Source organism: Echeneis naucrates, chromosome 14 (genome assembly GCF_900963305.1).
Source record: "Echeneis naucrates chromosome 14, fEcheNa1.1, whole genome shotgun sequence".
Taxonomy (NCBI): Eukaryota; Metazoa; Chordata; class Actinopteri; order Carangiformes; family Echeneidae; genus Echeneis; species Echeneis naucrates.
Window position 1 is genome coordinate 19,440,813 of NC_042524.1, and position 144,179 is coordinate 19,584,991.

Consider the following 144,179-nt stretch of genomic DNA (forward strand, 5'->3'; position numbering starts at 1 on the left):
TCATCACTGGCCATAATATGGTTTTATTACTGATTTAGAGAAAATATATAATGATTCCACTAAAATACTGGGCCTTCACCTATACATAGGAACTTGCATCAAAATGTGTAAGGATCCTTCTAAAGTCTTTTTACTCTTTGCCTAAAATAATTAATGATCGTTTATCCGTTTATCGTAGAATCAAAGGACCTCAGACTCAGGTACACACTGATGTTTTACTGATGTTTTTGCAAAGTCTATGTTTCCAGTCCGCCTCCAGCAGCAGCCGGCCACCACTTCTCTCGCGAGATCAGAGGTTGCTTAGTAACCATCGTCAACAGTTGCACAGGTCGAACTAAAAGCGGAGCTGCGCTTCCTGTCAGGTCTAACACGTAATTACTGACTTTTTAGTTGCTACAATGGAGGTAAGTGTTCTTCCAAGGGCTTTGGCTTGGGAATGTTTATATAAAAACATGTTGCGTTGAAAAAAAAAAGAAAGAAAGAAAGAAAAAGAAAAAAGAGGTTGAACAGTCCTGAACAGCTGAAGTTGTTGAAATATGGCGAGTTGCTTATTCATTAGCATGTTTGCGTGTGTTAAGTTAGTCTTTCTGTTATTTCTATGGAGTTAAAATCATTGTGGGATAAGAATTCAAACTTAAAGTCAAACCTTTGTTCAGGTAAACTCACCTGAGACACGAGCTTTTATTTGGTATGCATGTTGGTGGGACTTGTTGGCCATTTTGATTGGACACTGATCATTTTAGTATGCCAAATATCCACTAACAACTCCACTCGCTGTTTTAGGCAAAAATCAATATAATGGCAAAGACAACCTAAAATGTATTTTCCTCATATGAGGATGCCGGGTCTTGGGAGGTGAAAGGTGAAGTAACTTTGTCAAATATAAGGCTCCATGTGTATATGTATCTGTGGGACCCTCAGACTTTCAGGATTAACCTGGTGAGTTCACTGGGCATGTGTGGCACTGCTGGTCTTCTAGGGGACAGGACTGACAGGAGAGGACGAGCCCCTGGAGGAGTTTCAGATGGTCCTTGGGGAGCTGCTTGGGGACAAGAGCATGGACACGATCCGGGTGGAATATGAGAAGCTCCTCCATGCTCTGAGGAAGTCCAGAGAGAATGAGAAGAGGCTAATGTCTAAATGCAGGGAGTTGAATGCAGAGATTGTGTCCACATCAACTAAAGTTGCAGCTGCCCTGAAGCTGTCGCAAGAAGATGAGACAACAATTGCTTCACTAAAGAGGGTACAATGCCACAACATGAGAGGCTAGAGCTGTGGATTTATTTTTTGTGTGTTTGTTGCTCAGTTGCTGTAGTTTTTTGTAAAATCAAAGGACAAAAAATGTCAGTTCATGGGTATAGTGTTTTCTATTGTATTTTATTAAGTCATTCCAGTAATGTTTGGACATATTAGGTTATGTTAGTTCAGTAAGATTTTGCTCAAATATTCCTTTCCCATCAATATAGGAGCTGGACAAAGCTTGGAAAATGGTCGATGCTGCTCACGATAAAGAAAAGAGGGACAAAGAGACCATCACGAATTTAAAAGAAGAAGTTGCTAACCTATTGAAAAGTATAGAGCAACAAACTAGCTTTTCTATGGACCAACAGCACACGTGAGCCATTGGTCCTCCTAGCCCTTTTAGTAGGTTCTGTCTGGATAATGTAGGTGTAGTGAGTGGACAAAACTGTGCTCTGTTGTTCTCAGTGATCTACTGAAAATGAATGAGGAGTTGACAAAGGAGAGGGATCAGCTGCAAACAATGCTGGAGTGTCTGAGAGAAAAACTAAACATGGCCATGGTCACACAGCAGGAAATAGAGGCCAAAAGACAGAGTGCCTTAGAAAGCATTTCTCAGGTAAGTAGAATTCTTAGTGACAGAAGTATATGTTACATGTTTACAGGGAGGCACATTTAAAAATCATGTTAAAATTAAAAGAATAAATTGACTGGTGAGAATTTGGGCGTTAACCAATAACAACACACTGCTGATACAGTCAAGTATTCCATCAGATACTCTATAAACGTATCAATACAGGTGTCATGCTACAAGAAATACATTTATCATAAACAATGTAGGTGGGTAGAAAATAAATTTTTCCACAATTGTTTCCACAAGCCTTCAACAGCAATATGAGCTTCAGCAAGAACATTATGAGTAAAGTAAAAGTGCCTCTACACTCTTTTCTGAAGAAAATATTTAGTCAGTTTAATTTAAATTACAGTTTCATTTCAGTACAGTGAAGCAGCTGCAGTTGGACTTTTTTGGATACCACTAATTAAACTGGACCTAAGGAGCAATACACACCACTTCACAGCAGCCAGTCGAGACTGTCAAAAAGAAAATAAATGTTATCCTGCTCTTTTTCTAACTTGCTGTTTCTTGGCGTGTCTTAACTTAGCTCCAACAGGAACTCCAGGTACAACAGAATGAGATTTCCCGTGAGATGAGGCTGAAGGAAAAACTGGACAAAGAGGTAAAGCAGCTTCACATTGAGATGGAGGCCAAGATGGCGGACATCAAAGCTTTGAATCTGCAGGGCCAAAGGGCCAAAGATGAGCAGCAGAGAATGGAGCAGCAGCTAAAAGAGCTAAAGGTGAGCAAGAGGTTGAATAAATCCTAAATATTCAAATAATGTGGCTTAATGACTAATGAAATCAACTGAATTTTATCATAGTAAGGTGCTAGTGTGGCTTTTTATGTTGAATAATTGCCCAAAATCATTGCAAAACAAACATACATGTGTGGTTAAAATATACAGCTACTGTACAGCCTTGGTTAATGAACAGTTTCTTGTGTGACAGATCCTGAATGAGAAATCCAGCAAGGAGCTGGAGCAGACACAGGTGAAGAACACTAAGCTTCAGCAGGAGTGTGAGCAGCTCTGGTCAGTCAAAGAGCGTCTCTCCTTGGAAAATCAGCAGATCACAAATGAACTCAAGGTGCACATTTGGCCACTGACACACACATCACCCCTGAGAAACAGAGACACACAGTGTACACCTGATATCTTGTGTATGAAAGCAGCATTTGTGTGCTCTGTTTTCTACTCCTGCTGGGTTAAGCAGATGGCTGTGACGAGTACCTCACTTGGTAAATGATCTCAGTATTATTTGTTTTTACTTCAATCCTCTTGTACCCCATGGGGCATTGCTCCAACGTGTATGGGTCAACTCAGTAATGGGTTGATTGCGTTTTACGTCTAAAAAAAAAGAATGGGCAATATTTGGTTATCCTGGGTTATCTTGCCCCTGTTACCTCTGAGTAATTCTTCTGTACAACCCAATATATCAGATGAGAGAAGAGGAGGTGACTCATATGCGACAGGAGATTGCAAAACAAACTAAGATGAGAGAAGTCATCCACAAGAAGTTCCACCACTTGGAGGACCAAAAAGCTGATTCTGATGTGCAGAGGGAGACTCTGAGTGCTAAGATAGCTGGTCTGGAGAAGGGTAAGGTATAAATTCTGACTTTCTGGTTGCCAGTCTTTCTCTCCCTCACTGCAGCATTGATTTTGGTCCTTGAGCTCATGACTCTGACACAAAAAATAATAGACATTTAGCCAATAATCATAAAATAACACTTCCAATTTCATGTATCTTACATCAAATGTATAATGTGGTACATCATATTTAGTATGATTTCTTTATATGGTTTGCATATTTATTTATGTTCTTATAGCCTCTGAAGATATCTATGTTGTGAAGAGATCCCTTTCCTGTGTGTCTGCAATACACTGTGTACGAAAGGAAGCATCTTAAAGCTCAAATAAAACCTCATTTAGTAAAAAATACATCTTACTGTTACAGATACTGAAGTTGCTTAAAGAGGGATCTTTGCAGAAGAAATACAGCAGCCAGTAATTCATGTGGCAATAACTAGCTTTACACAGTGTATGTGTTAATTTTGCTTTAAGATAGTTTTGAATCATTTAAGCTTATCTGTCGTGTAATTATATCTAAAAATATATAGGCAAGCATGCAGAGAAACATCCAGATTTAGATTTATTTTCAGATTTATATATTTGTATAGCGCCAAATCATAACAAAGTTACATCAAGGCACTTTACAAATAGAGCAGGTCTAGACCAAATTCTTTAGAAAATTATTTAAAGAGACCCAACAGATTTGAATCTACATGTCCTGTACCCACAACACTATGCTAACATGTTCTCATGCAGAATAGAAATTGGTACTCTCATTAAATCATTATCATTCTGGAAATACTCAGCATTTGGCATGCATTCAAAGGAAAATGCAAAGAATCTGCAGAAAGTATCATAGTCTAGGTCAATTGAAAAACTGTGAGGGAACCTCCTCATCCAGTCCTAAAAAAATCATGATCAGAATGTGAGGGCTGAGAATATACTGTCACACAAACATAGCTCACAGCGGCTATGGATTCCCTGAGCCATCAGTTCAGTGATAAGCAACAGAATCTGAAAGGAGATGGTTATTTTAACTGTATAACACTGTTGAAGTTGTCTTTTTATTTTGTATTTTTGCTTTTGTCCATGTCTAATTATAGCTTTGTCTGATCTATGGTTCCTCACACTATCTCAGATAATTCTGGGCACCTTGTTTCTCCTTATATTTACTTCCACATCCACATCTGAACAATGGGGTTCTCTGCAGTGAAACACAGTATTTACACCTCACTATCGCCTCTCTTTAGATCTATGTGAACCAGTCAACTGGGTGATATAAAATTATATAGCACACCTGACTCTGATTGTCAATAAAACAGTCTCCGTCTCTTATCCCACAGATCTTGACTCTTCCCAAAAGCAAATCGAATCTGACAAAAAAGCAATGGATGAGCTGATCAGAGAAAGAGATATCTTAAACAAGGTATAGTGCTTGGTATTGCACATTGACCAACAGGGTATCTGCAGTTCCTCCTTCTAAAGCAAGCAAACCCTGTGTTAATCCTGTTCAACATATATCTATTACAAATATTAATTAGCATTCATTTACGGATGTTTTCCTGTCATTAGAACATAATCAAAGCTGCACAATCAACAGAGAAACAGAAGAATCTTGTGAAGCTCCTTGAGCAGGACAAGACAACGCTGGAACACGAGATCAGCGGATACTGCCAGGAGGCCCAGAAGCAACGTAAACTCATCCAACAGCTGGAAAAAGAACGTGACCGCTACATCAACGAGACCAGCAACCTCATGCAGAAGGCAGGTTATACAGAAGGATGTTTTAGCATTTGCATTTATTTTGATATTAGGGTATAGTTTTGGGTTGTTTCCTTAAAGCTTGGCCTGTCTAAGTATTTTCCACACATCACTAGGTGCAACAAAAATTGAATGATGTTGAAGTAAGAGAGAGGGAGATCTTTGATTTGAGGAAGAAAGTCACAGAGGCAGAGTGCAAGCTGAAACAGCAAGAGAACCTGCTGGAGTCTGTTGTGTCTGAGCGGAATCTCTATAGCAAAAACCTCATTGAGGCTCAGGTAAGTTGCATTCATCCGCTCATCCAGTTTAGCTACAGCTACAAGAATGCTTGAAATGAATATATAGATAGTTATAGAGAAACACAAAAGTATGGTTGTGAGATTTTTTGATATGCTCATTTTTTTGTGATTTCTTGTACTTTGTTGTACTCATAAACTACAAATCTTTGTAATTTAAAAGATTTGTCTCTGCTTCAGGAAGAGATGGCAGAGATCAAGAGAAAGTTGAAGACCATGACCAACCAGGTCACCCGCCTTAGAGATGAAATCTCTGGGAAAGAGTTGGCCCTGGCTAAAGATTGCCAGGAGCATAAGCGCTTAGAGAAGGACAATGAATCACTGAAGGTACTGGAGGCTCTAAACTCCACATTGTTTAGATAGATTGTTTAAATTGAACAAAGTCCATGTCTGTGTCCTGCTACAGGGGGAGCTGCAGGTGATGAAGCAGCAGCTCGAAGAAACAAAGCAGTGTGTTGACAGCCAAAAAGCAGAACACCAAAAACTGCAGAAGATTATGGCAGATGCTGATGCTGAGCAGATCCAACAGAAGAAACAGCTGGAACAGGTAAAGAATGAGCAGGTTGATTAGAAGTGGTTGTGAAAAAGACAAGGTCTAGTGTCTGACAATGTGTTGGTGAAACTCCTCTCAAGGTAATCAGAGAGCGGGACACCCTGGGAAAACAGTTGCTGCGCCGTAATGATGAGCGGGCCCTGTTGTATGAAAAGATCAGGATCCAGCAATCAATCCTGAGCAAGGGTGACTTCCACTATAACCTGCGAATGGAAGACATCCGCCTGCTCAAACTGGAGATCAAAAAGCTGCGGCACAAAAAGAACATCCTGGACAGGACTGTACCCAACACTGAGGACTTGAGGTAAAAACAGACGGGCCGATCTGCATATAGAGGAAAGAGAAGAGTTTGGAATAGACCAAGAGAAGCAGGTCACAAGCACAGCTCACAGAGAGCAGGATTGAGAGAGGAACAGAATAGAGAATAGAAGAATAGAGAAGTACATGAATCACAGAAAGAGGCAGGAAGGTGGAGAAAGATTGAAGTGAAAGGTAGGAACAGCTTCTGTGAACCCTCAGCTTCCAAAACAACTTTCTCTCACAAATAAAAAATTATCAAGAATAAATATTTCAGGATTACTACTTTGCATTTTGCGCAAAGTAGTCTCCAGCGTTTCTGTTGGAATTTTTTCTTTTTTTGTTTGTTTGTTTTTCCATGAATTTAAAAGGTCTTCTCTTGATTTTTGCTTAAACCTGGCTGCTTTACAAAGATGCAAATTCCATATTGTGGCATGTAGGCTCTGTGAAATGTGATATGTTGCAGGCAAGAGCTGTTCCACCTGCAGAGGGAGCTGCTCAGAGAGAGAATGAGAAGCAGCATCTTGGAAGATCAGCTGAAGCCCATAAATATTCACAGATGGAGGCGACTGGAGGTGAAAGAGTTGTTGAGTGTCTTTGTGGGCTAGCTTAAAGCATAAGTAGACAGCAGCAAATAAAGGTTTCGGGAAACACTGTGGTAATCAAAATCTAAAAAATCTCAGCAAAAAAGTCACACTAAAATTACTATTGGAGTCGTTTTGACAAGATCAGCCATTTTGATGTAGGCCGAACCGCATACACTGAGTCTATCAGCTAGTAAATATGGAATTTAATGACATTTTGAAAAGGATGAGGTTGGAAATATATGTATGTTTTTTATTCAACAGTCCTCAATCAGATGATCCAAAGACTCGAAGGTGCCACCCCCTCCAAAAAAAAAAACACAGGAGGTCAGAAAGAGAATTATGTCACAGCAGAGGTATTAAACGGTGATGTGACTCAGCGGAGAACTGTGCAAGTTTTAGTTAAGGACAGCTAAATCTGTGTTCTTATCACTAAATTGTGAACCTTGCTATCACATATCAGGCCATATTTTATTATTATAGTTAATATCTTGTTAATCATAAATCCACACTTTAAGGTGCTGCATTCAAAATAGTGTGACAGTGTGAGACAGAAAGATAGATGACATTTTACCACTACACTTTTTATCAGGAAAAACACTTTCAATGTCTTTCCTGACAGGAAAAAAGCCACTAGGTTAAGCTGCTGTTCGTTTAGTTCAGGTGAAGAGACACAACTTCACTGCTGCCTCCGGAAATAAAACCACTATGATATGCAGCCCTCACTTAGATAAACGTATCACCAATGCAAAAAGTAAGTTGAACTATTCAATCGCTGTCATTTGGAGCTGGTGCAGACAGAGCCAAGCTGTGTGTTCAAACCAGCCAACAGTTTCACAAGGATTGTCACCCCCTTGTGAGTCTGTGAAAATCTCCAGCGTCACAATCTTCCTCTCTAAAATGAGGGAAGTGTGGGCTCCTCACCTGAACTAAATGAACCTAAGTGCTACAGCTTTTCCTTGATATCCAGCCATGCAACACCAACACATACAATGGTTTGGGGTTATATCAGAATATATATCAATAATTAATAATAATAATAATTAATAATATCAATACAATATCAAAAACAGAGATACACTGAAAAAATAGCTAAAAATACTGACTCACTGAAAGACAAGCAATTTACACTTAAATGCCATGTCAGCTAGTCAAGCCCAGTACCTCGTGATTAAGGTCAGGATATTAACAGCTTGTAAATGTTTTCCCCTGTAGGGCAGTGACCCTAGCAAATATGAACTCATCCAGAAGATTCAATCCTTGCAGAAACGGCTTATTGCTAAGACCCAAAAGCTTGAAGAACATGAACTTCTACTACAGGTACCCAGGTCCTCCACAATGTGAACCCTGTTTTTTAAATAATACTTGAATTTATTGCTTTATTGACTGGAGCATAGAGCATTGGCCAGACCTCAGGACACTCACAATAAATTGACTCAAATACAGACTGTAACAGCTTTTACTAAGGCTGTTCAAATTTACTCAGTGTCGGTCTGAAAAAGCATACAGATGCACATTTTCTAAACCAATATTCATTGATTGGTATTCTCTGTTTTTTGTTTTGAGCAGAAGAGATGTTTTTATCTTCACAGCATATGAGCTGTCACATGCACGCTCTTGTTCCCTGATCTTTCTGTTTCCCCACCAAGGAAAAGGAGAAGCTATATGTGGAGCTCAAACACATTCTGGCTCAACAGCCTGGTCCAGAAGCAGCTGAGCAACTCCAGCAGTGCCAGTGGACCCTCAGAGAGAGAACCAAAAAGCTCAAGGTCTTTCAGAACCATCGTCTCACAGGCCCAGCAACACACTTTCCTGTTTTTTATTTTCTATTATTTGGCAGATGGTGGTTTTGTGGACAATGGAATGTCCTGGTTTTCTGAAGTAGATGTTAATAACGTGATCTGATGTTCATTTAAGTCAGAAGAATTGCCAAACACAGGGCCAGTAAGATAATAAAAGTTAGCAAAAGACAAAATTACTCTTAGATCTCTTCTGTGAGGCTTGGTTCACACCAGTAGATATGTCTTGTTCATTGAAATGATTAAGATGCAGAGCTAATCATATTTTAGAACAGCTTTAACTATTTGAAAGAGTTAACTGACTTTTTCTTTCCATTATGTGCATGTGTTTTTTTTTCTGTTCTTCCGACCCCATTATACTGGTCTCGTTCTTACTGGCACTATATTTACATAAATCCACAGTCTTTACTCAATGAGGAATTTTCATGTCAGTGCAGTGATATTCATCATGAAGTTAAAGTTTAAACACATAGATATTATCCAAAGGATGTGCTTTTTTTCCATTGATTGACAGAGCTAATTGTATGGTTTTTTTATTTCCCAGTTGCTGACAGCAGAGCTGAGGATGCTTGACTCGAAGATGAATGAGTACAAGAGTGAGAATGAAAGATTAGCCAATGAGCTTGCAAACATCAAGAAGAAGTACCTGAGTCAGAAAAAACTGCAAAGGTGATGACAGTCTACTGCTTTGTTTTACATTTTGTTTTTCGTTAATAGACAGTAGTAGTCATGAGCGCGCAGCTACACAGTGTATGATATATAGAGATTGTGGGACAGTTGTGTTCACTATGATGAGTTGTTGCTCTGTGTCTCCTCAGTGAGCAGAGGACCAAGACCAAAGTGGAGCAGCTGGAATTCCTGCCACAGCTTAGCAACAGACCTCAGTTCACTGGAGGAGGCTTCAGGATTGACATCCCTGTGAAGAGATATTAAAAGAGAATAGTCTATTGATAATCTGATTTCAAATTATTTGTAAAATGAAAAATATCTTTTGTTACACAACATTACTTGAAACTGTCCTATTCCTTTCGGATTGAACCAGACATTATCATTTGGAAGGGACTGTATTAGACAGTACTGGAGAAATGTTTGGGAAACATGTTTGTTTGACATAAAAAATTATCAAATCATTTATAAATGCAAAAACAACCAGCAAAACCCAAATCATGCATCCCAAAGTGAGAAAATAATCCAAATGTGATTATTTTTTCTCCCTAAGATGCTGTCCTAATGTGGTTTAATGTGGCTTCACAGCCCTTGCCTCTCATCGCTTCTATTTGAAGGCTCACATTTAGCTGAGTGCTGAGCTTTGAATGAAGTCCAGGACTAAACCATCTGGTTGTGTTGGTTTGAGTCAGTTTCACCCTCCACAATAAAAGTTTTACTCTTCTCTCATGCTCAAGCTTTTCCATGCATCAATTCTCTTCAGATGGAATAAATATTTTGGAAAGACCTGTCAGAACTGATGTATTCTGGAGGTTTTCAACCTTCAGAGAAATTTGCACTCAAGTGTCCCTTTGCTTCAGCAGTGTCCTGTTTGCTGTCCAGGCCCACATTAAACATCAGACCAGCCAGCATTATGCCAGGGAGGCTTTTGTTTCAGTATACAAAGTTTATTTGCTTTTATAGACATTTAAGCACTGAGCTGTTTGGACTGCAGCAGTTCATGTATATTATATGTCATGTGTATATGGACTTTGATATTTTGCACAGATCCCATCTCAATTAAGGAGGGAAACCCATCATCCGCAACAGATAATCCTGAAGTGATATCTGTCTAAAAATAATGTATTTATCAAATGTTTTTGACCTAATTTAATGAAACCTACTGTAAATGTCTATATGGGATAAAACAGAAGACAACATTTCTGTGACTTAGTTAGGGAATTTAATATGATAATTATGGAAATGAGTCTGTCTGCAAGAGAAAAAATTATTTTGGATCCAAATTGTCTAACGAGACTGAAAAGTTCCAAGTAAAGGGATGAAGGTTAATTCATCTTCTATGCAACAGTAGAATGTGTAATGTTTTCATTAAATAATGTCTGTAATTAAGTTCGTATCACACTGCACTGGCGCCCTCTGTTGTTGAACCTCCATTAATGTAGGTCCATACATTGTGGCATACCTAGAGCACCCAGGGGTAACAAGTTATGGCTAAGAGTTTATCTTGCAGAGTTTCATTCATCCTGTTTGCTCATTCTGCAGCTGTACAGAATAATAAAGACAGAGCAAAATCATGGGTTTTACTCCCTGATGGAGCTCTACCAGCAGCCCTGCATCTGCTGAGCCCATCCTAAATCTTTGCGGACCATCAGCCCTCGCACTTCTCCTCCCTATTGCCAAATGGGAGAAGACACAGAAGTATCAGCTGCAAAACTAACAGAAAGCTGAAGAGCTTGTTCTCGCAGGCCATCAGACTTGTTTACAAACTGTCCCCATACACCCCTATAATTCCTATCCCTGACATTGATAATAAAGACAATATACTGAACCTGGTGTAATTTATGTATGTATTGTATGTGTATGTATTTATGTACCTAAGGAATTTATTATTATCAACTGTGCTTTATTTATTTTTTTTTTAAATCAATTTATCTTTTGTTGTTAGTATCATGTTTTTGTATTCGCATATGCTAGTTGAGTTGATAAATGGGGGGGGGGGGGGGGGGGGGGGGTGGATAGGGTAACGATAGTCTAATTAGTCGTGTGTAATATCAACTGCAGCAGCAGGTACTGAGTGGGAGCATGGAGCAGAGATAATTCAGCACCTGCAGAATGGGGACAGGAGGGACAAACACAGACTACAGGAAGAAACAAAGTTACAGACGTAGGTCTAGGCCCAGTCTAGGTGATAATGAATTAAGATAGAGCAGCACAGCGGCATAGTGGTTAGTTAGTTGCCCCACACTAAGAAGGTTGCAGGTTCAGTCCCCAGCCTGGGACCTCTCTGTGTGGAGTTTGCATGTTCCCCCCTGTGCATGTGGGCTTCTTCCAGGTACTCTGGTTTCCTCCCACCGTCCAAAGACATCATGTCTTGGTTAACTGGTGACATTCAATTGTCCATAGGTCTGAGTGTGAGTGGTTGTTGGTCTCTGTCTGTCTCTGTGTCTTGGCCCTGTGATGGACTAGCGACCTGTCCAGGGTGTAGTTTGCCCTCAACCAATGTGAGCTGGGATTGGCTCCAGCAACCCTGTGATCCGGAAACAGAAATGGAAAAGCAGTAGAAGATGGATGGATGGATGAATTAAGATCATACAAATATATACAATGTGCAATGGAAATGGAAACATGTGCAGTAGGTCACAGTATTGACTATCCATCCTTCCATCTTCCACTGTTTTTCTGTTAAAGCGTGTTTTATTATATATAGATTTCTAATTTGGAGTGTACAATGTGGTAAAAGTGGTGATCTCTGAATAACAGTCCTGAGAACTTCACTGTCATTGGGTTACAGTTTCTGATCCATTCTTCTGGCTAGCAGTGCAGCAGTGCCTTTAAGCTCGTTAGCAGATGAGTATGTGTGGATCAGCAACAGCGAGTAATGAAATGCATGAGCAGATTGACACCTCCACACTCAGCTCCATTCAAATGACAGCTGGGTGTTAGATTGGTGACTATTGTTGTACATTAGAATCAAACTTGTCACCTCAAATATAAGGAGCATTAAGCTACTTTCTCTCGATCAAAATACAGTATGGGATTTTCCATATTAAGCATGCCGCTACAAATAACATGACATGATACATATTTACAGAGTTTTTGTACAATTTGCAATCTCACACATTCTCAAATAAAGCCAGTATTGGAGCTGTGGGTCGGTCTGTTGTGTACACAGTAGCGCTCCTTATTCACTCCTGCTGGTTGTGGAGTAATTCGTTCGCCAGTGCATTTACAGTGTAACCATGGCAACCAGTGTCCGCGCAATTCTTGGACTGTGTGAGCTGCGTTGCTGTAGAAATGGGCCTTTAACAGGGCCGCATCTCTTTTTTCTCTTCTCCTTCTCTTGTTGTACGAGGAAGCTCTCACACCAGTGAAGTTAGTTCGTAGTACTTGCACACACAGTCAATGTGTGTGTAGGTGTAGTAAGTACATCATGTTCTCTGATTTGTGAGTAGATTTTTCTCAGTGGGCAGCCAAGCAGGACAGTGTTGCTCCTCTTGTGCGCTGACGTTTCCAGTCTGCCACAGTCTGATTGCATGTGCTCCCAATCTCTACATCGATGTTATCTAGTTTGGGAGGACACAACCATTTTTTACCATTGGTCATCTTCACTTGTGCACAAATCATCTGCTTGGACTGTTCATTGAATGCTCCATCTATATTATTATTATTTTTTATATATATTTTCATATTACTTAATATCTTTACTTGCTGCTTTCATATAAATCACCCACACTGGTGGCTCATTAAAAAAAACAATAAAATACATCATAATCATCTGTTTATATGCGTCCCCCCTTTCTGTCTCTTCATTAGTCCAAATATAAAAAATTTGTAAATCAGTTAACATCTGGGTTACCTCAGGGTACTCTAGCACCAATTAACCTAAACATGCATGTCTCTGGAATGTGGGAGGAAACCCACGCAAACATGGGGAGAATGCTGCACAGAAAGGCCTCAGACCAGGAATCAAACCTACAACCTTCTTTCTGTGAAACAACACTGCTAGTTACTATGCCACCATGCTGCCTTAATAAAACCAAATACCAGAATTAAATATGTCAAAGTTCTCATATTTGCGAGGTGGATATTGGACATTCTACACCTCAGAGATAGTAATGTTATAATATTTCCTTCTCTGAGTGGACTTTGGGTGTGATAATAACACACAAATAGTTATGTTAGTACATGTGTTGATGCCCTTACAGCTGAATTTTATAGCAGGTCTAAACCCTAACAGATTGAGACTAGCGATTACATAGATTTTAAATCTGAAGTTGTGATGAAGGCAGGACTCAATGTTAACATAATTAAAATTTTATTTTATTGTTTGCGTCTATTGTCATGTTGTCTGTTTGTCACATTTCATTCCAATCCAGTTTGAGGCAAACTAAGAGAGTCCTAAGTTTGCTTTTCAACATTAATCAAAACCTGTATTGTCATTGCATTTCTACAAAACATTGTTGATCGTCCTATCTTTGAATAAACTCGTACAGATGTGCTGCTCAGGAAGTGAGAGGATATTAGCAGTATAAAATTCTTTAAATGCTTCTTCTGAATGTCATCCACCCTTATCTCTACACTACAGGAGTTCAATAAACTTGACTGTACAATAAAAACAGCAGACAGTTGAATACTTTTTGATAATTTTTTGATAATAATTTTCGATAAATTATGAACTACAAAGAAAATCTATCACTCACCATTGATGCCTTCTTTAGAGATTTTAGAGAATTTATGACAAAGAGATGACCAGGCTTGTCATTAAAATCAGTTTGACAAAATATATAATCAGATCAAATTGACAACATTAAACATTACACATTAATCATTTGCATGTACAATAAGCACATAAATGCATATAAAATATTTTTAATGTTCGGTAAAGCAAACAAACTGTTGCTGCCCAGATAATATCCTGAGCAGGATGTTATCTTCATCTAAAAAATGATGGTGTTTTTTGTAGACCCAACTCCAACCAGACATGTATCAAAATGCTCTCCCTTTGATAATCACTTCTATATATATCATAAAAATATCTTTCTGAACAAGCTTTAAAGTAGCCTGTTCTTGATTCTGATGCTTTAGGCAAATATAAACCCACATCCACCCTCCCCTTTCATTTAATTCCTTGAAGAAGTTGCCCTCACTCTGCAGATATCTAAAGTTTGAGCTGGAGTTTGCGATCTGGCACAACTAGTACAAGGCATGTTATTATTCTGATTAGTATTATCATAATTTCTGTTGTTATTATTATTATTATTACTGTTGGGATTATAATTAATCATTTTGTTATAATTTGGCTCAGCTATGACTTACTGACAGTATTTGAATATAATAGAATACAGCTGCTCCTGGTCTCTCTCGCTACTCTGTTCTAATGTTTATTTGATAATATGTATATATCCTATGTATGAAGATAGTGTGTCTAATGAGAGGCTGGTTCTGCCGAGGTTTCTGCCTCCCAAAGGAAGTTTTTCCTTGCTCATCAGGTGATCTGTTGGGTCTCTTTAAATGATTTTGTAAAGAGTTTGGTCTAGAACCTGCTCTATATGTAAAGTGTCTTGATATAATTTTGTTATGATTTGGTGCTATATAAATAAATCTGATTTGATTTGATTTGATCCCTGATGTTTGTGGGATTGAGGTATATTAAGTTAAACCAGCACTTTAAGCATCTGTGCCAATATTGGTAGTGGTTCAGAACAATGACAATAACAATGGTAATGTCGATAATTATAATGATAAATGAGGCTCATGCGCCATTCAGGTGCACGACTGAGAAAACAAGATGAGGAGAGCTGGAGACAGACCTACAGATGCGCTCCTTTTCTCCGGAATCATCTCTCTCCTCCCTTCCTCCCCTCCCTGAAACCACTAATTCCCCAATATTCATGAGGAGGGAGGGAGGAGGAGGCAGGGACAAAGGGAGAAAGAAAGGATAGTGAGGGAAGAAAGGGAGGAAGGTGGGCGGGCAATGCGCATGCTCCGTGTGAGCTGTGCTGGATGCCTATTGATTGGAAAGCAGCGGGCTGTAGGAGGACGGTGGAGGGTGGCTGAGGGATAACGGGCGAGGGAAGGGACACGGACCGGAGCTCGGACCGCGCTGCCATCTTTTCCTCCCCCCGATCTTCATTTTCTCTGCTTCACTCTGGGATGACTGTGACGGCTGCTGCTCATCCGTCTGTCCAAGGGAAGGCGTAGATCGTGGTCTAAGAAGGTCTTGCCTACACACTACAACCATAACCAGCCGCTCCTCCACTGCAGGTAATCCGCCCTCTCCCTACACCTGCCATCACCCGTCCGCTCCTCCATCCTCAGCGCCGACCTCTCAGCTGCTGTCCGTACGCCATCCTCCCTCCATCCTTGCCTAGTAACCATGGTTTCCTCCATCTCTGCTCATCTCTCCCTCCCCCACTCCTCTCTTTTCTTCTGATGAGCCGATGACATGGACCTGCTGTTTGAATGATTTCCATGTATGTCTTACCGTTGATTTGCGGCAAATGCGCTTCGGTTGCATGAAAAGTGCATATATTGTCTTTCAAATAATTATTTGCTATGTCAGACTGAGCGAAACGCCATCATAATTTAATTTCACCACCTTTGGTTTTTAATAGCATTTGACATGATCCAAAATCTAATATATTTAACCGCAGAGCAGGACATTGTGCACATGAGAAAACCACGATTGTGTCATTGAAAATATGCTTGAATAATCAAATCTATGTGTTGTTCTATCTAAAAGGCCTAGTTGCGACCCGGTAAAGAGTGGAGATTTGGCTCCACTGTATTCAATCTTGGAAATGACTCCCTTTTTCATACCTGTGCCCTCGTGGAGGAGGGAGCTACACCTGAGACAACAGCAGTATGTGAAGGTCACATACAAAAAAAATAAATTAATTAATTAAAAAAAGTCTCATACACATCTAGAACACACACTCACACACTAGCCATACAGATGTTCACTACCTGCATGTCTCACACTTGCACACAGCTCAGCTCAGAGCGTTGATATTCATATCTTACTTACATAAATATTACAGAGTTTTCTGCATTCAACTTGCTTAATAGATGCTTAATAGATGAATAGAGTGAAACTGCATGTCTGGAAAAGAGTCCGCGTGTAAGGGTGAGAGACAGATGCTAATTCCCATGTTCATGTTGCAAACCAAATGACTTCAATGTTGATGGTCAGTGTCTTATACAAGGCAGGATGTGCTTCATTTCTCTGCCACCAAATCAGAAACACTGAGTGTTAAGCCAATAGTGAACAAATACGAAGAAAACACAGGGACACACAGGGAGAACAGACAGCTACAGAGAGACAGAGTGAGGATCAGACTGAGGAAAACAATATCCGGCTGTAGACGAAGCAGCACTTTGCTGAGTACTGTGATAACGAGGAAGAGGAGGAGGAGGAAGAGGCTTGCACAAGCTTGTTCCTCTGTGCTCACCCACTTAGGCCCAGCTACAGTCCAGCAAAGCACAAAGGAGGAAATTTAGGCCCCGCTACAGTAATTACTCTGCTTTTGATGGTCTGACCGCAGCACAACTTCTCTGAAAAAGTCTGACTGCAGCATAATGTCCACCATGAGAATGATGCTGTTTTCTGCTGGACTACACCCTTTATACATCACCACAGAATCGTCTCGACACTAATTGTGATTTGCTTTCTCTCAGGATATTCTCTTATATTTTACTCCAAAGATGACTTTCTGAATTATAGTAGAAAGAACAAATCTCTCTTCCCCAGTTTTTGTTGTTGCTGGCAGCTCTGTGAGGTTCACTCTTTATTAACATATTATGAAGGATATTTAATAAATAAGTAGAATGTATAATTTTCTATTAATAGCACATAAGAAATATGTTTGTGTTTTTGTCAAACCAACCATGTGATATCATGTCATGTAACTCACACTTAGGACACACCAACAACTAGATATTTTTCATAATTTAACAATTTAGACAGGGAGGTTAATGAATCCACTTAATATGATGTAATGCAAGGTAGATTATACTCTTATTCCAGACTGACTCTATATTGATCACTTATATGAGAAGTTCAACATTAAATAGTAAAAGCTTTACTGGTAAATACTGAGACTGGCTAAATATTCAATGAGCAGATCAGCCATGCCATGAAATTTTAGAGGAAAAAACAATCTGATGAAAGAGTATTTTGTACGAAATGAAATGAATATACTGGATTTTGTTAGCACTAATCTTTTATTGTATTTGCCTTACTGGTATGTCAAGCTGCCTCATGACTGGCCAAACCAAACACATAAGAGATGTATTGAAATGAAAATAAAAAAACACAAATTTAATTGTTGAACTCCCCATGGCCTCTCGAATCCCTGTTTCTTAAGAGGATGTTATATTTTTCTCAATTTATTACTTTTTCAATGATATTTAGAGGTAACTTACTGAAGAGTTTCTCAGAAACTAAGAGGGGCAGAAAAGGGTATGTTGTGCTGTTAAGCGGATCCATAGTTTATCATTTATCAATAGTAACATTTTGTACAATGATGACGATTAAAGATGAGTTTCTCTCTAGATTTGAATAAACTGTATCCCAGAATAGGATTTTAATTATTTAACACAATCTTTGACACAATTTGTCACAGTTAAACATAAAAATGCTATCTATTTTGTATAGAAAACCCATCAAGAGACCTCTGGCCAGCTCTGCAAAATCATTACTTATCATAAATAATGTACTGTTTTGTGTGACAAATCTTCCTGTATTTCATATCCGTGAAACTCCTCCCTTCAATCCCAGTAGGGGGGTGGGTTGTCATTAACTGTGGTTTACCAGTAAAGCCAACTGGAAGGGCTCCCTGTGGGACCTGGTCCCCTTCTGGCATATCTATCTCCTCTTTGTCTAGACAACATGGTGCCAGTCCACATGAGGTGAGACAGGTGTTTTAAGAGATCCCACTTAAAGCCTTCTGGGATACTGGTAGATGTACCAGATGGGGGACATAAAAATCAGGAGAGACTTCTGTGGTTTGACTGAGCCGTTCTTTGCCTTAAACGCATTTACTGCCGCAGTGGTCTTAAACCGAAAGCACTGTAAGTTGTGCTGCTTTCACTTACTTGATGCATTCAGACCTTCACCACTACTTTGTGTTGCTCAGGTCTCATACAGTAACCTGAAGGGGGACACCATGGAAGCCCCTCTTGTCTGTCTGGATGAGGAGTTTGAGGACCTCCGGCCCTGTCGGATGGATGAGCTGGAGCATCCAGAACTGGATCATTCCTCCTACTCCCCCACTGTTACCACCACCACCATCCCCCTGAATTCCATCACCAGGGAAGACTTCTCTGAGTTGGAGAACTTCTCTGAGATGATGAGCTTCAAGTCGATGGAAGATCTGGTCAATGAGTTTGACGAGAAGCTTAATGTCTGCTTCCACAATTACAACACCAAGACGGAGGGCCTGGCACCCATACGGAACCAGTCACACAACCAGGAGGACGAGGAGCGGCTGCAGGATGAGGAGTGAGTGACCACCATTAATACTGAGTTACACAAAACCTTTACAAGGCCCAGGTGTTTGGTGCCTTCAGCCTTCAATGGCAGGTATCTATTTATGTGCACAACTGATTCCATAGTGGAATTATAGAACACGCACAAAACAAAGTGATAATACAAATCATATTATAGACAAAAGACAACAGCAACAACAAACACTTGATTCCAGTAAGTCTATCCATTAATGCAGCAAGATGTGTTTTTGTGTGATGACACAGGAAGCTCTGATTTGTGCACATGTTCAGATGTGTGAGTGAGTGCTCCTAACACTTGCTCCTAAAAGTACCGTGCTGGAGAAACAGCAGACCATATTGTCATTTGGATTATGTTTTTGATTGATTGTGCCGCCTGTGGTGTATTCTGGTGTGTTTTTTTTTTTTTTTTTTTCAGTTTTATTCCAAATTTATTTTGTTTGTTTTGTTTTTTAAACATTTTTACAAATAATGTTTTTGTGTTTTGTTTTTTTTTTTACCCCTAATTCTTGAGTTAGATGAAAAGCAACAACTACCAAGAGAACACTCACAGGAAATAAGGTCTAGACAGGTTGAATGTGCAAACAACGCAGCAGGCAAGGAGGAGGCAAAAAACAGGGAAGTGAAAAAAAATTCAGAAGAAAAAGCACCAGGAACACGAGAGAGCTAAGAATACAGTGCAGAGGCTAGTAAATGTGGCTGGAAACATGCGTTTCCAATTAAAAAAGAAAATAATTTTCCAAACCTAATGTCTGTTTATTATAAAATAATATTTTAAGTCTGGGCTTTGCAGGTTGTTGGTCAGCTTAGCTTATCTTAGCATTGGAGAAAAACCAGGTCCATTGTCAGTAATGATGGGCTATAAGGTCAAAGGTGTTAAGCGGAGTTAAAATGGAATTCAAAGGAGTTCTGTGGACATCTTTAACTCCAACAAAAACAAACCTACTAAAATAAATCAGGTGGAGATGGATAAATAAAAAGAAAGAAGATATAAAGTTAAAATTAGCAATAAACAGTAACATATTTTTCAGTTTTTTGCCACAGTGACTTATAGATAACCAAAGTAATAAATTTTGTTTTATGTGTTATTGTACTCTGTATCTGTTAGATTGTTTCTTTTGCAAAATGCATTTGGGCGTTATGATGAATTCCGAGGTCAATTAGAATAATGTTAACCTCTAAGACCCTGCATCCTCAAATGAGGACATTGCGTTTTGTGTTCTCTGTGCTAGAATTTAGAATTTTTCATAACTGAAACTTTTGATCCTTATTCATGATCACTTGTGTCTATCATCCTGTAGTTGCAAAAGCACATTTCAATGATGAGTCTACAATCAATATGGCCAGCAATTCCCACCAACATCCATACCCAATAAAATCCTCAGGCCTCAGGAGGTTAAAGGAACACAAATATAGTGACATGATGATATACGACAGCCAGACTCTCTGAAACTATTCATGCAGCCTTGTATGTTAACCATCATTAGCATTCTGAATATACTGCAGTTCACGCCATTAGCAACACACACTTAAGGCCATAATAGCTTCTCAGCAGCTGAGCATGACAACATGGCAACAGCCAAAATGCTTCCACACAGACACCACAACATCCCATCCTGTCAATCAGGAGTTTAACCCCACCCTCCCTGGCTTCAACAGTCTAACTACGTGCTAAATTATTCAGTGTGCAGTGTTGTACGCCTCAGTTGGTTTTGGCTCTGTTGGTCTGCCTCTGCCTCTTTACCAGCTGACTGCCAGATCCTCCTCCTTTTGCTCGCTGGCTCTGAGGTGGAACCACAGACGTCCTCTCACTGTGTGGACATGAATCAGGCTAAAAATAACCAGACTGTAGGTGTAAGAAAGGAGAGCTTTTTGCAAAATGAAGCATATGATTTTTCAGCTGTCTTTCAATATTAAATTGCTGGTAAAAATTAGTCTGTACTCCTGCGCTGACACTGGTCTGTGGATAGATGGGTTTCAACAGTACTAAACCAATTTGCATGTTCAGACCATGATACAAACCTAATGCCTTGGCTTACACTGATTTGTTGAGGCACAAGTAACCAGTAAAAACGTATTGTTCGTATCAGACATACCAACTGGTCCAGTCTCCTCCGGATTCTTTGTCCCGCTAACAATGTCTCATTGTTCCTTTATCCTAAAAAAAATTCTTGCCTCAACAGTCTATGCTGTGATTTCAAATGAAGTGAGGCTCATCCACTCAATATTTATTCACTACATCAGTAAATACAAGCACAAAGCAAGACATTGCTGATGTTCGTAAAACGGATGACCTCAGGTTTTCTTGTAAAGTATAGAAAAAATATATATTCATATATAAATATGAAAAAATCCTCCACTGACGGATGTTGTCTCATTCAAAGTTAAATCTGCTATTTGGTTGAGAAGAGCCCGCTACACATTTTGGCCTAATCCCTGCAGTTGCCTGATTAAAAAGGCAGATATGAATCCAACAAGCTGATGGAGAGCTAGAATATTAAACAGAATGATTTCTCCTTGTGGCTAATGGCACAGCAGGCGAGCTTTGTAACATAGAGTTCCAGCTACCACTGGCCAGGCAACCAAACCCTTCCCTGTGTTGTGCAGACAGCATCTGCTGTTCATGTGTCATTGTGGTCTGTCCTAGGGCTGTCCACAATATGCAAAAAAAAAAAAAAAAATAGAAATGATGTTGGCAATATGAAATGATAATACATACAATGTCTCCTTGTTACTGAAAAAATGCAAATGTTGATGAGATTTTTGTTGGGTGTTGCACTACAACGCTTATGGAGCGAAGAGAGCAGATTGGGCAGATTTTTCAGAGTTTTATAGCATTTCAATTAATTTTACAGCCCTGTTTTAAGTCTCTCAGAAAGTAATCTCGACAAGGCCAAAGTAGGCAAGGGGAGGGCGAAAAACAGGGAACTATATCAACCCCTCAAAAAAAAAAAAAAAAAAAAAATCCAAAATTGAAAAGCCAAAGGAAAACATCAGAACTTTGTTAAAATAAAGGGACAAAGACAAAGGAGGAGCATGGCAAAGGAGCATGACACAACAAGGAAACATGTAGCATGCAAATTTACCTATGTGTATGTATGCATATAAACTGGATCATTGCTGTTCAGCATTCTGCATATGTCCAGATTAGTTCAGGGAACAGCATTAAACTAAATTCAACAGAGAATCAAACAGTTCATACCAGATGACTCAGTAATATCGGCCATGTTTTTTCAGTGTGCACTTAACAATCTTATGACAACTTAATTTGAATACACGGTGGCCAAACAATGGCCTATTCACATGGTGGGCATTTATTGTCAATGTTAGCGGAAGATAAATTCTCTGTCATGTTGTTACCCATTTTATTTTTTGTATGAAGTCTGTTTTTATTGCTTAGCTTTTGTCAGGGTTAATGCTTTGTAAATCTGGTCCTCCTAATGTGCTATTGTGCACCCATAGCACGCAGACATTGGTGGTGAGGTAAGCCATGTGCTCAATGGCGTCCACTGTGTGACCGGGTGTGGGCAGTGCCACTGGGAGCAGGGCAGCAGGCCTCTGCCAACCTTTGACTGCAGGAGAAAAAAACACAAAGAGTCGAAGACAAAGGCCACTTCTCCTCCAGTTTTATGTCATTCCCACTCAGACAGACACTTGCTTCGGCTGCAGTTAGAGACCGCTGGCACAATGATGTGAGGAGCTTTATCTAAATCTCTGTTAAGGATACCTTTTTAACAAGTAGTAAGCTGTGTTTTTTTTTTTTTTCTGTTGTGCATTGTTCCTCTGCAGCCTCCAGCTCTGCACATTGACTGCCATCATTGACTTGTCAGATTGAAATATTGACTGGAGTTGCAGGCTGCTGAAGACAGGGCTGAGTAGACCACCTTTATATAAGCAGGGACATAAAGCCGCACACAAAAGTCCGGTGTAATGCTGTTATAGAATTAATTTGTTCATACACAAATGTAAAACAGCAGACAGACTTGCTAAGGCTAAAAAAACTTCTTCTGCTTCTCTTTTTTCTTTTTGACATTTGCTGCACTTGCCAGATTACTTATTTTGCTTGTTTGATTACTTGTTTGCCTGTCATTTATGCAGTGTGTGGGATGCTCTGACTGACAACTACATCTCCACCTGGGACGGCCCTGACTCAGAAGGACACAACGGCAACCTTTCTGACCAGGAGGTACATGACGTCAAATTTATAGGTTACTTCCTGGGAAATGTAAAAGTAATACATTAATTGTGAACATAATTGATTTCCTATAATTTTCAACTACATTTAAGCAGGAAAGCAGGTTGTTTTAATATCCTCTTTTGCTGAAGTGTAGCTCTCTGTTCCTGTTTGGTCCTTGATCCACTTTACTTTAATTAACGTTGTTTACATTGTATTTAGATGGCTTTAGCATTAGTTTTGATTTATTACAAACCATATGAAGACCGTACGAACATTGTGAGCCTTTTCAGTTGCCCTGATGTGATGCCTCAGTAGTATTGGCCATAAATAGACAAGAGATTCATGAGCTCTGCTATGTTTATGTGCCTCTTTCATGGTGAGAGTACAGTTATAAAAACATGAATTCATGTCTGACCAACAAAACAGGCTTCCAACTTATCATTTTTAGGATCTATCTGTTATTCCACTGGCTGCAGTCTGTTGAATGAATGTTTACTTCTTCCTATTACATGAATTTGAAAGAGAAAACATAGTTCTTTTGTTCTGGCTATAGATATCCCAATGTGAGGACCAAAACAATGAGTTACTGTGTTTCACATAGAGGTAGCAAACCAAGCAGCTGACTGGCTTGTTCTTTCTGAGGCTGACACTTGAAGACACGCTTGACCAACCTTGACTCATCTGCCATTCAGCAGAAGCCTCCCTCTTCGTCACTTCCCTTAATTGGCCACCACATACAAGTAGATAGCAGCAGCAGGCACTTGGCAGTCCAGGCCATGTCTGGGCCAGTAAAGGCCAGAGCCGACATCTACTCTCTGGAGGGATCAGGTTGTTGTTAGAGCACAGCATAGTCTTTGTTTTGAAAAACTCATATTTTATCTTTGATTCATTCCTGTTGGAATTTTCTCAAATGACATGACCCCTTGAGGCCAATCAAATCAAGAAGCATTTTTTGGACATACTCACATTATTCCATCTGCTTCATTGGCCTGAACACCTTTTCTGACATTTCTGTTCATTTCAAACGTACCAGATGATCAAAATGTGTCTGCTGTTAGTGAATTTTAGATTTATTTTTTATTTTTTGCAAAGAGCTGGTGATAAATATGGAGTGAAATGTTCCACTATCATTCTGTACAGTAATTAGCAACAGAGACAATAAACCCTGTAAGAATCCAAAGCCATGCCAGCTACTCTGTGAAACAAATGCTAACATTTGCTAATATCCCTGTAATCATAGAATAAAGGTAATGGTTAGGTGATGCTATGCTAGCTTTTTATCTTTACCATGTTCATCTTCTGAGTTGAGGACATAACCTTGCCACAATTGTTAATTAGCAGTAAATAAAGTTGAGCTGAATCTGACAACCTGAACCTTTGAGTTGGTGTCAGATTATGTTCAGAGGACCGACAAAGTGATTCTTATTCACATAGATTCTTTGCAGAAGGATAATTAAGATTTTTCCATCGGTACGGGTCAAATGAGATTTCCAGACACCCTGTCAAAGGTTCCTTTACATTACTATTACGTTTACTATCAAAACAGAATGATATTCAGATGATATTTAGTTGAAAAGGCTTTTTTTTTAATCATACTTTCATGTGCTGTGGTCGCCATTTCTTTGCTGTCTGGTTCCCATACCTCTGCAGATCCACGAAAAAGAGGAGGAGGAGATGAACGAGAAAAATGACAATGCCAAATGCCTCAATGATGAACCTCTCATCACAGCAGATCAGGTGTGTGTGTGCAGGACACGCACAAACAGCACATGTCTCGCTTTTGATAATTAGAAGTAGTGTTAACACTTCTTTCTGTAGCCTGTCACTTTTCACCGATTGAAGCATTTTGTTACCAATAAATCTGTCTGTGTTAGCTAAATGAATGCTGAATGTTTGCTTGCTGTGGGAACCTATCATGAGGATATAGACGATTTGCTGTGTGTCATTCCCTCTCTCTCCAGTCAGTTGACTGAATGAGCATCCAATCAGGGCAGTGGTGTTCTCCATTGAAATTATTGATTTTCTTTGGTGAGCAGGTTGGTAGGTAGAATAGATCAACAATTTAGCATGGGTCACAGTCTCTGAAAACAAAGCGTCCCCTCTGAGGTAACCAGGGGAGGGGGCCAAAATAAGGACACATTCATAATTTGTCTAGATCTTATAAGAGCTGCCGTACTTTGTACAGTCTGGATGCAAATTTCTCTGGAAATTCTCATTAGAAGTTTTAGTAATTTAGATGGCTGCAGATAAAGACATTAAAAAGGGTTTAATCATCACAAAATGAATGAAAAGATCCAATCTTCACAAAGCCAGCTCAGTCACTCCTACTTCAGACACTGAGTGAGCATCTGAGACGACGTGAACATTACCATAGAACAAAGACTGCAGATAAAGATGGATGACTCCCTCTGTACTAAAATGATACCACAATAATTTGGACATGGGTGCTGACATCTTGCTCTGGTGGCCTCATATGATGTGGACAGGTAGTGGAGCTGTCATGTCAAGGTCCCATATACTTGCTAGACCCAACCAATCACAATCAGACACTGAAGGTAGCTGTCATGTCCATCAGTAATACAGTGATCAATAACCATTTCTTCTTTTTATCAGTGTGAGACATGTCGTGCATATAGATCTGTGTTTGTTAAAAGTCCAGTTAAAAGTATACAGTAGACTCCTGTGGAACAATCTTTGCATTGTTTAGCTCTTTATAAAACTTTATGTCAGCTTGTTTCCTGTTTCCTTTGATGAGCACAGTCATATCACAACCATGGGCTCAATATTGTAACCATGACTGACTGGGTTTCTCAACAAATAGCACTGTAATTTGAAAACCTACAGTTAACCATACCTTAACTGTAACATTGTCAGATCTGGATTTATTTTACTGACTGTAATTACTGAAAATTAATAATTAGTCGGAAGCCGAGGCCCTGTACAGGCTCTTAGTAAGTGCATTGAGGAAATTGATGACTGGATGTGCCACAACTTTCTCCAGCTAGACAAAAACAAAATTGAGGTAATTGTCTTTGGAGCCAAAGAAAAACGATTACAGGCCACCACAGAGCTTCAATCTATACACCTAAAAACCATCAATCAGGCCAGAAATTTGGGTGTAGTGATGGACTCAGACCTAAATTTGGAAAAACACATTAAGGCAATAACAAAATCAGCCTACTATCACCTTAAGAACATATCAAGGTTAAAAGATCTGATGTCCCAGCAAGACCTGGAAAAAAAAACTGGAAAAAAAAATCTTTAGTAGGCTTGGCTATTGTAACAGCATCTTTACAGGTTTACCTAAAAAGTCAGTTAGACAACTGCAGCTCATTCAGAACTCTGCTGCTCACTAAGACCAAAAAAGTGGACCACATTAGCCCAGCTCTGGGGTCTTTGCACTGGCTGCCTGTCCATCAGAGAATAGATTTTTAAGTTCTGATGCTAGTCTCTAAAGCTCTGGTCTAGGACCAAAATACATAAGTGACTCCTGACCCAGTATGAAGCTTCCAGACCCCTCAGGTCATCTGGATCCCCACAGAGTCAGAACCAGACATGGAGAAGCTGCATTCAGCTTCTGCGCTCCACATGTCTGGAACAAACTCCCAGAAAGCCTCAGATCAGCTGAAACACTCAGTGTATTTAAATCCAGGTTGAAGACATACCTATTTTTCAGCTGCATTTGAATAAAGCTCCAAATCCACTTTTAAGCCTGAATTTTAAAATCTAATCATATTTTAACTACTGATTTTATCTGATTTTATCTATTGTTCTTATTTCTTTCTTTCTTTTCTTCTCATTTCAAACTTAAATCATGCTATGTTTTAAGATCTCTGTAAAGCACTTTGAATCACCTTGTTGTTGAATTATACAAATAAACTTGTCTTGCCTTGCCTTCCTGACAATGCTGCTGTCCCCAGACCAGACAATTCTTCTCTGATGTTTTCCTGGAGAGGGAATAGGCTCAAGTTGTGTTTTGTTGCATAGTTTGGTGGTGCAAGTACCAAATTTATTCTGTATTTATGTTACGTATGGCACTGATGACTGTAGGACAGCCCTAACATCATGCTGTTGTAAGAGTTTAAAAAGCTCTTCCAACATCCAACTCAATATGGTCTCCAGTACTTCAGCGAGTGCTGGCATCAATAATGGATTTAAGATGATATGTACACTTACAAAGGAGGCGTTTATTTACTGGCCACACTTTACTGACAAATGGGCTGTTATGTATGTGCTTTGCCCTATCTCCTGATTACTCTCCTGTCCATCAATGTTTCTCCTTATATCCTTCCATCGAACACTCTCTCACTCTCTTTCTGCAAGGTCATTGAGGAAATAGTTGAAATGATGGAAAACTCTCCGGATCCTGGTGAAACTGAGGAAGAGGATGAGGAGGAGAGCAGCCACTGCTCCTCCAGGACAAGCCCCTCCCTGCTGGAGGAGATCAGACAGCTGTCTCAGGCCTCCAACAACAACTGCTCCTATGAAGGTAAAACTGTGAATAATATTCAATTAATGCAGCTCCCTGACATCTGGGCAGCAGCTGCCATGAGTGGTATGTTCAGGACTATCTCAGTCAGTTTGGGATCAGAGATTTGACATTGGAGTCACCATTTCTTGAAGAGGCCTTTATGTGAAAGTGAATCTTGTCTTGTCAAAGAAATTGCTGAGTTTGCCACAGCTATTACAGGTGCTTTGTCTTTCCAATGACATCACCCCTGTGGTTCCAATGAAGTATAGCACTACATAGTGAGAGTGATCAAACCAAAGGCAACCCCATCAAAAAATTTGAAATTATCTACCTAACGTGAATGCAAGGTATAATAAGTCAAGGCCACCATGGTCAAATGACCATCACACACAAATAGCATTAACATGCATACAAAATCTTGTTTCTGGTGAGAGATGGAAAGGATGGGCATCAGTTCTTTACTTTATCCAACTCGGCCCTTATATCCATATCAGTGTTACATTTTGATTTAAATGTTTTCATTCATGATAAATTCATATTCACTCTTTTGCGCTAACCCACATCCATCTGTTGTTCAGGCCTGAGTCTAATGCCCAGCTCATCACTTGTGGAGCTGCTGCACCGGGTGGAGGCTGCCATTCGTGAGTACTCAGAGGAGCTGGTCAGCCAGCTGGCTCGGCGCGATGAGCTGGAGTTTGAGAAGGAAGTGAAAAACACGTTCATCACGGCCCTGATGGAAGTGCAGAACAGGCAGAGAGAGCAGCGAGACAGCAGCAAACGCAGACGCCGGGACAAGGCCCTGAGCCTGCAGGGGACAGGGACACAACCCGTGAACGGAGGGAACACAGGCTCCACGGGACGCACAGAGAAGACAGGGGGCATGCCTGTCAAGGTGAGAGCGAGTTAGGGGACGATGGCATATTTGCTGCACCTATATTTACTATAATAGTATTTACTTTAATAAATGCAGATGTATATGTGTTGCTCGTTGTTCTCACCAGTGTCACTACAGCAAAGTGATTTATCAGATCAAAGCCGTGTGTAATCCTTCCAGTACAAATGAAGGAAAGGTGAACCTTAATAGCCTGAAAGCCCTCCTTATTCCCTTCCTCTGACTGTTAGGATAATGGATCTCAAATCCATTAGTCTCTAAAATATCTTCCAGGAAAGAACCTAAAGTGGAGGTGACCAATTCTCTTCATACAGTAAGAGCCCAGTCCAGTCCGCTTCTGTCCAGTAACAGAGAAACAACTTAATGGATTTTCCCTCCATGTGAATGTGAGCAGCAGTGCTGGTGACTCCTGGGTACCAGAGGCTGCATTACTGAAAAAATGTAAATATACAACATATAGATACAGCTCCAATAGAAACAGGAAGAATGATTATATCTCAGTAACTAACATTGATCAGCAGCATTGTATGCGAGTGAAGGTCTGCACTGGATTTGAATTAAACAACTTTCAGTCTTGTATTTTACTTCAGGAACTAATTTAGAATGATTTTCTGTGTGTGTGTCGGGGTATGCATGGTGACCTGCAGCGTTTCAGCATGGAGGGGCTGTCCAGCATCCTGCAGACAGGCATCAGACAAACATTTGGAAGCACTGGAAATGAGAAACAGGTAAGGTCAAAGGTCAAACTAGTGTAACTTCAAAACGCATTTGCTCTAAAAGAAGAAACATGTTTTGACACATTAGAAATAGCAGACCTCACACAGAGGTCACCAGTGTAAGATTTTTTTTTACCGACCCTGTTCATCACAAGCTATGTAGCTTGGCAACCTTATCTTTTACTCCTCAAATCAGATTTTGTGCTCAAAAGGTGTGTTCAACGTAGTGCTGTTGAAACAGGTAAACAGTGTTAGTCCCAGCCTTTGGGTGGCCTCATGTGTCACAACACCTGTAAAAAAGTTGTTCATCGGTCATCGACACAAATATACTATGGAGACACAAAATTTAGTAAACAAAGTAAACAAAAAACACAATTAAATTCAAAGAGGAGCAGAAAAGCTATAGACTAGAGGGAAGTAAGTCCAGAAGATGTGGTTGCTGGTTTGCCTTTATAATTACAAGTATGTGGAACTGTAATAGCCATGACAGACACAAGTTACTGAAAGTGTAGGAGCTGCATAAGTAGTAATAATTGATTATTCAATGTGTTTTTCATGTGTGTTACTGTTGAGGCATAGTTTATTTAGAGCAGAAAGGGGAGTGACACCAGCTGTAGTGAGGTGCTTATGCACAGGCCCTTTCAAGCCATGGGCTCCACTGCAGTTACAGCAGCTGCACTGCCTGTGGTTATGCAACTGTCCCAGTGTAACACAGTTAAGGTCATAACAAGGGAAGCTCGATCGACTGTGTGTAATTTGATCCCTGTTGATAGTGTAAGCAATATGCTTTGATACACTCCAGGAAATGTGCGTGTGGTTGTCCACATAAATTTAAGACAGACACTCCTGAATGACAAACATTTAGAGCCTCTCAGCTGATCATTGTTGGTATTTAAATTTTATCATAGATTTTGACTTTTCATCTCTTTGGCAGTGATACAGTAAAATGTTGCTTTGACTTGTAAAACAACTGTTCTGGGAAATTTACTTCTACAACTCTGTGCTATTCTGTTTGTTACCCCCTGACCTCTAAGATAACTGTCTTGTGGGATTTCCATCTGGGGATTAACAAAGTATTCCTGATTCTCATTCTGATTCCTGACTCCAGCTTCATATTTCAATGACACATATCAGTCTTCTCTTTCAGGGTATATGTGTGGATTTTTTGCTTAAAATTTATTTTTTTTAATTTGTGTCATGTTCAGTAACATGAATCTGCTTTGATTCCATGTTAGTATTTTAACATTATGTTGACTGTTCCAGTGTTCTCTTAAACCCTCTGAACATTAACTGTGTTTTCAGTATCTAAACACGGTTATTCCATACGAGAAGAAAGGCACCCCTCCATCTGTTGATGACCTGCAGATGCTCACAAAAAGTAAGTGTCTGGAAAATAAATCTTAAAAAACAAAACAAAACACACACACACAACAACAGAAGAAGAAGAACAAAAGAAGAGAGGAAACAGAAAATTCGGACACAATTAAATACATAAAATGTGTGCTGAAATGAGTGTATGTGTGTGCCTTTGTGCCGCCTTCTTATATTAGGAGCTTACTGCACATTTAAACAAAGCATTAATACTTAAAAATACATAAAGGACTGCATATGGGGAGTGTGTGTTTTTGTCAGTTGGTGGGAATGGAAATGAAGACATGAGGGGGTCATAGCTGGAACAGGGACCAGAACTGGCCATCAGTGAGGTGAACCTAGAGTCCAGAGCATTAGAGAGCTTTTTTTTTTCACAGGAGGGGCTGTTTGACCTGGGTGGCAGTTGTGGGTGATGAAAATCATTTTGTTTTTCTACCTTCTAGTTCTTTTTGCAATGAAAGAGGACAGTGAGAAGGTGCCTACACTGCTAACTGACTACATATTAAAAGGTAAATACAACAACATATGTGGTACAGGGACATGTTAAAACAAGAGTAAACATACACTTAACGATGCAACTATGCTATTTTTCATAGTAAGATTGCTTTCTCCCATGTTTTCTCCCACTCTAACTTAATGTTACTCTCCCCTGTTATTCCTCAACAGTCTTGTGTCCTACCTAAAGCACCAGGATGCCAGGGGCCACAAAGTAATAGAGAATTCTTTCCTGAGGGCCTTTCCAACCTTCCTCATCTCTGGCCCCACGCTGCATGACATCCCCTCTTTTACCATTATCAACCATGGATCTTCACCATCAATATTATCATATTCACCTCAACTACGACTACTGCCTTCTGCTGAGCTCGCCTTCTCGATCCGTGCACATTATATTCAGGCCAGGCCCCAAAATGGTGCCGTCTTAATACTAAAACAAGTGGGACGGTCACCTCCACTTTAAAGGACTTCACTAATGGAGCATGACATGTTGTTAACAATCACAACACCACTTTGGTACAGGGATACAATGTTATCACTGCTTTCTTTTTCCTTCATTTCCTTACTTTGTCTTTACTACCTTTAACAGAATTTCAATGTTGCCAAGTTTTGAGTCTCAATCATGAACTGACCTCTAATCCACAGTTGATTGTGTCATTAATTGATTCACCAGGACTACTAAATTAGAAATGAAATGCCATACTGCATCGTATCATCCTCCTGTACTGTTTCAGATGAAAGCAAAAGCCATGCACCTTTTTCTGCCAACTTAGTACTGTAGCTCCATATGAACTAAAAGGAACAACTATTACGGGTGCAGTGTATTACTAAGATGTTTTTTTTTATATTTTCTTTTTTTTCTTATATCCAGTGCTCTTCTGACTTTTTTGGAATTTCTTTTCATTTGTATCAAAATATTTGATATAAACTCTCTGTTGTTGATTTTCTGTTTTATTTTCCTGTCATCAGAGCGACAGGCTTCTCTGCATCCCATGCTGTTCAGCCATGTGCAGGTGTATCACTGAGTTTCCTTGCATATGTCATCCCCTGATGAGATGAGCTCATTTCAGTAGAGGCGTGCATATTTGCATATTAGCATATATATAACTTCCTTTGCACCATATAGGGGAATGTTAGATCGCTAATCGCAAATTCTAATAAACATTCAACCCAAGTGTTATGTGAGCATGTGCTTTTTTTAAACCCACTGATAACCATTGACAAGCTGTATGGATTATGTTTCATTGGAGAAAAATTTACTTCAATTTCTTTGGTTTTGAATTTTGAATCCATTGGGGCAAAAACCCAGATATGAAACTATCATGAAAAATCTGCAGAATAATTAGGTTAAGAACAATATGTACAGATATGTAAAGATGAACATTCACCTTACATATATATATATAATATATATAAGGTGAATGTTCATATATATGTGTGTGTGTATGTGTGTGTGTGTAATTGAGTCACAATAATACATTTTATTTGAAATTTCCATAAATCCATAACACCACCTGCCTAATATTGTGTTTTGCCTCAAAACAGTCCTGACCCTTGAGGCTTAGGCTCCTCAAGACCTCTAAAGCTGAGCTGTTGTATATTGACCAAGACATTATCAGTAGATCCTTTAACTTATGGAAGTTGTGAGATTGATCAGAGTTGTTGGTCCAGCTCATCCCATAGATGTCACTGACATTTAAACATCAGATGATGTAACAGAAAAACATGATTCATCAGAGCAGACCAACCTGCTTCCATTACTCTGAGGTCCAGGTCTGATGCTCACTTGATTCCCATGTCCTCTTGCTTGGATCACTTCTAGTAGATTCTGATCTCTTGCAGGATCATCCCACAAGACTGCAGGATTGGAGATGTTTTGACTCAGTATTGTAGACATCATAGTTTGGTTCTTGTCAAAGTCTCTCACATTCTCACAGTCATCAACAGGACTAAATGTTCACCTGGTGTCAAATTTAACCACCAACTGACCAAGGTTATCCCCTAAACCTGTTGTGATAGTGGTCATGATGGTATGACTAGCTCCATAATTGGCACTTGTGATGTCTCATTATCCCACACATATGTCAACAGGTAGATTTAAGTTTCACACTGAGAAGTAACTAATTTTAAAGTGCAGACCTGTAGAAGTAGACAAACGGGTTACCAGTGTTATTACTTTCACTCATCATTCATTGCAGTTACCACAAGAAGTCTAACTGCACAAGGCTGTTCATTTTTGTGGTTAGGGTTAGTGTGTCAGAAGGGAATATCGGAATGCCCCCTCCCTTTTCAGTTCACCACCCACTGCTTCAGAGACAGTTCATCATTGTGACCAGTTTTCCCCAAACACAGACACTTTGCTGTCCTCTGGTGGCTGAGTAAGGTTTTAATTTAAACACTAAAGCACTTAAAAATAAAATAAAACACTAAGACAAGCATTCAAATTTAAAATGCAATGAGAGTATTAAGATATACTTTAAGTTCTGAAACACAAAATCCATCCCAGTAATTAGAATAATATTACATTTAAAAAATATGTTGTGGATGTAACTATATGTGAAATAATGAGGCAGTGAATATGAATGGCATTTTTCCAGAAAAAAAAAAAGAAGCTCTGAGCTGTGAGTGAACTAAGACTGAACTATTTTAAACATGGTCAAGTTTTTTTTTTTTTTAATACACATACCCGCACACACACTTGATCATTTCTAATTTAATTGAAAATATTATACAAAGCATTTTCCATAAACATAAATATGGATGATGGAAGTGCACACTGCACATTAATGTCCACAGTTCACCCTTACTGTATAGATAAGCACATTTGGCCACCATTTAGTTTACGGTAGTTGTACAATCCATGATTTGAATATCACTGACAGTGAGTGTTTTCCTCATTTACCATTTATATATTCTGCTTGTGTTCCCTCATACTTGACTGTATAAAAATAAAAGTTTGTCTTGAATACATTTTAATATCCACAATGTACACTTGACCATTCCACATTAACAGTGAACTGTAACTGTAACTTAGACCTATGCACCTAAATGGCTTCTTCTTTTTTCCTTTTTGCTCTGATGCAGTCAAAACACAAACCCATCACAGCTTCAGATACAACTACATTATCGTGCTGCCAAGCTTGTGTCAAAAAGATAATAAAAATCAGACTGAGCCAGTTAAAGAAGCGCAAATCTTTTCTTTCAGCATCAAACACAAAAACATGTACTCCAGTGTAATGACAATCCAGCAGAACAGGTGAGAATGTAAGATCACCATCATGATATGCTTGCTAATTTTATTCTTTTCTTATCAATTGAATCTGATATTTAATGAACATTGAGTGACTTGAAATTAGTGATACCGTGACAAAAAAACAAAAAACAAAAACAAAAAACAAGCAATTACAAATAATACTCAGGTGTCAATGCTGAAGTTGTGTAGGGATATTCTTCCCTTTACACTCTGTAGCCACGCAGGGTAAATGTGTTCAGCCTGTAGCCATTTGAAAGCATTGGGACTCTGCAATAAAGATCTCCCCAGCTTTAAGAAGGATTATTGGATCTTCCCTATCCCCATCTAATGACAAGAAATGGCAAAAGGCCGCTATTTAGGCACCTTGTTGTCATATGGAGAAACTTGTCATTTATTGGAGGCCATTTAAAGCCTAAAGCCTGTAGGTTATGGCAGTGAATCGTGGCACATTGTTCAAAGCATTTTTGAGTCCCCACCTTTAAATAGAGCGCAATGACATGACAAGGCAATACATCCTGTACGTCTTTGGTTCAGTATCCAGTGTCGCAGGCAAGCATGTCACTGCTATAGCATAACATGTTCCACAATAGATTCTCTGCTGTCTCTTACACATTTAACAGAAAATAAATATCATATTTACAATTTCAATGCGGCAGGAAAGTTTTTAAATTATTACGACTTGTGTATCAGCAAAGTCGTCACTCTGCAGTTCTGAATAGTGCTCACTATTATAAGAAGCTTTTGTTAATCTCAGTTTGAAGAATTGAGTCTAAGAGCATTTTATAAGCTGAACCACTGATAGAAATGAAGCCAAAAAAGGATTAAAACATCTTGCAATGCCAAACTTTTTCATTATGTGTATGTCCTATCTTTCTTTCACTAGTCTGCTGCAGAAATGCAACCTATGACATACAGGTCCTCATTTATTACGCGTAATATCACCAACTTCCCTTTGTGCTTACACCTGTTTAGGTCTTATTGAGCCCTCCTGCAGGTAGTTTCTGAAGTAAAGATGACAAGCAGAAAATCTGCATCACCAAGCTTCCAGAGGTGATGTGAGGAGGAGAAAAGGTTTTAAAAGATAAGTTTGAAAAAATACATGTTAGAAATGCATTGATAAAGTATAAAATATGATACTGGACAGATGCATGAAAATCATGTCTATGTACAGTTTGCAACGTATACAGTGCATAAAGAATACAAAATATTTAAGTATATGTAAAGTAAACAGTCTGTGTCTGAAAGTCTTGCCATGAAAGCTCCTTGATGTAAAATCATTACTGAATTTTCATCTACCGTAATTCTTTGCTAAATAGTAGTTAAAGCGTTCAGTTTAAAAAAGTATTCCGCTAGTTTTGTCTAATGCTCTGTTTTGCAAACAATGGCTGGTGTTAGACTAAAGATCCAGCCTGGTTCTGTGCAGGCACCATAATGGGTACCCCTCCCATGCGGGTGATGTTAGAGGTGGTCACACCGGAGGGCACCGGTGGTGGAGAGGGAGTGGCCTGGAGTTGGAGCTGAGACTGGCTGTAGGTCTCTGGCAGTGCCTGGGCCTGGGGCAGCTGGGTGTAGCGCTCTGGCCTGTGGAGGGAGTCCCCATTGGTGTTGGCCTCAGAGGGGATGGCCTGTCCACATGGCAGGGTGGTGTTGTTGTTGTACCTGTAGTGGGTAGGGGTGGAGGCTCCATGATGGCGGGATGGTCGGTAACCCGCCATGCTGCCGGTGGCAGTAATGATGGAGGCAGTGTCTGAGGGCGGGCGCTGGGGGTACTGCTGCAGGTGGTGGTGGTTGTTGTGGTTGAGGGAGGGTTCTTTGTGGTGTGGGCTGGAGGCAATGGAGGACAGAGTGCCATTCTTGGAGATGATGTCTGAACCCATGCCGCTCTTAGCCCAGGACACCCGCTTTGGAGCCTGAGCATCCTCCCTGAAATCAATGCACAAAAGTTTCACTATTCGTCCCTGTACCTTAAGTTATACTCATCACTGTACAATGCATGTTAACCAAATTACAAAAAACTAGTTCTCATCCTAAAAAAGAGAGAGAGAGGGAAAAAAAACAGAGGCCAAATTAAAGTTGGATGGAGAATGATGTCATACCTGAAAAGCTAATTAAGTCAACCTCAAGCTTTAACCCTTTAACATCCATTGTCGCAAAGTCACATGTGTCATGTGATGTGGATTCTCCTTCATATATCAAACTGCAAAAATCATAATTTGAATACATTTTAAAATTAAACAAACAACCACTTCCATTCAGAATGCAGCAGCGATGGGGCATTTTTCCCCCAGTGCTGGTTTGTGTGTATTTGATACAAACCAAAAAACATTTTGAAATTGTTTCTCATTGGAACGGTCATTCATGCCAATTGTCACTAATTTGCATCACCTCTAAATTTATATTTATTCTATGTGCTCTAGTCAAATGAACAATCTCCAGCTAATGTAGCATCAGCTTGAAAGCAAAAACAAAAATATATATTTTATACAATTGTAAATAAGTTCAGGGATGAGGGGGTTAATGTCACATCATGGGATCACATTATCCTGCACAGGACAGAGACTGCCGTACTGGACATTGACTAAGGGTAAAGTAAAGTGAAGTGAAGCCAGGGGACTAGAGCACTAATGATTTTATAGTCTCAGTCTATAGTTTCAGATCTAATTTACAAAATGAGGTGTAGCTTTTCAATGATGAACCCACTTGATTTCGTTGGCGATGTCGTCCTCATTGTCCCGTCGCCTCTTCGCCATGAAAGCAAAGCAGATGAGGAGGAGAAAAATGAAGCCGATCACTGAGCCCACTGTGGCCCCAACGATCATACCCACACTGGTGGCTGTTGCAACACAATGAATTTATGCTTACAAGTCAGTAACAGCAAACACTGGATTATTTTTGGTGAAAACAATGTGCGCTGTTGTTTGGTACGTACAGCTGACAATATCCAGGTTGATGAAGCAGGTTTCTGAGCCGGCCGAGTTACTGGCGGTGCACACATACTTCCCCGACATGTTACTGCTCAGGTTGCTCAGCTTCAGAGTGCCGGCCTTTTCATCTAGGAGAGCAGTGAATGTGCAGAAATGTCAAGCACACGGACACGTACACTTTGTTAGCTATGTGTCATCAGGCAAATCATCTATGCACATTTTGTTAAGAGTGTAGACCTACTGACAAATATGGCAGTCACATGATAATTAATCTGAAGATGTTGTATTGTTTATGACTTCATCCTAAATACAAAGCAAAATAACCTATTACTAACATCCTCTGAAGAGACAGTGATTATGCATTTTACTTGGCAGAAGGAGATGTGTTATGTTATTCAGAAATGCTAAAAATTAAAGCATGAATTTAGTGTGGAACGGCAAACAAGTGCTGAAACATCAAAAACTAATAATGAACTCATTCTCGATAAATGACCCAACTCTTCCAAGTGCAGAGTCACACATAGTGTCACCATATTGAGATGCATCTGTGTACAGGCTTAGGCCACATTCTTGTGTTTCGTCTGGCTTGGTGTCAGCCATGGCCCAAGCCTGGCCCAGATACAGCATGATTGTCAAAAGCTACTTCCATTACTGGATCAATTGTGGCACACACGCAGAAAATCTTCCAGCTGTGAGTCAAAAATGGAGGCTAACAGCCAGAAGATACACAATTGTAGAAGTGTTTGGGCCAGACTTGAGCTGTTTAAAGGGCCAGAAGTTTGCTTTTGCTATATGTGTTACTGAGCAGGCTCCACTCACTCAGTATGGGGGAAAAGAAGAACTCAGAGGTGGGACTGGTTTTCTTCCACTTGTATATAGGAAGGGGCTTCCCAGAAGATGACTTGCAGCTCAGAGTCACGTTTCCCTTCAGCACCGGCTTCCCTTGCAGAGAACACTTGGGAACAGCAGGAGGGACTGAGGAGCGGAGAGAGAATTACAAAATGATGTTTTTGTCAGATCATACAACAATGAGTGTCATTCCATCTGAACCTTGATAAGAAGATGCCCCATACCCTTCACATCCAGACTGAGTTCAGCTAAGAGGCCTGTGTCGTTGGGAATGATGACCTGGCAGATGTAGCTTCCCGAGTCAGACTCTTGGGTGTTGTTGATGTACAGAGACACGTCACGTGAGGGCATGCGGTTGGCAAAACCAACCCGGCCCTTAAATTGGTCGCTCCCCATACTTGTGGAACCTTTGGTGTAGGCGATGATCTGGAACTAAAACCACAGAGCCAGTGTCAGAGAGAAAGAAACATGAAATAACAGCAAACCCAGTTAGTCTGAGATCTATGTCAATACCGTTACATTTGGATGCTTATCCTGGGTGAAAAGAATTGTTATTCTTAGGATTTTCAATCCTAACATCTCTTGCTCAGGATATTGAAATTGACATTTGTTGAACATTTGGTGGAATACATCACAGAGGAAATTGTGTTACATGTAGCAGTTTGTACTTCTCTTAGACCCTTAGATCCTGACCCAGGATTTAAAAAACATGTACTGTATGACCAGGTTTAGGTTGGAGTTTACGATGTGACGTGGATCATTGTAATTGACGAGGTTCTGGATTACAAAAATTTTGAGAAAACAAATGGAAGCTAATAAGCTCTTGGGCAGCATGGCGCCCAGGTTTGGTTCCAGGGCCTGGAGATTCTCTAATTTCTTATTGTAATTCCTTGTTTTTCTTCCTTTGAAATGTATTTTGTATTTATGATTGGAATATAACCTTATGCTTCTGTAAAGCACTTTGAATTGCCTGGTGCATGAACTGTGCAATACAAATAAATTTGCCTTGCCTTTCTGTGCTGAGTTTGTATGTTCTCCCCATGCCTGTGTGGGTTTCCTCCCACCATCCAAAGACGTCATGTTTGGGTTTAATTAGTGACTGTCAATTATCCGTAGGTCTGAGTGTGAGTGTGAGTGGTTGTTGGTCTCCGTCTGTCTCTGTGTGTTGGCCCTGTGATGGACTGGTGACCTGTCCAGTGTGTACCCCGCCCTCACCAAGTGTGAGCTGGGATTGGCTCCAGCTCCCCCCGCAACCCAGAAACAGATAAATGGTTGAAATATTTCTTTATTTACTCACAGTAGTTACTTCCCTGATATCAATGTGCTGCTGAAAAATTGCACATAAAAGTCTATGGGGACTGACTCACTTTGGAGCCAGACCCCACTGGTCATCAGAGGAACTGCAGGTTTTTTAATATTGGAATGCAGCGCTGCCTTCATTTTGTGTTAATCCACAGCTGCATGTAATCCCAAACAAATTAACTATTTCATTCTGTTAAGAGTACTGTTTACTAAAAAAAAAAAGTGGGCTAATTTTCTTTGGTAAATTATTTAGCTCCACATTACTGGAAGATGATGCACAGACCTAAAATCTAAACTTGCTAGTTTATGAGTAAGAAGTCAATAGCCCACATAAACTGCTGAACTGTGCATTGTACTGATCTGGCTGCACTCTCTACAGAATCTGCACAGCTCTGAGGCAGTGGTATTTTGTTCTTTTTTTTTTTTTCATCTTTTTGGCTCCAATTTTGACAACCACTTGATAATATGTTAGGCCTTGTGGTGTAATACAGACACACATTACAGCGACTGTGTGAAAGCGTCAAGTCTTTTTGGTTTTTGATTAATTTCTAATTGTTTCCACAATAAGATCTTTGCCACATTACCACTATAAGAATGTCATAGTAATCTCAGAAGGTATAGCCACAGATAGTGATGTAAGATGGGCAGATGGGCAGTAGTTGCTGGAGTTATAATTTTAACATTTTGCTACTTGACCCCCAGCCCCACCCCCTCTTCCCTTTCACTTCCTCACATGCTTTGTGTTGTTAGTGGCAAAGTTCCACAGGATGGTGTTGGCGCTCGGGTCATTGCCCACTGGTGTGCTGTATGTGGCCTTCAGCACCACCATCTGACCCTTGATCGTAGCCACATTGCTCTGGGGCATCTCGATATTGGCTAATACACCTGGAATGAGAGAGAGAGAGAAAGAGAGAGGGGGGGGGGAGAAAAAAAGATGTCATCAAACCAGCATTAATTTGTCAACAAGCCAACACTCTATGTTTGTGACTTTCAATAAAATGCTATCATGCAAGAATGTCCAAATATCCAAAGTCAAATACATGACCTATGAATATTTGACAATCCATAACTGTTAACAAGATCATCTATAGCCACAACATAATTCACAGAATTCAGCAGAAATTATATGATGGTGGAATGAGAAAAAACAGGGGAAACAAAATCCCAAATGCATTTCTGCATTTTAAATGCAGATGTGAAAAGTGCAAAAACAATTAAGAGCCAAATTATCCACCAAACAGTGGATGTCTTCTGGATGTGATCCTCTTTGTCACTAATCATGGGGGGAACTGGATATGGCTCAATATTGCCTATAGCAGATACATCATCTCTGAACAAAGTTAAACTAAAAGCTAAATTAAATGAACGAAATGAATTTACAATTTGGCTTTGGGTTGGTCTAAAATGAATTTAAGGCTGTGGTGGAGAAAAATGCAGTGAATGTTTCTGGACAGAGGGAGGCAGCAGAGGGTCAAGGCACATCGGTTGCTGAGGACACATTTTTAATTTTTTGCTTTATTTTTTCTGGAACAAACGATCTTGTGGGTGACTTTATATATTTTATGAAATACTCATCTCAATTTTCACTTATGTCCATTGCATCAATGATGAGAGACAGAAAGAACAGAGGGCGATGAATATAGCAGAAAGTAAACCTGGTGCTCCCTTTTTTTCTGATCTAACAATCTCTCACCGAGACAGATCTCTTTGTCTGTCAGCCTCCGCTTCTCAAATTATTATTATTATTATTATTATTATTATTATTATTATTATTTAACAAACCCAGTGAAAGAGAAAAGTAGTGTTTGATCAGTATAAAATAGATGCTTGCTCTAAGTGTGTTTGAATGTGGGTGGGGGGTGTGGCATATGATGGCATATGAAGACACGGTGCCCTTCCAAAAATAGAGTTTTTATCCCGCAAACACACACAAGCACCATGCATACTGCATCAGTCGGCTTCAGACACATCCATAGTAATTAGCAACGTTCTTTGTCACTAACTTGAATATTTCTCCATGCATGAGAAGTGATGCAATTAAATGCAAGCCCAAGATGAAATCCAAACTGAGTTAGACGCTCTGTCCAGACTGTCCTGTGACAGCTGAACCACTTCACCACCTCTGTACCTGTAGGACTCTGGAAATAAAAAGGAATTTGGTTGACTAATCTCATGGTTCATGATTTCTGGGTATTAAAGTTCCCAGCATTTGAATAGTTGCCTTGGGCTTGCTGCCATTTGGGTCACCAACTTGAAAACTTCCCTGGTGCTGCTTAAAAAAAAATAAATAAATAAGAAAAAAAAAATAATAATCACATTTTGGAAATGCTCTGACTGTTTAATCTGTGTGTCAGCAAAATATGTCATATATCGAGTGAAATATAAAGCACACAAAGCCCAAGAATGAATATATTTCCCTTTTATTTGCGCAATTAATGTATGAAAATAATATTGAAACTTTAGAATATCAGTTAGAGATAGTGGTTATATAAAGTTCTTACTGATATAGTTTCAGCTCCTGTTTAAATTTTTTCTATTTTATATATATGTATATATGTTATCATACAACAAATTTTCTAAAAGTTTTCTCAAAAACATCTTGGATTAAGATTATTAGTTTTGGACATAAGATTACAGCTGAAAGATTGAAGTTGAAGTGGACTCTAAGGTAGAGGCCTCCAAACTTTCTTGCACCACGAACTGGTTTAATGTCAGACAATATTTCCACGGTGTGGCGGATAAATGCAACAAAATAAAATGATACGATCGGCATAAAAACTGTGCTATTTTCTAAATTTCATAATAAATGTGAATCCACTGTGGCTCGCGTGGAACTTTATTAGCAGCGTCCTCGTAACATTGCGCCAACAACATGAATAACATCCTCTCTGCCCCCTAAATGCAGCTTTCTTTTTCATGGAAGTCGCAGGCTCTTCTTGTGTCTCTGAAACTGTCCTTTTTTAATAATTTCACTAGCTTGTGAGTTTAACTTTAGCGGTCACGTATCATGTGACCAAGACAAGCGTCTTGACATGCGTCAAGTGTGAGTCATAGACAGATGTAACGGAGAGAATCTGGTCATTTTTCCAAGTAAAACATAATTCAGATTCAGATAATAAATAAAACACAAATAATGTAAGTTTATTCTTTCCCGGTCCTCTACTGGTCTGCTGCCCGGGGGGTGGATCTGGCATGCTGGCTGGCTCCTGGCTCAGGTGAAATTACCACTGGAACAGAGCACCATGTAAAGGGATCTCAATACGGGGATATCAGTTTCTTTGTTACCGTGGAGACAAAAGGTGGATAAGTGGCAAAGGGAGACAGAGAATGTGTAGACTGCACTCCTTAGGGACTAAAGGTGAGATTAAAGAACAATGCAAATAAAGTTGCTGTGGTATGGACTGATTTAGGAGAAGACAGAAGAGAGAGAGAGATGAGACAAGAGAAGGGCTGGAGGAGAGGAGATGGCCAACAAAATTAAGAAAGTAATTTTGTCTGTTGTTTTTTAGACCTTAGAGGATTTGATGCAGTAGAAAGAGCCAGACTTCCTGTGTAAAGAAGCGGAGGGTGACGGGTATAATGAAGGAAAGAATACATAGTAAATAAAAAGTAATTATAAAGTATAAAGATATATGTTTCAATCAATGGCAAAAGTTCCTCTTTAGATGTTACTTTTGTCTGATGTCATCCTGTGAGGATGTGTTCAAGAGGCTCAGTTGTTTGTGTGGATATGCTGTCACTGGAAATGAAAATGTATTTTGTACTTAACCTGCAATTCAGGGCCTTTCAGGTTTAGGGTTAGGGTCTTCAGCTCCTCGTTAGTGTGGAAGGGCTGCTCTTCATCATTTAGCCTGATCAGATTGGCATTTTTTTAATTCATAAAAATCTTGCCAAGTGCCGCTTTAAGAAGATTTGCCTGACTGAAATCCGATGAGAGTGCACCAGAGAGATGGGAAGTAGGGGGGATAAATAGAGAAAAGAACAAAGCCACAGGGATCACATTCATAACATTCACGCTTCACTCTTAATGTGGTCAGTGAGGCTTAATCTTTCCCACTGTGGCAGGTTTGAAATCTAGTCTGCAGGCTTCAGGACGATTGGTTTTAAATATTCCATGGTGACTGATGGAGAGACAGATGGGCGAGAGTGCTCTCAGTGTCAAGAGAATGAAGTTATTAATGAGGTCTGGCTGTGTCACACTGGAGGTAATGGAAAAAACTCACTAAGTCACTAAGATTGAACAAGGTGTTTCATGGCAAGCTGGATCAACTTTGACTCTCTTTCTGTCTTTATAGGTGAGTGTGCATTTGTAACCGGACCCATTGGATTAAGGTTAAAAATTCCTTCGAGGATGTATTCAAGCTATTAATCAGGAACATATGAGTCAAACATGTGAACTTGTGTCTAGATTCACTTGGCAGGGTGAATTGAATATAATGAGCTGCATGAGTTGTCCTCTCTCAGACATCTCAGATATTTGTATTATAATATCACATTGTCACAGAACTTTATCAGTGATATTTCAGGTCACCACTGAGCTGCGATTTACTGACAGCTGCTGACAGAGGACGATGTATAAAAATTTACTTCAACAGACCGAAGAATAAGGGAAGTATTCTTCTCCACCATCTTAGTATCTTATCAACGAAAGGTCAAACTAATTAGGTCTTAAAATGGTGGTGTTACCATCTTTGTGTTTTTGGCACACCTTTCTCACTGGTTTGGTGTGCTCAGGGCTTGTTTGGAAGAAGGTGCTCCAATGAACCTATCAAGATAGCTTATTATGATTTATATTGTTAATGTCACTCCACCAAACAGCCAAGTATCTGGACATAGGGTCACAATCTCCCTGTCGCGAGGTACAGCATTGAATAAGTCTCTTTATAGCACAACATTGTCACAATGTTGCCCTTTGACTATTTAGATATAAAATCCATCGTTTCATGATTTTATCCAAATAGTGCCGATTTGACACAATTTGACACAAAAGGTGCGTTGTTAGTTCACACTGGTTCTCTAACAAAAACATGTCAGGATGCCTGATAGCAGTGACTGCTTTGCTATGACATCACAAAGATATCATGATTTCAGGGGGCTGGTTTTAAGTCTCAGTATCTACACTAAAAATAAAACTAATGTTCAGAGCAGCAACTTCCTGTTTTATTCTGTGTACAGTTTATAAAATTCCCATGTGAAAGGAAAGGCTTTGTGCAGTCTTCTACTCTACGGGTATTCAATATGTGCAATCACGCTAATTTTCTGAAAGCTGTTGGGAAAGATGTTTCTAAAGCAATCCTGTTTAATAGGCCAGTATAATACACCAAATACTTAAACACTCAATGTAATGTCCTTTAGTTGCAGGAAACTATATCCTGGCAGTTAAACATACAAGTGCTGTCAATGAGAGCAGACAATAAAATCATGTCATTAGCCAAATAAAAATCCAGCTTTAAAACTACAAAAAGAGTATCCATGCATAAATGCAAAATTTAAACAGAATCAGTTGTGCGTATGTAGTTATAGCGCAGTTTAGCACTTCCAATGTGGTACAAGTATATGGATGGGACATGAGCCGACATCAAATGAAGCTGTCATCAGGTTCCTCATTTTAGTGTGTGAACTTCAGAGGCAACATGATAAGTTGGTTGGCATTCCTCTGTGTGCTAAGAGGCAAAACTGAGCCCTTTCTTTCCCTTGATGGTAATTTGATGTGTGTGTGTTTGTGTTTCCGTATGTCCAAGTCTCCTAATTACAGGAAGCACTTTAAATTGAGCCTGTTTACTTCTGCAGGCCTGGGTGTAGATAAAGCAGAAGCCAGGCATCCTTTGATGAGGGTGACCTAAACTAGCGTCTTTCATGTTAAAAAGATGGGTGGGGTGGGTTAGTCGCTTCCTCTGAGAGTTTTATCAGCTACTCTGAGTAGACTTCTACAGTGAGTGAGGTGGAGAAGGAGATTGAAAATAAGAGTGTCATCTTTAGGCTGTTGTACAGTTTCTACCTACATCCTAATCTCTATCGCTTCCACAGTGTCATTAAAGAACAAGAGGGGAGACTTGAGAGGATGTTAGGATGAGAATAGGGCTAAGAGGAAGGAAAGATTATATGATCTGGATGGTAGGCTGTTAGAAAAAAAATGGGTTGAAAAGATTGGCATGGGTCTGTGTCTTCTCCCTAGAGGTTGGGTGGAGATGTGATGTTCTGCTCTGTCCACTGAAACAGCTTCAGATTTGACAGTGGATTGGTGGTCCCTCCCTCATTCAATCAGACAGAGGTGTCTGAGTTGCTATCTTGGGGTTAGCTCAGAGGACAAAAGCATAGCATGTTGTTAATGTTTAGATGATAATATGTCCAACAAAAAGTAAAATTAACTAAATGAGTGTTAGTGAGATGTCTGTGTGGTTTAATTTGGGTGGTGTATAGTTTGTGGTGATATATACTACTGAGGCTGTAATATCTATAATACCAAGTTACTAAATAGTAATGCTGAACCTCCCAGCTCATTGAGTTACTATTCTCCTTTTTGCTTTACTGCACTACATGCATTTCCAACCATCCAAGACAGACATCATTTGCAGCTGTGCTTTATGTGCTGTATATCAATCAAGCTTTTGGATTCATAGAAATAACTTTTATATTCAGAGCTGAATTATTCAGTTATACACATGGCTTTACATAATCATTGCTGAAACACTGTAAGTCCTTTCACTTTCGTGTATTACCTCCAACATGAAAATTTGAATACACAGTTTACAACTCACATTTAGGAAAAACAATTAAACCTAAAGCTATGACTTAATTGTATGGACATTTGACCATGAAACCATGAAAACTATTTTTCAAAAAATGCCATTTACTGAAATGACATGGCATTGCTTTGTCTGCTTTAAAGCTGTGCCACACACTTGCTGAGGCAGAAAAAAAATTTACTTTGCACTGACGGTTAGTTCCACTAAGATAGTGAAATTTAGTGAAATGCAACATTAGCAGCACATTTACACACAGACATAACAAAAATGCTTCTTCATGAAGAATTTATGGAACATAAGTGAGGGCGTTGAGAGAAATTGCACTCGACTGAAACAGCTCAGTCCACATGCAATCACATCCTGTCCAAATGCCTGCTTTAGGATGTGAAGTCATTCAGTTTCAGCTGAAAGTTTTCTGCTGTCTGATTCTGAAAAACTTAGAGGAAATAATGAGGGCATAGAGAAGCAAACCTTAGATCACTCAGCCTAAGGTGAGTGTATGTATGATATGTAAAGATGGGACCAGCTCTTTTTGCCCCATTATCGACCCACCTTTACTCCTAGTCAATAGCAATACTCCACTGCCCCTAACATACACTGACATAAAGCAGCCCCTGGCAGTACCGTGAGAGTAAAATATATCACTTACATCTCACTCATGTTGCACACATATTTTGGCTCATCGGCACTCAAAGACACACACAGAGACTGTCATTCACAGAGAATACTCCGGGCTGGAGAGTGTGGCAGAGCTCATCATCTGATAACAGTATTATTGAAGCAGAGACACAGTGGAAAGACTCTCTGAGAGAAGGAATGTGTCATATCTGTCCTCGAGCTGCTAAACTGCCACTCATCAGTTGGGTACACTGAGCCAGAGACAGGGAGGGGGCAAAGGAGGATGGAAACTACTGCTTAATTGGGGGAGCAGACATATTGTGAGGCCAGGAGGGTCAGCAGTCTGTATCTGTATGCCATTGTCCAATCAGCATAGGGCAGTGCTTCATGAAGTACTGGCCCTTTTGGGCGATTTCAGTCAGTCTATTTGTGTACCTGTTCATGTTTATGCATGTATCGCCAACATACAGCTCTACTACTGTACTTCTCAGCTGTGAACGAGTCTTGGGAAGCACACTGAATGTTGCCGATACAATAAATTACACAGTGATATGTGATATGTCCTCGTACAGTGCGACACGAGGTTTATCATGGTTACAGCGGCTGAGTTTTCATGTAAATAATGATTTGATGACCTTCATTAGTCTGAACATGTGACATTCAGCTTGGAAGAAATGGAAAGATATGGAGGGACCCAATTGAAAACAATGAATCCATGGGCCATGTCTTGTAATTTGGCATTGGGAAAACTAACCTATATAGTAAGAGGAATTTGAATGAAATGCAAAGATCAAGCATTTCTCGCTCTCTCTCTCTCTCTCTCTCTCTCAACCCAACCAGTCGAGGCAGATGACCGCCCCCCTAAGCCTGGTTCTGCCCAAGGTTTCTGCCTCTTAAACAGAAGGGGTTTGTTCATAAGGGTGATCAGGCGACGCACCACCAAAAGGGAATTTTTTTTTTATCATATTCTTTACAGTGTTATAGTGGTTGTGACAGTTCTAGACAGTTGGAGCGGCTCTGTATGCCATTGTCCAATCAGCATAGGGCAGTGCTTCATGAAGTACTGGCCCTTTTGGGCGATTTCAGTCAGGATGAAAATCGGACTGACTGCCCTCATCGACTCTCATGTAATGTCAGTTTTTTTGATATTTCAGTCATTGCAATGCTTTCTCTATGGGTTCTGGGAGGGCTCGCCCTAACGTGCTTTCGTGATACGTAACGTGAGCATAGCCCACGTAGCCACCGCGCTAGTCGCATTCAAGGTCAGCATGGCTAGTGTAAGGAGCAACTCGATCATTTCTCTGAAAGAAGTCCCTTTCAGTCATCACAGTAATGAAGATAAATTGGCAATGAAACAATTAAGACCTCCAAGAACAAATAAAAAAAAAAAACAAGTTTCTACAAAGGGAGGGAAATCATATAACTGGGGATTTTTGCAGAGCTGGTATGAGCGGAAAACTTGGCTAGCAGGCTGTGAAGCAGCTAACGCTTTGTTCTGCTACCCCTGCACATTGTTTCACCCTGATGGCAGCACGGCAGACACCACCGCATATGGACAACTACAGGAGTCACCGACATGCACCACACAAAATCTATTAACTGTTGATGTTGGTTCATTTTTTCATTCAAATGCTGATTTCAGGCAATATGTTCATCTGTTTATATTTGTTCGTGTTCATTTTTGCAAATCTCTACCATTGGCCAGAGATTATATTTGTATATATAGTTCACTGTTGAATGTGTGCACTTTAATTTGCACTTTTAGATAATTAAACTGCACAAAATCTTTAAAATATTGTCACTGATATGGCAATCGCTACAGTTATTCTATTTACTATTTGTTTCTGCAAATACAAAGTATTGTTTGTGCAATGTTGAGTAAGTTGAATGCACTACCCCTTTATTTGGGTTTATATAAACTATTTGTAATTTTAAACTTTAAGGAACTGTAAATAAATATTTTTGTTTTTGATTCACAATTTATCTCTCTGTAGATTTTTATAGAGCCAAGGTAATTTTATTGATTGAAGACTGTAACTGTAGCTGTTACATTTGGTATTGGTATATAAGTTGACCAGGAAGTAACAGGATGTAGCAATTCTCTTACTGCCTATTAATTTTCCCGTTGAACGGGTCACCTTGGCCATCATCAGAACAGTTGCCCCCCCCTGAAAAATTTGTCAGGAGCCGCAACTGCTCTTAAAGGAAGTTTTTCCTTGCCACTGCCGCCAAGGGCTTGCTCATTGGGGGGTTTGTTGGGTCTCTTTAAATAATTTTGTAAAGAGTTTGGTCTAGACCTGCTCTATATGTAAAGTGCATTGATGTAACTTGTTATGATTTGGCGCTATACAAATAAACCTGATTTGATTTTGATTTATATTTGCACATATGCTTGTGGATATAAACACATGAACATGAATACCGTAAGGTTAATAACTTTTAGTTAAATTGGTAACTATGCTTTTTTTGTCTGAAACTTGTACAGTGGAAATGGTTTTATGTTCTGTTTATAATGGAAATAACATAGACATAACGTGAAAGAAAAAAAAAGTAAATAAAAACGCACCATGCACTTTTTTTCCGTAAAGTTTGACAATCATATTAACCTACAAACATATCTTCCCTGAACTCCTCAGTTGCTGTCTGCAGAAGAGGGAGGTCAACAATTTCACTCAGGGTTTGGATTAAATTGGTCACATTATGAAGGAACTTTGTTGACAAATGAGAAGAATCTTAACAAATAGTTGTTGTTATGGTCATAAAAGTTAATGCTTTTTCATCTTTTTGACTTTACATTTTTTCAATAAAATCAGAGAACAGAGGCAGAGATGTATTAGAAACTGAAAAACTGTTTCCTCAATGTCATTACCTCATCACTACTTGATTAAATGGCTACATGATGTAAATCACAAAAATAAACTCATAATTTCTTTACATTAACCCTGTCTTACTGAAACTTGTACAGTGGAAATGGTTTTATGTTCTGTTTATAATGGAAATAACATAGACATAACGTGAAAGAAAAAAAAAGTAAATAAAAACGCACCATGCACTTTTTTTCCGTAAAGTTTGACAATCATATTAACCTACAAACATATCTTCCCTGAACTCCTCAGTTGCTGTCTGCAGAAGAGGGAGGTCAACAATTTCACTCAGGGTTTGGATTAAATTGGTCACATTATGAAGGAACTTTGTTGACAAATGAGAAGAATCTTAACAAATAGTTGTTGTTATGGTCATAAAAGTTAATGCTTTTTCATCTTTTTGACTTTACATTTTTTCAATAAAATCAGAGAACAGAGGCAGAGATGTATTAGAAACTGAAAAACTGTTTCCTCAATGTCATTACCTCATCACTACTTGATTAAATGGCTACATGATGTAAATCAGAAAAATAAACTCATAATTTCTTTACATTAACCCTGTCTTACTTTTAATATTTAGTCGTGATTCCATTACAGATGTGCTTTCTGTGTTAAACAGGTTGAAAGAGAGGATAATACAGCTCATGAAAAAGACCATGTTTGCCCTCACGTTTGTGAGCTTGACAGTTGGCACACATCTTACCATCATATCTCTATTCTCATGTTCTTACGCAGCAGCGATTATGCACCAGTTTGATATGCAGGTTTCTGATAGCCATTTGAGCCTTTAGCTAGAACAGAAAGTGCTTTGGTTAATTGGATCTGAAGTCCATCTGATGAACGCATCATGGGAACTGCAAGAGAGAAGAAATTGCTAAAAATCTGTCAATGGACAGCGCTCAAAGCTCTTATTAAACACATAGCACAGATAGAAAGCCAACCACATCCATCTGACGGCATCAGTCTTATCTGGTCACACAGACAATGGAGCCTCAATTTCAGTTTGGATTAAAAAGTCATACCCGCTGCTTTGTCCAGAACATAACAGCCAAAGTCTGAGACTGTTCTGCTTTTGCAGATTCAAAGCAGGAGTAGAGAAAACCTGCACAAGTGTGCATTGTCTTCAAAAAATTTAAGACACACATACACAAAAACACACACAGCTTCCTCCACATTGTGTGGATGACGGAGGGGAGGAAAAAGCTGTGCTTCCTGATAGTGCTGTGATGTAGCTTTATTCCAGGATTAGCCTGTTTGTATTGGTAGGAAATGTTAAAGTGAAGTCCAGTAGTTGGGGTCAGGCAGGAAACAGCCCACGCTGAGACACCAAGCGCCTCTAATACACTTTCTGCTCACTGACCACTCCTACATTTGATTACTGACCTTTATTTAAACCTGCCGAGCAGAACTTCTGTCTCCACCCTCTGACAATGAGTGTAATTTCACAAATGCTGCACCAATAATCATACAAACTTTCCATTCCAAATGGTCACCCTTCACCAGAAACTTTTTTAGTATGCACCCAAAGTTCTCTTAGCTTAGCTTTCTAGCTAAGCTAAGAGAGGTAGCTGGTAGAGAGGTAGCTTTCTTTGCCTCTTATCACTACAGGTTCTCGTTCCTAAGCTCTGACTAACTAATCATGGCTGGTATATGGTAACATACGCTGTTTGTATTGTAATGTACCCATGTTCCCTGCTGTAATGTGTGTCTCCAACATTTTAATATGAATAATAATCTAAGATATTGAAGAATAGCCTGAACCAATTCACTTCAGTGATAATAACAGGCACCTGCAACATGCTACATGACCTGCGTTCACAGAGACACAATCAAGATATATGCATGAGCAAATTTGGTATCATAAGTATGGTTTCCACAAATAGTCTCAAGGATTGTTTGGGTGTGATGGTAACTGTGCATGTGTGTGAAAATATCGTCAGCTGCTGTTGTGTGGCCATCAGTGACATTCAGAGCATTGCGTTCTACCAACCACGAAGAGAGTCATTTTAGATGTTCTACTGAGAACCTGAGAACTGAGTTCCTATAGTTGAACAGCAAAAGTCACAAATTGCCCCTCAGGGCGATAAAAATTTTCCTTGAACTTTGAAAGAGCCACAAATTCACAAATGCAGCACTGATGCGTAATGTTCCTTATGTGCGCCATATATCCATTAGGAATTGATGCAGAGTAGGCACATTATGTCTTGGCCTACAGATGCTGTCATACAGAACAATCTGGGATCAATATGCTTTATTGTTTTGACCTGTAAGTGAAGTGACACCCATAATGACTGTCAATTTGAAAAACACAGAAACACAGGCTTATTTCATTTGAACTAATTTGTCCAGGGGGTCATTAAACGCTGTGAAGATAAATCTAAACTATACAGAAAGATATATGCTGACATGATCTCAGGGCACCACTGGATCATGGTGAATTTTATCTCAATCCCTTACTCCTGCTGGACTATGACCTGGCATAAGAGTGTACAGTGAAGATCACCTTCCCATTCACTCGAATAGGAAGGTGCTTGCAGACTTTAAGACCCTCCTCTAGAAAGCCGACAACTCTCAATCTGGCAGTCCGGGTAGCATTTCTTTACATGAATCAGAAGATGGGAGACTTTACTGAATGACGTGACTGTTGTGTCAGGGGAGGTGGACAGAGATGTATTCTCACTACTGGCTGGCTGTGCGTGTGAGTATGTAAGGGGATGCCATTAAAGAGATGTGGTGGCATTGTTGGAGGTTGACAGGCAGTTAAGTAAAACAGGAGAGATTGACTTCTGCTAGAGATGAGTGAGGTAAGAACAGCTATGTGATTGGTGTTTGGAAAAGGGAGGCCATGCTCCCAGCAGATAATAAAGTCAGGGACAACAGTGATGTTGCACATTACATCTGACATTTCACAAGAAATGTTTGCAGTTTGCAGTTTGCCTCATTGATGGTTTCATATAATCTTTTTTGTTTAAAGTTGGTGAAAGTATAAATCTAGAAAAACGGGAAATTCCAATACACAGGCACCCTCCTGCAGCGTTCCTTTAGTCTAATAGATGCTTCTTACACCCTTTGTACATATGCAACTACTGTGCAGTTATGAGGCTTTGAATACAATTAGCAGAGGGCTAAAATATTATAACGTTGAAAATTACTCAGCTGCATTCATGGAGAATCTACCTACACAACCAACCTGAACCACTCATTTAGACATCACAGCACAACCTCATACCTGTCCAGGAGAAGTTCAAGATCTCTCCATATCTGAAACACTTCACTGATATTGACACATGCCCATCTGAAGAGACACTAGTAGGCCTGTGGACAGATGCATAAACATTTGAAGAACAGCCAGTAGGTTCCCTCTTCCTCAAAAGCTTTGTGCTCACAAGTTGGATTTTGCAAAGTTTCAGGTCCAGCTTCCTAGTTTCTCAGACCACTTGAATTACAATATTCTGAAAAGCCGATATGGAAGATTTTTTAAATTCACAGCTCATAGCAAACACTTTCACATCACCTACAGTAGAACTGAAACAACTCTCATCAAAGTCACCCATTGCCCCCTTGTGACTCCCAACTCTCGACTTCTCACTATCCTCATCCTCCTTTACCTGAGTGTGGCCTCAGACTCTATCTCCCACACAATCCTAATTGACCGACTAGTATTCCTTGGAATATCAGACACACCTCTGGACTGGCTCAAATCATATCTCACCGGCTGTACTCAGTTTGTTCAACTAAAAACATTAACTTCCAAACCAGTTCCCCTCTCATCTGGTATACCCTAAGATTCTGTCCTTGGGCCCCTCCTTTTCATCATCTACCTCTTCCCTCTTGGCCATATATTCTGTACATACAACATTCATTCTCATTGCTACGCGGATGACACCCAGCTCTACCTGTCCATCAAATACCTCATCAGCAACAAGATCCTTCTCCTCACCTTCAAGGCCATAAACATAAACTCTTGTTGAAGACTCCTTGGAATGACTTCACTGCCTTGTTTTTGTTTTTGCTTTCCTTGATTTTTGCCCTGTATTTTATGGCTGTTCCTTCTTTGATTGATTTTATTGTCTAGCCTTGTAAGGTGACCTTGAGTGTCCAGAAAGGCGCCAATAAATAAAATCTATCATTATTGTATTATTATATTTATTACCTAATATTTGTAACACATGCTTAAATATGAATCGCTAGTATTTTTCAAATTTTGTTTTAATATTAACATGTATGTTAAAAAGACCCCAAAACTGTGACATAGATGTGGTGAATAAATTATGTAATGTATGTGTATCACTGAAAACTGCAAGCACTTTGAAATGCTGGTAGTCTCTCATACATACTATTTGTCAGGTTTTGAGTTCATTCTGGTGTTTAGTGTTCTGTCCATGTAACTTCCTGTTTTATTTTGAAGTCCTGGTTCTGTTGTGTTCCCCGTTACTTTACTTCCTGGTTGTGTCCCATGTTGATTGCCTTCCCTGCCCTAATGTGGATCACCTGTGTCTTGTCTAGCACTGTGTTTTTAAGTCCTGTTTTCAGTCTAGTCCTTGTCAGATCCTTGTCAGATTCTGTCCATGCTCTCTCATTCAGTTACCCTGTCAATTTGTCCATGCTCTCTTGTTCAGTTTATGTTGAAATTTTGGTTTAGATTAAAGTTTGTTATCGTCACCTACCTGGTTTCTGGCTCCTGCATTTGGGTCCTCATCCTGCAACACTTCATCTGCGTTTTCAAGTGACACTATCTTATGAAGTAATTGTGTTCAGTTGTATCAAATTGGATTCACTCTGCACAATCTAATCCAAAACTCATTAGATCTCAGTGAACATCAACACAAACTTTAATTTAAAGTAAAGCTGTGTAGCAATGTGGCTTAAAGACTAAAGTTTTTTTGGGGAAATGAAGGCAGTTTATCAGGCATTGAAGCTGTGAATAAGGTCCATGGTGACGCCATTTGGTCCTCTCATAGTACAATGCACACCCTGCTATGGTCTGCCTCCTCTCTCTCAGAACTAGACACAGCAGATGTTGTTGTTTGGATGGTTAGCTCAGTGTGTGTGTGTTTGTGTTTGGCAGACCCTGAGAATTACGTGTGTCACTGCACAGTAAAGACATAGGTCTCCAACAGCCTTGATTGGCTCTTTCTTCCAAATTCATTCAATTTCTCATAGGATGTTTAGATTCTGACAGTCCTCTGATTAGGATTCATACCTTCTGTTTTGCCGAAGGTGTGTTATTTAGCGTCACACATCTTCAAAGATACAACTCTTGGTTGTTCGAAAGTGGGTCTCTCCATAATTAAGAGCCTAGTCTTACATACCCTTGTAAAACGATGAGGGAGGAGACAGGAGGACGAAATTTCGAAGCAGAGATAAGGGCTCTGCAAAGGGAACAGGTGAGCCATTCATCTTGTTTTGACAGACCGATAACATATGGGGTCATGCCGGTGGAGGAGGAGCAAGGCTGAAGTCGTCTGCTGTGAAGTGATGGTAACTGAAGATGTGAAACATCTTGAGATGCTAATTGGACTTGAAATGCCATTGATGAAAGCGTGTGGGGGGAACTTTCTTGTTGGAACAAGATTTGTCATTGCCATTTTGTGTTTTTTAGATTATGGGACCATCAGTGGAGCATGAGAGATTTTATCAGATGCTTAAAATGACAAATCAGCAGGAACCCGTTGTACAATGACAACAGCTCAGGCCTATATTAGGAGATGGTTATAATACACATCTTTACGCTTTGGTGCCCTAAGCATGCTGAGTCAACATAGTCAACATAGTCAACACAACAACAAAATGCTCACACAAACGCAGAAGACTCTGGCATCTTAAAGAGAGTTATCTCAGGAATCTTGAATGTGATGTTTCAGTTATGACCTTTGAACATACTTGTTTAAGATACAGAGCATCTTTTAATTAGGAAGAAAGCTTTCCTAACTTTGTATGACGAATGTCCCTTGGTGTAGCTCTGTTGAGAAAAAAGGGGCAAAGCTCTCACAATTAGTGAGAAGGGAAGGCATCAAAGCTTTATGAGAATAGTTGGAGTTTTTGAGAAAAAGCTTATCTCCCGCAGAGTTACATGAGAGAATCAATGAGTGACTGACTTTCATATGTATTCAGTTGGTATGTTAGCTCTGCTTAGCATGAAACATAGTGGCAGTGGAGACAGATGGACAGTGGATATGAGCTTATCAACTTCCAGAATTGCGTGAAATACCACTTTCATCGTTAAATATTAAGCTACAGCCAGGCATGAAAACTAACACTTTGGTGAAACTGAGCTAATTTTTGATTCTTTTTAGTCTTGCCTACCTCTTGACTACCTCTTGAATATTAACGTACTGCTCTGGATGACAATATTCAGAAACACATGATGCACAAACATGAGGGGATTAATCTTTAAAGACATTTTTAAAATCATTTCCAAATTAGTTTATCAAATTATCTACACAGATTTCATTTTTTGTTTGGAAAGTGACAGATTTACATTGGCCTCTATGATTCTACATTACAAAATAAAATAGCTTACTCAGATACATAGTAGTTATGATGTGAATTTTGACTCGAGTTACCTTCTTTTCTGTCACAAATAAAAAAAGACTACCAGAGCAGTTGTGATGCTCAGTTGATTTAACTACATCTATCAGTCGCCATGCAGCACTAAGGCGCCCTCAGCATCCTCTGATAACATCCTGTCTTTCCTTCTTACAGAAGACGTTGCACATCCTAATTAACAAACTCACAGTCCCAGAGAGAACGTGTGGGGGTGGGGGCACCAAAAACAAACAAAGCAGCTCTGCTAGGCGGGAAGTGGAAGGCAAAGTTCACTGTCTCCAGAGGAAATAGTCATTTGGCTGTTTTCTCCCTGATATCCACTGCAGCTTAAGTGCAGAACAAAATGTACATTTTGTGTCCCCAGTGGAAGGACTCAACAACAACAACAACAAAAAAAAACAACACCTGAAGACTGAGTCACTAAATCAGAACGGCTGAGTTATTTGCTAAGTATCAGCCTCAAGAGACGGTGAGAAAACATTTCCTTGTCTATTCATGACAAGCTATCAAAAAGCTACTTGTGGAAGGATTATTCAGAGGCAAATAAGTCTCTGATAAAGCTAAAGTCTCTGAACTGTGAGGAATTGTTTATGGAAACATACCAACTATGCCTAGTGTCAGCTTTCTATTGGCTGAGACTCAGGACTGACCACATAGAACAAAGATAGAAATGTCAGAGGCTCTATATCAAAAAAAAAAAAAACAAACAAAAAAAAACAAATGGCCATCCACAGGGTGTGTGCCAGGCTTCATGTTTTAAATAGTTCAGCTCATTTGGTTTTTATTTGAGTCAAGCAAGCAGAAGACAGTCTTGTATTGTCGTCCAGGAAGTTCACAACGTTTCCTTCAATTTTCTATATATCCAACGTCCCAGACTTTAAGAAAAAAAAAAAAGGAAAAAAAAAAAGCCTGAGGTAGGGAAGCTATATAAATGAGTTGATGTAGCTGTCCCTTGAGAGATGATAGCAAAGTGCTAAAGGAGAAGCCATGAGTATCTGCATCATCTACTCTACTGGAAAAGTCGATGTCTTCCAAATTCAGGGGTTAGAGAGTAAAGTTCCTCTTTAGGACACAGCTTTTACATTCACTTTACTGCAATGTATACAACAAATGAGGCTGTAAAGTCTTAGTAAGACTTAGTAAAGAGTATTAAACCTGCATTCTATCCAATGACCATCCAATGACTGGCTAGGGTTTTGTCCTCTACGGGTTGGGGGTTCATGCCAGTGTCTCATCTACACCTAAGCTAGCCATCCCATGCAGCTGATTTGTTGCATGACACGCTGGATGTGGAGGGTGTGTGTTATGTCTATTGTTGCTACTACTGCAATGCAGTCTCTTTAGACAGAGTTTGTAGGACACCTGAATGTGTAATTTTAAGGAGATTTTTGATTCATTTTTGAGAAAAAATGGCAATGTTCAATAAAAAATTGAACATACCACTGCCTCCATGCAGCTACTACAATGGTTTTCATGTCTATATTGATTAAAGCTAGACATAGACACTGTAATTTTTTGTGTTTTTTGTGTATTATTGCTCTTATGAAATCACAATGACTGTTATCAGGTCTTTTTTCTTGAATTTACAACACACACATTTGCAATGTTGAGATGTGAAATCTACTGATGCATCACAAAGGCTCTTCTCTAACATGGGTGCAAAAATGAAAACAAAAATTTTGAACTGGTTCTCAGCTGGGAGCCCAGCAAATGGCCCTGCTGACACAATCCCAGACTTTCCAGGCCATCAGTCTGCTGTCAAATGCATTCCAAACACTGTCAGCTCAGCTGACACTCGCCAGCCACATCACTAGGTTGACTGCCCGATCTTCCAATTTCCTGCCTCATGAAGGGAATTCTTTTAGCCATGGGCCTCCTACTTTACTTCCCAAGAGCCACCTGTCTGCTATGGTTTTCCCCTGACCTGCTCCCTGAGGCCATCTGCTCTCCCACTGGCTAGCCTGTGGGGTTTCCAGCGATCCCCAACTCTGGCCTGCACAGTTTGACTCAAATCTCCTTCACCATCCCATGAGCCCTGGTTCGTTTTGTTTTAAATAATTACTGAACAGCATCAGTTCTGCCCATCCGTATACATCTAGCACATTTCGCTGATAGTGTATTTTTACTTTTTTACTTTTATTTTGAAAAAGCAGGACTTTTACTTTGAATAGAGTTTGCTTTAAAGGTTAAGCCACATATTGTCACCACAACTTTTCATAACATAACATGTCTTAATTTTTAAGGGAAAATTGGACTCATAAAATTATTGATACTCTAAATTCACTTTTGCTGGTCTGACTGCCTGCAGTTAACTGATGTTATCAATATCTCAGGAGAATTTTGTCCTTGTCAAAAACTATTTTGCCAGTAAATTCATAGCTTAATTTTGTGTGACTGTGTGATGTTTGGAGTCAGGAGCAAAATCACTGTTTGTTTTCAGTGACTGAGTCCTGCACCAGGTCGTGGCTCATATGTCATAGGGAGTGTTCTTGGCATGAAGTGTGAAAAATTTATCATAATAACAGTATTTGTGCCATGTAATTATATGGTTTCGGTAGATGATGGGGATAAGCATTTGGGTCAGGGTGGCTATAAGTGGAGCATGTGAATACAGAATAGACAAAAGGAACAAGCTGTATTTATGTGGTAATTGTTGTTGTTGCTGGAAATAATTATCCTGTCACTGACATGAAGCCAGACGTCACCATAGTAAAGGTGACATACACAAAAGTGTCTGATTACAACAGGGCCAACACTATTTACTTTGCAGTGTTTAAAACCTTCAAAACTTCAGCGTCACCTGATACAAAAACATCCGGCATAGGCCTAAAAAAACGATAGACTTCTTCAGACGTAAAGAAGAGCATTTGGTCAGGCAATCTGCTGCATTTACACAGCAAGCAGACTCTCAGCATAACTAAACTTTCCCGAGCGGGCCATGAAGGCATCATTTTTAGCTTAGTACCACATTGCTCGTGCTAAAAAACCTCACACAGTTGGAGAGGATTTGATTCTACCAGCTACCAAAGACATTGTCCGAGAGTCGCTTAGTGAGGATGTTGCTAGGAAAATTGACACTGTCCCACTCTCTGATAACACCGTGAACTTTTGAGGCTCTTCCCCTGTCTAACTACTGGCTACATGTTAGAAAGGACTATCCCAGCTTGGCTGACAGGGCACTGAAATGTCTTCTCCCCTTTGCAACAACCTAGTTAGTGAGTCTGGCTTTCCAACTTTATAGGTGCTCAAAACAAAACATAGAGCACGTCTACATGTGGACAATGACATGCGTATGGCATTGACAGACATTAAGCCCAGGCTCGACAAACTGTGTAAGAGCCACCAAGCCCATCCCTCCCACTAGTGTAATTTCTGTATGTCTCACTCACTCACACACACACACACACACACACACACACATTGACAGAGGTTTGATTTTTCACTATTATTCAATGAAAATGTAACACAGTGTTGTAAATAAGTTATATTATTATGCTAAGTAAATGAAATAACTATTGAATATTGAATATAGTTAAGGAAATCATCCTAAAAGTTGATGTTTCTTTACATATTTTGTGGGTGGTTTTGCAAAGGGGTTCCCTAATGCTGTTTGGGGGGCCATGGCATGGAAAGGTTTGGGAACCCCTGATTTAGACAATAGTCTAGCACAGTAAATGTATATATAGCTCTGTATAAATAAATGTTTTATTTATACATTCTTTATTCTTATTATTTCACATTAGATGATTCCTCCCATCTATAACTCCAATGCAGTACATAGAGGTTATGTTATAAGGTCATCATTTAACAATTTTTTTGTGTAACACTGATCGCATATACAAGATACAGAAAAAATTCTTCTCCTCTCATTCCAGGGGCAGGTTGAGTAGGTTTTTAATGGGACACAAACTTAGAGAAAAGTGGCACTTTAAAATTACAAATGGTAAAAAAATAATCAATAAATGACAGCTCCATATCATATATGCAGTGTGAGCTGTGCAGACTCTCAGCATAACTAAACTTTCAGTATTAGACCCAAAAGAATCAGTGTCTTGCCATCACTCACGAGGGTGAATGAATGAGTCATACTACATGCATACAATTAAATAGAAATAAATCATTTTGCCGACACTGAAACACTTGAAAATGTATTCCATGTGTACATAATCTACACTGATAAGTCTAAGAAACCTATGAAATTACAGCTGTGATAGGGGCACCTCTATATTCTCACCCTTTGGCCCCACCCATGTCCCTTTGCTATGTTGGCCTCCCTGTAGATTCTGACAGAGACCACCACTGTACAAACACACAATATCCATGACGCCATATGTTTCCAAAATTAGCAAAGCCTGGACTTCCATGGCCCTAACTCAGAAATTTCCACAGTGATGTTGCAAACACAGCCTCCAATTAAAACCATGGATATCATGTGAAGTCCACTGTCCAGCAGCTGATATCAATATTCAAATGTTGGATGAGACGTTTTCAACAGCCAATATAAATCGCTGACTAAATTGTAGATCAAGAAACTCTGTTGTTATGACCTACGATAATACAAGATATTAGTGCCTTGCAGACATTATATATATTTGTTGTCACTTTGATGTGTTCATGTAGGATAATGAACACACAGTGATGACCCAACTGAGTCCTTCTGAGATGACAAAATACACGACAGACACCATGATCATGTTATATAGCAATTAAAAAGGGAATTTCAGACCTTTCTGTCTCAGGCCTCATCTAAAACATCAGCATTGCTTTCTGATGCAACTGCTAACTGATGCAATATTAGTCATATATCACTTCGTAGACACATCACAGTATATTGATGTTCGCACTATGAAGCCGAAAGATTCATTCATATAAATTTCAATTCATCAACACACACCTGCACAAGATATTGGTTTGTCTCGATGAAGCAAAAACATGACCGGATTTGACAGACAACAACACTGATGAGCTCTGAGCATGCCCAGTGTGAATGTGTTCCAGATAGAACATGAAAGCATGTGGACAGAGGTGTTGGCATGGTACCTTTTCCTCTCATCCCCACTCCACTCAGAGTTGATTGCGTTATATGGCGAAGCAGCGAGGACTCTGCTAGGCCTCCAACATACCTAATCCTATCAGTGTTCAAAGGCTGTGCTAAAGGTAAGGCTCCCAAAAGAGACAGCTCATCTGTTGCTGGGGTGCGGTTGGGGGATGGTAGCAGCAGACAGACTGCGAATCAAGTACATATGTACTGATATGACAAAATCCACCTATAACATTTGAAGCTGATAAGACCTCCAGCTTTGGTGACTGAGAGTAAAATATATCACTGATGGAAATTTAACTCACAGTGAGAAATATTAGCAGCTGGTGCTGCATTGGAGACCACCCTGCAGCTGTCAAGTGCTCTCAATCATCAAGCAACCTGTCAACCTATTGCCAGGAAAGGTAGGCTTATTTTCAGTGAGATGAAATGTAAGAAAGTGGATAGAAAAAAATACAGCAGAAAAAGGGGGATGAAGTATGAAGCACTTGGTGAGGTGTAAACATATTGTGACCATCTGTTGTCACTAATTAAATCTCCACAAAGACACTTTCTACGCATGAACTCATGAGCCAAACTTAATTTGTCTTCTCTACTCTATGTGATATTGTGCAGACTTTGCCAGATGCATCTCAGAATTGTACCTGAATGTGGTGATTCTTTGTGTTCTGAAAAAAACATGTACAGTTGCGATCAAAATTATTCAACCGCTATAGCATTTTCGGTTTATTTATTTATTCGGTTTATTTACAAATTTTCTGGTCATTGCAATAGACTAATTACAGAACAGTTTAAATAGTAAAATAAAACACAAATATTACAAGGATTTTATCCAAATTCAACACTAAACCCTACTTTCTATGACTTCTGCAGTCTCAAAATCATTCAACCCCCTGAAGAGAATTCCTCATAAGAGCACACATTTGCAAATCAGGTGTGGTCCCAAGCATACCAGATGCACCAGATCAAGGGCTTCATTAGTTGCATTAGGTGTGCTTGAGAACCCCTCAAATACCTGGACTGTTGACGGTGACATTTCATTGAGACATATGGCTAAGTCAAGAGACTTGTCCAAAATGTTCAGAGAAGAGGTCATTGCCTTGCACAAACAAGGGAAATGATACAAAACTGAATGTTCCTAGAGATACAGTTGGAAGCATAGTTCGAAAGTTTAAAGCAAAGGAACAGTGGCTACACTCCCTGGATGGGGCAGAAAGAGGAAACTATCAATGGCTGCCACCAGAGTCCTGAGGAGGTAGGTAGTGAAAAACCCTCGACTGACTGCAAAAGACCTGCAGCAAGACTTGGTGGCAGCAGGCACCAAGGTTTCAGTTTCCACAGTAAGGCGCATACTAAACGCTGAAGGTTTCCATGACCGAACTCCAAGACGTACGCCACTACTGACCCAAAGTCACAAGAAAAGTCGGCAACAATTTGCTCAAAACTATATAAATAAGCCAAAGAGGTTTTGGGATTCTGTTCTGTGGAGCGATGAAACAAATTTGGAACTTTTTGGGTCTATGGATCAGCGGTACGTCTGGAAGAGGAAGAATGAAGCATATGCTGAAAAGGACCCCTGCCTACAGTGAGGCATGGCAGTGGCTCAGTGATGCTCTGGGGCTGCTTTGCGTCCTCTGGCACTGGAAATCTGCAGTGTGTAGAGGGTAAGATGGATTCAATCAAGTTTCAGGAAATCCTGGGAGAAAATGCTGTGCCATCTATGAGGAAACAAGGTTGGGTGTCATTGGACCTTCCAACTGGACAATGATCCTGAGCATACCTAAAGTCCACTAAGGCTTGGTTTCAGAAGAAGTCCTGGAAGATACTAGAATGGCCATCACAGTCGCCTGACTTGAACCCCATTGAAAATCTCTGGTGGGATTTGAAAAAGGCGGTTGCAGCATGCAAACCCAAGAATATTAGTGAACTGGCCTTTGCCCATGAGGAATGGGCTAAGATTCCTCAGGAATGCTGCCAGAAGCTGATGTCTTTGCAGCAGGTCATAACAACAAAAGGGTGCTCTACTATATACTAAAGATGCCTGTCATGAAGGGGTTGAATAATTATGAGACTGCAGTGGTCATTAAAAGTAGCATTTTGTGTTGAATTTGGAGAAACCACTAGTAATATTATTTGTGTTGAGCTACTTCAAATGTTTTTGTTTGATTTGTTTTTTGTAAACAGCTGCTAGTTTATACATTTTACCAGTAAACCTAATTTGCAGTGGGGGTTGAATAATTTTGATTGCAACTGTCAATTGCAAAGTCATTCCCGTGACTGGTGATGACATCACTGAAGCCACATAGATACAGCTCTATGGCCAAGCTAACAACTCTGTAAGTGCTAATGTCAGCAAGTTCTCAGTGGTGATCCCAACAGACTGATGTTGAACAGGCTTACCATCTTAACTATGTTAGGTTAGCATGTAAACATTTTCTAATTAGCATCGCAAACAACATTAGTTTGCAGGTGCTGGTTCATGGACTAATTGGATCTTATTTCAATGTTTCCAATTTGTAATTTGTCTGACCTGCCTGGTAGTCTGTCCTGCAGTAGTCCATTTTCTTCTGAATGGGGCAATCATTTAAAAAAATTATCTATCATGGTGTTTTGAAGAAGATGGGAAACTAGAAACTGAGACCAAAAACTCATTCTAATTAGAATGTTTGAAGACGTAATAAGGCAGAAGAAGGGTCATTTTACCATCAACCTAAATATAATCTGACCTGTGCCATGCCGACCATTAAAAGGAAATGAGAATTTAGGCTGTACAGCATTTGCTGACTTTTGAAATTTGTGTCTGCTTTTACAAACAATTTGAAAACAAGATATTATCACATATTTCAGCTTTGACCACAGTGGTGGGTTTGCATACTGTCTGATACCCCAATAATGAGTGTGGCAGAGAGATCCAAACACATATGACTATGCACCAGGGACAGCTCAATGTCAGACAATATTTATGCGATTGTGATAAGTACATCAAAGACACAAGCTTTTTCCTGGTTGCCAATATGGTATTTTTCTTCTTCTAATCAGAACACTTTAACTTTGAAATGAAATTAACCGTGAGCAAGTTCAGTCAGCATCAAAGACAATGGATAGTTGATAGCTGTGATTCCTATGAACTGCAGCAATGCTCAGACAATCTGAAGCAGTTTTATCTGGCACATCACTAAAGGTGTTAAAATGTTCTTTGGAATCCAAAGGCATCCAAGGTTTTTCCCAGAAAACCAATGACCAATTGAGAAGTATAAGGTTTTATCAAAGACAAACACAGTTACACTGAAAAGAGTGAAGTGTAATAAATGTAATAAATGACACTGTTGATGGTGGTTTGAAAAACTAAAATGGATCCAAGGTTACATGCTTGGATGAATTGAAAAGGCCAGAGATAAAAATGTGTCCTTGAGAATCATAAAGTGAATTCTGGGACCAATAGGTAGCCCATGAGGTTATGGGAGAAATGCTGTGATGTGATCTTTTCTGTCAGCTTGAGCAGACCCATGGCTGCTGAAAGTAGAACACAGAGCTGTCAGAGGTAAGATTTGAATTTCTTTCTCTGCTTTGTGAAATGAAAACACATTGGAGAAACCGAACCAGACATTAGTCCTCAACATCTTAGAAGATTCAGAGTCAAGTGAAATTTGTTGCAAAGTCCTGGCACTTCAGGTATTAATTTGGCCAGTAACAAATACATAAAAACTTGAACTATGCACACGTATTCACAAATGCATCTGTTGTGTAATCGGCTCTTAGTGTCCAGCAGTTTAGTCAGGATTTGCATTTTAATGTTCTAAGACAGGGGTGTCAAACTCATTTTAGCTCAGGGGCCACATGGAGGAAAATCTATTCTCAAGTGGGTCTGACCGGTAAAATCATGGCACAAAAACTTAAAAATATGGACAACTTCAGATTATTTTCGTTGTTTACTTTGGTCCAAAATAGTACAAGCACATTCTGAAAATGTACACAAACAATCCGCTTGACAAAACACTTCAAGTTGGTTAAAAGGCCACTGCAATTTCATTAGCTATAAAGTAGCTGGCTTTCTTTGCAGCGTCACTGATTTCTCGGCTGATTTCCATGAGTAAACACAGACTGCTGTTTCGTCAGATCCGCTAACAATTCATTCACCTTCCCTCTCCTTTGTTGTCCTTGAAGGTTGTTGTATTTGTTGGCATGAAGAGTGTCATTGTGGTGACGAACGTTACATTCTTTCAGCACTGAAACATGCTGTGAACAAACCAAACACACAGCTTTCCCATTTACTTCTGTGAATAAATAGGAGGATCACCATTTTTCTTGGAAAACTGCACTCTGCGTCCATTTTTTTCTTTTTTGACAGAGACATTTTGGGGCAATGAGGGTGCCAAAGCACGCAATGTTCAAATCGGTCTGGCAGAAAGACAAGCTAGCTCCGGACTAGCTGTAGCCTACTTATTCTGCCCCAGTATAAACAGTTTGCTTGCTTCACAGAATTTCAATTGAGACATCCAGTGGACACATTTAGAACAGCAGTTTCATTCATTGAAAAATTGCAGCTCATTTTTATGCTTTGCAAAATCATCTTGCGGACCAGATTAAACCCGTTCGCAAAGTCGTATGTTTGACACCACTGTTCTAAGATAAGACACTGTCATGTTGAAACGTTGGTGCCATATTAGGCTGTGTTGATGGCAACTGGCATCTGGGGTTGGACACTATAACGTAAGGCAACCTGTCAAAAGTTTGGACACACTTTCTCATTAAAATGAATAGGAAAGTGTGTGCAAACGTTTGACTGGTAGTGTATATCTAATATCTGCCATGTTTTGATAACGAACAGCTGGTTATTCATGCAATCTCTTTGTGCCTGTGTAAAATCTCTGGAACCTTTAGGTCATATTGTTGTGAATGCCATCCAGATCAAGAGAACCCATTTACTGCCAAAATGTGAGTCGATAAAATCATCGGCCAACATCAATTTAAAAAAAAAATCTAAATAATCAACTTATGTTAAGTGCCATTTAGTAGGAGCAAGGGCAGTTTAAAGGTTTGAAAGTTTTACCTAATGACAGAAAGGAACTAGGACGCCCCATTAAATTCTGCTAGACAGTGTTTATCTCTTCTCTGAAAGAGGTTCACCACACAGTTTGAACCCCCACACAGTGACTTTCCGCACCTCTGTCACTGAGGGCCTCAAAAGCAGCTGGTGTTTGATCTTCAGTTGGAGCAGGAGAACAGACCTTAGTACTTAAAATTTTGAGGTAAGCCTCTGCTTTCTAAATCAAGCAATTGTCTGCTCCCCTACCTAAAATTCTTTCAGGACAGTGGACAATGGGGTCCAACTCCAGTTACCAAGCATGTGCATGTTCCCTGTTCACATCATCAGAAATAGGAGACAGAGAGTCATGCTCCCCATGAGTTCGGATCACCTCCATCTCCTCTCTCCCCCACCCCCTCATGAGCTACTACAACAGGGATCGAGTTGCAAGAAGGATGGGTGTGGTGCCAGCTACTCATTGGCTGAACTAGCAATTCCTGCTCACTGGAGGACTAGTTCAGTTTCAACAGACAATCATTCCATCACTTTCATAAATCTATCAGCTTCAAAAGATTGGCAAATATCGATTTGTGCTCACTAAGCAGCTGTGGCCTCTGCCATCTCTGCATGATCCACACCCATTCTCCACCAACTTTGCTGAACAGCTTGTCTTTTCCACCCTTCTACTGCAACAGAAGCTGTTATTCACCAACAACCTCATGCGTTTTGTATTGAAATGTAGAGAAGACAGAATGTATTTATCTTTGGGACCAACTGTTATCTGTGAGATTGATCGCTGTGGGCGGGCTCGGCGCTGGACGGGGAGGAGAGCGACGACAGGAAGGAGGAATGTGCTGGAAGGCCTTATCAGAGAGTGCCAGGCGGCTGTGAAGGGAAGTGGAATGTCAGGAGGGGAAAGAGGAAGTAGGAACTAGGATGTAACGCGCAAATACACAAACATAATATGGGCAGACACGTAAGAATACACACAACCATCCGAGTGACTGTGCACTTGGCTTTTCCTGCATAATTGGCTAAGTTAGCATGATAGACAACTCCCATCTTTCTCCTGTCTTTGTGATTTCAGTTTTATTTCCTCTATCTCCCCTCTTCCTATTTCCTATTTCCCTGTGTCTTTATCAGCTGGTTTCAAATGAAACAGGGGAACCAAGAGGGAAATTGTATCAGCACCATGGTGCTAAAGGTCTATATCCAATCTACTGGAGACTGCTCTGTTGACAGAACCAGCTCCAGTTAACCCTAACACAGGCTGGTCTTAGTATTTTACTTTGTCCATAATGTCATAAGTTTGTATAATGCTGGGAAGTTTGTTTGACACTAAATCTTTTTAATTCATATAATAAATGCAGAATCATAATCATCTCACATTTCCTCTGGGAAAAGGAGGTGAAGGTACTCAAAACAAAAACAAAACTCAACATGTGTACTTCAATGTGTTTGAATTGTTAGTTTCATAACAAATATTTTTTACTCAATTACTGTGTTTAAATTGATTCTTCTCTGTTGCTTTCTCAGCCTTTTAACAATATTTCCAGATGAGGACATTTTTTAATGAAAGTAGCTCCTGAAGATAAATCTATACATAAGGGATTTTTAAAAAGTTAAAATACTGTGTATACATTTTGTAATTAAAGAAACCTTTAGTCGAGTTGTGTAGCAGGAGTACTCTATAGATAACATCTACCACGTTAAATGAGAGGAGAGTGATCGCTGCACCATTGATGAAGTAACAATAACTGTTTTCCTCTTCACCTGATATTATCATCCAATTACAGAATAATATGTGAGCACCCACAAACCAATTATGCATAATTTTCAGATTTCACACAATTGAGCTACTTCTTGGGAATGGGCCTTTACAGAACAACACAGGGACACATAGCTTAGTCAGAAAGTCGTGAAAGAAAATTAACAGCTACAGAAAATGAACAGGGAGCCAAGTACAACTGCTGGTGGGTGGATGCGAGTAATTTGGATAACAAGTAAAGGCCCAACTTCATGCTGGTGTCACTCCTCATTTCAGAGTCTTGCTCAGAGTCTTGTTTTCATCTGTCTGCACCTTGTTAAAGAGAGTCTTGAGACCTGGCAACAACTCATTGTGTAATTAATCTTTTACCATAAATTAGCCCCAAAGACTTGCAACAGTGTCAATCCACTCTGTCCAGTCCTAATCTGAGTTATTCTGCTGTCAAAGATGCTGTATATTGGGTACTCACACAACAGCAGTGGCATAAAACCCACACACACACACTCAGTGTGCGCACAAATACACATACATCACATGCAAACATCCATACACACACACACACACACACACACACAGACACCCGGGCTTCTGCTGGCATTTGTGCCTGTGTTCTGGGTTGTCACTTGCTGTGTGAAATAATGCATGGGCTCCAGAGCAGGGCGACTTTCTCCCTCTCATTATCTTGAGTGGCCTGACAGTAACGGTAGCCCCGATTTAAAGTGCCACCCCCCCGGCATTCTCCCACCACAAACCGGGTTCCCCCAATCTGCAGAGAGGACGAGCTAATGGCACCCACCCACTCCTCTATGCTTGCAATTTCCATAACACATTTCAATAACAAATAAAGTAAGTAGTAAAATAGAGTAAGAAAAGAGTGGGTCGGAGCCAAAATACCAAAACAGAAATCTACGAACATACTGTTCGTTTGTGCTGACAGAGCAGGATGACAATGACGCCTGACCGCACCATGTGATGAAAATAACAACCGTAATGCATAATGCAACATGAACCGAGCACTCTGGTCTCTCCAGGACGTCGCTGTCCCGTCTATAAAAGCTGTTCGCCACCAGGAGGATTGAAAGAGGGGGCGTTGTTACACTTTGTACGACTCATCTCATAGACAACGATCATCCAATGACAGTGAGCATCCTTTGGGAGAGGGGGCCATAATTATATGATGGCCAGCAGCGATACTGATATCCTGCTCTACTCTCAGAAATGAGTTGGGTTTTTTTTTTTTTTTTTTTTTTGATCTGCTGGCCACCTCCCGAGGGCAGCAGGAATTACCTTGTCATGTTGTTACATTTCTATATAATAAAGACACAAGGTAGATGCTGAGCTGTCACAGTGTGGAGACAGGATGTTGTGATATGAAGGGTTTCATGTTGAGACGTTAGAGTGATTAAAGCAGAACTGCCAAACACATTTGATTTTTCAGTTTTATATTAACCATGGGGTAAGTACTCCTGATACCTACTGATAGAGCCAGGACAAATGATAGATATAAAGGGTCACAGAGTTCATCATACAGATATATAAGATGGGATATGAACACACTTATGTTTTGTTCACATTCTTACAACAATCTTCATGCTAGTTCATAACCAAAATCATATCCAAAACATTGCTTTATCTGAGCAGGTGGGGATTAAAGAGTATAGGAAATGTATTCTTGTTTTTGTATGATAACATAATTATTTTCAATCTAATGCAGCATATTGTCACTATTATTGTACATTTGCCAGTGTCTGATGTAAGCTGCCTGCGATGGACTGGCGACCTGTCCAGGGTGTACCCCGCCCCTCGCCCAATGTGAGCTGGGATTGGCTCCAGCAGCCCTGCGACCTGGATACGGATAAAGCGGATGAAGATGAGTGAGTGAGTGAGCGATGTAAGCTGTTTTACATTCTGTACATAAACAATAAAGATTGCCATATTTATGGTGTTACAGCAGTTAGTACTGAGCTCTGGGTCCGATTCCTGGGCCTGGGGTATTATTGAGGGGAGTGTGTATGATCAGGTGACGCGATCACACCAACACATTGATTGTCTTGGGAATATATCACATTATAGATTGCTGTTTCACTCTGACTTGTACTGGTTGTTTCCAGGCCTGTCTAAACATGGTGCTCACCATAGACTTGGAAAAGCTCATCCTTTTGTCCAAAAATGGACTGCAAAGTTCAATAAGTCATTTTGGTGTGAAAATCAGCTTGTGTTTCGTTGCTAAACTGCTTGGTAAACTTTTCTGAAGACTAATATTAAATAAGAAATGGTTGAGCTCCAAAGTTGGAGGTTTTCTGGTCTCCACTTCTTACAGTACACTGTGATGGAGCTACAAAGGGTTCAGTCAGTATGAGAAGGAAAAACAATTACAGAAACACACATGGCTTGAGCACTGTGATAACATGGACTTGAGATATCTGAAAAAAATTGTTTAAAGCCTTTTCATCCTGCTGAATTTAATCAAATCCAGTTTGCTTGTTTGTCAGATTTGTAGCTACCAGGATAGAAATAAGTACTGTAGACTTTGGTTGTGAAAGTTCAGTATCTTAGCTGAACATGTAACATGGACACATTTGGCACACAGACAATAAAATGTCAGACTGGACACAAAATAATTATATTTACCAATATCTATTGTATTTCACATCACATCTTCATTTTAATTAGTCAGTCTTTCCTGAATCTACTGTGACTATTCAGAGCCCAAAGGGAACCTAACAGTTTTTCCTGTCACCTCCTGGCTCAATACAGAGGATGAAAAATGGGTTAGAAGATCAGAAAGCAAACACAAGCATTTATCTGGCAGAGAATAAATTGCACTGGCATGGATTTGAGGTTATGGCTACCAACAAATCCAGTATTGGAGTGCATGTTGCAGCCTGTTCGTGAGCCCTCCTGGGCGACGGTGCTGAAGCCAAAGATGCTGGGTCCTAGTGAACGGACTGTGACTCGAGTGGACACAAGGTGGTCACAACTCCACAACAGAGGACTGGACCATGAAGGGAATACATCCAAGGTGCCACTGTAGGCTTCAAATGAGCTCTTATGTAACCAACTTCATCCTTTCCGCTATAATCCAACCAACCCCCAACACACTAGCCCCCCATCTTTGCAGCATTAATAAGTCATAAGTCAGATGTTTTGCTCTCCTCTATACCCCATCTATCCTCATTTGCTGAGGTGAGTGTCAGGCAATTCTTCCTCTTCCACAGCCAGTAAACCTGCTACAGTCTCAGTGTGTGTTAAGTGTGTAACAAACTCTGGTGTGCTTTGTGTGAGCTTTGGTGCACGCTTTGTGGCATGTCATTTCTGATTACACTGTGTACACACAGGACTCACCGGATTGTTTCTGTCTGACCCACCTGCTCTGATCAGGGTTTATCTGGACTGGACTGCTCACAGGACTGGAATTATTCACATAAGTTCAGGTCTGTGCCGGATGACTCCAACTGTCCCAATGCATTTAAAGCTCAGCACTTACAAAAAGCTTCAAGAGAGCATTTATACGATGAGTGAATTTCCTGCAGAAATTGTTTTGACCTTTGACGGCAACTCTGTATTGGAGAGATGATGTTGATATAAGAACAACGTAAAAAAAAGAAAATCCCACTTATTATTTTGGTAACAAACACATCATGGCCTAGATCATGTTCAACCTCAATGATTTAAATAAAATACATACATGTTTTATTTGTGTTGGAGGTGCATGAGGCTATCAGCGTTGGCTTTTGGTGAATACTGTATTGATCTTTTGCAACTATTTCTAATTAATAATATTGATAATAATAATAATATGAATAATATTGATTATCATGATGCATTCCTTCATTATTAATGATTCAATTCGTTAAATCAAGGATAACAACAATAATTTCTATTATTAAAAAATCTGCAATAATTTTCTCAATTAAAAAATAAATATCAGAAGAGTGTGAAACAGTTAATAGTACAATTGTTCTCATTTAATTTGCTTTGCAGAAATTGTTAAATATGTTGTAAGACAGAAAAATTAGAGGAAAACATTTGGTTATATCAATCAAAATTAAACTGATGAAATGATTTCAGTGTTCTTGGTAATGCAAACAGAAGTGATCGTGTGTGTCACTGCAGCCTCTGACAGTCAATATTTTAACACACACCAAAAACTATGTCACCTCATTACTTAACACACACAAACACACACTGCTGTCTGGTAAAGTACTATGGCTTTGTCCGCCTCTCAGATTAAAGCTACCGGGCTAATTTGCTGCTATATCGCAATTCCCACATAATCCCGCTATAATCCTCACAGACTCGATTAAACAGCCAAATCTCCTGCTCAGTATCTAGCTCTATCTGCTGCACTCTTCACTAGTATTCACTCTCCTCCAATTTCTCCCTATCCTTCCTTTTTCTCTTTCCCCGCCCTCCCCTCCACCTCTTGGCTCTCAACAAAATCTCCTTTATCTTCCCTGCATGATCTTGTTTCAGCCCCTCTCTTCCCGCTGTCTTTCTTCTAAAACTCTCATTCAGTCTCTGTGTCCCTGAGATACCTCTGTCTCATCTCTCCATTTCAGCAGTTGGTAAAAATGTGGTATTGTTGTGGGGCATGCTAGTTTGTTTGTTTCTTTTCTTTTTTTTTTTTTTAGAAATCTTCTTGAATAAAAATCCCACTGTACAGATTTAACAGTTTAGACCATCAATAAGTTTAGTGACTTGTGTGTCTTCAAAAAATAAAAACTGTTGTCCATGCAGTCAAGAGAGGGACAGGGAAGAGTTTCCCAATTCCAGTTTAGGAGGGAACTCCTTATATAATGCTGAACGCAACACGCACGGTGGGATAAAACTGGTGACAGGTTCGTACTGGCTCCCGTTGCTGCATCATGCATGCTTCTGTGTATGTGCAAACACAGCTGGAATATCACACCCAGGTTTTGGACTTTAGAGTAAGTCTGGCAGTTGCAGGCTCTGGCAAACACCTGATTAATCGAAAATAGACAAAGATGTGGGATAGTGTACGGCAGAGAGTTGAATGCCAGTGTGGCAAACATATGTTCGCCCACCTGTCACTTAGAGTCTTAATAAAATGTAAACAAAATTAACCCACATACAATTATTAAAGAGAAGGAAATTAGCTACAGAGACCAATGCTATTTGCACCAAACTGTAAAAATGCTTATTTTTGCTGTAAAGTTAGGCTACAGGTGAAATGGAACATTAAAATGACCCACATCGCCCAACAGGGTGAGCCTCCTCCAGCTGTGAGCTCATTCAGGGAGAGACAAAACTTTTCATTCATTCTGTTATTCCTTTGACCTTCAATTACAATATACCCCAACATATCAGCAGCTTCCCTCTTCTCCATGGACTCATGATTTATTAAAAAGCTCTGGATGGTGTCACACACCATGTTAGTGTGCATAACCTTGGGTGGATATCAGCCCACTGAGTACAAGTTACACACGCTCAGAACAAATCAGCCTCAGTGCACTCTGTCACTCCACTCTCATTTAGTAAGCTGATGTTCTCATCAGCTCATCACCAGGAACCAATGCCTTTCTTATTCTTAGTCTAGTAAGATTCAAAACAAAAAGTGCCCAAGTGTCCTTGGGCAAGTTACTGTATCCCAAATGGCCTGTGGTGCCTGTTCCATCAGTGTATGGGAGTGAGTATGTATGGTTGTAGTGCAATATGATTGGTGGTAGAAAACTGTATGAACATGTGTGTGACTGGGTGAATGTGGCTTGAAAGCTCTGTGAAGTAAAACTCAGAAAATGAAGGCAGGTTCTCAGAGGCCATGTTCAAACGCAGCCCCTTAACGTGGATGTGCACAATCTCTGCTGACTATTTACATAAACCATTTATCAAACACTGAAGGGAAGATAAATGATCAATCAGATCTGGGTGGTTTGTGTGTCAGTGTGTGTGTGTTGATAAGTTTGAACCTGTTTACTTCAGTTCAAAGTTGTCTTCACCAGTACAAACACGTCTCCAGTCTTATCGCACTTTCTGAACGTGGCTTGTGGCAGTAATTAATCACATGACTCCTGATCTAAACATTGATGGTGAAACATAAACTAAAGTTTGATGAAAGACAAAAAGCAACAGCACAATGTTCCCTGAGGAAAGCAGCGGACATTCCCCCCATGTTTTGATTCTTAAATTTGCATTCTGGGAGCCATGGTCAGTCCACTAAAACTGGCACAAAGTGATGCTGCAAATGAGAACAAATAAATTTGTTTATGAGTATATGGGACTAATGGTTTCACAAGACACAAACCAGGAGACCTAAAAAACTCTGCATAAATCTGAACCAATAGATGTTTCCAAATGTCAGCCCTTTGTGAGATAATAAGCCATTTTCTGTGCAGTGATGAAAGATGCCACATTTTACCCACAACATAATTCCAAATCCACAGACACATAAAAAAAAAGGTAAAACTACTTTCATTATTTTTGTTCTAATTATTAAAAATCTCATGTTTTTTCTTGCTGTGTTTCACTGTGATCAGCAAGGTAGGCTGCAGCAGCCGCAGCACCCGGCCCTATGAATAGGATGATGATTCTTATAAATGTCATGATCCAGTTGAATTTTGAGTTGGACATTTGAAATTCAATTCAAATATGATGCTATAGTTTTGTATATATTTAATGACAGTCAGAGAGGGTTAGGGTCATTGTGCATATGTCTGCTTATGCTAAGCAAACAGGCTCGGCTATGAAAACATTCATTGATTTTTCTTCTACTGCTTATCCATTTCCGGGTAGCGGGGATAGACAGAGACAAACAAGCACTCACACTCACACCTACGGACAATTTAGAGTCACTAGATGATGTCTTTGGATGGTGGGAGGAAACCAGATTAACCAGAGGAAACCCATGCAGACACGGGGAGAATTTACAAACTCCACACAGAAACGCCATAGACCTTCTGGTTGTGGGTCAACAGGGCTGACCATTTGCTGCCTTGTTGCCACTATGAAAACATGGCTAAACTAAAAGGCTATGCTTTGACAATGGAATTGTTATTTGTGAGTTGTTTTTCAATCTGCACTGTAAAGTTTTTGACTCTAATGGGGATCTATTTTTCACACCTAAAGTTAATCCACTTAATTATGTAAAGCAGTGTGTATGTGTGTATCTGTTTTTTGATTCAGGTAAACTGTAGTTTCACATTCACCTAAATATTAAAAATCATTCACCTGAGCCTCACCTTTTCGTGTCACACAGGTTTAGTCTGAGGAAATGTACAATACTTTTGCAGAACACTTTTTGTTATTACATGATGACTATTATAAGACTATCAGCTCCACAGCTTTCACCACAGCAGGGACAGCAGCAATGGACACGGGTTGCTTTCATGATTCACATCACAAGGATCGAGTTAAAGAAGAAGTCAACTGACATCCACTGCCACAGATGTGCTGCATTTGGGACTCTGCTCAATTTACATCTCATTTGTTTTGCACAAGGCCTCCACAGGTGCACAGATTCACAAGGAGAAAAATGGAGAAACTATTCACAGCCCACACACAATTCTGTCAGGTGACCTGTAACTGTACTGTGTTGACCAAGAAAACAGCTGCAGCTAGCAAATTACGAAGAGCTGAGGACATTGAGTAAAAAGAGGGAGAATGAGGGAAACAAGGAGGAAAAAATCCTGGTTGGCTTTTTTCAGCTTGGTTCTATTTTTGACACGGGGAGGAGGTAAAAGACAGATGAGCGACAATTTTTGGCAGTTAAGGGGAGTTCTGATCGTTCCTCCTGTGACTTGCTGTGTGATGTCTCGCTCACTGACAGGTACTGTCAGGAGGAGACATGAGACAGGAACTAGTATTCCTCCGTGGGCTCAGCGTGTGTGCCCGTGCTGTTATTAAACGGATTCTGTAAAGTTATTTTCTAGATGATACTAACAGCGGAGGAGGTACTCAGGGAGAGGTTGGAGATAAAACAAGCTGCGCCCTCCGTCCTCCCAGAGGATGTGTATTAAGATGAGTGAGTGATTGCGTGTGTGCACATGAATGGAGGGGAGGGGAAATGTGGATGGGCCACTGTGATTAAAGTGGGAATTGGTAGGGGTGTACGAGCGAAAGAGACTGAACAGAGGGACAAAAAAGCTCTAAACGAGGATTTTCATTTTATATGACAGTGCGATGAAGATATTAAATAAGGGCTTTGTTCATGTCTAGAACACATGAATACAGTAAAGCCAATATGTGGATTTGAATGTGGCCTATTCCATCTGACAGAATACCCCCAAACACTAACCAACCACATTATTTTACCCTTTTTCTTCTTAATATACTTTTCTTCCACAAAACTACATCAGAGCTCATAGTAACTCAACTCTCTTGAGAACTCAAAAATAGAGCAGAGAAAGGTCAATTGCCTCTCTAATGTAGACTGCCAATGCCTTCAGGACGTCATGCATACATCCACATACACAATCCACCAGGCGAAAATTTCTGCACAGAAAGTGAGCATTTTGCCTAATTACTCTTAATGTCTGAGGTTAATGGGCTCTCACGGACGGTTTGCCTCAGGAAATCAGTAAACATAATGACCAGTCACTAATGAATGCTTAAAACGTCAATGATGATAGTCAGCTGAATGGCTCTGTATATGTTACTGGAGAAAAAAAGAAAGCCCTTTTTTTGTGACAGTGAGAGGAATGTGTCGCTTTGCTGTTCAAGTCTTGTGCATTTTCAAATTTCCAGTTGTGAAACAGAGTCAGCAAAACGCTAAACTACTTCAAACTCAGACTTAATCCAGATAGATCCTGTTTAGCATTCAGTTGAGCGACTTCCACCTCTTCAAACACATGTGCTGGGGAGATTATAGGGCCTGTCTTTGCCTCTGCTGTACTGTACATCAGAGCCCATGTAGAGTTTTGCTGCTGCGTTCAGATACATGAGAGGACAGACGAATGAAGGAGGGGTAAGAGCGCTTCAGTAGGGGACACAGCAAAGGCAACAGTGACATTTAGGAGGAAGCTTACATTCAACACAGTACATTGCTTTTCTGCTATAGTTGGTATTTCCTTTCACATTTTCCTGCCTGGTGTTTACCTCTTAGTTTGTATGCCATTGTCCTTGGTGAAAGAATCGAAAAATAGAGCTGACGTCAGAGCAGCGCAAGGAAACTGATGTAGGCTTTCAACATGCCACAGATCTTTATTGGCTCTCACAATTAACAATAGTTACATGTGAGGAGCAGCTGGGCCAGAGGAGCAGATATCAGCGCCATGTTGGGGGAATTTCAGTGAGCAGTGGACAGAAATGGCTGCTTGAAAACGACCAGCAGGAGAGGGAGATTGTCTTCCAAGTAAATGACGACATCAGTCATTGATCAAACATTACAAAAACACTTGTGTTCATGTGACGGCATCTCCTCTAACAGCCCCATGGTTTACAATGGGAGGAAGTCAGGGGATGGTTTTATAGAGCTGCACAGTCTAGTCATTGTTTTTCTTTTTAGCAGCATATCCATAATTTGGCCTAGACTGTAACCATGACGATGGATGTCCTTTAAGTTTAACACAGGGGTCATTTTAAACCAAACCACTAAAATGTACATATGCAAAGGGCTATTTCAGCTGCATAAACATGAGCATACACTGTACCTGCACACATCCTCACACAGTGAAGGCTGTAGCTGCTGCTCTGTTGACATGCTACACAGTATTTTGTAAACAAACTTGCACTTTCACACAGTCACATCATGAAGCTGTACATGGGCAGAGACTAGTCACACTCCTTCTGGGAGGTTTGGACAAAGACTTGTTTAATTTGGAGACTGTATGAATAGTTTGTTAAAAGTTTCTTAATCTGATGATGGTGAACATGTTTTCTCTGAGGGCTGTTGTCACTTGGACCAAAAATGAAGAAAAAGAAATTTAATTATGACAATGTTGGGAGAGAGCCCATCCCCCGCATATTGAAAAAGGAGCATATTAGAAGCATATTAAAATGTATCAACTCATGACTGATGGGGCATTAGCAGAAGGGGAGGGGAGTAATGTGGGAGATATTTTCAATAAATAGCAATTATCCTGTATATGGTGGAGCATGGTGAGGACTGGTGGTGTAATACGGGTTGGGGGTGGTAGGGTTGGTGGGGGGGTTTTCTGCACCTCCAAGTCATTATCGGAGATAATGACATCAACTGACATCAACTGTTCTCTCTGGAGTGTAGCTGTGTATGACAGAAAAATAGATAAGCTATTACTTTACATACATACCCCACCCTGGGAGAGGGAACCGTGGAGATGGGAGTGAAATGGAGGGAGAAACTATCTGAAAGAATGAAGAGTAAATGTAAAAAATGTGGGGCTTAAAAGTGGCACAGTATGTTATGTATGTTTGTGTCCCTCATCCAATGCCTTCAAGGGAGAAATGAGGCATTGCAGTATACATACACATAATATGTGCAGTGAGGGAAAAAAAAAAAAAAAAACAAAAAACAGCTGGCGTCCTCTAACCCTCCAGGCTGACCCAAGACACTGATGCTGATGAGATCCTGGAGTTGCAGACCACAGGAGAGATGGGATGAAGATGAGGAGGAGGAGGAGGAGGGATGCATGACAAGATGAAGAGAAAAAGAAGATTGCATGGAGCAAGAAGAAGGGGAGACAGAGATTTAATACTGCTGATAAAAGACACAGGGAAAGCAGAAAAAGAAGAGGGGGAACCAAAAGGTGGCCCATTCTTAAGAGATGATTTAGGCTTCCTCTGCCAATACACAATGACTGCACATTTTCTTAATAAAATGCTCTTTGATGCAGGAAGGAACAGAGGAATGGTTACTGCAGACAGTGCTGAGATGACAGGAGGTGCTGCCCTGTGGATCATCAAAGATTTGAGCTTTCGAGACAATGTGATGGGGGGAGGGACCCAGTTTTCCGTACTGGTGTGCACAGGACTTTAAGGACTGAGGGCGCAGAAAACCCTGGTTTCATTCAATGCTCAAATCATGCTGAGGTGAGCAGTCTGCTGCTGGAGTTTTAGGCGGTGCAATTTTTTCACCTTGGCCTGGCTGTCTAATAAGGATACTTTTAAATCAGCTATCTCAATACAACAATCAGATGTGATGGTGGTCGATAGGAACATCCTTATGAGTGTGAAGAACATCTTTGTGTGTGTGTGTGTGTGCGCCATGGAAAAAATGAAAGAACAAATAGCAACAGCTCTTCTTTCTTAAATTAATAGTGCAAAACACACAGAGCGAGCTCTCAGGCTGAAGGGGGATTTATTTTTTTTTTTTTTTTAAATTCCATGGTCAGAAATGTGAAGCAAAACACTTTCCATGGGGGTTTATGCATGCCCAATTAAATTACCTACGCTACTTTCTCTTTATGCCTGTGTACTCTGGAAGTCTGAAACAACCACAAAAATCTCCCAAGGAGAAAGAGACATGCTGGAGGGGTGGGACTGCCACAAGCAGGACTTAAGGGATTTATTTCCAAATCTTTTTAAAAAATAAATTACAATATAATTTATATACTCCATACCCAATGATGGCTTTTCTCTTATCCTCTAAAATTAAACACTGACAATTTTAACTGATGAGCCAAAACAATGATTATATCATAACAGCTGAGCAGAACAAGATCTGAATCAGTAAACAATGACTTGCCAGAACCAAACTGGTTATCCCTGGGACTGAGCTGAGCTCCACAGATCCTGTTTGGAGATATGTCTAGCGCTACTATCAATAACTATGTCTGCTTGGTTCAACTCTTTCATTCTTTCTTTATCTGAATTAATTTCTTCAATAAAAATTAAAATGTGTTATGTTATGTTTCATTAAGTGTAAAAAACGTGATATATTTTTTTTTTACAACCTGTGACTCACAGACTAAATAACATTATGTTACAAATAAGATCTTACCCTGATGTTTTATGTTAACTCAGTTCAATCCACAATTTCAACTTTCCTGCCCAGACTTTCTAACTTTGCAAAGAAGCTAAAAGCACTAAGAAGGAGAAGATTTTTCTTAAACGTCTCTTAAAAGGGCAAATCAATCAATCTATCTGTTTTTTTTTTTTTTTACTTTTTGCTGTTAGACTTGTGTACTGACATTAAGGACAAGTTGTTTGACCATACTTTGATACACTGGTCTGTCTCTTTACAAAATTACACCTATGGTGTTCATTCTGTTTAACACATACTTCCAGGATAGCACTGCAGATAAATGGTGCCATGTGGAGGACATAGGCAACACAAACCTGTCTCCTCCTCACTCGTTCAGCCTCACTGAATAACACCAATGCAGCTCTAATGCCCCGTAGGCCTCAGCTTAATAGTGTGACTATAATGACTTTTTCCACATAGCTGCCTGCTGCCACTGCCACCTCAGACACAATTCCTCCATCTGGCCCTCTCTGGCCCGATTATACTTTTGCTAATGTTAAAGAATAAGTTTGTCAGCCCACAGGTGTGAACAAGTGATGGGGTTGATGAAAGAAATGACTGCTGCTTTCTGTGTACTTGTAAATGTGGACGTGACACGCTGGCTCAATACCTTGCAAAGTCATGTGAGCAGAGTCCTGGTTTTCTAACTTGGCTTTCAATTTGAAATTTGTTTTTCACTGCTACTACAATTAGATAGTTATTAATATAAGGCAATAATAACATACAAGTGAGTCAACTTCTTTGTTCACTCAACTTAAATTAAACTATCAAATACTAGTTAAGTTGGAGGTGTTTCACCAATGCTGTAATGAAGAGCAACACTGATACAATAGAAATGTTATTGTTAGTTCGTAATATAAGATAATACTTGGCTTATTAGCGTGCTGTGACAATGACACAACAAAGACCACACACTGAATGCATGTCTCAAGTGTTGTGTAGTAACTGATAGAGAGATGGGATGTGTCAGCCTGTGTATGATTCAGCTCAGTGGATGACTGCTTGATGACATCAGAGGTTGGCTTGGGTATGATTCATCACAGGAACTGATCCTGTCGTCATGGGAAAAGTGGGGGTAAAGACCAACCATTGCATCCCAGCAAACAATACAATAATCTAAAACATTTGGCTGCACTGATTTAAAACACACACTCACACAGATCCAAACCAAACATTATATGAAAAAAAAAAAAAAAAAATTATATTATTATAATAATAATAATGATGAAGGTCAATATGGCTGTGAAAAATAGATCCTTATAAATAACTCTGCCTACACTCCTGTGCCTCCACCACTACTGCTACCTAGCTTTGTTTGTTTAATAAAGCCACCCACAACCTTCTAATGCTGAAAGAAATGTTAGACTACAAATCTTTGGATTTGTATCAGCAGTCTTTTATAAAAGCACAAAATATACTGTTGCAGCACCAAAAAGCCTCACCAGTAATTTAGCTAAAAAAAGTAAGCTGAAGGCAAGTGAAAATTGTTAATGTGACAACTGACGCTACTTTGAACGAAACCCCTTTGTTACTAAACTAATGTGTTTTTTTATTAACAGGGACAGGGTGTGGGTAAACTGTGCCAGCCAATTTCTAATAGTTTTATAATCCAGCACATGCCAGAGCCCAACAGTATCACAAATCTAAATCTTTTTTGACACTTTCCTTTCACTGTTAAGGAGACTACTATTATTAATCGACTACTGGAGCAGGAAAGCAACACAATGGCAGCTTTTCTATCTGACTCCACTGAATGTAATGCTAATACACCCATTACTGAATCTGTTCTGTACAGCAGGCACCTCACAAATGGATTTTTGATTGGCTGTGTGTGATTATGAGCTGTTCAAACACATCCAGAAGAAAACCAGGATTATGTCAGTATCCCATAAGTCATAAGTGCATCAGGCTCTAAGCCCCACCCCCACCTAAGTACCTCCAAGTAAGAATAATTTAACACAGCCTATCTTGTCTAAGCCCATGCCCTCAATTCCCGTCTGTCCACAGCTTTATTAACTTTTTTTTTTTTTTGAAGGACAGGTCAGAAGGATGTGTGGCTGTGGCTGCTGTTGACTTGCGCCTGTAACATCTGTCAACTGCACTGAAAGAAGCAAGCTGCATTATTTTTCTTCCCCAAACACATTTTAAACACACTTGATTCTTCTCAGTCTTCAAATGGCTTTACCCTGATATTCTTCTACACTGAATGCTGAGTGGAAGAAAGACTAAGACATCTGTGCACTCTTCCTCAAGCAAAATCACAATTGGAAGTCATGCATTTAATTGAAAATCAAGCCATCTATTGGTAATGTCTGATATATCTGATATTTACCCATCAGCCTTGTCATGTGGCTGAAGGTCAAACAGACACACTGGGAATATTTTAATCTGAGTTTACAACAAATCTTGCCAGTAAGAAGAAACACACAAAAAAAAAAAAAAAAACTATCTTGACATCCCACCTAAGTTTCAAATTTGATCTCTCATCACTGAAAACTTTGATCATGTGGACAGGTTTCAGATAGTCACTTGGGCTTAACTTACTATGTGCTTGATGTCAGCACCAATTCAGTGACCATTTGTCAGTTTACATGCGTGGTGACTTTTATACTCAGTCCAAAGGTAGTTATGAAAAAAGGTTTCTAAACTGGTTTGAGGCTGAGAATACTCAGCAAAGCATCTAGACTGGCCTAAAGAGCCACCTGATAATTCTCACGTGGCTCTCTTGGCTGTAAATACTCATTAGCAAGTGTACTGTTAAAGCCTGGCTTAGGGCAACCGCAATTACAGGAGTAGAGTTTGAGGTTGTTGAAGCAGGTATGCATTGTGAGTTGCTCAGCAGCACGTGTCATGAATATGACTTATGACAGAGCCATGTCTCAATATCTCTATGAATATACCACATGTCTTGTATTTATTTATATACATAAAAATATTATTGTCCAGAGGCAAACATCAGCTCAGAATAGCTCTGTTTATGTTGGTTGCCCTTATGCAAAACAATGCACAAAAACATGTTTTACTGTCCACAAGAGACTTGTATCAGAACTTGCAGGCATCTGTCTAGGCGCAGTCACTCATGTGGGAAAAAAGAGTAATGCCTATTTTCAGCCACTCTGCCCATGCCTATCTATGCAAGCTGGTTATGCCTGCCTCTTTTTTTTTTTTTTTTTTTTTTTTTTTTTAAGGTGAAGAGGAGGGACAGTGAGGAAACAGAAAAGGAGATAGCTGAAGTAAGGAAGTATGCAAGTCTGCGCCTTTAAGAGTCCCTAGGCCAGGCTGACTGTTGGGAAAGTCACCCAGTGACTTTCTCATGACCCTGAGTGGAAGGCCTTCCTCCTTCTTGGTCAATGGATGGAGACGGAGACGTCCAACACATCTACCCGTCCACGTTTAAAATACATGTAAGGGCTGGCAATGAGACAAGGGCTCTGATCTTTACCTGCAAACCTCTGCTACCTAACCCTAACCCTCTTCTGTCCTTACTTTAATAAATGTTCATGCATTTACAATTACACACCCACACATCTCACTGCAACATGTCACAATCATAACTACATATGCTACTCCTATGCCTTTTTCCCACAGTTTATGCCACTCTGAGACTAAAATAAAGATGTTTGTATATACTTAAAAATAGTAGTAAGTCATTGAATGTGGGGCATGAGTCAAACCTCTAATGGTTAGCCTGAACATGGTCTTAAGAGGTCAAAGTAGCCTTTAAAAATGCAGCTAATACTGCAGTGCTCCACATTTTTTAATTAAAGCGTTAATCCAGTGAATGTGACTTTCATTAAGGTAATGTAATTAGATTAATGTGTTTACATGACTCCCTGCTTAATTACAGTATTTTTAGAAAAAAACTAAGATTGACGTATCGATGCACATGCCAGAGCCACTGTTTTAAATGACTATTAACTATCATTGTGGAAAATTCAGCCACTAAATCAGCCACAATAACCATAAAAATGCTAAATGAACACCAAAAACAGAAGGAGAGCAAAATTACCTCAAAAAAATCTAAATGACAAATAAAAAGGGAAAAAATGCAAATGAACACAGGGATTAAAAATTGGCAACAAATGAAGGAAGAATGGCCGCAAATGGTTGTACTTAACCATAAAGAGGCACAAAGCAAGTACAAAGACGTGCATAGTGAATGAAAATGACTTGGGGAATGGTGGCTGGAAATTATTTTACATTTTAGGCAATTAAACATATTGACAAAGGGAGGAGGCTTCACAGGATATGAAGAAAGAGTTCCTTTATTTTTATTTATTTACATAACTTTTTCTAGTCTATCGACCTCTCAAAGCATTTAACAGTGTCTCATGTCGCATCATGCCACTGACAAAGCTCACTATAGGAGCTGGTAGGTTTCCTTGTCTTGCTCAGTCTGGGACATTGTGGCACTCTCGGAAAGAGCTTGGTACCAAACCAGGAACTGTGCGATTATTCAACAACCGCTCTGCCTCCTGACCCACACCACACAGATGCCTCACACACAGTGATGTCTTTTTTTTATCCATTAGTGTGAGGCTCAACCTGAACTAATCTCCCTTCAGGTTCTTGTCCTCCTGTGCAGCCCTGTTCAGAGTGCCAGTGGGTGTAAATACATGGGATTACAAGACGTGCTGGCACACTTATACGGACTACATATTGGGCAGCAAACTGAATGAATGAGAAGGGACAAATGCACTGCTGTATGTCTCTGTGATTATGTATGTACTGATGAATTCCTCAATCTTCGTCCTCAAATCAAAATTGTACCAGTTGCTGGGGACACATACATGTGGGCTTTAAAATGCTGTAATCCTGGCATAAAGTGGAAAAGGGCTTTACCACTGTATTATTCTAAGCAATTGGCAATTAGAGATAAGGCCATAGTTGTATGGCTCTCCCTTTCGCAATATCATTCATTCATTTGTTCATCATCTACTGCTTATTCGTTTCTGGGTAGTGGGGAGTGCTGGAGCAAATCCCAGCTCACATTGGGTGAGGGCGGAATACACCCTGGACAATTCACCAGTCCATCACAGGGACAACATACAGAGACAGAGACCAACAACCACTCACACGCAGAGATACGGACAATTTAGAGTCACCAGTTAACCCAAGCATGCATGTCTTTGGACAGTGGGAGGAAACCGGAGTACCCGGAAGAAACCCACACAGGCACCAGGAGAACTTGCAAACTCCGCACAGAAAGGACCCAGATCTGAGAATCAAATGGGGCAACAGCGCTAACCACTTTGCCGCCGTGCTACCCATTTGCCAATATCATTAGATTTAATATATTTTTAGTGACGGGTTATCAGCGTGTCAATGGGGAACGGAAGAGAAGAGAAATAAAGCCATGATACCATACTTGGGCTGGGCGATAAAACGATAATGACTTTTCCTCGATAGAAATATAAGACGTGGTCGATAGAACGCATTCCATCCGTGTTTTGACAGACAACACGACCAGCCAAGGATAATAAGAATAGCGCCGTTCCAAGCCAATCACGCAGCTGGAATAGAATTACAGACACGTCAGGATAGGTTGACACATACGGAGAGAAGGTGATGCAGCCGGCTTAAACGTAAACACACGTGCTTATGTTTTAGCCAACAGTACGTGAGAAGCGAAATACTTGAGAATGGCAGAAAATGTTAAGACGAGTAACAGCGAAGAAAACACTCCAACGGAATTCGGTAGTGTGGGGATATTTGGACTATTTAAAATCCGACAAGAAGCAGAGTAGCGTGCACGGCAAATTGTGTCAGAAATGTACAGAATGTTTTTTGTCTATTTATTTGTGGGTTTGTTTCCCAAAAATGTAAAACAGTTTGAACATATACAAAGCATACAGTGAGGTAGTTGGGTTTTATATATACACACACACACACACACATATACATATATATATATATATATATATATATATATATATATATATTTAAATACATTTTATTTTGTATATCTACTTTATTTATTTGGAACTGAGCAAAGAATCTAGTTTGTGTTCTGTAAAACCTGGAAGCTTTTGACTGGTCAGAAGGATGATTTTAGTTTATAATATAATGATTTTATTTATTTGAAATACAGTTCTACCAGGCTTGTAGCACATTTCATATGTTTAACCTCTGACAGAAAATAAATAACATTTAAAACAATATTAATGTGGCGTCATATCTCACATAAGGGTAAAAAAGGAACCTTTAAACCTGACAGAAATAGTTATTTGATATATTTTGTGATATATCGACTCTCGGTATCGACTGACGTGAAATATTGTGATAGGATTTTGTTCCATTTCACCCAGCCCTATACCATACAGATTAAATGAGTATGCCAAACTTAAAGCGGTGTAGGGGAGGGGTCAGTGCCATTAGTGGACATGTATTAAAATAATACATTGGTGTAAAACTCACTCTCAGAGCACCCATGGCTCTCCTCTGCCCCTTAAGCCTTTGAGGCTCGTATGGATTGACCCTGTTAAATAAGTAAAGGCCACTGTGGAACCCACCTGGAAAACAAATGAAGATGTTCTTTTGGCAGGTGGTGTGTCCAGAATAGAAGAGCACTTGTAGGGTTGGTTATAAGAGATAAAGCACAGTTTATAAACTATAGCCATGAACAACTGGCCTTTGATAAAGTACACCTATCTTCCAGATTATGAATTGCTCATGTAAATGCATTTACATCTCACACACACACACACACACACACACACACACACATGCCAGGACTGAAAAAGCATCGCTTTCCTCTTTCCACACTGCCCATTCTGTTGGAGCAGAGTGCATCTAAAAATAGAGGCTGTACAGATTTCCCCTTGATGTGAGTAAGTGTCAATACAATCTCTCAAACCATTTACAACCAATCTGGCAAACATATCAGTGTCTTAACAAGTAAGTGTCCTCGCAAATGTTTCTGAACAACCAAACATAACCACAAATACAGTGATAGGAGCATCTCACAAACATTTACTGAATGCAATTTTTAAAAACGGATTACAGGAGGGAAAATTAATTGAATCAATCAACACATTGGATAATTAGTTATCCAGCCAACTGAACTGAGTGAAATCAGCAAATTGTAATGTAATCAAATGAGCTGATCAAAACACAGCCTTACTGACACAATCCTAATGGGCTCACAAGATGACGAAGTGCAGTGAACTATTGGCAGAAAAACTAAAGTAGGAAGAAGAACTACAAGAAGAACAAATTGAGTGGAAGACAAGGAGAAGTTCAGGGATAGGCCAGGTCAGTAAAATTGAATTTGAACTCACAATATTGTGGTTAACATAAAGACCAAAGACTGCACTTCATTTTGTCCAAAATGCAAGTGAGCAAAATTAGATAAAAACCAAATTGTTCTGAACTGCTTACAGAATATGTCTAGCTAAAGAGAACTGCATCACCAGAAATCTTTTTTCACTCCACCTGCAGGGTTTCCATACATTCAGTAATTTTCCTTGAAACAATGGGTCACTTTTCTAAGTAGCTGTTACTCAACCTTCAGGGAATCAGTCAGTCAAAATTTTCCATAAATGTACACTATCAGTGAAAAGCATGGACACACTCTCTCATTCAAATGAATAGGAAAGTGTGTCAAAACTGTTGGTAGTGGATGCAAATGCAGTATGCAGCCAAATAGTCAAAGGTCAGACGTGCTCTTAATTTGGAACAAAAACGGGTTTTATTTTGCACATGACTACAGTAACCCAAGGATTTTTTGTGATGTGGACAGTCTAATAATATTCTCCACAGCACTGATTTTTACCTGAAACACAGAACAAAGTTGTCAGTTGGCGTTTGCTCACTTCCTGCCCCCACCCACTCAGCTCCATCAGGGACTCAAGGTGCACACAGTTTTCCTGTTGCCGCAGGCTGCTATTCATGAATATTTCCTCTCTGTCTTGACCAGTGAGTGTTTTCAGGACACACCTGCAGGGTGACTGATTGTGAGCTAAACGCCAGGGGTCAGGGTCAGCTACTGTGCTTATATTGTCCTGTTACACAGACAGTGAATCACAGTCTGCAGTTAGAACTGCAGATAAATTACCAGGTGACAGAAATGCCAGTTCAATCAAACACCTTAAATCACTACTGAAAAGGCCTTAAAGATGTCTCAACCTGGGTGTGAAAAGGTAGCATTTTCCAGGCTATACTCCTCCTCCTTCTCTCCTTCAAACATGCCAACCTGAGATTGGCTTTTGGCAAGTGATTGTTTAGGCAACAACGATCCTACACATGGGCAAATTTGAACAATGTGTGAAGCTTCTGCCTGCATAAGTGTCTCACAGACCAAAGGTCACCAGCCCATGTCCTGGAACTAAAATACACTTACCTGAGGCAGATGGAGTCGGCTGAAAGCAGTGAGGTTTGTGAGATAAGTCAAGTTGAATCTGAATCTTAATCTCCCAATAAAAATGCGAATTGTGTTGAAAGTGAGGGCTGAGCTGACACCGACCACATTAATAAAAACAAACATGTTAATATTTGAGCAGGATGATTTTCTGTCAAGTTTCTTTTTTTCTCTTTTAAACCTTGACTAATCTTAATATTTTTCCTGTAAAACTGAAATGATGCTCCCCTCAGGATAGCTGCTGAAAATTTTACCTGAATAAATCATTTAGAACTTCTCATTTCTTAAAACATCCGCTAAATCCTTGTGCAGCTGCATCGTGCCCCAATTTCCAAATCAAAGAGATGGCAGGGGAAAAGTAGGCTGCGTGTACTGTACAGCTATCAGTGAAAGTAGGAGTTTAATACATTGCTAGAGAGAGTGATGGCTGAGCCAATGTTGCAGCAGCTATAAAGGGATTATTCTTCCCTGGAAGACATAATCATGTGTAACACACTTGTTTCAAATACTGTGGAAAAACAAACAGGTGTTTGAGCTTTAAATCCATCCCTTCATCCTCTGGCAAAAATACAGAAGAGAACCTCCAGAAGCACACCTTTTCTGTCATCTTGCCCTCGGTGATCAGGGTGTGATTCTGACTAGCAGGTAATTTCATTACAAGAGCTGAAAACACAGCTCAGAGACTTGATTTAAAACTGCAGTTCAAATGTTGACTGAATGCCAGCTTGGCTCACAGTTTAGGACCACTTCACGTTTTTTTTTTATGTGCATCACTGCAAAAACCTGTGATATAATCACAAAACAAAAGAGGTGTGCATGAACACCGGCGACACACAGATGATCAAGAATTAGCAAATAAGGCGTTCACTGACCTGAGAAGCCCAGCACCGAGATAAGTGAGAGCAAAGTAAGTTTCCTAGAAGTAGAATAGCCGTCCATCGTGATGCACAGTTTTCACTTCTCAGTGCGTCAGTGTCCTTCACCCAGTTTTCTATTTGAGCTCTGTGACTTCCTCAAGTCTGTCAAGTGGTTTTCCTGGAGTTCTGCAGCGTAGTGAAGGTGACGGACACTTCAGGTGAGGTATATCCCCTTCTCTGTCCTGACTTTGCTTTGACCCTGTATTAAAGATCAGCTCCTCCGACACCGGTGCTCCTCCGCCGCTCTTCGTCTCCTCCTCTTCACACTGTGTCGCATCTGCACTTCCCTCCTTGTCGACACAAGCACCGGCCAGCAACTTGTCATGCTGTGTCCTTTCCAGAGAGAGAGAGGGGCGAGAGAGCTATAGGCATACAGCAGAGAGAGAGGGGGGCGCACGGCTTCAGCATCATATTTTGTTGAACATTATCAAAGCGTTCCGTTTGTTAGCTTCAAAATAAAACCCGCTGTGCGCGAAGACTTCTTTGGCGAATTCATTGAATGTAGGTGTAGATTTTATTTTGAAAAGAAAAATTAAGGGACATCCGGGATTTCTCTACATGTATGGTGTGAATTGACGAAAGTGGTTACACCTGTTCGCTGTGTAGGTGCAGGTGCACAAACTAGTTTGAGTGAACAATGTGCATGCTGTCGGGTTTGATTTCAGCTTGTCAGCGAGTTCCTCTGCTGTTTTAAAAAGATGTAAGGTGCACTGTTACAGTCAATGCAACAGAGTGTTAAATGGGACAAACAAGAGAAGATCACACAGCTTTGAAAAAAAAGAGAGAGTGAAATGCCTCTCGAATGCCTCATCCAAAAATGCTATGAGGATTAAAATAATTGTTCATGATATAATTTTCCAATGGCTGAAATGTCTGCAAAACCCTGGGGGAAGGGGGTGTGGGCATTCAGAATAAGCCTATTTTCAAAGCTTCACAATGAAAGCCTCATCCTGTCCCCCAGTCTGCAGCTCCTGCTCTATCATGTGTGAAAAGGTGTGTGTCTGAAAGCAGAGAAACGGACTGGACTCAGCTTGACATGAATTCCCAAGGTGAGCTCACCCCCTGATGTAAAAATATGGACTGACCTGTGCTCTCTGATGTGGTCAGAACCCTTTATTTCATTTTCTGACGCTGCCCTGTTGCCTCAGCAACAAGGGTGAGGCTAATGCAGGAGGACTGCTCAATTATGAGAGGTGAACAAAGGTTATGTCTGTGATTAAATCCAAAGAAGCAGGGTCCAATTCCTCTGGGGATGAAATTTGTTATGTTGTAAATTGCATCGGGGTCCCCAGAAGAAATCTATTGCATTCAGGGAAAAGCTGTCAAAACAAGCCTGTTTTCATTTTGGTGCAAAAATTATTTGAGCAGGGCAGCGAGGCTAATTTTGGCGGCCAGACTAATCTGGTGTAATTCAAATTAACAAAACAAATCCTAGTCAAACTTTAAACTGGACACCTGAAGGCCAAAAAACATGGTACAAACTATTCAGTTACCCTAGAAGTAATAAATGTTTTCTGACTGTTTTAGTTTTAGAGATTTTCTGTCAAAAGAAATTATAAATTCAGAAGAAAAGAATGAAAAACCAATGACATATATGACGTTCAAAGTGTTTCCCCTCATCTGTACTCCTGATCAAATACCATACTCAATGTTCAGCTCTCAACAACATGTCACATCCATTTGTTGTTATGATGGATAATGGCCAGGCTGTTTCCTAGCCGCTACAAATATCAGTATATTGCTGCTGCCGACATGTATCATAATACAGCAAGTCTTTCTGTATAAACTGTACAGTATACAAACAAATACTAAGATGTATATACACACCTAAGCAAAGAGAGCAAGGGCAGATACCTTAAACCTTGGAAATATTTCTAGGAGGGATCACAGCCCAGTCATTTCATCATAATATTTGGAGCATGTTGAATATATTTTATCCCACACTGAGAAAAACGATCTAATGTACATCAGTAAGTAACATTTCCTGACTGACCGAAACATAAAGAAAAGAGGAAGCTAGGTGTGCTTTTAGGCAAATGTAAGAATAAAGCAGGTGACAAAAGGATATGTGTAACACAATGTGAGAGCCTGTGGGGTTTTTGATCAGATTATTTCAGATTACACTGTGAATGTGTGAAATCATCTTGAACCTCTGTAAAAGTATCACTGCTTGACAGCATTTATCATCTCTGTCCCAGATACAGTAGATACCGTATAAAGCCCAGGCTCCTGCTCTGTCTGCTGGCTCGTTATAGATCACACCCAGGGCCTGTGTAGAGGTCAATTTGATCAGCTCAGGGTTTGCAGTTGACAGGGGCAATTATTTTTTAAAGAATTCACCCCTACACCACAAAATTAAATATCACAATTTTTGATTTAATATTATCTGTGGATGATGGAATGTCTTCCTCATGCAGACCAAAATCCTGTTTTCTCCTGTATATATAAAAGCCTATCCACATTCATTGTGAACAATAGCAGCCGTTGAATATACAACTGCAGGGTACAATTAAATATTTATTTCCATTATGTATGACCAATCTCCCTCTCTTAAGTTCAAAATACTTTGCACCTAAAATGTAAATAAAACAGTGAATGGGAAATGTAACATAAATTATTAATAAAAAAGGGCTCGATAAGTACAGGGGTGGTTAACACAGTACAAGCCTTTCTATGTGTTTGAACTATTCAATCTAATTGTGATTACATGCAATATTGTTCTAGGTTCAGGTTAAAGTCATATTATGCTGTAGTTTGTGGAAGAGCCTGAAAAATGTCTCCTGATGTTTATTTATTAAAGGTCAGCAGCATTATTACTCACGTTGCATTTCTGTCAGTTGTGTGACTTTATATTCTGACATATTAAAACCTTTCTAAACTGGCTTTGATATTATTAGTGATGTCAAATCACAATCCTTTCCCACCTTATATGGATTTTCCACCATGGCTGTTTGTGTCCATCTCCTGGACACATGAAGGAATTACACCCTTTAGGTCTGAATGACCACTCCACACACTGAAAGGCCTCAGTGCTGTTGGCAGTGATCGCTGCAGATCATGCCAACATTTCCTACTCAGCACTAAACACAAAGGATTTAGTGTATGGGTGTGCTTTCAGTTTGTTTTAATTTTTTGGTATGACAGCCTTAGATTTCACTTGCAGCAGTAAGTACCATTTGAATGGAAACATCTCCTCTGGAGCACTGATCTACTGACATGCTTCACTGCTCTGCTCTAACAGTATTTAGGTCACAGTAAAAGGTCTTGAGGCCTGAAGCCCTAGATGATGAGATGTATATCTGATTGTAAAAGTAGCCCCTAATCTATTCATCAGTCATTATCCATGGATTAAAGCTCTTGAAAATAGAAGAACATTGTTGATCAAAAACAGAATTACATTTTGGGTCCTTTGTGTGATTTAAGCAGCAACACCTAGATTCTGTAGGTGAAACAGGTAGAAGAGAGTGAATACAGCTGTGTTATATATGTATATGAAAGTGCATAAAGGTCAGAGAGGACCAGAGTAAAACCAGAGCTGAAGAGCCTTAGATCTGCATTATGACAAATGGCCATCACTGGGAAACTCCACTGGTTGTAAAAAAAAAAAAAAGGTCAGATTGTTGAGTCAGGATGTCAGAGAGACACCAACTCACCTCAAAACTCAGGAATAAGCACATAACTCTTATCTAACTCTGTGATTCTTACAGCTTTTGGTCTACATTATTATATGTGATATCAAATTACAACACATGATGTCAATATTTGATGACCCACTGGTTTAATCTGCATCTACATTAATGTAGAGGAAAATATGCAACATTGCCAGCTGTCCTCAAGCATTTTCAATCACTTTGTTCACAGTGTTAAAATACACTGCACATTATGTGTGTGTGTATTTGTGTGTGAAGTTAAAGACTCACAAACCCATCTCCACTGTGTGACAAATAACAGTGAGTGCCCCATTTATTGTTTTTCAAACATGTAAACATACAAGACAGTGACTTTAAAACAATCACATACAAGACATAGTGTCAACCAATAAAATAGAAAATATCATATTTATCCTCACAAACAAATGAACATTGCAAGTTTGCAAAAGCTGGAATGCTAAAGAACATTGATAATCTTAAATATATATTTTAGATATATATGGTAGATTTCATATACATAGATTCAAGGACTTCTCCATCATTTGATTTTTCTTTACACAGTCTTTCCTGGCACATTGCACATAACCTCAGGAATTATGTTTAGAAAGAATTCAGTTTGATTATTGGTCAAAAGTTAGCTAACCTCTGCAGCTTATAGCCTCCACCTGACTCAAAGTCTCTGATCAATGCCTGGTTCAGACATACATGCAAGCAGATAATCACAAACACCTGCCTTTATGGGTTACGCAAGACTGATACCAGTATCTGCAAGGTGCTTGTCAACTCGGCAACACAATTATACAGTGACACACACAACCCCACAACTGCAGCTAGAGATACTTAAATGTACTGGCTATATATAACAATCCTGCAACCTGACCGCGAATAAGCAGATGAAGATGGATGGATGGGTGTGTGTGTGTTTGTGTGTGTGTGTGTGTGTGTGTGTATATATATATATATATATATATTCACACGCCAGTAAATAATGAGTGTATAATAAGTGATTCTGGATGTAAAGTGACACCAGAAGAACATGATCAGAGTATTTAGCAGACACATTTTAATTCAATAGATTTTACTTGTGCAGGAATCTGAATGTATATTAGAGCTACAACAGATCATGCAACAGAGTCACAAGACTGGGAAACATTTAGATGTAGGTGTAGCTGAAAAGCAGAAGCTTCTAAGGATGCTGTGCTGTGACAATAAATTTGACTTTGAATAGCCTGTAGCTGTTACAAGCCTTATGGATTGAGCCATAACAAGCTTTGTGAAGTGTTTTCATTAGTCAGTGTTATCTTTTATTCTGCTGGTGCATTTTCTGTTTTGTTTATTTACTCCAGAGATCCACCTGGAGCCACGTGAGTTAGTTCATATGCCAAGCCCAAAGGCAGTAAAAGCCAGTGCCCAACTGGCACAAAGTCCTCCTGTGTTGGGGGGAGCTGCAGAGTACATGGGTGCTGGGTAAACAGCTATCCATTCTGAACATTTCTGATTATTTTGTTTTTGTCCCTAGTTTGCATAGAGGTATCTCTAGCTGCAGCCCAGATACACGTGCAACACACAAGACAGAAATCACTGTTACTCGTAGACGCTTTGTGAATTCAGGTCCAGACCTCAACTGTCAGAGTTAAAGGCAGTTTAAGAATAAATACACATTGTGGTCACCTCGCTGCCTTGCTACATCATACTGAGGTAGACAAATGCATACTGCAATAGTCACCTTGCCAACCCCACTCTCCCTGATGAGGCAATATTTATCTACACTAAACAAGCAGCAGAAACCTTTGTAGTGCACATTAGCCTAAAATAATAAGTACATACTTCTTCAATGTTGCAGTTCTGCGATAATCAAGCTACTGCTCCCATGTTTCCATACAATATATTTGACATATTGTGTGCTGTCATTCTTTTTGATATAAGGATCTAAAGAGAAGTATGTTCCAAGGAACTGAAACGACTGCAAAAATATGCCAGACTCTTGCACAAATCCATGCTTTGAAATAGAACTGGTCACCTGTCATGTTGCCTTATCGGCTGTAACACTCATTAACTATATTTTGTGAATACAAATGAGTAACACTGTTTTAGTGTGTGGTTATGATGCTTCTTTGTTGTTGTATTTCAAGGAATAACCCACAGCAGTTTCGAGGCACTCCACCAGGGACCCTGCTGAGAGGAAGTCCAGCTCCACCTCAATGAACTTTACATAAATAGAAAAACGTTGAGACGAGTCTTCAGCTCCCACCCCATTCTGACTCGTGGCAACACTACAGCAGTTCTCCTGCAGGAAATGTGTCACAGCGGAGGGTTCACCATGGACGTAGTGTTTGCCAGAGCCTTGAAAGTGCTGGAACAGGCACTGCTGTATGGTCCTATCCTCGGCTATGCCTAAATAGCAGTAAGTGACTTTAGCCCCAGTCCTGTCACTCTGCCCTGCTCCTTCTCCATCAGCCTGACTTTCAGCCCCATTTTCTGACTCGCACTGAGGTAAGCTATGGTCTTCAGTGTCACACTGGGGAAAGGTCTGAATGGTGTCATTACAGCATGGTGTGGCTGCGTAGCCAACAGCATAGAGTCCATATGCCTTGGGGATGTCCCCAGGAAGGAGGTAGTGGGATATGCCTCTGCTGCATCCTCCTGCCCTGGATTGGGACACAGGGATCCAGTCCACCTCCATGTGCAGCTCCAGGCAGCGCGCCTCGCTGATGGTAATATCCAGGAACTTGTAGTAGACATTCTTCCAATTCATCTTCTGAACTTTGGTCATGATGATACGGCCCTCTGGCTTCTCTGGGTTGAAGTACTCACGGAGTCTCTTGCCCAGTGGCACCTGTGAGCTGATTTCAGCATAGTGGTATCGAATGTCCTCACGCCAGCGTGTGTTGTAGCCTACGCCAAAGATGGCAAGTTTGTTGGAGAGATGCAGCCGGGAGAACTCAGTCCATGTTTGGAAGTGCTCCCATTTTAGCTCCACTGACTCAAGGATGCGCATCACGGTCTGCATTATGTCCCTTTTTCTGCAAAGAATCCAGGAAATATATTAAGGAAAAAAGAATATATATATTCCCCATGGTATGAAGTGTTACATAAAATGTGTGCAGCCACACAAAACAAGCAAAATACTTCTGTTATCAGTTGTTAGCTGATGTTAGTAGCTGTAATGGGGGTGTGGCTACTGTGCAATTGTGCCACAGAGTGTACCACATGGTCAGGACACAGTACAGAGCAGGTCAGATCCAGCCTTCACTCCTCCTCACCGCCACCTTCTCCTCAAAATATTTGTTTTTTAATTTAAAAAACAAAGATGGCCAAATTGCAAACTGGAGGCTTCAAAACAGTTGCTCACACACTAACGTCTGACATCACAGTGGCAGACCATGAATACATAAGATACATGAAATTCTGGCTTTGGCGACTCCCAGTGGCTACACCAGGAAAGAAGCTTTGGCAGAAAGCTCTGCACAGATTTGAGTGCTATTTAGCTCTATCAGTGGAAAAAAAGATAACTGCAGCATCCCATTCAGAGTCATTTCACACAAATTACACTGTTATATAGCACTGAATTATAATGACTCTTATAATACATGGGTTTATAACAGAGTCAAACTTGATCTCTGTGACTTACTGCGTTTGTTCTGAGAGCTCTGCTTGAATCTGTAGAGCTCTTGCTTTAGGTACCTGGATTTCTTCTGAAGAAATAAAAAAAAAAGAACAAGTACAAACTTTAATTGAAATGCAGTATCCCTGTGCCATTCACTACAATCTGATTGCTGCTTGCTAACAAACTCACCAGCCTCCATGTCTCCCTCCTGGAAAGCTGAGTCCAGCACCTGGTTGCACCAGTCCTCCTGGGAGAAGTCCTCCAGGGTGCTGCCATCAGACTCCATCTCCTGATACAGCCCACTGCTGTTGATTAGTACAGGGGCACAGCTCTGGGAGTCCCAGCCTCCCTGACCAAACACCTTTTCCAGCTGCTCTATGGTGTAGCTGCTCTTCCTTTTGCCAATGCCATGCTCCTTCACACGGCTGTAGCAGCGCCGCAGAGTCTGAGTGTATTAGGAGGAGAACTTGGTCATACAATGTTAACAAACGCTATTCCTCCAATACTTCAATTTACACTATTGTGACTCACAGTCAGGTCCCAAAGGAGTAGATGCATCACTTCATGTTTACAAAGCTTCGTGAACTGCTGACTTAGAGCTAGTTTTCATATGTCTGACTGGCTATGGGCTACAGCATGTTGGATATCATGATGCCCCAATCAATCAGATCCATTTTCAATAATTCACACTGTTGTGATGTTCATATCACTGCTTACCATACATTTCCTGTACATGCTGCATTATAAACATGGACAGTAAGGATGAGAATGGCAAGGTGAGTGAGTGAGGAAAAAGGGTGAGAGTGACAGATCCCCTTTAATATCACTACATTTCCCCTCTTGGCCAAAGGTTTTACAGTAATGGCCTTCATTTTCCCTGTTGTGCTAACATTCAAATGTATGTGGTGTCAGATTACAAGGTTAGACGCCTGTCTGAATGCTATGAAAATATGGATGTCTCTACATTTCTTGCTCCTAAATTCTGAAAAAACTAAAACGATGGACATTGGCTCGACCCAACTTAGACACCAGATGGCCACCCACCCAGAGTCTGGTTCTGCTTGAGGTTACTGGCTCTTAAAAGAAGGTTTTTGTTCGGCATTATCGCCAAGTGTTTTCTCTTGGTAAGAACTGTTTGGTCTCTGTGAATAATTTTATAATGTGAAGGCCCAGACCTGCTCCACTGGGGAAGTGCCTTCTGTTGTGAACAGGCTCCTTATAAATGAAAGTTTACTGGGCATTGCTTGCAGTGTAAATAGGTTTATTCACATTTAAAGAAACTATCTTATACCCACTAATTCTCATGAGCACTGTGATGGTCCTCTCTATGTTTTACCTGGCACAAAATAAGCCCATATTGTTTTCCACGCGTTACACCTATAACTCTTTTGCTAGTTGATGCTGTGGGCAAAATGACATGAATAAAATGAACCACAGTAATTGACCATGGTTAAAATGATAGTAGAAATATTAATTCTAACACTAACTCCCAGGTTTTTATTACTGTGATGTGACACAGCATCACTATGTCATTTCCAGTACCAAAACATTCCAGTGGATGAGCTAAAGCAACACCCCCGAGTGCAAATCAAGCATCAAAATAAACTAAATATATTCTGACGATCCACAAAACACCAGAAATAATTACAATCTAAAAACAGAGCGAGAGGCCCCAGGGAATGGCCTGAGATATAAACAGAATTGTCTCAGCTCTGAATGAGAGGAGCATCAGGATGAGAGCCATGCCTAACCACCATCTGAGACTTTAGGAAAAGGAAAGGAAGGGACAGGAGGAAGGACCACATAATTTTGCAACTATTTTGTCTAAAACATTTGTTTCTACAGGGGTTAGACCAACTCAAACTGTGACATTGGAAGTTGGCACATTGCCACAATAGACACGTAAACCTGGTCCAGTGCTTTCCTCAAAAACTTCTTCAACTTCTGCAAAAAGTATCACCTTTTATAATCTGGCATTACCTTGAGGAGATCATTAATCCATTTTTATGATTTTGAATAAACATTGCTAGTAAGTCTTGCAAGTCTACTTCCTCTGCCTTATTAGAAAACTCACAATGAGTCAATGAGCAGATGGATGTGAAAACAGCCATGATGCACAGTGAAGCTCAAACATTTTAGAGATGGAAGAAGAAAATCATTTTGAGTCAGGAAGTCACAGACTGGTACATGAGGACATCAGGAGACCACACCTGGAGAGCTAAGTATATTATGTGAAAAGTCATCATATAACTGGATGTGTAGGCCAATATGATTATTAATTTATCTTTTTGGTAATCAAATTCACATTTTGTACATTCAAATGTAATGCGCCAAGGGGAAATGTTGGACATAGAATATTTGACACAAGCTATGGCTGGTCTTTTTTAAGATAAAGACGTGGTTATGCATACCTGCTCAGTTTAAAGCTTCCACCCTGATACAGGAACATTTTCTGTTTAGCATCATGGGATCATGGCTTCCGACAACACATCAGAGTGTAAAGTGGATATTGTGAGAAGATGTGTGTGTGATTTACTATGGTGGTTTGGAGCTAAATATCATGTCAGCAGTATGGTATAAGGGAATGTGGCTGGATTTCTGTGTGGACCCCCCCCCCCCCCTCTCTCTCTGTGGTTATATGTGTGTAAAAGCTTCAGTACAATGGAGCTGTCAGCGGCTCCAGGCCGGCATCAGAGCCACAAGTGATGTAGGGTGGAAATTCCGCCTCCTGGCCATTGTCGTCTCGTCGCAGCCTTATTTACCTTCATCCTCTCCCTGCATTGGGAGGGGGTCCTCTCGTATCCCAGCTCCGACAGGGCTCTGGACACCCGCTCGTACATGGCAGGACCGGGGGCCTTACCGGAGAACACGGTACCAGCGACCTCGAGCTGTTGCATCCTCGCTTCTGTCAGCCTTTCGTTGCCCCACACCGCGATGAGGGCGTTCGTTTCCGACGGGGTCCATGACATCCCCCGGCAAGCGGTGAAGCTGTTGGAAGAGGATGAGGCCGCCGTCCGGCCCGCTGTCCCTGAGCCCACGTTCAAAGGCGAGAAGCGGTTTGGTGTCGAGGGATTGGAGTGGTATTGATTACTGTCACTCAAATCCTCCGACTCGGGGGATGGCACCTCGGTTTTCGGTATCTTTAACGGCGTCGATATCTCTGGAGAATGCTCCGCGTTACTGGACGCCGCCATGTTGCCTCTGTTGCTAAGGGGAGGGGAGGGAGGGTGACGTTGTGCTTTACGCTGGAAAGCGCAGGGAAAAATATGGCGTGGATCGAGAGGGGCGCGAAGGTGGAACCTGGAAAAGTTGGCTTCAGGTAAACAAACAACAAGTAAAAAAACAAACAAATCCAAAACAAACAAACAAAATAATAATAATAACAATAATCACCTGTTTAGCTGAATCTGGGGCTTACGCATTGTGTCACTTCAACACTAAGCGATGATATTCAGTGATGACGTGAAATTTGTACCTCACATGACATGTTCAATTCCGGTTCAGTCAAAACTAACAGAATTGTTTTACAGGTGTTAAATGTCCCCGTAAAGAAAATGATATCCCATGTTGTTCTTCCATTATTGAAACGGGGAATCAAAAGTTTAACATGACGTCCATGAGACTCTTTATTGAATGTTTAGGGCATAGTCTGTCATTTGATGTGTTGTGTATTGTTTACTTAATCTTTCAGTGAAAGTGTTTGACTGGCAGCCCTCTGGGTCCACATGTCATTCCAGCCTGCTCAGCCATCTGTCCTGCTGTGGTTGGCGGTGTGTGCTTCTGTGGTCACCTGGGTCATGACCCAGCCAAAGGGACAGTAGGATCTTTTTGGATGATGTCCACACAGACTGGCTGTCCAATAAAAGGTCAAAGTCAGGAAACACCAGTCAGTCCACCCTTTACATGTCAAAACTACAGCTGTCAATTAGTTCTCCTGTCAGGCAGTGCACAAAGTGTCAGGAAAAGAGTGGCTCTTGCCCTGGTTCAAATTAAATAATCATTTGGTAGTTACCTGTATTTTTACCTGTTTAGCCTGTTCTAGCAGAGGCCTTTTTTTTTTGGCAATTACCGCCTGTTTTAGTATCCCTGCAAATAAGGCTTTATAACTACAGAAGTACGAATCCTAGAACTATGGCTGATGGCTTAAATGAAAGATAACATTTGTCCCTTTACATCTATTAAAATATGAGTCATTCCCTAAAAAATAGGGCTGTTGAAAAAACTATATTTTTGGGAAAAATAAAAAACAAGTTTGAATTTTTTTTTTAAAACAGTGATATCTCAAAATCTTAGTCATGAAACAGGTTGAGTTTTACATATACACACACTCCCTGTCCACATCTGTACCATATTTTAGGTTGATAGGTAAAACTACTGAGGCACGATAGAGTTTTTACCAAAAAGTGTCCTTGGCAATCTCCAGTATGCCAAGCCTATCCAAAATGGCCCAATTTGGCTAAAATGCACACTGCAAGATTTGAGTGATACATAATTTTTAACAGATAACCTTATTGGGCCAATCACAAACATGATTGCTTTTAGGAACACCAGTTACATAAGTAAAAATTCCATTAGAAAATTGCATTTATAGGGATGAATATATCTTTGTGTCCAAAACCTATCCAAACACAAATTTGACCTATCTTTGCCTGTTTTATATTGTTATTTTATAGCTTTATAACTCCAGAAGTAAACCCACAACTATCAGTGATGGCTTAAGACCTTTGAAATATGTATTTATGAAATGTAATGTATTGTCTTTTATTATTAATTTGATAATTACATTAAAACTTAGGGCAGTAAAAACGCATTTTTTGTCGAGCTATGTATTGTTGACTTGACACGGAGAGGGGAGCCAGCAAAGGGACTAGGCTGGCTGCAGGCAGCAGTCGTCAACGTTGCCCTCCTTTTTGTCCTCACTTTATAACATTTGCAGCACCTCCGTTGGTGTAAACACCCTATTCGCCATGTTGGTGTAAATTATGGCAAATTTCCCCACGACAATAACAAAACGACGATAAAAAACAATTATAAATTGAGTTAAAGGGAAATCCAGGCAGACAGCATTGACTTCATGCGTCAGTGTGTGTGTGTGTGTGCTGATGTCCCATGTGGCTCAGCTCAATTTACGCAGGCCTTCTTTGGGGTGGAAAAACGGTCCAACCAGGGATTGTTATACATCAAAGGAAGCCTTAGGGTCTCTACTATTGGATGGAAAACTTGTCTTCAACGTGACTTTGATTGACAGGAGACGCTACCTGCGCGTAGTAGATGTGCAGTCTGATGGACCTTTAATTTAGCATTAGCGCAGAGGGGAAATAAGACAAAATGTCCGATTAACTGGACACAATGGATAAAATTGAACCGCGGATTATTGTTGGGCACATCTTTAGCTTTAAAATGAGGCCAGGCTTGTTTTAGAATGTTCGTATGTCACTGAGATAGAAAACAGCGTCTGACTTTTTGTTGTTTTTTGTGAGCAGACTTGTTGAAAACTTTATTGGGAAATAAACTCCATTTTGTACTTTGGTGTTGTTTCTATGACAGTATTTTTTGGAGGTGAAAGAAACGGGGTAAAGATAGTATACATATGTTTACAGTCCCTTTGTTGTTGATGTGATGCCGCTTGTTGGCTTGCCATCGTCTTCTATTCTATTTGAGACATTTTCAGTAACTATGATAAAACTGTAGCACCTAGAAACGTCAAAATTTTTGTGCATGTAATTTTCATTAAACCCTGCCTACTTTCGTTGTATGAAGGACGCCCTTCATATGTTTATCAGTTTGGGACGCTGGCGTCCCAACCACTTGGGGGACTGAGTGAAGAGATTAACTGTGAGTCTTCATGGAGTCTTTTAAACTGGCGCTTACGCGATTTCAGCTGGCAGAGATCAGGGTTATATCAGGGGCCTAAGTGTGTAAATGAAATGGTTCTGAGTTTGATGGGGGCTAACTGATCAAGGCAGGAGGGTAGAGTGTTATAGTAGTCGACAAGGGTATTGAGGTTATCAGATAGTGGGGGTGTGGATATAGCCAGGGTGATAGACAGGGAAGCTGAGACTTCTTGTGGCAGGATGGATTTGAGGTTTCTGAAGGATATTGTACCTTTTTCTTTGGGGAGGGGGTTTGGGGAGGTGGCTGTCCATCGTAATAACTAGGTGTTCGAGATATGAGGAGGTTGGTGCTAGAGAGGTGTTCCAAGGATGAGACCGTTTGAGCGGACTAAATCTAGGGTTTGACCATGGGTGTGGGTGGGAAAATTGACATGCTGAGTAAGTCAAGGAGATCGAGAAAATCTGAGGCTTGTTTACAGTTAGTATTGTCGATATGGAGGTTGAAATTGTCAAGAAGAAGAACTGAAGTAGGGATTGAGAGAGAGAGATGTGTGAAAATCTGAAAATTCAGAGACCAAAGATGGATTTGTTTTTGTTTGGGGGGGCTTTGTTTGAATTATAAAGAAGAATAAATAGAAAAGGAAAAGGCATGTTCACTTCACCCTAATGAAGTCTATCAGAGAGTGATTGTCTATTAGCTAAGAAGACGGACTGCTATTTTTCAGGCTGGTGTGCTTAAGATGACATGTCCACCACAATCAGTATTAGGAAAGCAGCTCACGTAATTGACATTGCACACCTATTTTCAAAGGTCATATGAAGACCAGTAGGTGGGGGTCTAAATGATTGAATATTTTACAAAGATTTTACAAAAATTTTACAAAAGCAAATTTTTTTCTCATTGCTGTTAGGACCCTCTCCGATGTTGGATGAACTTTTTCATGTCATGGTACAAAAGCAGATTTAATCACAAGGCTGAGGGAACCGAGAGGTGATGTTGACACATGTTTTGGTGTGTGGATCTATAAATGGATTCAATAGATTAAATTCACTTCAATATTATTACAATATGTAATATGTCAGGTCTAGTTTAATTCCAGTAATTCCTCGCATTCAAGGACGAGGTACCAATTTGGGATCAGTGAGCATGACCTAACAGTTTTAAAGCAGCAAATAAAAACTTGATAGTGAGAACTTTTAATAATTTAAGCACACATGCATAGATGTATTTATTCAATTCATTGCCAAGTGCAGTTTGGGGAAAGTCTTTACAGAGATATTGAAATGTAAAAATGCAGAGGACACCTAAAAAGTGAATATGATAAGTGTAGGTGTTTAGCCATGTCTAATTCATGAATATATGACACTCTTCTGGAATGCTAATAGGGCCACGTTGGGTAGCTGCAGTGAGAATTTTCAGCATTTATGAGAATAGGCTGACATGCAAAATGCTAAGTTTGCACCACTCAATGACTTGCACCACCTAGAGTTAAAGAAACAAAAAACTGTCATCAGATGGATGAAAATGCCATGAAATCTAGACTGATAGACTACACTTTAAGTTTAGAATCATCATGTCACCTCACACATGTAAAGAAATGAGTTTGGAGCCTTAGTAGGATTGCACTCAGATACATTTAAGTGAAAACACTTGAGGGCATTCCTGGCACTGTCATTAATACCGAGGCTGATGGGTAACAGATGTGGCCCAATCAGAGATGTGCATTCAGACAAAAATAAATCCATCACCCAGCTGAAGGGGAAAATTAATCTTGCTGCCTTCAGCAACACAAAAGTCGATTTTTTACACCTTCTTCCACATAAACCTTGATTCTACATGATAAGATATGAATTACTGGAATATTGGATATTATGACAACGAAATTCTCTCACAGGTCATTTACATTGAAATTGGTGGTATTCACACTAACCAACATCTCTGACAAGTCAAATCTCTCCGCAATCATTTCCAGTTTGAAAAAGCAAATCCTCCCACTGATGATGAGACCAGGATTATGATCACAACTGGTCTCCTAATCATAAAAAAAAAGGCTCAGACTTCAAATTCATGAGGCATCAGCAAAGCTGGTGGAACTGAGAGGTGAAGTCAGTGTCCTGAACATGTGCAAATAAAGTCCTCATCTCATTAACTCTAAGTTATGTCTGTACATGTCCCTAGAATATAATGTCAGTCTCTTGATGCTACGTAGATTAACAGAGATCCTCTGTATTTTGTTCAGATGGGCTCTCAAGATTTTTAGAAAGCAAATGAGGCCACAGAAGTCTTGACCTTTTGGTTGTGCTGGTGAAAAATCCCAGTGTGGTACATGTTTGTAGTATTTTCTCACCGAGTTCTTGCTTAATATAAGCTTTAAGTAACTTCTGAGTGATCAGCATTTTAAGTGTACTTTTAGAATTTAAGTGATATTAGGGTACATGAGTACACAGAAGAACCACATGGTTGATCAAGCATGTTACAAAGTATTTATTATTCTGCATTGCTCCTTTGAAAGTTAAAACTAATACAAACAAAATTATTATAAAGGATTTTATAAAGATATATTGGTTGTCTCCAGTTTCATTTTAAACAATATGGATCGATTTTTTGCAGATAATCAAAAGTCTGGTTCATCATTATTTCCCCATGTAACCAAATCTATGCATCCTTACGAATACATTTACTATGTATTTTGTTCTGAAACATTTTTTGTTTCATATAAGATACAAAAAAGAAGACTAATTACATACTTTTAATGTACAACATTACAGAGCAGCAGCTCTGTGAGGCTCATATTGCTGTGCTTTGAGCTCATAATCACAGTGCAAACGTGACATTGTCGATGGTTTGTTTCAACATCATGCCTTTGTTTACACTCTAAGGGCATGATTGAGATAGTTGACTCTGAACCAAAGGAGGAAAAGCTTCAGGACTACTCAAAATTCATCTGGGGATGATGAATGGCTGTACCAAATTGTGTGCCGATCTGTGTAAAATAATAAAATATTCACAGAAAAAGTGCCATGCCATTTATGTCTTATTCTCATTGAATCAAACTTCTGTATTTAAATTTTTTTTTCTGTCTGTACCTTTGCAATTTTTGTCTATTTTGCACTGTTTTATGTCTGTAAAGCATCTTTGAGTTCTGTTGAAAAGTGCTATACAAATAAAATGTATTATTATTAGTATTATAAAAATAACCCCTGAGAGACTTTTCCAAGAACAGTCCCCATACGCCCACTCTGGTTTGAAAAGTTCTCAAACGTTGAGACAGTATCTTGATCTGTGCTACATCACAGTGTTTCTAGTGTTTCTTATAAATATCTTACAAATATCAGTTTCAACTAGAGCAAAAGTAAAACTGTCACCAATGTTTGTAAGATTTGTTGTGTTGGCGTCATTTAATATCTGGACAAAATTGAAAGTTCATCTTGTTGATAGTGAGGCATTTCTAAAAATTTCAACATATTGGTCAAGTTACCGCATTAAAAAAAAATCAAGGACAAGCTGCTGGTTTCTACCAGAGGTTTATTAGTTCTTAAACAGCAAGATGGCATAGCCAAGCTGGACGAGGGAGGACCACATCATCTCCCTGTCCCAACCAGCCACACTTTTGATGTTCAGTGAAATATCTAGAGCTTAAGTGAGATTTAGAAGGTGAACTGCAACTTTGTTTCATCACCCTTCACCCTGTTGTTGTTAGTCACGAAGTTTAGTTGTTGCACTTTGTTTTTGTCATATTTGAGCATTTTAAGTCATGTTTTCTGTTCTGGAGATTTTGTTTGATTGTTTGGCCTTGGTCCACCCTGAATTGGAAACAAGTTTCACAATAGCTTTGCATGTAAATGCAAACAATATTCTGATAACTTGTTTTTGTGGCTGCTTGGGATTTGTGGTGTATGGCCACCTCAATCCCATGTCTTGGCCTCTTAGATGACCAGAGGCTCCCTCCTCTGGTTGTCAGACTGTAGCTATCTGTACCAAATGGAATCAGATCCATTAGCTGGCCAGTGTCAGTGAAAAACACAAATATTCACCCACTTTTGACTGCAGAGCAAAACTCAAAGAATCAAAAATGCATGTCTATTCCAAATTTCAGAGCTATCTATCAAGTAGTTGTTGACATATTTCAGTTTCAATCAAAGGCTGACATGCAGACCAATGTTGCCATGTTGAATCATAATTTTAAGTTCTTAATTACTTTTGCCTCAGAGAGTTGTGCTTTCTATTACTAAACAACAACAGATATTAAAGTAACATATTTAAGCCAATGGTGGAATTTTTGACAGGATGGTTAAGTTGGATTCTCCCACATGTTCTCAAACAAAAGAACCCCCCAACTCTCCTGATGCTGAAACACCTCTCTCATCAGAGGAGCTCCAATCAACATTTAGCTTTTTAACTTCCTCCAGCTGGGCCCTCCCCCAGTGGATTTCCCTTCCCTGAGCTCACCTCCCCCGAGCGACAGTGGGGCCCAGGTGCCATCACTGAACGAGACATCGGTGTAATTTGGCTTGACATGCCCTAACACACACACCGTCCTTATATCAGGGGTAGGGAGGCACTCTGGACATTAAACACTGTCTCATTAGGTTTATTTGGATGAAAAAGGAGACCTAATGAGGGGCGGTGTAATGACCAAAAACATCTGATCTCCACTCACTCCAAACAAAACATCCAGGTAGGGCTCAGGGTCAGGGCCAAAGTCATGTCACGCCTCCCTGCCTCTGAGTGAGATGGGAGGGGAAAGCGCAAATCCAAGTTCAAGCCCTTATGAAGAGCAGAATAAAGGGATACTTGAGAGAAGAGTCTCTCTTTGTCTTTTGGATACTCTAGAGCTAATCCATCTGGACTTTAGTTTGTGTCTCATGTGAATTGGGTTTATTCATGGTTCATACCTCCATGTTTGTGAGTCACCACATGATCCGTGTGTCTTGACTTTGTATTAATCAAAAGTAAAAATGCTCAAAACCAACTCTTTTTAAGTCAGCCTTTTAGCAGATGCTGCCTCGTTTGGGAAGCAATTTAATATGGCTTTAACATTGTTTGTTGTTCTGACTGGCAAGCCAGTAAAGTTTTTTTGCTATCCACAATGGTCAGCAGCTGTGTACCATTACCCAATTAAATCTAAATACCACAGGCAGCTTTTAGAATTAGGGATATTTCCCAGCTCATTATCATCTCATGAATGCTAAATCAAGAAACCAATAATTGTCTAGTGATGACATAGTTTGCAATGTCATCACAATGGCAATTCTAAAATCCCAATCTAAGTGTGATGCATCTGTTCTGTTTTACCGCAACACAGCATTGTGTGATATTTTATTTTATGAGTTAGCATGGTACACCCATGTACCTGATTTCATAAAGAGCTTCATGCACATTCAAGTCAGACACTCCCATTTAGGTACTTCTTCAAAACAAGATGGACTGGGCTAGTGTACAGCTCCCTAAATGTCAGGCATCAGTGAAAAGACAAAAGAAAACATACAACAAACAACAAACAAACATTTGCCATAAGTGAGTAAGGAGCTGCAAATGGTCAGAGGTGTCTCCTGATTCTCAGCCCCCCTGAGGGAGGTGCATTTCTCTCGGAAGGGTAATTCATAAGGTTTATGGACTTTGGAGAGGTAAACTCGATGAGGGGTGAATGTACCTTTTTGTGAGAAGAGTGCTGAGATCTGACACTCACCCCACCCCCTTATCTCTTCCCGGACCTCAGGTGTGGCGCAGCTGAGGGCCTTTTGACCCTTGGTCTGTCCACAGCTCAATATTCCATCAGTCTCTACAGCTGACCTGACTGGTGTGGCCACTCTCACTGTCTACTATCAGGCCTGGAAAGTACAATAACTGTAAAAAGTTTGACAGTGGAGCAGTGTGTCAATTCCTACATTTACTGTAATTTGTAAATAGTTTGCTGATTATTTCCATAAGGTTCTTTGGGAAGACATGAGAATAGAAAAAATATTAAATTCGTATTTATAAAATTGTAACTTAATTTGCATTGTAGGTCTAATTATTTTGCACTCGTGAGATTGGGCTCATCAGTGAAAGTTAAGTAAATTACCTATCTGAACATGCTGAAGGTGAGCAGTTCAGATTACTAATGCCAAGGGCCTGTGTCTGAGTGAAGTGTGAGAAAAGATAATGAATGAGGATTTACTTATGTTACTGTTTTGGCCTGAACTTTTTATAATAGCTAGATAAAAAATTATCTGAGCAATTGTCAAAAAATAACAGATTTTGTATTTACATTGTTTAATTCTGATATTTGTGGAATAAAAGTATTTTAATACTATACCATAAAACAGTATGTAACCCCTGCTGAATATGAAATTAAATGGATCAGTCTGTATCATTTTTGACCTTCGTGTACCAATATCCTTTTATTTCCTGCTCAGTGACTCACTGTCATCCCTTTTCATAAGAAGTGTGCACCTGAGGAAAAGTCACAGCACCATTCGGACTTTTCACAGTTTGAGCCAAACCAACAACAAGAGCAAAAATTTTACAGTTTGTACAGGGTTATAATATGATCATTCAGTGTGAAAATTTTGGAACAGTTAATGCATTTTTTAGGCCGTTTGTAACATATTGACTTTTGGTGTCCTGACATGCCCACACAAAGGTTAAAGGCCACTGACCAAATGTCAGCAGACTGGGGAGTCCAGGCAGATGGCGAGCTGTACTGCTGCCTTTTTTCCCAAAAAATTGATCATGTCAATAAATTTAATGAGCTAAGATATAAAAGTTGGTACAGCTGTCATAGCTTGATGATTCATTATTTCCCTTTGAGGATTTTACAGATTTAGAAAAACGTCATTGCATTGGACAAATATTCTGCAATTTTGAATGATTTCACTTCATTTCATAATCATCTAACAAATGTAGGAGAGATCATCACACAAAGAAGGTAGTGTATATCACATGCGTTTAATTATTTTACGATATAATCCATACTGAACGCAATATTTACACTGAAAAATGACAATGCTGCAAAATAAATGAAAACATGTTTGTACATTAATTTTGTAGGTGGATATCAGAGCCAGCGACTGCGGTACCTTAGAAGTTGTAAATGAATGAATGTCCTTGCACGCACGACAGCTAAAATCCCATTGTTAGGAAAAAAGCCCATGACACTGAGCAGTACCTGAAAGGAAATGGTGACAGCACATCAGGGGACAACCTCTCTGCTCCTCTGGCAACAGACATAAGAACCCCCAGTTTCACAGAAAACACTAATGACATACATTGAAATAATAAAGCATAAAAAATGTCTGTATATATCATAATACTCTCAGTATATATGACAGTGTGCATGTATCTGTGTGTGAGTGATGAGCTGTGTGTGTCTGTTGGTGCAGCCTCCCTGCTGAGAGCCTAATTAAAAGGCACTGGGCGCAGAGGGGGCTGCTCTGGCACCCTATCGAGCCCCTTTATATCCCTGTTTCCCTCCCTCTCTAGATTCTGCCTTTGATTATCGTGGAGCACTAATGCCCCACAAACGAAGCCGCACATGTGACCCGTCTGTAGCTTAGGAAAGCAAATGGGAAGCACAGAGAGCACCTCCCTCCCCCCAGCTCATAGAAAAATCCTGTTTCACTCAAATGTGAGTAAAGTTTAAATGAAATTACTGAAACAGTCAATGCAGAGTTTTTATGGGATTAGGAAAGAAGCATGGTGACATGTCAGGCAATGATTCAGGTGTTGGTTGGCATAAGCATATTTTCTCTTTAGAACCAGGGCTACTTTCAGGCACAGGCAGCTGTCTAGCTGCATGTCTAGCTTGTCCCAGACATCAGTCACTGGGTCCTAAACTAGTAAATGGCTCAACTAGTTTCAGCTCTTAATCTTTTTCCTTCTCTCTCTGTGCGCAAGTACAACTGAATACTCCATTATCTTCTCATTTACATCTCTGTTGTGGAAAACACAGCCCATTAAGACTAAATGTTAACCAGCAGTCACTGACAATTTCTTCCAAAATCCTGATTTTCTAATTACAATGCGGTCTAACAAGATCTCCAAACATTAAATAAAAACATGTGATTTGATTTCAGCTGTAATTAATTGTAAAACTCACACCCACATCTGAAGCTGTGTGGTTAGTTGACAGACTGGCATGGAAGTGTCCATTGAGGGAATCCCCGCTGAAAGGATAATTAGTGACAAGCTTTGTCTAAAAAGTCACTAGATTTGCCACCAATACATATAAGGAGCCTGGAAATTCAGTGAATTATAGTGACAAATGCTCTGACTTAGTAAACACCCAATTTTAAAAGAGCAATGGCCAGTGGAGGACTTGAAACAGGGTTTTTGTCACTCAGTCAATTAGACAGACATTCATGTTTAAACACATGTTTGGAGTCTTGACCAACCTAAACACATTTATGTGACTTTCTGTATTGAAGTTTTCTTTGGCTGTTATGGTTCACAATGTTTTTGAAAAAAAAAAAAAAAAAAAAAAGTCTGTTTTTCGTCTTTTCTTCTTTTAGCTGAGGTTGTCCTGATATGGCTCCATGAACATGTCGAGACTTGTTTAAACATTACCTCTTTATTGGGAAAAATACAAAGGGATGAAAAAAGACAAAAGTTGAAATGTAGGTGTAAAAGAAAAGAAATACACCTTTCTTTACATGTGTAGCCAATTTTTTAAATCTGCTAACAAAACCTTTGTGTTAAGACTGATGTGACACACACACACACACACACACACACACATACACACCAACACACCAACACAGCTAGATGTGGAATGCGCCAGTGGTTTTAAGTTTCCAAAACTTCTTGAGTCCAAAAACAGTGTCTCTGGTGTGACACCTGTACTGTGCAGGTGACTGGGCTCTGAAAGACATCACAGCACTGGATGTAAGGACATGAAGCATATTTACATGGCACTTTTATTCATAAAGTACTTTACAGAGTCATGAAAATTTGAAAAATTGCACAAACATAGGAAGCACCCAATATATAAGATAAAATAGAATATCGGTTTCTTAAATCCTATTTGAAGAGAAAAGGTTAGTTGGTTTGCAACCTTTATGTCTACAAAACTTCACTCTCTCTCTCTAAAACCTCACCATCTGGTTTTACTCATGCTACCAGTTATAGTTGGGTTTCCAAGATGGAGATGTGGAGTTACACCGTAAATCACTTTCTGAGCAATCCACAGAAGAAGCCTTTCGCAACCTAGGTGGTACAGCCTGAGAAGCTCCATCACCACAGGTAGGTAAGACAAAGTGGAAGTTGTCTTTCCAGAGTCTTCCAACATATAACACTGAGGTATCTGGTCTCAGTCTCTGTCTGACGTCACTTTGTTTCTGAAAGTAACAATCACACAAAGTTGTTTCAGTCTACTTTCACATGTTGGGCCAATGAAATAACTACTGCATAAACAGTAATGGCAGAAAGTGTCTGCAAATGATGCTGGAAAACAGACCAATGCAGATGTAACCTCATAGGTATTTGCACTGGAGGCAGATTTGTAGGTTTGAAAAGCTGGAGTTTGGCCTTCTTCTCAACCTAGAATTATTGAAAGTCAATTTAAGCTGTGCTGTTCTGGTGGTGGGAGAAAGTGTTGCTTCTCCTGGCAGAGGATGACAGAGATGTGTTAATTTAACATCTCCAATTTCCACACAGTCACAGTCATTGCCTGATCCTACTTTGTTTGAGAAAGGAGGGATCACAGAGAAGTGTTTTGCGTCCTTGTAATAGGAGAATACAGGAAACTTAGTTCATTCTGGATTTACAGTGATGGCAGTCCTGGCTGCCAACCCTGTCATGTTTTGCCTTCCTGATCTGAATGTGATGGTTAATTTTCAGTTTTGCCCCTTGTGCCCCTTCCTGGATTTTTCCGGACAGCAAAATGATGCAGGTTGATAGAAAAGGACCACACACTCCCCACTGGGGAATTGAACCCTGGTAATCTATGAGACAGGCAGAGATACTGTCTAAGTAAGCAAGTAAGTAAGTAAAATGTATTTATTTTATTTTAGTCTACTATACAAATTTGCTCAGGGTTTGGTATAGCACTACAGGGCTTTAAAAAGGACATAGACATGACAACATGAAACTTTAGACGTTTTCCTGTGGTGTGTCTCAAACTATTTATATTTACTCTGTAGATGCAAGCCTAACAGTTGTCTCCTTCCCATTTGAATTTTATTATGAAGTAAATTGTAAATGTAAAGATATTTATCTCTATATGACCTGAGATATTGAACATTTTTTGACAGTGCAGACTTCCTTGGTACATCATAATCCAAATGAGACGCTTTTAGCTAAGAAGAAAAAGATTTCCTCCCTTTGTTTCAGCACTGACACAGGCTTACGACACTTAACTCACTTCACTTCCACTCTCACTGTAAAAAACTTTACTCATCTGACTATTATATCTTAAAACATCAGGCATCAGACATCAGACATCAGGCATCAGTGATCGATACACTATGTTTATTTATACATCTTGCACTGTCAACCAGGTGAGGGGCCGGGTGCGTCGGGTTGCAAACCAGCTTTCATCAACAACACCATCCAATTCCAGTTCCGTACGCAAAAAACAAACAAACAAAAAACACTTAAACACACACTGTGGCCAATTTGGATTTCTGTGTTTCTTCCTCCACGGTGGAGTAAGAGACATAATCCCCTGCTCAAATTGCATTTGGGAGTTTTCAGAGAGGATTGCAACACCACTGAAGGCACTTCAGCAGCAAACTGTGATTCTTAGGTCTCTCTAAGGCAGGTGCTTGACAACATATGTCCCCCCATGCCCTCAATATCTCTATTCCAAAACAAGCTGGCTAAAATACATGCATGTGCCTTTTGATTTTACATCATTGGAAATGAGTAGCTCAGTCAGGAGAACAAATGCAGACTGAACAGAGAAAGTGAACAGGAAAAGAAAGGTACAGGCATTGCGGAATGAAAAGTGTTCATTTTCCACTATGATTTAATGGGATAAAAAGCTTTCAAAGAGATATAGGGATGAAATTAGAAGAGAACATGTCTGTCCTTGGCAGAAATCAGTCTACACTTTGTTGGGTTCACCATCATGCAAGTTAGAAATTTTTGATTTTGAAAGGAAGGATTGAAATAACGGTTAAAACCACATTTTATTCTATCATGACCATCATTTACACGTTATTTGACTCAAGAGATTTTTATTGGATTTGAACAAAGGGACTCTGGTCCAAAGCCCAGTCCTGGCCTACCTACAGAAAGTACCCTTGCGCTTCTGTAGCTCACTTTAAGCCACAGTCCAGCTTTCTGTGCCTCTTGTTTCTTGATTGGTGATTGGCAGGGTGATTTCCAAACATTCCAAACCTTGTATTTCCAATTAGTATTGCCCCATTTTCTTGTGCAGCATTGCCACAGTCTCTTTATTAAGTCCTGTGGAACTTGGAACCCCTATTGTTCTGCTGGAGGGACCCCAGATGATGCTCTACTACAGTCATCCATCACCCCTGTCACGGTGCCCCCACACCCTCTCACTACTCCACGGTTTGCATCCCAGCATGCATATTCACAGGAACTGGTGTCCTGTCTGTGGAAACCAAATTACCTCTCGCTGTCTCCTTTTTTTTTTTAAGTCAATTTTAAAATGGGCTAATAAAGAGGGGCAAGATTCTCCCATGGTAATGGGTCCCTGGAGAGCCCTGACTAATTAAAGGGCTGCCCCTTCCAATGAACAGTAATCACTCATGGCTTCAGATAGACAAACACATGAGCTTTGCATGACACAAAAACACAAGGTGCTTTTTGTATTGTTAAGAGTTTAAAGAGAAGATTGTATCATGAAGGCTGTATCATTTTGTTATGAAAATGTTCATTGTAATAAAGGACACCTACCTATGTTTATGATGAGGAACAGTGATCCCTGCAGAAGTCTTCAATAGATTTCATATACTAAACAAAAATATAGCGAAAGAAAAGTAGGTCTTTTGAGCATGAGATGGGTATGAAACTTTAATGAACATTTTAAGATTCCTCAAATAGTACTTTATGAAGAATGATAGTAAAGATGTCTCTTTAGCCCTCCAGGATTGATCCTTGAGTGAAGTTGGATGATATTTAAAAAAAATATATTTACCTTAGTTTGATTATCCAAAAAAACTGAAAAATGACAGTCAGAATCAATGTTCAGTTATGATTTATCATCTTGAAACTGACTGTCTGTTTTTGATTGCTGACGTGGCAACAACTGCACGGAACAACATAAATAAATAGCTTATTTACCTAGAAATCAGGAGTCTGTAGTGACATTTGATTTTCATCTGCCTGGGTAGGACCTGTTCTTATTGGATAAACTAAATAGACTTGTGTAGTGATTGTTGTTTTGTTACTGCCATTGTGGTGCATATTGAACAACTGAATAAAAGGGATGGAAGCTGTTGTTCAGTTGGAACTGCATAAAAAGACTGACCAAACACACAACTTGTCACCAAGGACAGTGATGGTATCTGCATGCAGGAAGGTGTACTCCAATGTTTGGCACCTGAGAGCTGTTCAACCATCAAATTTTAACAAGACTCTTCTAATGATCTCACTTATTTAGATAATGTGCCGTGCTTTGTGCAGGAGAGATTTGGGCCTGTGTGTGAATGTGAATGTGTGCGTGGAGGGAAAGTAAAGGGAGGTGTGTGTTGAGCTTTCACAGATGTGAGAAGATGTAAATTCTGGATTTCTTTGTTGTGTTACGTGTAGCCGTGGCTCGCTTGTCTAATGATATATAATGAAGAATTTGGTATAAATAGTTAGCTTTAGCCCCTCAAATAAAGCAAAAAAAGGTAGCTATAAAAAAGATATAATTATAACAAATACTAAAGATCTACGCACTCCTACACTGTACACTCTCATACCTCTAGAAAGAACAGACATGCATCTATGCTACATGGTCACTGTCCAAAATAAAGTTAAAATGTATGTGGATGCATTGTAAAAGAAATGTTAATCCTTTTGCTAATTTTTTCAGTTCACACACAACCACACATACTGAATCGAAAGCCCTACTTATTGCAGTCTGACTGTTATTGTACAATGACAATGGCACTTTAATAGAACTTCACAAGAACTGGGCCATTTAAATGTTTAATGAGATTACACAAACATCCAATGGCAGCATCTGAAACCTTTCTTATTAAAAAAAACCCAAAACAAAACAAAATCCATCAACACTTCTGGTCATTGTTAAAGCAGATGTTTCTGATCTCAAGAGCCTGTAAATGACAGGACCACTGTCATTTCCTGAGAGGCCAACAATTAGTCCCTGCCAGCAGGCCGGCTGTGCTAATGGCTTCAGTGTGAGAGCGTTGGTACCAGTGGCAGAGGAAGGCCAGTGGGGTTCTGGAAAAGAGCCACTCATCTGTCCTCCCTAATTGCCATGAAAACTCCATCGACTTGGGTTTATGGCATAGCAGGAGGGACTGGTGCCCTTTGAGAGGTTTTGTTAAGCAAGACCCAGTTCCTCTTGCTCCTGATCCCCTCACACCCCTGTAAGAGCCAGAGGAGGTGGACTACAAAATGGACACCAGATGACAGAGCTGCAAGAGAGGGGGAGGATGGGGGGTGCAAAATGGGGCATGGTGGGTGACTTGGCTTCCTATGCACTTCTGGATGTTGTTATATATTGTTTTAGATAGATAGCTGTGGATGAAACCTCATATTGAGCCTCTTAAGATTCTGATAATATTTTCAAATGTTTCAAAGTAAGAAAAACGTTTAGATTTCTTTCCAAAGACTTCCAGGCAAATGTGACACAATCTGAATTCTTTTGTCAAAGCATAAGCTAAAAGAAGGCTTGTGTTTTTTGATTTCATGTAGCACCCGCTGTGTTATTCCAGCCAATTTTCCAGGGCCTGGTCAGTGATGGCATAGTTAACCAACCAGGGCCTGTGCATTTGCATCATAGAGACAGCGGTGAAAATAAATGGATGGGGGACTAAATTGAGAGGGTAAGGCTGACAGCGGGTCCATCTTGTTGTGCTGTCTGTTAATCATTTCCCAAGGCCCTCTGGCTTCAATAAAGGAGAATAAAAGAATATAAAAGAACAATTTGGTCTACCCCAGCTGTGAATAACCAACCCATCATGCCATACAATAGTCCAGTCACGCTTGCCATAATTCAGCTTGTGATCCTGGACACGCCCCTCTCTTGCCACATCTTTGTTAAAGTCACCCGTCAGGCATATAATTTTCCCCTCCATACCCGTCCTGCATGGCCAGATGGTTAAAATCCATAATTCACTGCCAAAAAAAAAAAAAAATCTAGTTGCCCCCCGACTCCCACATCCTTCTAGCCTATGACATTACTCTCACCAGGGATTATTATTGGGAAGCCCCCCACAAGCCCCCCCCACCCTTGGCTAATTAAGCTCAGCTTTGTTGTGCTGGAGAGCAATAGCTTAGTGATCTGGGAGGAGGTTCCTGCACCTGGGTAGTGTACCTGTTACAGCGCCTGGCTCATCAGCCTTACAGAGAGAGGGAGAGGCATAGGGGGTGGGGGGACAGCTTTCTGGCCTACACTGACACTCATTGTGGCAGCCACTGGCATGATGGCAGTTGTCTTAGCCACCTTGACGGTGTGACAGGCACGGTACACAGAGGTACACAGGGCCCTTCCATGTGTTTGCTTAACTTATACACATCCCTCTCAGGAGGATGAGGCTAAAGTCATCCAACCAACTCCATGTATCTAACATCTTTTACCACCATCATCAAATCTAATTCAGCATTTTTTTTTTTTTTTCAGATGCACAAGATAGATGGTTAATTTCATCAGGCCCACTGGGGCACATGAATATTATAGAAGAAAACTGTTGGAAAATGAGTACAAGAAATATGAAATATGAAACATGAAATAGAAGCGCTTATTATTTTTTTTTTTTTTTATGAATTGTACCACTTCTCCTGTCTTTAATGGATGGGATGACATTTTCATGAAACTTTCAGATTCCTCAGATTATGTGTTCTGGAGATGATTAAAGGAGAGATAGCTAAATATCTCCAGGTGAGTTGCCGTTAAGACACTTATTACTGTGTGACTGGAGCCCACCATTGATTTTCCCCAGGAATGTGTGGCCTCTTTGAAGTTGGCTGTCCCCTGTGCACAGTGCTGTGGGAAAGCAATCAAGCTTAAAAGTTTTCTCCTCCTTCAAATTCTGAGGCTGACAAATAACTCATTTCTTTTAGCACCAATCAATATGACACGGGCCTCTTCACTCCTCATCTGCAACTCTATCTCTCTCCAATGCTGATTGGAATGAGCTCCAGTGTTTTGTGGATCTGCTCGTGCTGATTGTGAGAATGTGAACGAATCTTGTTCAATGCTGCAAGGTCTTTTTTTCCTAGCAAGTCACATCAAAGTATCTCTGCAGCACAGTGCAAAGGGTCAGGCTCCAAGAGGCACTTGAGGACAGCAGCGTTCCACTGCAGGACCAAAGGCGTCTAACCCAAGGGAGCAGACATGGTCTGGGGCTTAGCAAAATTACCACCTTCGTTTGGGGAGGTTGAGCTGGTCATAATGCTAATGCATATTTAAATGAGTACTTTGCATGTATCTGCATTCATCTGAAAATAAAATTGTATGACAATAAGAATAGAATGAAATTGAAATGAAAAGGTGAGTGGTGGGGAATTCATGAGATGCAAATGTCTGATGGGATAAATGGAAGGTCCATCTTTTCCTACTTAATGTCCATGGAGTCGTGGTTAATTGGGCTTTTGTTGAGCAATTACCCAGAGTTTGCTCAGGGTTTAGAGAATCGGGCTGAGGACTGCTGCTTGTGTTTTGTTTAACTTCCTCCCCTTGTGACCCTATGTGTAACCTGGGACTCTAGAGACTGGATAATCCCCTGGCTAAAGCAGACTGGCTCTGTCACTTCCAGTTATGTTTTTTGCTATATAACTGATTAAAAGAAATATAAATATACAGCACTGTATAAAAATCTATGGTCCACCATTAGATTTGTTGTTTTAGCAAAGCTAAAATGACCATATATAATTATTGCTCAGTCTCTCTACAAAGATACAACCAGAAAATACAGTATGCAGCACTGAAAAACATTTTAAAAATCTGAAAAACAGCTTCTATGGGCTATTTGCAAGTTATTAGTGACCTGACCTTAATTTACACTCATGCAACAGGAGGAACTTGGCTGTCCTAAACTAAAGTGGAATGGATCTCTAAACATTGCTAACTTTTATTCTACAATTTGCTGTAAAAAATGTATTTTACAAGGCCAAGAAAACTTGCAAAATCTGCTAAGGTTGTCTAACCCACTGGAAAAAGTCCAGCAAGGACATGGCTCAGCATTTGGCAGCTTCAAACCAAGGATACCAAGTTGACCCATCTACAGTGTCAGTGCCAGTGGTATCAGTTATAGTGTGTGAAATGATGGGATCATGAATACTAACAAGATCAAACACATTGTAATGCAGCATGCCAGTCTTCATGTAAAGATTGGCATAACGGTTTATTGGGAATGGTTTAATTTTTCAACATGATATTGATTCAAAGCACACCGCTAATGCTGTGAAATGTGAAATATTTGGAAAGAAAAACAATGAGTGACATCGACTGGCATCTACAGAGTCCAGATTATATAGGCACTATGGGATCACCTGGACAGAGAAAGAAAGAAAAGTGTACATCTCTTGGAAGAAAAGTTCTGTGGGATGCACTGAAGGAAGACTGGTATGATATTCCTGAAGACTGCTTCAGCATATTGCATATTAATTCAGAGAAATAAAGCAAGAAATAAATCTGGATCATTAAGTTAAAACTTTGGTCAAGTGACAAAGCCATCGGTGTATATCGATATATATATAGAGATAAAACTAAGGATTTCTCCAGCTCTTAAAGGGCCATGGTTGTCTTGCTCTGAGCCACAGTAATGGAAAGTCCAAATGTTTTGAAGCTGCCTTTGAAGTAATGAGGCAATTGAAGGAAATGAGGAGATCAGCCACAGGGTTTCCTGAAGAGCCAGTTTGTGAGAGGGGTGATTGGACACAGGGCCCCAGAGGGAGACAGCGGCCGTTTTGCTCAGGGGGCCTGTCCTTCAGACCCCCACACTAAATGCAGAGGACACAGACACCAATTATGACGCTTTGGCATATGGACAGTAGGCAACACCAAGCTCTAATGATGGATCCTGCCAACTGCTTGCCAGCGCAGGTCAGATGACACAATATTTACTGCCAAAAAACAAAACAAAACAAAACAAAAAAAACACCTCCCAATTACTGCCACCTCCTTTTCCTGATGGTGGTTGAGTATGTATCAGTGCAGGAGGCAAAGACTGAGATGGGGTAGGGGGGTTTCATACACCTGCAGTCTGGAAGGGAGGGGGGATCTGGCTGCTTGCCACCTTTAGCCCTGCACTATCCAGCTGGGAGAGAGGGGTTTGGAATGCATCTGGCTGTGTTTGCCCCAGCCCAGAGATTCCCAAGAGGGCAAACTGCAGCAGTAGACCTCAGAATTGCAGACAGCCAGACCTGGGCACAGATGTTCCACCCTGGTTGCGTGTGGCATGTGGAGGCAAAACGCTGCCTCTCTCTCTGATGCCCATCTGAGTTCAGGTGCTGGCAGCTATCACGTCTCACTGCTCAGGACAAGTCAGACATTAACCACACTTCATTTCAGCTGATGCTCATCCAGAGGAACAGGACTCACCCTGTCATTACACTGACAGGTCTGACAGTGAGCTTCTGCAGCGAGGACAGAGCCTTCTCTGGACCTTACATGTAAAATCAGGATTCGTCACCGTTTGAAGCTTTCTCCTCAGAGAAAGGGATACAGTTTCACAGACAGTAGCTCCGGCTTTCATATCTATTTTCACAGGTTTATTTACATGTAGTCCGTTGAATGAATAGGGATACACTCATTGTGTATTGAGTGATTGAAGAAATCAGGTCTGTTATAGTTTGCTGAGCACACACACATACACATGTGCACACACGGATGTTTATGAGTTCCTCTATAGCTGTCCAGTCTTAAAACACTGTCCTTTGGTGTGTGTTTATGTGTGTAGGCGCTAATCCATTAAAGTTAACCATTAGTTTTTCACATAATTTTTCCTCTTTAGGCCAAGTGAGGCTGCTGGTTCTTTATCAGACCTGGAGGGAAATCACTTTGCCATATAAACAAAAACACTTAACAGTACATCATAGCAACACCCATCATGAAGAACGTGTAGAAACAAGTAGCTGATTGGTAGTTTATAGTGTGTGGTTAAACTGAGGCAAGTCTGACATCCTTTTCTTGGCGTCCACCGTCCCTCTTCGTCACTCTCTCATGTCTGAAAGTCTTAAAAGTGGAAGTATCACAGGAAGTACGAAGTATTTAGGAAGTAAATAGATGTTGCAAACATGTACAGTACATGCTCCACCTAATGAAGTAGGACTTTGTTACAGCATCTTACAGTTTGATCCAATATATCCTCAACCATTATCATTTTGCCAGTTAATTAGCTGAGCTGAACATTTGGCTTTGATCTGGACTGACATCTAGTCAGTTTTGGTTTGCTTAAAATTTCCTCTAGCAATTTTTCTTTATAATTCTCTAGATATTTAAAATAATTCAATTCAATGGCTAATTCAATGGGGTGATTTATTTCCAAATATATAACACAGCCCAAATCTAGAGGTGGTGTAGTGGTTAATGCTTTTGCCCCACAATAAGCAGGTTGTGGTTTCGGTTCCTTGTCTCAGGTTCTTTCTGCGCGGAGTTTACATGTTCTTCCTGTGCCAGCGTGAGTTTCCTCGCATTGTCTAAAGACATCATGTTTGGGTAAATTGGTGAGCCTTTTGTCCAACTTAACCTGTTTCCCATCATTCATCACCACAAATATTCTTGGCCACTTCATATGAACCCAAAGATTTAAAAAATTCACGTCACCACTTTTTGTCTAAACCTAAATCCCTGCTGTGCGATCCAAAGTTAGCTTATTTAACTAAAATTCTTTATTCAATCTTATCAATACAACATGTTTTTAGGCTTTTAGATAAGAATAGACCATAAAGCAAGGTATGCATGGCTACTGTATGATTGCCAGACTGTACCAGAACCAGAGACCTGCTTGAGAAAGTAATGATCAGGTCAGATTAAGAAATTGCTCTTTGTCAAATAAAGTTTCATGTTGTTAAAAAAAAAAAAAAACTAAACAAAAGCACAGCTCAAAAACCAGTCTGTCTCTGTGTCTTGGCCCGGTGATGGACTGGTGATCTGTCCGGGGTGTACCCCACCCTCACACAACGTGAGCTGGGATTGGCTCCAGCAAACCCTGTGAACCGGAAACGAATAAGCGGTTGAAAGATGAATGAACGAACGAACATTTGTAGATTATTTCATTTGTACTGCACATTTTTTCTGTGCCAGAGAAACAAGATAGCTGTTCAGGAAGATTAATGCATCACTTGTGCTCAATGGCTCCTATTAAATGTGTCATTTATACAAAGCCTGACCTTGTTAAAGCTCATTCTATGTAAATAGTTGACCAGAAATCCTCAGTAGTATTGAATTCAGTCTGAATGAAAAAAAAAACAAAACAAAAACAAAAAACAGTTAAGAAGAAAATTAGCTTGATGTGCCAGTTTTTGGAAAGAAAATGTTCCCGGTGTGCAGAAAAATAGAGTGCTACTCATGAAACATGCATAGGCTGGGACCAGCTCTAATACAAGTTTAATGAATCTAAAACGGTCAAAGTTATAGCATGATATGATACGGCTCCTTCATTAAAGATGCAGCTCCAAAAAGTTTCTGTTTTATCATCATTTATGTTGGAATGAGGGCAGTAATCAGGAAACTGTACAAATGCCTGGTTAAAAGCAGGAAGTTGGTTGGATGTTTGGACATTTAATAATAATTGCCATTATGTGTAAATGTACAACAGCACAGTTAGAACAGCACAAGCTGCCTCTCACTATGAGCTGTGTTGCTTCACTTAAAACAATTCTTCCACTCAGGGATAAGAACACACAAAAAGAACTCTTGTATTTCATACACTTTTCAGCATTCAGCAACTTTTAGCCTTCTCTTCACGGCAGCTTTGTGGGATATTGTCACATAATGACTTTGATCTGCTGGTTTCACCTGCATGCAAATCACATGGGAGAATGAGCTGTTTACAGTGTGTGCTCATTACCTCACCTGAATTCTAAGTGATATCACCTAATGTGTGCGCAAATAATTCTAATCCTTCATCTCATAGGATGGGATGGTATGGGATGGGAAGTCAAATGGGGGTGAGGGGTCAAAGTGGGAAAACAGGGCACTATAAATGTGTTTTGATAGAATAAACTATGCTGTGTTATCTTTTAAATCCTTCAACACAAGAAGTAATTTCAACTCATTATCTCTCTTTTTACCAGAAACTCTTGTAATATATGAACCTTTTGAAGCACAGGCCTGTAGCCTAGTCTTCACTGCCTGTATTCGCATACTTTTGGTATTGAGTCAACACGTGTGACTGGCCAGCCATACTGTATATTGCTATTTTCAGAATAACTTAGGAAATTCCTTTTTTTAATTCTAAATGAATCCCAACAGGTAGTTTCATGCTCTGAGGAGCATTTGTTGAAGGAACAACATGTTTGTCTTCCACATTTCATGGAGGCACTTCCGGTGCAACCTCTGGAAAATTTCCACAGGGTGATGACTTCCTTTCCCAAATGTTTTAAAATATATGTATTTTTCATGGAAAACTTTTCAAACCGAGCTATTGACTTATCCATCAGTCTCAGCTGTTATGTTGTAAAATATCATGATGGTAATGCCACTTTGAACACAGGATGCCACAGTATGATTTAGCTCATAGCACTACTCTGTCTGTGCAGGTTCACAGTGCTGCTAGCAATGGTGTGGATGGTTAGTCCTACTAGGCAGTTCATGAATTACAGCTGTATCCATTGGGACTCAAATGTGAGGTAAAAAAATAGCTATTGACTGAAGGATTCAGACTTAAATGAGAGATCTCTGGGCATTTATAATCTGTGTGGGAATGTTCAAAGGCTTTGAGCTGGTAAAGTGTGTCACAGCGAGACAAAGACATCCGTCCAGCAGGATGTTGACATTAATGACCCATCTGCGTCCATTTCTGCATAAGTATAAAAGGCTAAACGCACAGTGTGCTGCCATTTATCACTGGTTGATGGATTTGCATGAAATTTGATGTCATGCTTCAAACAAAGACCTTCCTTCCACTGACAAAAAGCAGTTCAAACAAACAAAAGGTCATCATCATACCTGCTCTTATGCACTGTGGTCACATTCAGCTATTTTTAAATTCTACCCGATTCAGAAAACAATGTCATATTTACAAACTAATACTTTTAATACTTTTTATTGGCAGTAATACCAAGTGTAATGTAACTCCAGTGCTCTGCTGAATTTTTTATTTCACTAATTTGTTCCCATTTTATTAAAACTTACATCTCTTCGCAATTAACGGTATGCAGCCACTATGCCGTGACAAGTGGCAAGTGTATATTTGCCACAAACCAGCATACAACATAGTCTCAGCTCTGCGCTCGCACCAACTCTTTGCACCTTGCAGTGTAAGCCAGGAGTTACCTTCCGAGAAGGGCACTGGCAATAAGGTGTCGGCGAAGCAGCCCGCCTTGGCACAATGTGTGACCTCAGGCTACATCCTTATTCATTTACAGTCTAGTCTCTCGCTTTAATTTTGCAATAATTTTGTAGAGTGCCTTGAAATAGCATCTACATTATGACTTGCCACTATTGAAAATGAATTGAATCATTGAAAAAATTCCACAATCGTCCTCAGTGGCCCATGCAAAATGAAATTGTTTTAAGATGCTCCATTTTATGTAGCAGCAATGATCAGAAATGACAATATTCCTGCAAAAATGGCAGATTACAGGACTACAGAGTGTCATTACTGTAGTTAGGAGTGGCTGTGGAGAGAGAGAGTATGCAGTCACAGACATACATATCTTTCATTTTCACAATTTCTTACAGAACTAATAAGAAAAAAAAAGCTATTTGCCATTGAAGATAATTGCAACAACATTACCATGTCCAGGTTATGATCTTTTTTCTTGAGCGGAGTGTGAGCATGTGATGACAATCTGGAATATTTATTGTCCTCTTCCTAAAAATGCCTCGTGCTGTTTAATACAAAATCAATTGTCCACAGAGTTAAAGCGTAAAGAAAGAAAAGTTAGATACAGGTTGTCAGGTTGCTTTGAAAAGTTTATGCAGTTTTGTGGTTCAGGTTTGGATCTACAAACAAAGGGAAAACACTGGGTTCTCTTTTCCTCTGTATCTACTTATGTGTTTCCTGTAATACATATAAACCTTTCCCACAGCGTAACCTGACTTTAAATGTGGGAGAGTGGAGCAAGGTGTTGCTCTCTTCGACTGTTAATCACCCTGCTCGAGACCAACCTGTGGAGGTGGAAAGCCTCTTGAGGAGATTGATTGAGGGATTATTGTGTGAGGATGCATATGTTTCTGAGTTTCAGGTTTAAGAGTCACTAAAGACGTTGCCATCATGCTGTTTTAGAGGAAAAGGGAGAAGCCGATCATCCATGAGAAACATATGTAACCTCCAATGTACTCCCATCACTGAAACTCCTTAAAGCTCGTCTGTTTGAGGGAGTTACAGCAGACTGACAAAATAACATGGCTCCAACACACAATCCAGCCTGTCAGCTACTATTGATTTCACACATCTTGCCCTCCCTCCATACCATGCCCATTTTTTCACCCATTAGTGGTGTGTGTGTATGTGTGGGTGCTGCTGGCACAGATACCCCATGAATGGAAGATCTTCTAAAATGAGTAGGGGGGCCAGAAACAACCACAAGAATAGAACAGGGTACAGGGGTCGTCACGGCAAGTTTGTTGGCAGGATGGCTCCCATTGTCCCCATGATGGAGCAGGAGGACAGAGTCCTGATGGGGGACTGAAATTGTTAATAAGAATCACATTGAGGCTGTCGGCGGGGTGTCCGTGAGCCACATGCGACCATACTGCATGTGCATGTCAATGATGATAGGGCTGTAGCATGCTTGAGCATGATTAAAGGTATGTGAGTACATTTCTTTCATCTATATGCACGTGCACACACAGGCTTGCACACAGTCTCCGAAACACACAAAGGGCCAACCAAACAGCTCAAGACTTTATAAGACAATAACTCTGCAAAGCAAGTTAACCAAATAACATGAGCTTCATGTAATTAACACTTAATCCAGCTAATTGCTTTAAAGCTTTTTCTTGTTACTCTCTGCTGTGTTTTTCCTGATAAACATGTGGCATCCCGTTCAGTCTAACCCCCATTCACATTCACAATACATTTATTTAATGCTGCCTATCCTAAAATGTACAGTTGTTTTCCTGCAAAAGCAGAGTGGAATTTTATTCTTTTTATTGATCAGATTATTTTTCCATTTTCAATGAAACCAGTCACCTTATCTTTCATTCATGGGACTTTACTAAACTTAATTGTGTGACACTTTACCATCTTTGTTTCTGGTTATTTAAATATTGTATATGTAATTATGCATCAGTGAAAGAATACACCTTTATTTCCTTATCTTTATGTGGAGTGAATAGGAATACATTCTATTTTAACCCTGATTTTCAATGCCAAATTGCAGCATTAACAGGGCTGCACAAAACTTACTTAAGTTAAAGGTTTTTGATGAACAGTTTTTGTTGAACATGCACAGAAAAAAGTGTGACAGAAGTGACACAGCAGGAAAACATACTGTATCTGTGCATTTATGTATATGAGATGGCCTCTGTGCACACACACAGTTTATGGTGAAGATAGTGACAGTACGTCTGTTCACCCCATCTTTCCCCACCGCCGCGATTTAGAGCCTCCTGGGATGATTATTAATCTAATAATTAAACATTTATTGCCAACAGCACCTGCTCTCTCTCTCTCCTTCAGACCCCTGGGATCCCCATAACAGAGAGAGAGAGAGAGAAAGACAGAAAGAAGAGGAGAGCAAGAGAGGGAGGGAGGGACACAGGAGGAGCTAGAGGGAGGGGTTGGAGAGAGGAGAGCAGCAAATCCGAAGGGGTCATCATCACATAGCTGGATTCTTTCACACCGGCAAGAGGCTGTGTTTTGTGTGTGGTGGCAGACAGCGTGTGAAGTTATGTGATCCCAGAACAAGAGGGAAGAAGGAACAATCCGATGCTAGGAAAGAACCAGAGGAAGTCACAGTGAGGGGCCACCAAACTCAGCCTGACACCAACAACCAGTTAATCATCTAGGCTTCATTTCTTTTAGTCCACTCTAGTTTTTGAATAACAATTTTTGAAGGGTTGAATTCCACTCTGGATTTCCCCTTTTGAATTCCTCTCTACACCAAGCAAGGAGGTGAAGGAGACTCCAGTCACCAGTGGACAGATAGAGAGTTAGACCTTCATCAGCGGAAGGGGTGGTGGTGAGGGGAGGTGGGGGTGGTGCAGGTCCCCCAGTGCACCAAGATGCTGCGCTATCTGATAAAGACCCTGCTGCAGATGAACCTGTTTAGTGACACCATCCGAAACCCATCCAACAGCACCGATCTGTTCTTCAATGTGTCTCTGCCCTCTTTCAACAGCTCCCTGCTCGAGTGGGGAAACTTCTCTGGCTTCAACGGTAAGAGTGTTGAATTTTAAAATCCTTTCGTGTGTCCTTCCCCCCTCACTGTTGGTCTGTGTCCCACCTTCCCTACCTGACACCCAATGTCAGGGAACACATGGCTTTCCTTGAAAAAGACTTAGAACATTTACAAGCACTGCGTATATGGGTGTGTGTGTGTGTTTCTCCAAGAACTGTTAAATTTCATGTGAGGTGACTCGAGATTAATTAGTGTTTATAACCATACAGGGTGCTAAAAAGATATTGTGTAGATTATAATAATCTCTGTCTCAAAGTTGATTTGTGGACAAGTGGACTTGTATTTGTCTTTAAAGACATTTCGCCTCTTATACAAGTCCAGTTGCCTACAAATCAACTTTGAGACAGAGAACAAAGACCTGGACGAATGAAACTCTTCATAGACATTATAATAATCTATAATATAACATAATATATTATAATGTGACAAGCAAAAGATGACTATGGGATTAAGCCCCAGGAAAATTGTTATGAAAATTAAGATCTTAAATAAATATATCAATAATATACTTATAGTAATTATAGTATATAGTAATATAGTATAATTTGCATTTACAAATATAATATATATGTATGTATATATAATATAAATATATAATATGAATGAGTTACACTGAGGATGATTAAAACACTTAAATCTAGCAGGACACATGGACTTCTTATGTGTCTGTAGACATGACTTCGGTCCCTGAGAAAAACATCTCATATTTATCTTTCTCATTCTAAGTCCCGCTTACAATTTCTGTCATAAAACGCTGGGATCACACGCTTGTCACTGTGTTCTGTGGGCTGAGAGTGAAGTTTGACAGAGCGATAATGTTACACATTAACATGAGGCTGTTTCGTAATAGTGTGAGTCTGCTGCCTCTCCTAAATGAAGCTGTCTGCTTTCAGGCGTGATGGACCAGAGCTGTCACATCTCCTTAACTTTTGCCACTGGGCTTCTCTGCACCACATCAGCAATGAATGCCAGTGTGGAAAAGACAGAGGACACATGTGTGTGTGTTTCTTTTATGGTTGAGGAATGGATTCTGGTTTTATCGTGTGTCTGCATAGATTTATTAACATGGTGTAATGAGACATCCCTGCTGCGAGTTGCAGTAATGGCAGGGCTGTATATATGTATAAGTGTGTGTGTGTGTGTGTGTGTGTGTGTGTGTGCGTGTGTTTGCATTTGTACAAGGTACAGTTAAGTCAAAAGATCACCTTGATGTCTGCTATAATGAGCACCACAGCTTTGTCTCCATGTCAGTGCATACCAATGAATGCTGAGTTCAGCCACACACACACACACACACACACACGCACAAATTGTACAGTGTAGTAGGAAACATATTCAACATACTTTATGTTGTGCTGATTAGAATGGCAACCATCTCTCTCTCTTCTTTCATTCTTTCTTTATTTTCGTCTGCCTTTTCCTTTTCTTTCTTTCCTTTCCAGCTGCTGCCCAGCTTGTGTCCATCAACGGATAGATAAGAGGCATGCTATGTGTCTTCTTTGTGCTACTTTGTATGAGTGTGAGTTTTGTCACAGAGGGGAGTGAGGATGCCTTTTGATGAGTGGACATGGGTGTGAGCCCCCCCCCACCCACTCGCCAACCCAATAACCAGCCTCATGCAGCAGAGATGCCGGCTGTATCAATAATGCTGAGTTTATAGCTTCTCATTCTGCCCTCACACTTTCTATTTCTGTCTCTCCTTTCATCCCCGTCTCATCCACTGGCTCTAATGGAGTGTAGATTGAGCGTGGTGTTCACTTCTCAGATCTATAGCAGCCAGATGGGAAAGTAAGCACAAGAAGGAACAATGAATCTATTGAGAGAAATCTATGTGGTGCAGAGAAGCACTGATGGACTGATGGGCTGATAGACAGATGTGCCTCTTCTTCTTCTGCCTTCATATTCTGAAAGATCTTTCCTCCATAAAAACAGTTTCTTCCACACAATCCTGAAGTCACATTGATACATTCAGGGCATATAAATGAGGACGAGAGGGATGTCGGTGTAATTAATTGGCCCATCAGCGATCAGTAAGATAAAGTGAATAAGGCTTCTCCACTGTACACTAGTGTGAAGGATTTGGATTGGGCATGTGGAGAGAATGAAAGACAAATATTGAATCAAAGTTCCCACCTTTTTCTTGACAAAAAGTACTTCCATCTATTGTATTCACAAAAAGTGCCCTTTATCAGGATTTAGATTGATACCCCACGTACTTTTATTTGTTTCTTTTCACCATAATAGAGATGTTTTTTGCCCATTCTTACGTGCTGATTCATCAGTGGGGGTAGTTCAGGGTGGGGGGTCAGCCATGGTCAAACTGTGGGTATAAAGGCAAGAAGCTCAATAGAAAAAACAGTGGGTGGACAGCTCGTGTGGGTCAACCTGGAGCTCAGAGGGAGGCTCAGTGGGAAAATCAATGCAGCCCAATAACCAATTTGGGAAATAATGGACAATTCACTCAAATAGCACAATAGTGGACTGCTGGAGCCTAGCAACTTTATCTATTACTTCATTCACTCATGCTCTCTCCCTCCCCTTTATCACACATTCTTCTGTTTTCGACTGTATATTGACAGTTTCTTTGGGGATTTGCACTCCCAAATTGTTTGGCTATTAGCTGCTTTTACCTAATGCTCAGATTTTTCCCAAATGAAAGTAAGTTATTATGCAGCTGAATGTTTGGAAGGCAAAATTAGTTGAAAACTATATTATGTATTATCTATTTCACTCCTGTCCTGTTTTGTCAATGGATTCCAAAAATGAAGAGCTCAAGCATCTATTTCAAAATTATTATTTTAAATTCAGTGGGACTTCCAGGTAAAATAAAGGAAATTAGTTTGAAACATCCTTATTTCCAGACACTGCTTATGACTCTGCTAACAGGCTTCAAACTACTTAAAAAATTGTAAGGTCCCATAACTTACGCAAAAGAACATGAACTTAGAAGTATACTTCGAAGTACAAGCAGTTTGAATAGCTGCAGTAGAGATGACAGCTTATCTACCATCCCACTCACACATCCTCATGTCTCTTTCTCTCATTTGTGCTTTGGATGCAGCTTGTGGTTCTGGAGACGTGTTCAAAAACCACAGGAGACTACAACATCTCTGCTGGGGTCAGTGATTATTAAGATGGGTGCTCTTTAGGGAACAGGATGCCTTTTCCAGAAACAGAACTTTGAAAATGTTTAACTAAAGAGTCAATACAAAATAATTCAATAGAAGTGTACAAGGGTCAGAGGCACAGGGCAAATTTGTTCATGGCCACAGTATGCTCAAAGACACCCTCAGGTCAGGCCTTTTCACGGGTCTTTGCATGGAAACATTAGGTTTGTCAGTCTAAGAGAATCATGTATGTGGTGTGTGGATTCACATACACATGGGCTCTGTGCATTTAGGCAGCTGGTGAAGGTGACGTGTGCTGCTGCACTGTATAATTGTATGTCTTTGTATTTATTGTAATTTATGCCACTAATGCTATCATTTGTCCGTTCATGGAGGTCAAGTAGGCTCACTTTTGCTCTTTTTACCGTAAATCTGCCAGGGGGTCATTAACACAGTGTGTGTGTGTGTGTGTGTGTGTGCGCATATTTCCTTGCTAATTATTTGAATTATTTTAACATGCAAAACCCATAAAAGTGTATTCCCTGCAATGTCCACAACTGATTTTATTTGTAGTGAATATGAAGCAGAGCTGCTTGCAGAATCTTTATCAGTGAAAATCTGCATTTTGTGTTATCAGACCTGTTCCATTTGCATAGACTTTTAGAGACATGGTGAATTCAGAAAGAGTCTCTTGAATGTATAGAAGGAAGCAAGCATGGCACCACACAAACCCATCAGGATCTCTGAGGAGGGGGGTAAACTCTTCCTTGGGGGATCGTCAGTATGGAGCTGTATCGGCCCGGTCAGCTCCTGCTGAGGCCTCTGGACCCATAGCACAAATTGCAAAGCGGAAGGTGAGATTGGTAACAGCTTGTATTCCTTCCTATCACATCTACTACATCTGTGCTGCTGTGTTACTGCTCATTTATACGCTGTGAATGGTTGGCTAGTGGAGCTGCATTATTAATAGATTTCCAGGGAGCGCTGGGGAAAACAAACATCTTTATTCATAGTGTGAGCTGAGCTCTGGGAACCACCAGTTGTCTTTCCTCATCCTCACCTCACCCACATCTCTGCCTTTGCTGAAAGCAAACCATTATCCACCCTTGGCTTTGGCTCCCTTAGAAGCTCCATCAGGTATACACTTAAGACGTGGATACAGGAATATGTCAACATGCACACAAATTTAGAGTCATCAGGAAGCCAAAACAAATATGGTTTCACTTCCAAACCCAGCATTTCCTGTCAAAGCTAGTTCTAGCTCCGGTGTGAGATCTGGATCATTAAGCTTGACATTTCTCAGCGAGCTGGTGCTAATGTTGGTGGTGTGGCGGCAGCTGGGACTTTGTAGTGGGCTAGAAAGAGAATGCGTTATGACTGGAGAGCGGCTCAGCAGTGGCTGGCCAGACAAACTGTGCAGGAGACCAGGAGGTGAAGGCACATGAACCCCACATACTGATGGCATCCAGCCAACATAAACTCATTATTCTAAGGGGGGGGGGGGGGGGGGGGGGGTCACAGAAGTGCCACTTCTGCTAGTACACAAACCACGTCGATGTACACAAAGGTCCATGTTCAAACTTGCTCGTCAGATTTGTTGTGAAAAGTACAGAATTGATCACCTGATGCTAGAAGCAATTTACATTATCTTTGTTTTCATCTCTAGATAATCTACTTTAATTCTTATGGTTAGAACAGCTTTTCATTCATTTAATTTAATTTTTTTTTTTTTCTCTTACATCAAAACCTCTCCACTATTTAGTAAATTCACTACTTTGGGTAGGAATCCGAAAAGGTAGAAACAGAAAATAAGTCTAGAAAACTTTTAACAAGCTCCTTGAACACACACTTCACATGTACAATGTGTGGGATACGTGTGGTGAAAAAAGAGATCCACAGAGTTGTTTTGTGTTACTCCCTGTAGACTTCACCACAAGAGAGGACTCATTAAGAGTTTCCTTATACTACCTGTTGTTCTTTACAACAGAACCAATTATTCTTGGATAAATGAAGAGATGAGCTGGGAGGAAGATGAACAAAATTTTAATGTTGAAAGGAAATCACTGATCACTATGTGTGGGGCTTCATAAGAAGAGGGATTTAGCTCAATGAAAAGTTGGATGAAAAATATCATGACATCATGCTGCACTCTCCTCTTCATCACCTGTGCTGTTCTTTGTCTGTTTTTGTCCCCTGTCTTCTGTCTCATTCTACATTTACTGTACTCACTCCCACTATCTGCCTCTCTTCAATTTTATTTCAATTCACCGTCATTTATTGTCTGGTGGCTGCTGTACAAACAGTGCTGCCTCACAAACTGATGAACTCCTTGTGTATTTGTGTGTGAATGTGTGAGCGAGCTACATGAACACCTCCTCCACTTTGTCCTCCATCCATTCTGTGCCCCTTCGCCTCACTGATCCATCTGTCCCTCCTTTTCTCCTTCACATCATCCCCATTAAGATGGCTCCTCTGTTTCTTCCAGTGGAGGATGAATAACATCAGGCGGTGCCTGGTGATTCAATGACACCTCAGCGGTCCAGCTAGGTGCCCAATTACAGGCAGCTCATCCCCGCCTGTTTTCAGTTTGGGCCTCCTCATTGTGGTTTCCATCAAACACTGGCCTACTGTGTCCCCTGATAAGCTTATCATCCACAATTTTACTTTAATGCCTCAATCTATAGCAGCAGCATGAGGTCGTCAGTGGAATGGTGCCCCCCAGCTTTTTGCTTGAAACTACCAGATGAGCTTTAAAACCCAAATCGTAGTTCAGCCTAAGCTCTATGGAAATAAAAGTGTTCATTTGGGATGGGTTAATTTGGGTGCAGTCTTTGAAATATTGCCAGTCTCTTTGTGGACATGCATGTAGTTTTTTTGCCAAAGCTATCAAACCTAATTTATCCAGAATTAAAAGAAAAAATTGTAACTTCTGCCCTCAGACCTGATCAGATGGACTTTCTTAGCAGCAAGCTCCTTGGTTATCCCCCTGTATCTGAGATAATATGCAGAATTATGTACATAACCAAGTGGGAATGGAAATTAGGTAGCATCTGTGGTGAAGATGAATGCTGAAGTGGAAGGAGGAGAGAACGGGAGAGAGAAGGGCAAGTAATGCTACTTTGTAAGCAGAGGAGAGTTCTGCATATGCTAATGGAAGCTTGGACTACTTCCTCCATCACTGCAAGGATTTCTTCAGGTGGTAAACACAAAGATGCTGGCTGATGATGATGATGATGAAGATGTACAATAGTCATTGGATTTGCTTATGAGGCACAATATGTGGCCAGAGATTAGTAGGATGTATTTGCAAAAAAAAAAAAATAAATAAAAGGGATAGGGGAAGGAGAGATGATAAAAACCTGGAATTAAAATTGTCAGTGTGGCTCTATCAATTTCCACACTGTTTGTGGGAGTAAGAGCTCTGATAAGCGTGATGTAGATGAGAGTATGATAATGTAGTTTTGTTCCTGGAGTGGGCACGCGGTTACTAGAATTATAAGAATGAATAAAAATGATGTCCGCCTCACTTCAGACATGGCACCACTCAGTTTCAAATATTGGAAAAGCGGAGTGGGTGTCTTCATCTTGCTCTGAACTTAATAATAATTCTCAAATATAGCAAAAAATAAATAAACAAATAAATAAAAAGGAGTAAAAAAGTTGTTTTTGTTTTTTCAGTAATTTAATTTTCTTTTTCATGTCTTTCTCTTGGGACATTTGTTGTTTTGTGGTGCATCACACGCCCTGTACTGTGAAATTACTAGCCAACAGTGAGAACGATATATGTATTTTTTTTTTGTTTCATTCTTCAAACTATTTAATTTTTAAACTTACTTGCTCAGTGTAGTCAGTGTGGCTCAGTGAGAAAGCTGTTTGCATGTCTGTCTGTCTGTACGTAGAAAAAGTCAAACCAAATTGATGAAGATCGGAGAGAGAGAGAGAGAGACAGATAGACAGAGACTGACATAGACAGAGGCAGAGAAAGATTGAAAGAGAAACAGGCAAATGGAGAGAAAGAGAGATAAAGAGGAACAGAGAGCGCGATAGACACAAAAAGATTCAGACAGGCAGACAAGGAGACAGTGTGGCTCAATATTTACCTGTAAATGTCAGCATAATCCGATTTGACTGTGCAGTAAAACTCTTCAGTATAAGACAAACACTGCTCTTTGCTTTTTTTCTGGTATTGACTAATAGTGTGTCCTGATACTTCTGCCGTCTGTAACTAAGGATTCTTCAGAGAATGTAAAATACATTTTATATAAACACACAATTTAAAAAAGATGACTTTATTTAGACCCTGAGAACCCCACATATATGTTATTAAACTTCAGTATATAGTGAATAAAGCAGACCTTGGTTTAGCGTCCGTCTTACGATAGTAGCTACTCTGAATGAAGATAATTGTCATGCCGCTGGTTGTTCCCTGCACTAAAAGGATTTTTTGTTCCTTGTACAGAAATTCAAACATCTTAATGGCAGTAAGATGTGCAAAGATTGATTTGAACAAATCAATTAAATCACACAGGGCTTATTTTCTTCAGCAAACACACAAGACAAAAAAACTAAGCTTCATCAATTATACCTCCATAAATTATCCAGTCTTTCTCTTCTCAACAACTCCTGCTCCAGTATATTAAAGAGGCTGCAAGCCCCGCTCATCTGGGAGATCACATACAAAGAGGGGTCAGTCAAAATGAGGGGTTAAGTGTGCTGATGAATAATGGGTCACCAAGAGAGGTCATAACCTTCGACCCACATGCACCCCCCCTTCCCCTTTCATACTAACCATGCCCACCCCTCAACCTTCCAAACATCTTAACTGAGGTATATTGAGCATGATGACACAGTCCTTTTGTGCGTCACATCTGCCCTGGATCATTGTTATTCCAATCAGAGGGATTAGTCAGAAGTGGGTGTCCCCTCCTCAGCACACCCCTGCATTAATGTAGATGTATGTAGTGAACAGCTGAAGTGCGTGTGAAGTATGTGTCGCATCACTTCTGCCTGTGAATGCTAAACAAATAGAGCAAACACAGATGGCAGTATGCCTTGAAATCCAGTGTGGAGTGCTTTTACTCTGAAAATTAAATTGATTTAAGCATATAAGGCTTTTGGTAAAAGTGATTAGACTATTGGCTGCAATGGAGCGAGGGGGCTTAGTTATTTATTCTACCTGATAACAAGAATATAAACGTGCATACATGGTGATACTTAAAGATGTCCATGTCAATATACAAATAGGCACACAAGTGAAATCATAAAACATGCCAGTGTAAGCGTGCCAAATCTCTCCCCCTCTGTTTTCACTTATTCACACACATTGTAATCCATATAGCTGCCTCCAGAATCCATTTCACATCTCAATCCACACTGACAATTACCTGCTGAATCCATCGGTGGGAAAGAAACACGCAATGACAACCCTGCGGTGTCAACGCAATTGGTCATGCATGCCCATGAATACCTAGTTATAAATCCAGTGTGAAGAATGCAGTGTAATATGTTCTCCTTTTTATTTTACATACGTTACTTCTGAGCATATTTGCACACATGTTCAACAAATGAAATGTTCAGCAACTTTCTTGGAGAGACTTGTTCTGTGAGCTTTTATTTGTATTTTCTGTTTTTGGTTTAGATTTTAATTCATCTCAGTGTTGTCTGGGGTAATTTCTCCTTTGCTGAGATGGAAAAAACATAAAAGCGAGCCCCTCAACACGGATCCGAAGCATAACATTCTTGTTTGTATTTTTAAGGCCAAAGCAGATTAGTGATTACACTGAGGAATATGAGTCTCCTGGAAACGGCCAAATGTCTTTGATTAATGACATGTTTTTGGAAGGTTTTCTTCTCCCTTTGTCCCTTTTATTATTTATCATTTTTGCATGTAATTATAGCTGTCTTGTCTTGAAAATGAGACAGTCGATTTCAATAGGACAACCCCAAATAAATGATGGATAGATGAATTAAAAACAGGAGGATGCTTCTCTTTTACAGTTGCTGGACTGTTAGAAATCCATAAATGGACTAAATACAAAAAGGCAATTCAGGATGCTGGAGCAATAACTTGTTCATGGTGTGATTTGTTCATTATTATTGGATGCATGATCTCAATTTATGCTTCAGTGTATCTGTCATGCCACATGCCGATATTGATTCATTAGCTAGGACTGTAAATGTGTATGTGTCTGTGTGTCTCAAGAGGATTTTCCCATGCACTGTCGATGCAACAATTAATAGGCAATTACTAAGTAAACTCTAATTAATCAATATAGACAGCATGCGACCTACCTCGAAATCGTTCACCCATTCACATGCCCATCCATGCACACTGACACACAAATACACACACAGACACGCAGGTAAAACAAAAGCCCACACGTAAAATTGACTGAGGAAAATATTCACTTGTCCCCTTTGTCTATTTGCTCTCCTTCATCTGTTTCCAAATGACTAACTCAGAGTGACTGAAGTTAACTTTTAATTGCCATCATATAAATGTAATTATGCACTACAGCTATGCCGGAAGAATATTCTAATTTTGACATTTCAGATAATGTTGCCTGTGTAAGCCGAAGCCACATTTAGTCAATCAAATGTGAAAGTCTGACTTTGGGCTAATTAAAGTGGCCATGGACTGTAAAGCAAATGCCACTTTTATTAGATTTTATTTAGTTTAACTGCACAAAAGGAATGTAAACAAACTAATTGACTGAAAAAATTGCATATGACATAATTAAATATTTGGTGTCTAATGAAATAATAACCGTTGTGCAAAGCAACACAGAACACAACAGATACCATTCTGAATGCCAGGCTATCTTTGCTTTCTTTCAGAACAATTGATTCAGAAGAGATAAAAACACAGCAACAGTAATAAGTTATATGGAAGTCAACAAAACCACTGTGTAATTTTAAAAAAGTGAAAAACAAAAATAATTAAAATGTTTAAAATTGCCAATTTCCACTTGTGCTGATCTCCATAAGAAAAGTAATAGTAGTTGTGGTCTCAGAATCTTGGTCCTCTCTCTAGAGCCTTGACAACAACAGGCCAGTGTGCCAAGAAGATCTGATACATCAGGCAGGACTTGAGAGCACAGTGTCATGACATCACAAAGTCACAGTCCTGACAACTGGTTTCAAGGCTTGTTTTCAGAATCCAGGCAGTGAGTATTTCCATGTGGACTGAGAACTTTGATGCCTTCATGGTATTAACTAAGTTCTGGTTTATAATGAAAGACCACATTGAGGTCTACCTTCACACTGTGTGGACCTTTAAAGGAAATGATTAGCATTTTGGATACTAAGCAGGACAGGTGGATGAGATGGAAAACTGTATATTAGGAGGGTTTTACTGTTGTTGTTGAGCACTGAGAGTCCTGGTTCGACCTGGGGTGAGTCCAGATCCACCAGACTTGTGGTTCTGCCAGTAGGAGCTGATGGATAATCTTGCACACACACTATCTTTCTCCAATTATTTTGAGAAAAGTAAAGTCTCCCAGCAGACTTGCCTTGATAAACAGTCATTGAGAATCAAAACTATGTATTTTTACTAGGGAAGGGATGTTGGTAAAAAACAGAGACTTGTTTAATGATGAGAACATTCAATTCAAAATTCTTGATGTATCAGCGATATTTCATCCAGGGGTGCCCAACATTTCACACACATTCACAGAGCATCGAAAAAACTTACATCTGTGCATCAGCTTATTCATGCAACACACTATGTGGCAGCACTGCAAATCATACATTCCTGCAGATACAGATCAGAGGTGAATGTTTGGAGTTGGAAGTTGGGCTTCACTCAGATAACCACCCCACAAAGACAGTATGCTGAGCAGAAAAGCTTCAGAGTCACATCCAACCTCAACAATCCTGGAGAGGTGAAGACCTGTTTCTGATGGAGCTGGATTTCTGCTGAGACAGCCCAAAGAATATCATGGATCCAAGCTGCAACATGCCATCAGCCGAGGTTAGTGGTGCTGGTGCTGGGAACCAATCCTGACCACGATCATCCCTCTGTAACCACAGTTCGTCTTCTAATGGCTACTTCCACCAGGAGACTGCTCCAAGTCACAAAACCTATATATTGTTGCTGAGATTGATCAGTTTGTGCTGGAAATTGGAGCAACCAGAATAATAGGGGTGTTACTGTTATTTTTATATTTAATAGGGACAGTTTATTTCATATAAGTACAGTGTACTACGTTGTATTAGAATGTTGAAGGCTCATAGAACCTTAAAAGTTAGACCAAAAACAATTGCGTTGCCAGATGTTACTATCTGAGAAAACTAACTTTTGCAATTTGAGTGAATTGACCCTTCAATTTTATTTTATTTTATTGTTTATATGTCAACAGGTCATACCCTAGCCTTAACCATTTTTGACTGCCAAGAAAGTGCTTAAACAATACATTGTGTGAAATAAATCACAAGTAAATACATTTCTGCTTAGGTTGATGGGGCATTAGAAATGTATAGATTGGTGTTGTGATTGTGTTTTCATTGCATAAAAAGTCAGTTAATTGAGTCCCTGTCTGAAAAAAAAAAAAAAAAAAAATCCTTTCTTGACTCTTTGGATTTAGTTCATTCCCCAAACAAACTGCTGCCCTTAAGTAATGCTTCACTGACCCCATTCTGAGGTGCCAATTGGAAGAGAAAAGCCTGAACAAGAGGACTGAAGAGGTGATGAGAAACTTGAAAACTGACTCCAGAGTGTCAGGGACTATTTTGAGTGATAGATGGCTGAGGGAGGAAGAGATTGAGCGAAAGTGGTTTAGAGGTGAAAAGTCAGAAGAGTACAGAAGGAGAGGCGAGAGTTAGTGAACATGATGATGTGGGATTTTGTCTAGCAATGATGCTGGGTTGTATTTTGCAGGAGGGGTCAGTGATCTTATACGATCTGAACAACATTGTATAAGAGTAAATAAGCACAGAGGAACAGAGGAGGACCGGCTGCACTGTCAGGATTGAGACCACGTAGCCAGCTCACTCATGGAGCCGAGGCCATGATGACTCCAATTTCAAACAGCAAGATTACACCTATCTGAGGCAAGAGGAGAGGATTTCTAAAAGAGAAACCAAACACAGTGGTTCCACAGGAGTCATTCTCTGGGTTTAAGAGGCTAAAATGTAGAGCTCTGTCAGCATTGACAACAACACATAAGGCTTTCAATGGAAGTATTTCACTTTGAGGCTCAGTAGCTTTAGACTTCATGAAGATAAATCACATTTTCACCCTTTCCTTGAATTTTAAGCATTTTATTCTTATGCATTTCTCTTTTGCTTTTTTCTTCACTTTTTTTCATGCTTTTTTAAAAAATAACCATCCTGCCTGCACTGCCAGCACATCTCCACAGGAAAATGCTTATCCCCATCACCATCATTATGCTTGATTGACTTTTTCTTGGATTATAATAAACACATCTTTGAACAGATTGTAAAATGTTATTGTCAATCAGAATACATATGTAGAATATATCCTCTAAATCTCAGGTTCACGATTGGATTGTCATTTCTGTAAAAAACTATTCATTAATTTGTACACTTTTGCATAATGTCATCAAAATGCCACATTAGAATAAATTTGGAATATTAAGTGCAATCACATTTATTTGTGTAACTATTTTCTAAACAGAACTGAGATAAAAAAAGAAGTGATTTAAAGTGATCTCTGCTTTCCACATGCACAGGTAGCCCTCCAGTGGTGCTCACGTGCCTTTCCTTTTGGCCTCAATTTCTTTTTTAATTTTACAGTTTTAAAATAGTTTCAGAAACTGTAGCTGTATGCTTATAAATCTCATATTATATATTATATGTTGGAAATTAACCTTTAATTCTCAGAGACAAAATGGATAGCGGCATATATACATTCTTTCATCGCAGTACACAGAACACAATGAGCCCTAGTGTTGCACCTGGACATAGACCTACATAAAGGGTTTATTAATAATTAATTTTTTTTTATAATGTAATATTGTTTTCTATGTTGTTGCATGTTCTTGTGTTAAATGTCGAAATGTGAGTCAGTGAGCATTGCACCAGTGGAAACGGATGTATATTCTTTTAATATTAAAACTTATATTAAAATATAGATAAGAGATAATTGGTAAGTATAATTATTTCATTCAGGTAACAAATGGAAGTTTGTTTTTCTGTAAATAGTTATAGGAAGGGTGCCCTTTTTTATTTTCCTGAGCACTTGCCCCCTAAAATATTTGCGCACTGCCCTGATGTTTGACCAGACTCCTGGTAGGTCCTGCTGAGACCACACATGAGCAGAACAATTATCAATTACAATTAGCAGATACATGTTCAATACAGGAGCTGAATATAAACCCTGACATGAAATGCAATTGAAACCTCTGGCCTCCCATCTTGATCTGGACCAAGCTGGACAGACAGCACACAAGCCCAAGGCAGGCAAACAATGGCAGGATGAAAGATGGCGACAGGGGAACAGAAGGGGGCAGAGAGGGAGTGACTACCAGCTCAGGAATGGAAAAGTGAAGAGAGAGTGTGGCAAGACCCACGGCGTAACAAGGGAGACTGACATTTTCAGGCACTTTAATAAATGTATTAAGATTGGCAGCTCTACTTGCCGTTCACCAGCCTGATTACCATAAAACTGTTTATTAGGCTGATTTCCCAGGCTGAGAGCAATGAAGTGGGGGAAGGAATGGTGGGGCTCGACGCCAAGAGGGAAGGCTGGCAGAAGGTTAAGGGCAGGTCGCCATGGAAACAGCCTAGAAGCATATAGCAGGGAGTGATTGGGATGATCCATTTACAGGTGTAGGAGAAGCACAGAGCGCAGGGTTAAGGGTCAGGGACCAGACTGCCGGTTCTTCTGGGCAGCCTTTCAAATAACTGTGGGGAGTTTCTATAATAGAACCACCCTCACGGTGACATCCAGGTTCATAAATGTTAAATATGCTGTGGCTCTTAAAGGTGGGTAGCAGAGCTCACAGACCCTCTCCGCTTCACTATCCATGCACACATTTCCCATGCAATTAGTCTCATTATAGCCGCCTCACATGGAAATAGTCACAGCTCTAATCTATATACGTTGTCTTCCTCCCTCTCATGCACAGACACCTCCTGCAGGTCTTCATTAGCACTAATCAGGGTTGAGCTGCTGCCCATCGCGACACCTGTTGCTGTTGAGTGCCAGCTTGTTCATGCCACTCTCATACTTGCACACACAATGCAGAGGTAAGAGCAGAATGGTGAGAGACCGTGGTGTACAGCAACAGGGAGTGTAAATAGATTGTTGCTGAACAAAGATATAAAAACCTGTGGGGTGTGTGAGGGCCGAAGAAGCATCAGTATGCAGATCTGCAATTATTGAATATGTACATTCATTCACTTTTATGAATCTGTTCATAAGTGTACTAAATTACAGTACAAATTACAGTTCATAGTGTCCAAGGATCAGCTCATATATCCACCTCCTCGTCTCCATTCACACTTCAGGCCATAACAACACCTCATTAAAGCAGATTTACACACTCATTATCTTTCATACATCCTCGACGCACAGGATTAACCATAATCCCTACAGGTCCATTTATATCGCTCTACAATAGACATTAAAATTAGATGATAATAGATGATAAAGATGGAACCTTACAAAGCCTAGCACAGCACACAAGACCATGTCAGTGGCGCTGGGATGGTAAGGAAACTAAAGAGACTTTTTGATGACTATTTGATATGTTGGTTTACTGCAGGTTGAAACAATTAATCACAATATACATATATTACTGCTGGTAACAAAGGACCTGGCATAAAGGTAAATTCAACAAATGTCAATTCTAATAATCAACATAACAATAATGATAAGAATATTATAATAGGAAATGTTATCATGGCATATACAATATTAAAAAATATCCTGAGGAAATGCAGTGCCAGTGGCTCCTGACAGACACATTTTAAAAATGTCACTTTTATTCAAATGCCTCCCTTATTTTTGTTGCTGTGCGTGTCATTAATAAAAATAATTAAATATAAGTCCTATAAAGTCCTAAAACATTTGCAAACACTGACATATAGCATTTGCAGTTTCAACATTTGTGTGTATTTCACATGCAGTGAAACAGCAGACAGGTTATTGTGTTTACACCTTTCTGTCCCATTGGTCCTGTTTGACTCATCACTTATTTATACTAATCGATGTCACTGGATCTTTGTGCTACTGAAGCAGCTGGCCTCATGGCTGGAGTGTGCATGTTTGAGTGTGCGTGCCTGTGTGCATTTATTTGTGCATGTGTTAGTTTTTAAAAACTAAAAAACACACAAACAAACATACCATTCCACTAACTCAAGCTTATGTTCTTTTATTCTGGTCCAGTCCTACATTGTTATCCAACATTACAGTCACACATCTAATTCATTTTTTTTTTCCCTCAAAGCTGAATCAACTTGAAGCATGGGACAAAAGCTTCTGCTAAACAAATACAATGTGAATGAACATTGCAGATTAAAGCTTTAACAGAGGCGGATTTGCATGATAAAGGAATTTTACTCCAATAAATTTCAACATCCATGCTAAAAAACTAGAAACAGTGACTTAAAGTGGCTACACTATAGTCTGAGATCAGGCACAACAAAAGATTATATCCTACTTTAAATTCTAAGAATGACAACTTGGATATGTGTGAACCCATGACCTTAGTTTGACAGATACAGATTATATTGTTTCTAGAAGTTTAAGTTTATATTCAGCAAACACAGGTGAGAACGAATGAGATGAGCTGGTTTGAGTGAGGCTGACCTCACTGGCGTGGAGATCCTGATGTGCTGACAGGGGTGATGTCATGGTTGACATCACATCATCCGACCTTGCACCACCGCTGTTCTCACCTTGACACAAAGGAATGAGCTGCTATCTTTTGGTGGGAGAGGAGTGGCTCATGAGACATGAGTCAGTCGCTGTGATGTCACCTCTGAACAGCATAAACAAAACATGTCTGGCCACCTGCTTAATTTTTAGCGTAAAGGAAGTTCTCAGCATCTAAACGTTGGCACTTGAAGAATTCTGAGATTGAAGATGATCTGATTTGACTTTTTTGTGGAGGCATCATCAGTGATATGCTGTATTGCGCAAACAGAACAATTTTTATGGTAGATTTATGGTAGATTTCTTTCAAACAAATAAGAGGCCGCATGACAACAGGGAGCAGCTGGAAATTAACCTGGAGAAATATACTGAATCGCTGCTACTGTGGAGGCTACGAGCCAGGCGAGGCCAGGGGATAAAGCCATATTGTATTATGTACAAAATAATTTTCCTGTGTGATTACCAAGGAGTCTGGATATTGTATTCAAAACAAACATGAAACCAAATTGCTAAACAGGAAATCCAATTTCCTTTGAAAGTAGTGATACTAAACCTATTTCACAATGAAAAATTCCTTAAAAATTATTGATCAGCTTTAATACTTCTTTTTCTGGAAGTATTTTTTCCAAATCGTGGAGATTCACTTACTAGTATACTAGTATTTGTCTAGTACAAGTAAAAGTAAAGTAAAATTAATTTGTTTGTTTGCCTAGACGGACTGATTCACGGAGCACATGACAATTAAAGGAGAAACCGCTAAAGGTTAGGAGTGTGTGGTGGTAAGAAGAGAGGAGCAGGGAGTCATAATGTCATCTCTCCGGAGTGCCTCCTCCAGGGAGAGCACGATAAGGACATGTGCTGCAGCATTTACCCCAACAATTAGCAGCCCCCCTGCCTACCTGTGAGCAGGACCATGTGCAGACTGTCAGGGTGGTGGTCGAGCAACAGGGTGTGTCTCTCCATCCCTCTCTGTGCCTTCTTTCCACCCACCGCGCTCTATAAGATCAGTGGAGCATTGCATTTAAAAGAGCTCTGCCAGTGGAAAAAAAGAACCCCACACATGAAAACAAATGTCAGGGGCAGAGGAGCCTCATCAGAGGTAGAGGACTAAGGTGAGAGAAGCTGATAAAGTGTAATGTGAACACTTAAAGACCACAGTAGACCACAGTCTCAATGTTTAGAGCTCAAGCTCAATAAAACCTTTGACATGACTGGTTTGGTCTAGAGTCTACACCAAAATCAAACACCCACTGCTGACAGAGAATACTTAATCAAGACAAAACATGGACTTTGTAAAGACACAGTTCACTTTCAGCTTTAATAGGGACAGCCAATTAGCGCCCTGCATGACTGTCAACATAGAGTCAAGGGTA

The 144,179-nt window shown here is 40.0% G+C and overlaps 4 protein-coding genes across 5 annotated transcripts; 2 read left to right on the forward strand and 2 right to left on the reverse strand.

Moving 5' to 3' along the window:
• Positions 1 to 398: 398 nt before the first annotated feature.
• Positions 399 to 9,650, forward strand: cfap58 (cilia and flagella associated protein 58). Its single transcript, XM_029519865.1, has 18 exons — positions 399 to 404; positions 980 to 1,243; positions 1,467 to 1,615; positions 1,708 to 1,858; positions 2,403 to 2,597; positions 2,806 to 2,943; positions 3,296 to 3,455; positions 4,771 to 4,853; positions 5,000 to 5,191; positions 5,305 to 5,466; positions 5,665 to 5,811; positions 5,891 to 6,031; positions 6,118 to 6,341; positions 6,801 to 6,909; positions 8,134 to 8,238; positions 8,568 to 8,687; positions 9,262 to 9,386; positions 9,536 to 9,650. The coding sequence occupies exons 1-18, from the start codon at positions 399 to 401 to the stop codon at positions 9,648 to 9,650; spliced, it is 2,586 nt and encodes an 861-aa protein (XP_029375725.1).
• A 5,781-nt stretch (positions 9,651 to 15,431) lies between these two features.
• fez1 (fasciculation and elongation protein zeta 1 (zygin I)) lies at positions 15,432 to 32,172 on the forward strand. Its single transcript, XM_029519463.1, has 10 exons — positions 15,432 to 15,647; positions 18,521 to 18,885; positions 22,989 to 23,076; positions 24,718 to 24,804; positions 27,391 to 27,556; positions 28,117 to 28,430; positions 29,078 to 29,158; positions 30,449 to 30,524; positions 30,961 to 31,026; positions 31,184 to 32,172. The coding sequence occupies exons 2-10, from the start codon at positions 18,551 to 18,553 to the stop codon at positions 31,198 to 31,200; spliced, it is 1,230 nt and encodes a 409-aa protein (XP_029375323.1). The 5' UTR covers positions 15,432 to 15,647; positions 18,521 to 18,550; the 3' UTR covers positions 31,201 to 32,172.
• A 2,022-nt stretch (positions 32,173 to 34,194) lies between these two features.
• On the reverse strand, positions 34,195 to 89,473 carry esama (endothelial cell adhesion molecule a). The gene is made up of 7 exons (XM_029518821.1): positions 89,083 to 89,473; positions 40,074 to 40,225; positions 38,263 to 38,470; positions 38,009 to 38,164; positions 37,195 to 37,317; positions 36,966 to 37,098; positions 34,195 to 36,188 (listed from the first exon to the last, which is right to left on the reverse strand). Exons 1-7 carry the CDS (start codon positions 89,147 to 89,149, stop codon positions 35,657 to 35,659), a joined length of 1,371 nt encoding a protein of 456 aa, XP_029374681.1. The 5' UTR covers positions 89,150 to 89,473; the 3' UTR covers positions 34,195 to 35,656.
• A 3,712-nt stretch (positions 89,474 to 93,185) lies between these two features.
• Positions 93,186 to 99,578, reverse strand: msantd2 (Myb/SANT DNA binding domain containing 2). Of its 2 annotated transcripts, XM_029519612.1 has the most exons (5): positions 99,147 to 99,578; positions 96,541 to 96,829; positions 96,409 to 96,472; positions 95,052 to 95,800; positions 93,186 to 95,021 (listed from the first exon to the last, which is right to left on the reverse strand). In XM_029519612.1, the coding sequence occupies exons 1-5, from the start codon at positions 99,576 to 99,578 to the stop codon at positions 94,879 to 94,881; spliced, it is 1,677 nt and encodes a 558-aa protein (XP_029375472.1). In that variant the 3' UTR covers positions 93,186 to 94,878. The 2 variants fall into 2 exon arrangements, with proteins under 2 accessions (XP_029375472.1, XP_029375471.1); XM_029519611.1 differs by having other exon boundaries at positions 93,186 to 95,800; positions 96,574 to 96,829.
• Positions 99,579 to 144,179: the final 44,601 nt, after the last annotated feature.

Coding starts and splice junctions, on each gene's coding strand:
- fez1 (XM_029519463.1), top strand. CDS start 18,551: ATGGAAGCCCCTCTTGTCTGTCTGGATGAGGAGTTTGAGGACCTCCGG. Junction 23,077..24,717: donor GCAACCTTTCTGACCAGGAG/GTACATGACGTC, acceptor ATACCTCTGCAG/ATCCACGAAAAAGAGGAGGA. Junction 30,525..30,960: donor CCTGCAGATGCTCACAAAAA/GTAAGTGTCTGG, acceptor TCTACCTTCTAG/TTCTTTTTGCAATGAAAGAG.
- msantd2 (XM_029519612.1), bottom strand. CDS start 99,578: ATGGCGGCGTCCAGTAACGCGGAGCATTCTCCAGAGATATCGACGCCG. Junction 96,473..96,540: donor CAAGCAGCAATCAGATTGTA/GTGAATGGCACA, acceptor TTATTTCTTCAG/AAGAAATCCAGGTACCTAAA. Junction 95,801..96,408: donor GAGCTCTCAGAACAAACGCA/GTAAGTCACAGA, acceptor GATTCTTTGCAG/AAAAAGGGACATAATGCAGA.
- cfap58 (XM_029519865.1), top strand. Junction 8,239..8,567: donor AACATGAACTTCTACTACAG/GTACCCAGGTCC, acceptor TTCCCCACCAAG/GAAAAGGAGAAGCTATATGT. Junction 9,387..9,535: donor AGTCAGAAAAAACTGCAAAG/GTGATGACAGTC, acceptor GTGTCTCCTCAG/TGAGCAGAGGACCAAGACCA.
- esama (XM_029518821.1), bottom strand. CDS start 89,149: ATGGACGGCTATTCTACTTCTAGGAAACTTACTTTGCTCTCACTTATC. Junction 38,165..38,262: donor ACTCAGTCTGGATGTGAAGG/GTATGGGGCATC, acceptor TCCGCTCCTCAG/TCCCTCCTGCTGTTCCCAAG. Junction 36,189..36,965: donor GACATCGCCAACGAAATCAA/GTGGGTTCATCA, acceptor CATTGATTTCAG/GGAGGATGCTCAGGCTCCAA.